The 138,766-nt window shown below is 50.0% G+C and overlaps 1 protein-coding gene across 2 annotated transcripts; it reads right to left on the bottom strand.

Annotated features, from left to right (window-relative positions):
• Window positions 1–23,683: 23,683 nt before the first annotated feature.
• DUSP8 (dual specificity phosphatase 8) lies at window positions 23,684–119,148 on the bottom strand. Of its 2 annotated transcripts, XM_075928195.2 has the most exons (7): window positions 118,833–119,148; window positions 94,672–95,077; window positions 78,761–78,899; window positions 39,171–39,337; window positions 34,987–35,146; window positions 34,233–34,356; window positions 23,684–33,700 (listed from the first exon to the last, which is right to left on the bottom strand). In XM_075928195.2, the coding sequence occupies exons 2-7, from the start codon at window positions 94,900–94,902 to the stop codon at window positions 32,575–32,577; spliced, it is 1,947 nt and encodes a 648-aa protein (XP_075784310.2). In that variant the 5' UTR covers window positions 94,903–95,077; window positions 118,833–119,148; the 3' UTR covers window positions 23,684–32,574. The 2 variants fall into 2 exon arrangements, with proteins under 2 accessions (XP_075784310.2, XP_006134995.3); XM_006134933.5 differs by lacking the exons at window positions 78,761–78,899; window positions 94,672–95,077; window positions 118,833–119,148 and adding an exon at window positions 50,608–50,981.
• Window positions 119,149–138,766: the final 19,618 nt, after the last annotated feature.

Below are 138,766 nucleotides of genomic sequence, written 5' to 3'. Positions count from 1 at the left end.
CTGTGTGTGATCCTGAACTAGTCACTCGCTGCCTATGTTCCCCATCTGCACTATGGAGATAAGAACACTTCCTCTTGCCAAACTTGTGTCTATTTAGAGGACAATCTCTTCAAGTCCAGGGCAGTGTTGTACATTTATACAGCACTTACCACAATAGGCCCCGACCTTGCCACTAAAGATCAGCAAATTTGGAGTCCATTGGGCCAAAAGGAGAAATTAATTCCAGAGGCGCACAGCCCTCGTCCAGTCAGTATCCCCAGGTGCTCACCCCGACTGTCTCAACCATCTCCCTCTGCTGAAGCTTTTCCTTCTGAGGACTAGGAGATCATCTCTCATTCTACTGGCCAGAGGGCAGTGGGTGCAGGGAAAATGAAGTAACAGGATTTGTTCTTCTGGTCCTTCTGGGAGACAGTTTCCTTCTTGGCAACCTGGATGTGGGCAGAATTGTTCTTTTCCTCTCCCTTCCCTGTCCACTGAGGAGTGTAGCATGTGGGGTTCAGCTGACCATGTATACACTGATACTCACTAATGACCCAGTTGGCTTCCTAATTAGCAGTCTTCATGAGCAATGGATACATAAGCAAATACAGCCACGTATTTCATAACCCTTACAGTTAGAGAGAAGCCTTTGCCAGGATCTCAAAGCATAATTGTTATAATCAATGTTAAGTAATCACAGTGGCGTAAATGTGCTCTGTCTAATAGTCCTTTGACCTTGTATGGACGTTCGCCTCCCAGCTGAGCTGCTCCAAAGAGCATCAGATTAGAGCACTAATCTGTGAGCAGAGAAAAACACAATGAAGAGTTTTGTGGCCAGCTGCGATGGATTTGGGTACAACTCTGTTGAGCTCAAAGCTAGGGCTGGACTGCACCACAAACCCAAGAACGGTGATACCACATCAGATCAATGACCCAGTGTCCTGCTTCCAACAGTGGCTGGATGCAAGAAACCCTGTGATGGACCAAAGAGCATCCTGTCCTTCTCCTCATCCGTGCAGGCTTCTTTTTAAATCAGTGGCCTGTGCGGGAAGAGCTGAGATGGGCATGTTCTACAGGAGTCAGAATTCCTGCTGACAGTGCCTAGGGCATGCATGCCATATTGGCAGCCTCCCCACCCCAAGAGAGGATGCAATATATGCTGCCCCCGCTCCTGGCTAGGGCAAGGTGAGTAACCCCAGCAGCCTTAACACCCATGTTAGAAAAGCTAGAGCAAAGGTGGGCAATCATTTTTGAGGGGGGGAAGCACTCCAAGAATTTGGTAAGTAATCCAGGGCTGCATTTTTCTATGATATTAACGGAGGAGGTGCAGGGTCTGGGATGGAGGTTGGGTGCAGAAGGGAGCTTCAGATAGGGGAGGGGGTACAGATGCTGGGAGATGGCTTGAGTGCAGGAGAGGAAGGGTGCCAAGGGTTTGCATTGTGACCTGGGTCAGGGAGCTGGGAGACAGGAGGGGGTGGGGTGCCAGGTGTGGCTTCTGGCCGGGAGGCATTTACCCTGGGCAGAACCCAATCTGCAGCTCAGGACCCTTGGACATATTCCCTGCCTGCTGCGCCCCCACACACCGCTCAAAGTGGCTGGCTATTGGGGCCAGCCTGTGCATCTCAGCACGGTACCGCCATGAGGGGAGGAGAGGTTCTGTGAGCTGCCTGCACCTGCAAGCACAGCCTAGGCAGCTCCCATTGGCTGGAGCTGCGAGGATTGTGCTTGGGGCAGGGCAGTACACAGAGACCCCCAAGAGGCATGCTGTACAGAGATGCACACACTGGCCCCAGCAGCCAGCCACTTTGAGCGGCATGTGAGGGCGCAGCAGGCAGGGAGCCTGCCTGAGGGTCCTCCTGGGACGCAGGACATTAGTGGCCCAGAGTATTGTGGTGGACTAGTTCCGGCCCATGAGCCACAGGTGTGCAGTAACCATGGTGCACCATTGCTGGCCCTCTCCTTCTCCTTGCACAGGGCTAGCCATGAGCTGGCCCTAATTGGCTGACATGGGGATCCTGAAGTGTCCCTGAAGTTCTTACCCCTGGCTTTTCAATGCAGAACATTACTTCCATCACGGCTGACTCAGGAGGTAGGAAAATGGGCTTGTCTTTTACCTTCCCTTAGTGGCAGAACACGCTGCCAGGCAAACTAAACAGGCAATAATTGCCAAACGAAACTCCACCTTTTCACAGCACTTCCAGCTACTGCCCTTTTTAAGTGCTAGTCCCAAGGTCTCCTTGAGAGAATATTGCAGGAGGAGTGAGGGTGGTGGAAAGAAGTTTCCTGAAATTGAAGCCCTGAGGGGGAAGTCTAAGTGGAGGAGATCGATAGCCACACTTCCGAGAGCCTCCCAGACTCTCTAGATCAGCTCTAATACAGGGATGACCTCATTGCTAACAGTTCCAGTGGGTACTGGAGCCAAGGGCTCCGTGCATGCACGGGAAGAACTTTGGTCTCCTCGCCTCATGTCTCTGTTTGTTCTGTCAGTGGCGCTGCCCTCCCGCAGCCTTGGGAGACAGGCAGCCAGAATGCCATGCAAGGAGGAGGCAGATGTCCTGCCCAAAGTGTGCTCTGTGAGCTCCCTGGGGCAGGGACTGTCTTCGTTACTCATCTGTGCGACATCCCAATGGTTGGGACTAGTCTCGCCAGGAAATAATGTCCCTCCTTTACTTAGGAGCAGAGCTGCATTGAACTCCGGGTTTCGACTTTACAGAAGTTCTTAAATAATGAATGTGGGTCTTCTATAGCAGTTTTCATCTACAGATCTCAAAGGGATTTTACAAACAAGGTAAGTATCACTAGAGGAAACTGAGGCACAGAGACACTGGGGTTTGCCCTGCATGGAGCAGGGCAGAATCCAGGCCTCAAGTCCTGGTCCCATACCTCAGTCCCACTGGATTATATCCTTACACATGTTTTTCCCCTTCATAGGACTTCACACTTTCCTGTGTTTCACTTCGAGCACTGGGCTCAAGTGAACAGCACGGTCTCCAAAAGCTCAGTAGAACGGAAACGTTTGTCAACTGCCTTTTCTGCTAAAACCCTGCTACACCAGTTACCAACACAGATCCAGAATATAGGCTGTGTGGCTTAAAACTTGGACTCGGTTCAGTGGATGCAGCTCAAGAGAAAACTCAGAATTAAGGCAAGTAAGATGTTTCAGAGCCAAACAACTCAAAGAAAAAACGTGCACTTGCATCGAACCGTCACTGGGTGTTGCTGTCTCACTTCTTTTAACAGGTCTGGTCTCCTTCAGAGGGACTGAAAGGGTTCTGCCTAAACACATTTCTGTGCAGGCATTTGACCTGCTAAGTGACCTTGGTCAAAGCCTTTGATCTTTCTCTGCTTCTGTTTCCCCTTTCCCTCTTAATCATTATTTGAAATATATAGCACCTAGGCAACCTGTTCACGGGCCAGGCATGTGTGTGATGATAGGGCTCACTTCCCATTTCTGTGTATGTTCTTTAAGACCATGCTTCAGGGTATCAGCTGGCCACCTGCAAGGGTCAGGAAGGGATCTTTTTTCTTGCTCCTCCCACTCCCCAGCATATTCTGGGTTTTTTAAAATCTCCTTTCCCTGAAGCCTCAAGGACAGCCATGGCTGGAGACAGGGCACTGGGCAGGTTGGGTCATAGCTGTGGACAGTCTCTCCGGTAATGGGCTGGCTTACTCATATGCTCAGTCAGGCTCTAACTGATCACTACATGTGCGGTGGGGAAGGAATTTTCCCGCAGGTCAGATTGGCAGTGACCTGGGTGGATTTGTTCCCCCCTGCAATGCACGGCTGAGGTTACTTGCCAGGATTAGCTGGTTCTTTCTCTCTCTTCATAATTGCCCTAACACTGTGGCAGCCTCAGCACTGGGGCACTTGGGTTCCTCCTCGTCTCTGCCTTTCACACACAGCATCCTGGTCTCCTGTGGTTGTAATACTTCAGTGTGATTCTGATTGTTGGGTTTAGCTGGGTGGTGTTGATGCCCTGTGATATACAGGGGTTTAGGAAGGTTATCACATTTGAAATGCAAAAAACTGGCGGGGGGGGGGGGGGGCAAGTCCACTGCAACACCAAGAACAAGGCAATTTCACAACCCTTCAACACTCACTTATAGCACTTAAAGTGCTACATTGTCCTGCATTTTGCTTATAGTACGGTATCTGGAGTGACTTTGTGGCCCCTTTTAGCCTGAAACTGCACAACTCTATGGATAAGATCCCATTGTGTTCGCTGCTGTACAAATCCAGGCCAAAAAGACAGACCCTGCCTGAACAAGTTCACAATCTAAATATCAGACAAGGGACAACAGACAGTTGAGGCACTACAAATGAACAATGAGACCATACTAGTCAGCACGCCCGACAGGGATGTCTGCACACCAACAGATTAGCTGTTATCACGTGTTTTGCAGGCCTCTCAGCAAAGAAGAGTTAAGGGAGGTTTTGAAAGGGGATAACGAGGCAGCTTTGCAGGTCTTCAAACAAGAAGTTTTGGATGCTTTCCCATGCTTCCCTGCACTCTTGGGTGGCAGCAAGGGAGAAAAACCAAAGGTGCTTGTTTGGAAAGTTATTAGTGAGGCAGTGGAAGCTGGTGTAGCAAACTGATCAGAGATGAACATCAACATCTCGACAGCAAGTGCAAGATACAAGGCGTGGTGGGAAGTGACTCAGAAGTCCCTGAAAGCAGCTACATCTAGCTCATGCATGATGAGATAAAGAAAGAAGCGTGCGTCCACTGTAAACTCCTTGTACAGCATCAAGCTCAATGGGATCCGGATCTTGGTTGGAGTCTCTAGAAATGATGGCAATACAAATAATAATATGATCATTTACATCTTTGGAAATAGGTGTAAAATGCAACTATTCTCATTCGGTAACACTTTGTCACCTGCACACTCACTTTGCCCCAATGTAAGTCATTGTCCAAGATACAGGGCAGCAGAGAATCAGGCTCATTGAGTAAAATGGGACCACTGGTGGTAAAAGTACTGTTCAACGGCAGGGTGAAGATTGCACTCTTACCCATGAATCTTACTTTCCCTTTAAGGGTATGGGCGTATGTGAGTTGCCAGATAAATGTCTCACCAGCTTGATTTTCCAGTTACAGACTAACTTGGCTACCCCTCTGCAGCTTGATTATGTGAGGGGCCATCCAGAAGGAGGTGCAAGATGAGACAGTTTCTTGCCAAAGGCAAATATGACAGTAACAGGCAATAACCAGAAAAAACCTGCAGCCCACGAGGCTGACTCTCCTTTCACTTACAAGCGGAATTCCCCAGGGAGGCCAGATCTGCAGCCAGTATAATATGTGGATGGAGCTCCTTAGGCTTCTATTTTAATTATCTGATTCACATCAACTAAAAAAAAAAAAGAAATCATGTGAGCTTCCTCCTTGTCAGAAGTAGGAGGGCTGTTCTGTGTTCCCTCCATGCATCATCTGCTCCTCCCTAGTCACGTGTCTTCCTTCTGCCTACCAGCCTCCCCCCCTCTCTAAAATGCTAATCGCGGATTCACTTCCAGCTTTCCTTCAGCCCATGGTAAGTAATGTAGCAGCTGAGGACTTCCATGGGCTCAGCTATGCTGAGCCAACACTCTCAGTTCAAAGAGACTTTCCCCCTATCAATCAGCAATGGGAGATTTCTCATCAGCTACCCCCATATCCTTGCAGTAGAACTAATGGAGGAGCACTGGGAGCTTCATCCAAAGCCCACTGAAATGAGCAAAAAGGCTTCTGTTGATTGGCAAGATTCCCTATGAGCTTGGACAGACACCCTAGAGAGATTCAAATACCACCCTGGTGATTATCTGAGCATCCACAGCTGGCAGTGTGTGCGTCTATTGGTGGTGCACATCCAGACATGCCTTGGTGCACATAAAATGTATTCCACACCGATATGGGAAAAAGCAGAGGAAACACTAGTCCTGTGTGTATTGGATTAAACCCTTCGAGTTTGATTTACATAGTGGGACTTAGATCTATGTTTTGTCTCCTTTCCTTAAACATGAGTGCACACTACTCCTGGCAGGCAGTATTCTGCCTGGGGAGGGGTTTAGAGGTGCAGGGCATAATCACAGCTAGGTAGCCTGGCTAAGGACAATGTTAGAAAAAAAACCCACTGCTGTGGTGACTGCAGCATGCTCCCCATGTCAGTCCCATCCTGCTGAGTCTGAGAATCTGCTTCAGGTTTTACCAGAGGCCAACCCCAGCAAAAGATCGTAGTTAGAGCCCACGGCCAGAGCTGGTCCAGATGGAAGGTCACCCCATCTGGCACTGTATTAAGAACCAAGAGAACAAACACCTAACCTGGAGATCGGTGAGTTGCCAAATTGGGCTGCAGGTGCAGCCCAGGAGAGAAGGGTTTGAACCTGGAGCCTGACTCCGCTGGAATGGGCATGGGGCACAGCCTGCGGAGGAGAAGGGCCTGGAGCTGGGTGCTAGGTTCTGACTCTGGGATAAGTGTGGAGTGGATTTTGGGAAGCTGTCTCCCTCTTCCTGTGTCCATGCCACTCTCCGCCCATCTGGCAAAGCTTTGGCTTCTCTTTGTGCACTTGGATCCATGGACTCACAGCTAACTCGGCACATCAAGCTCACAAAGACATTTTCTTGCTTGACTTGACTCCTTCTCACCTTACACTGGGGGCTCTTCCAAAGGAAGGGAAGGACATAGAGAACATATTCACTCCTTTAGGGAGAGCCGGATGTAGGAACATAGGACTCAAAGGGACTTCCTGGGTCATAGAGCCCAGTCCCTGGCTGTTGCTGGCAACCCTGTCAAATAAGCTCATGAATAAACTTAGCGGGCTTCATCTTGAAACCACTTAAGTTTCTTGCCTTAACGACACCTATTGGAAAGATGTTCCAGAACCAATAAGACATTATGACATTTAACTAGTCACAGAGCACACTATCTGAGGGGCAGTTTATGCACTCGCACAAACAGGACAGATTAATTCTGGTGCACGATCTCAGCTGGTGTAAATGTATGTAGCTAATTGGAGGTCTACAAAGCTACATAGCTGGATGGAGATGCCCGTATACACACACAAAGTCAGTGTGTGTGCCCATGCACACCTACGTGTCCCGTACCTTCATGATGCACCGTCTCCCTCTAGTGGCACCTAGACTAACTAGCGCTTGAGGAGTCTGCTACAGCCTTGGCTAAGAGACAGGTGGCTTTTAGGTCATGCAGCAGAGGGGCAAATACCGGCCCACGGGCCAGATTCAGTCCACTAGAGTTAGCTGCTGGCAGGTCCCCACTGTGATATTTACCTGCACGGCCACAGGTACCATGGCTGCAGAGTACTGTTCCTTGTCAATGGGGGCTGTGGGAAGCAGTGTCCTTGTCTGTGTTGCTTCCTGCCACTCTCATTGGCTGGGAATGGCGTTCTGCATCCAATGGGAGCTGCAATCACCTATGCCTGCGGCCATGCAGGTAAATATAGTGGCAGCGGCCCACTAGGAGGTGACCCCGGCAAACCAAGGCTGTCTCATAGCCCACTCCTGCAGCAGAGGCTCATATGCTAAGCTTCAGAGGCCTCAGGGTCGCTCCCAGCCACCAACAAGCAGGGTCTGTCAGTGTTACACTCTCGATTGCTGGCCATACACATGTTCACGTGGCGTGTGTGTGTGTCTACCGGTATATTCATGTTTGACACACCACTGCCCACATTTGTGTTTATGTAGGGGGGAGTATGCAGTCCCATGCATCTCTTTGCGCATGCTTGCCACCCATGCATATGTTTCCGGGAGGGTGCACGTGGTGCCATGCACTGTGCGTGCATGGATGTACATGCGGGTGCCTGTTTTCTTAGTGAAGTAATCCTCTGAATTGGAGTGACACGATGAGGTCATGTCAGCCCATTACATTCCCTGAGTAATGGATTCCAGGCTGTCCAGATAACTCTTGGTGTCTGGCTCAGTGTCCCTGTAACAGGCAGTGGGAGATGGGTTGTTAAAGCTATCTGCCTGACACCTACATTTTTCTGCCTTAAACTAATGGTCCCTCTATTTCCTCTCCTGACAGTGACCTGCTTCTCCACTCCCTCACCACCACTTGCTCACCATTCATATGTTTATGTAGGGGTTACATACATTCACATGCTTCTCCCCCACCCACTGCTGACATGCCATGCGGCACAGGCCCTTCTAAAGGCGCTGAATAACTGGTGATCTCATTCTCTGTGTGTGGGCACAGCAGTGAGCACCGGACCTGGGTGCGTACCTGCCCCCGCCAGCCTCCTGTGGCGTGAATACTTCCCTCTTGGGGCTGGAGTAGTGGAGTTGCTTCTTGTATCCCCCCTCAGCAGACAGGCAGCCCTGTGATGACCGGCCTCTGTGGAACCTCAGATCTCTGAATTAAATCCTGTTGGTTCCTTCCAACATTTTTCTCCTGCACACCATGAGCCTAACTCAGCTTGGCTGGACGTGGGAGCAGCGCATGGCAGAAGCAGGGTTTCTCTGAGGAGTTGCAGCCACCTCTTACACCAAGTCTCGGTTTGCTCCTCTGCATATAGACCAAGGTCACATGAAAGATCTCTGGGGCCCTGACTGTTGTTAGTTACTATATTCCTGCACTTGGAGCAGGAACGGGTGTGAGTGGGGCAGCAGGAGCATTTGCTTCCCGTATTTTGGGGCAATTTAGAGGCCTCGCCGGCCCCTGGTGCAAGTTAGAGCAGCCTCAGGGTTGCTCTAATGTACGCTGTGCTTCTCATGGCCCCTTATAGGCTCTGGGAAACAGGAAGCAGCCATAGTGCGGCGTGCTCCTGACCCGCCCCCTTTACAGGCGCTGGGAGCCGAGCCCTTATGCCAGACTGGAGTCCACTCTGCAGAGGGTATTCTCGGGGCCTATGTACATTCCCACTAAAGCCCCCACATGCCACCAAAGCTGTCATAGTAATCTGAGAACCTGGCCCTGTGAGAGCATAAACAGCAAAGAGAGGGGGAGTAGGAGAGGGCAGAATGAGCCAGAAGCGAAGTGTGAGGAGGAGGACAGAGAGAGGGTTAGAGTGAAGGAGACAAAGGAAGAGCAGGAGGAGAAAATGACTGACACAGATAAAGAGGGAGAGAGGAAATGACAGAGTGTGCGGGAGTCAGAGCTGTCTGCCCTGCTTTGCATTGGCTACACAGGGTTGTTTACATTGCACAGACCCATTCCACTGACCTCATCCATCTGTCTCTGCTGAAATGAGCCGGCAATGACTTCACTGCAGTCAGCAGCCAGAGGGCTAGGTGCTCATGGCACAGCTGATGGCACAGCAAAGCCATCAGCATCTCTGTGGTAGGTCCAGCCCCTTTTAGATTGCCTGGCTGGGTTGATTTAGTTGGGGTTGGTCCTGCCTTGGGCAGGGGGCTGGACTTGATGACCTCCTGAAGTCTTTTTCAGCTCTATGGTTCTATGAACATTGCAACAACAAAGCTGTGGGAAGAGCCAATCCACCTGGACCGCAGGCACAGTCTTTGATGACTGGGTCATTGTAGCTTGGGGAAGTTAGTGAAGGTAAGGAACAGAGGTCGACTAGTCAGAGATGTGTCTGAGCCACCAAGCACACACCAACACTGGGATCCCAGCTCCCTTAAGATCAGGGGCACTTGGATCTGAGGTTCTGGTTTAGGCCCATCTTTAGCACCGTTAACAGTCAGACAAAGAGTGTAGGCTACAGCTGAGGGGAGGCCAGCACTGTGCAACTGGAGAGGAAGGACAGGCCAGGAGTAAGGGGGCTAACCATAGACCTGAGTGAAAATCCCTCCTCTGCCCCAGACTTTCCTGCATGCTTTTGGGCAAGTCATTTAGTCTTTCTGTCTCTCCATAAAGCCACAGGGTGTTGTAAGAGGTAGAAAAGATGATGAGGTTCTTTGCTACTACCGTACAGGGGGCTATGTAGGTGCCATGGGCACAAGTCCCATTCCTACCGCAGGCACCCCATCTCCCCCGATCTACCTGCGCTCATTGATCCAGAGCTGCAAGAGTTCAGCTGGTTACTTCTCCTTTGTTGAGTTCCATGTCACACTCCCATCCCTTACAACAGTGGCAGGCAATCTGCAGCCTGCCGGCCCCATGTGGCCATTGGGGTTCTGTGTGCAGCCTGTGCAACCCCGCTCTGTTTCCTCCCCCCATGCCTCTCTTGTGCTGGGGGCCTGGGGCTTACCTACTTCTTGCCCTCCCTCCCAGATCTTCTGGAGCTCTCTGACTCAGCTGATTCACGCTGGGTCCCTACACCTCCTGAGAGCTTGAAAGCCACGAATCAGCCAATTTTATTCTCTGGGAGGAAGGGGGAGAAATGGGAATGGGGCACAAATAAGCCAATTCATGGCGCTCCTGAAATTCTGGGAGAGAGGGAGAAGGGAAGGGGCCGGGTGCATTCTGGGGAGGAGGCAGGAAGAGGCTGGGGTGGGGGGTTCGAGGGAAGGGGTGGAGTGGAAGCAGGGCCTGCAGTGGAAGGGAGAGTGAGCAGCCCCTGGAAAAATGAGAAGTGACACACATAAAGCAAGGGCTCACGTGGTGCAAGTTGATTGCACCCGACGTTGTGAGAGCCGTGTGCTCCCTCTGCTTCTGTATGTTACTTTCACCAGTTGTTTAAAGTGCACCACTAATGGATCACTTTGTGTTGAAAGGCACGATAGAGAAGGAGAGTCAAGTGCAAAGCATTTCATCTTCTTGGGGGCATGCTTAGTGCACATGCCTGATTTCGATTGTGCAGCCCACTGAGATGAAGGATGGCCACTCACTTGTCTGCCCATCGCTGCCTTACAACTTGTCAGCCTTGTCCGCATGCAGGGCATCTCCTGCACAGCCTCATGCACAAGCTATAAATGTCCCCACCACCCTAACACTCGTGTGCAAGGCCTTCATGTCCCCACCACCCTAACACTCGTGTGCAAGGCCCTCATGTCCACTTTTAAATCCATCTTTAAAGTCCAACTCCTGCCAGCTGCCAAGCAGTCCAGGGAGACTCTTGTGGATTTGTATAGAAAAGTCCTTTTTGTTGTACCCTGATTGGTTTGACTCCATCTGTGGAATCTGTGAGCTCCTTGGGACATGGGGCTGGAAACAGAAGGCTCTCCCACAAACCAATAACAAGTACAACCATACCTCAGACCTCTCCAGGACCACGATCCCACAGAATTGAGTGTGATGCATGTGACAAGAGCTTAGGATAAAGAAGGCAACAAACTCGTTCTTAGTTCTGACTTCCCACTTAGACCCCAGAAGTTAAAGGTTAGCTTCCTGCTCACTGCAGCAGCACACAACCCAACAGGCTAAAGTGACTGTTGTAGGTGACACATGTTTGCTTGTAGGGCAATTAAGGAGCCTGTCTGAAAACATCCTGGTCAGACTTACTAGACTGCTCTAATAGTCGATGTGCCATTCAGTGGCTTTGTGAAAATAGAGTGCTGGGGATCTCAAATGGGATGTGTCTCAACAGCTTCCAGATCCAGTGTGCTCACTTGACAGGTTAAATAAATGCTTTTTCTAACTGACAGCCGTGGAAATGCAGCCAGTGAAATCAAGCTGGGCCTTTTCTTTCTCCTGCGTTAGTGCCAGTAATAAAGGTTCCAAGGGATGAATTCTTCCCTGAGCGACACCTGTGCAACCCCATTGTTTTCACATTCTGCCCTTTGCTGCACCTGTGCTGCTGGGGAGTTTGCACAGGTGTGACAGATTGCCCCTGTAATCAGAACTTGGTAAACAGTTCTAGTGCAAGAAGGAATAGAAAGCAGCTCGCTCTGCTGCAGCTGGGATCACTCTCCAGGGCTGACTGGAGCAGAGGATGCCACGGATGAGAATATCTTGGGTGGTGTGACAGACCCCAAAGTCCACACAGCCTCCTAGTTGTGAAACCTCCTGCTTCACCCCATACAAGTCCAACTGAGATGAGACTTGTATCCCTCCAGGGACTAATGCGCCCCTCCCTCTCTTTGCAGGGACACCTATTAGCCTTTTCATAGTGGAGCAGGATTTGTTACTCAGCGGGAAACCAGCACTGGAAGTTCTTACGTTAGCACAGAGAAATAAAGGTTAAAGCATAATCCAGGCGGGTCAAGCCAGAGCAAACCACCAGCTACACCCCTCTGTCCCTCCCTGACCTCTTCAGTCAGTCACAGGAGAGAGCAGTCAGATTATGGGAGCCCATCCTTTATCCACTGCTGAGCACCTCTCAGGCTATGTCTAGAGTGCAAGCCTCTTTCGAAAGAGGCTTTTTTGAAAGATACTTTTGAAAAAGCCTCTCTCGAAAAAAAGAGTCTAGACTACAACCAGTAATTTCGAAAAAGCAAGCTGCTTTTTTGAAAGAGAGCACCCAGGCACGTGGTGTGGTGAAGCCTGAGTTTGGAAGCACCTGTCTTTACCCCACTCCCATCCCAATACCGCTTTCTGGCATGGAACAAAGAGAAGCATCACGAGGCTGTCAGTGTAGGAGGGTGGAGCATCTCCGACTGGGGGAAATCAGTGAGTGGTATATTCTCAGATGGATCATTAGCCCTGCCAGCAGAAGGAGGCTTTTTTTATTAAAAAAAAAATCAAGTGCCTTTAAAGGAGTGACACAAACCTCATCCTTGGGACAGATGAGTAATGAGGCCCTCCGGGTAACCAGTCATCAGCCAGCTCTGAGTCACTGAATAAACAGAACTATCCTGGAGCCAGGGATGTGATTCTTCTTAACCACATTCTGTTTCTGAGCGACACCTTGTATGGTAAAGGCTTAAGGCCATGGGGAGGGGGATCTTGTTCTTTCTGAAACTGTTGGACATCTTTGTCTTATGACCATCCTGCGCCCTGCCTCCATCCCCAAGATGCTCTCCTGCTGCTCCCCTGCTGCCGGTGGTGCTCTGCGAGTCTGCTTCCGCCACTTGGCTTTCTAGGGCTGACCCCACTCTACTGCACTTGCCTCCTTGACAGATAATGCAGCTTTGGACGAGGGATGTGAATGACGAGTTGATTAGTTGACTATCCAATAAGCAAATGCTTGTTGGATAGTCGACACACTAGTTGACTAGCTGCTTCCCCCCACCTCCCTGGCTGCCTCTATCAGAAAGAAGCAGTGAGGGGGAGGGAAAGAGGAGGGGGTGCTCCAAGTGGCAGCACTGCGTGAAGCCCAGGGCCAGAACCCAGGCTCCATGCGGCACTGATGCTTTGAAATGCTGTGGGGTGCATAGGGCCAGTGGGAGAACTAATATAATATATGACCTATACTTATTGCATAGAGCTGGAAGGGACCTTGAAAGGTCATTGAGTCCAGTCCTCTGCTCTCAGTACCATCCCTGACAGATTTGCCCCAGGTGTCTCAAGGGCCCCCTCAAGGATTGAACTCACAACCCTGGGTTTAACAAGCCAATGCTCAAACCACTGAGCTATCCCTCCATCCCCTGCTGGCCCCATCCACCCCACAGAGCTTTCACCCTGGAAGGGTAGCAACAGCCCTGGGGCTGTTACCACACTTCAAAGGCGGAGGTGCCCTTATCGCCTAATCGAATAGTCGATTAATCTGAATCGAACGTCCCTTTGGACTGTGTAACTTTCTCTCACACCCCAGTGGGACATGTAGGCAGCAAGCTGTAGTTCTTCACACCCATCATTCCCCTTCCCCTGGCCTTATGCTTGTCACGCTCATCTGCCCTTGTCTGTGCCAAGCCAATGCAGTGTGGCTTTTTGGTTTCCTGCTAGTGCATCTGCCATGTATAGAGACTGGAGTGCGTGGCTGGGATGGGCTTAGCAGATGTGATCTGTTAGCTCAGGTGGTAGTAACTGATAATTTTAGGTGCAGAGGTACCAGCCAGGGGCAGCCCCATCAATAACCCAGCTGTGGGGGTCATTACACTGTATGGGTATGTCTACACTACCCCGCTAGTTCGAACTAGCGGGGTAGTGTAGACATACCCTGTCTAGGTAGTTCTTCACTTTGCCACCCTTGCACACATGGGCTAGGACATTACCATGTGACTGAGCCTGTCTGTGTTATGAGAAGGCTCCACTCTGTGTTAGTCAAGTTGGCAGGTCTGGCTCCTGAGAGGAGAAGCAGAACTTGGGGTGGGGACCTGGGAGGCACTAGGCCACCCCTCTTTCTCTGCAGAAGTGAGTAAAACAATAGGGGGCCTGATTAGCCCTCATGGTAAATAGAACTTGGCTCCCCAACTAGCTTTGCTTTGCTTCAATGAGCCGATTCTACCTGGCCATCATATGCCTGCAGGGAGTACGGGGATGTGACATCAGCCCTTCTCCCCACCTCTTGGCTTGAGCACCGGGAGAAGAGCAGTTTCTGTGAGCACACTCTCTCCCACCCAGCCTGTGAGCAGAATGGGTGAAATCTGGCTTCACCGCCATCCAGCAAGGCAGCGTTGCCAGGGGTAAATATAACATTATGCTTTGTAAAGGGGGCTCCTGAAAAATCACATCTCTAGGAGTGGGTGTACCTGAGTCACACACAATTCCTCCCCAGGCCTTGTCCAGTGGTGGCCCAGCTAGTGCACCTCAGAAAAGTGACCGGGGCAGAGTGGTACCAATTCTCCACTCAGGTAAGATCCCTTAAGGACTCTTTAACTAACACTAGAGCCAGATGGTGCAGGATCAGTGAGAGGCAACCAGCTCCCAGGTGGCTTTTGCTAGCCCTGTGTTAAGCTACTCTATGTTAGCTGAGTTAAGTAAACAAGTACAAGTTTATGTGCAGGCAAGACCTAAGATTGTAGCCTTGCAATGAGCTCCACATCTTTCATTTAGCTGGGGCTTGATCTGTTAATTGCTTTGAAGACTAGGGTTAAACCCAGAAACTGACACCAGAAGCTGACTGAAATCATAGGGCTGGAAGAGATCTCAGGAAGTCATCGAGTCCAACCTAGGGATGTTAACTAACGATTAATTTACTAGTCGAATAGTTGATGGAATTTCCAACAACTACTCAACTAGTCGATAGGCACTTCCGCATTCCTCCTTTGAAATGTACAAGAGCTCCCCCACTGGGGCTATTGTACATTTCAAAGGCGGAATGCCGAACTCCACAGGAAGTCCTGCTGACTCCGGGCTGCATGTGGCGTGCCTGCTTTGAAATGGGCAAGAGTCCCCAGCGGGGACTCTTGTGCATTTCAAAGCAAAAACACCAGCATGGAGCCTGGGATCAACGGGGGACTCAGAGTCCCCACTGACCCTGGGCTCCATGCTGTGCTGCCACTTTGAAAAGTCACACAGAACCTGGAGTCAGCTGGGGACTCCCCAGCTGATCCCGGGCTCCATGCAGCATTTCCGGAGAAGCCGGGATCAGCTGGGAACAGCCCAGCTGACCCTGGGTCCTGCACAGTATTTCCTCAGAACCCGGGGTCAGCTGGGAAGTCCCTAGCTGATCCTGGGTTCCTCGGAAATGCCGCACGGAACCCAGGATCAGCTGGGGAGTCCTCAGCTGATCTTGGTCTCCATGTGGCACTGCCGCTTTGAAATGCCATGGCGGCGTTTCAAAGGGGCTGTGCTGTGGGGAGCCTGGGGTCAGCTGTGCAGTGCTGGAGGACTTCTTACTATGACTCCTGTAACCCTCATTTCACAAGGAGAAAGGAAAGTCAAAGGAAGAGTGTTCCTCCTTCAATTTCCTGCTGTGCAGACAGCACCAAAAGCCAAGTTAAGCTATTTCGACTTAAGCTACGCAATTGACATAGCTGGAGTTGTGTAGCTTAATTTGATTTTTACCCTGCTGTTTAGACATACCCGATATGTGCTCATGTATAGGGTTGCTCCAGGAGTGGCTATAGCTTTCCAGAGAATGACTGGGGTTTTTCCTTTGCTGCCATGCATCTGCAGGAGCGTCATCACAGCCCAAAGTAAGCAGTGTCCTATTTCTGTTGGTCTTGGAGCACAAAATAGTGCCTGCTTATAGTACTAATGCTGCAAAATGTTCTAATCTTTCCTGCCTTCTGTATTTTCTGCTTTGGAATGGGGGCATTTCCAGAAAGGTGCAACTGTTACATCAATGCATAACCAATGCAGAACACTCTCTGTATAATTCTTGTCTGCTTATTTAGCGAGCTAATCATTCGGGGTGAAATCCACCTATGTTCAGAAGGCCGGCACAAGACAACAAACTGCTTACACCCTATGGACCAGATCTGTGGAGTATATTTCCCTTTTTATTGTTATGTATATTGCAATAGGTCCTAGACCTAGAAGCTCCAAGTAAGATCAAGGCCCCATTAAGCTAGGTGTTGAATACACATGCAATAGTAAATAATCCTGAACCAGAAAATGTTACAGTCCAAATAGACAAGATAGATAGTGGGTAAACTGAGTCATGGCAAGGTGAAGTGACTTGCCTGAGAACACCCAGCAGGTCAGTGGTTGAAAGGGTTTCCTACTCTGACTGAAGCTGTTCCGGCAGACGGTTTCTTCTAGCACAACATAATGTCAGTATTGTGCTGTACCTATTAAAATCTCCCAGATGGCTTTCAGTCATCTCTGGGAGAGCGATGCCACTTCTGATAGACTCCTGACCAACACAGGCAGGGTAGCCACCCCAGTGGCAGAGCCAGCAAGAGACCCCAGATCACCTGAGTCCACTACCCTATTCACCAGGACACATAGCTTCTCTCCTGAGTTGGTGAGTTCTATTCCTTAGCCAGTTACAGCTGTATCCTGAGCAGCTGAAATTCAGGCCCTGAGGCATCTCTCAGTTACACCTCAGTGGATTAACAACAAAGGAAAATGTGGCTTCAACATGCCAATTCTCTCTGCACTGAAATGGAGCAGCAAATGAGGGGAGACTATTTTCCCCCCACCTTGTATCTCTTACAGTGGCACCAAAGATGAATTTGGGCCCTGAACATGATGGGTTACATGACACCCTGAAAATGGGATAAATCCTCTTACATTGCAGAAAAAGGAATATTATCACTTCACTGATGTTTGTACAATGCTTTGCATATGTCCAGTGCTCTGTTAGGGGAAAAATCACTCCCTTTCCCAGGTTAAAGAGGAACACTTAGCTTCTTTGTTGAGGGTGATTTCCTTGATTTATATTTGCTATTGGTTGGGGGCAGGTGGAGTCTTCAGAAAGTATGAGAAGATAGCACGAGGAGGAACATAGGACTCACATGACTGGACCAGCCCCACAGTCCATCCAGTCCAGTACCCTGTCTTCAGCAGTGGCCAGTACTAGAAGCATCAGAGAAAAGTACAAGAAACTCTGCACTCAGCAGTTACAACCTAACCAACTCCCACGGACAGCTTCCTCCTAACCCCACAGTTGCTAGAGTTTGGCTTATGCTCTGAAGCCTGAGGATTTATATCCCTCCCAAACCCCTTCTGTTTTGACATCCTTACGGTCATAATCATAGTTCTTGCAATCTATAGAGAGCGTCTGATTATTCTCCCAGTCTTGTGAAGCTCTTGGCCTCAGAAATACCTTGTAGCAATGAATTTCCCATGGAACAACCAAGCGGCTGCTCCACTGAGTTCCGTAGTGAGTTTGTGGCTTTCTAATGTGGGTAAAGAGGCACTTTTTGGGTGTGTCCACACTGCAGGGCTTACCTAGAAATAAGCTATGCAAATTGAGCTGTATCAATTGGGTAGCTTATTTCAAAATAGCTTATTTCAAAATAGGGAGCATTTACACAGCACTTATTTCAAAATAGAGCACTCTTCCTCCAACTTCCCTTACTCCTTGTACAATGAGGATTACAGGAGTTGGAGAAAGAAGTCCTCCAGCTTGACAGTATTTTGACACTATTTCGAAATAACTGCCTGCTGTGTAGATGCGAACTAAGCTATTTCGGAATAGTGTTGCCGTGTAGATGTACCCTTTTATGTGGCCAGTATTGAGTAAGGTCAGGCATTTCCACAGAAGTCCAGACTCATTCTCTCCCTCAACCCAAGGTTAATGGCCAACACCCAAACTGGAAACAATGAGGTGCCTGTTGCTGGCAAGGAGGGGACAAGTGTGTGTCAAGCCGCAATAGGTACCTTGTAAGCACTGGAATGAGACTTCTGATTTCCTGAGTTCAGGAACCTTCTTTTGGTCCTGAACTCTTTACCTGCAGGGCATCGATCAGCCTTGTGCACACACGCAGAATGGAGAATGTGCTACTCTGCTAACCTCCCTGCCCTAGGGGAGGGTGGAATACCCCACACAGAGCCTCCTGGTTAACCCCCCTTTTACAAACTGAGGCATCCCATCTCCCCAGGAGCAGGAGTCCCAAGGTGTCTCCTTATGTGTACCCGCTACCCCCAGCCTGACAATATTAGCCCTCACATACATGGGCCCAGGAGGCTTTCGAAGGGAATACCTGGCAGAGGCTTTTTTGCTCAGCTCCTCAGAAATGTCCCTTATTTTTGGTGACCCTCCCTCCCTGCATTGATTCAATCTTTCACCCTCCATGGGTGGCCATAGCATGATGCGGGATGAAGCTAAGGTAGAATTAGTACCGGCTGGTGAGCTTTCAAAGAGGCCACAAGCTAAATAAATAGGCTGCAGCTTATTTCAATGGCTGCTATATTTAGCACTAGAACATTTATTTATAGGCTTGGCAGCCCTTCTGAGTCAATAAAAGCCCCAGAGCTGGAAAAGGGCCATTCGTGTATTTCTCATGCGGTAGCTGTTGCGGCCAAATGGAACGTGAAAGGCAAGAAGGGGTGTGGCTCCCTCCCTTGGAACTAAGGCAAAGGTGACAGGACAATCCCAGATGTGTCGGAAGGCACACACAGCACATCCTGCTACCCTCATTCCCTGCTCACAAGGGCACGTGTGCACACAATCATAGAACACTAGAACCTGAAAGGACATTGCGAGGTCGTCGAGTCCAGTCCCCTGCCCTCACTGCGGGACCAAGCACCATGTAGCTCATCCCTGACAGGTGTCCGTCTAACCTGCTCTTAAATGTCTCCATCGAGGGATGTTCCACAACCTCCCTAGGCAATTTGTTCCAGTGATTTCATCACCCAGACAGTTAGGGTATGTCTACACTGCAAAGTTAATTCGAAATAACAGCCATTATTTCGAATGAACTTCAATAGCGTCTATACATGCAAACCGCTATTTCAAATTTAATTCGAAATAGCAGAGCGCTTAATTTGAATTTGGTAAACCTCATTCTACAAGGAGTAACACCAAAATCAAAATAGCTAATTCGAAATAAGTGCTGTGTAGACACTTAATTCGAATTAGGGGGCCTCCAGCCCTTCCCAGTTTCCCCTGGTGACCACGCTGGGCCAAACCAGGAAAACTCTTCTCCTCTCCACAGACCTGGAGCCGTTAAAGGGGTAGACTCTGGCCACACACCACGTGACAGAGCCAGGCCTGCCAGCAGCCACAGCCTCTCACCCAGTGGCCACACAATGCCAGCCAGTGGCAGCCAGCCATCCCGCACCTAGTCCCCCAGCACCCCAGGGCCAGCCAGGGGCCGTAGACGGCGCACTCCTTCGTGGACTAGTACGCAGATCATGGACCTCCTTGAGGTTTGGGGGGAGGCCCCCAATGTCCATGATCTCTCAGAAGAAGGAGGAACGTGGCTGTCTACGGCCGCATAGCGGCCACCATGGCCAGAAAGGGCCACAGGCGCACACAGGAGCAGGTGCGCCTCAAAGTTAAGGAGCTGAGGCAGGCGTATGCCAGGGCCACCAGGGGTGACACCGCAGCAGGGGCTGACACCTGCCCCTACTTCCCCACTCTCGACTGCATCCTGGTGGGCGGGACAGCCCGCACCACCCCGGGGGGCAGTGAGCTGGGACTGGAGGGCCCTGACCTGGGCACGGCAGAGGGGCCATCGCGGAGGGTGCCATGCTGGCAGGACCCCCAAGCTGTCCCAGCACCGGAGTCAGCAGAGTCATCCAGGGAGGCCACACCAGGTAAGTGCCATCACCATCCCCTACCTGGGGGGTGGAGTGGGGAGAGAGACCAGGGACCGCGCGTGTGGACTTTGCCTACCATACATCATGCAGCAACCTGTGCACGTGCGAGGACGTGCCATGTCACCCTTGGGCAGGTGGCTCCAGCTGTGTGACACCCAGGGGCCGTGGCCTGATAGGCACACGCGTGTGTGAAGTGACCTGACACGCTCCTGACCCCGGGGAGGGACACAGCAGGACCCCCTCCCTTCACACACCCCCTCTACACAGAGGCAGGAGACATCTCCCCCCACCTCAGCCGCACTATACATAGAACGGGGGCATGGGTGCGGTCTTGGGGCACCTCCCACTCCCGGGGATAGCTGGACATTCTGACCATGGCCTCTATGCAAGCACAGCGGCTCTGACGGTGCAGGGCACGGTCATCCTCACCTCGCAGAGGGGGCCTGGGCTTCACCCACTGTGTCCCCAGGGAGAACTGACCACTTCTCTTCTTTCTCTACAGCCGCACCAGCTGCAAGTGAAGGGCGCACCACCCCGCCTGGGACATACTTCCACTCCCAAGGGCTCCACAGGACCACCACAACACTGCAGGGGTACCATGAGCAGCACCTGGGGGCCCTGTGAGCCCAGACCCGCATCATAGAGCAGCAGGCGCAGGAAGTACGGGAGTTCTGGCGGGAGCTGCTTGCCCACGTCGTGCCATGTGTGCCCATCTGCAGACCCTGGTGCAGAGTGTGCAGCCTCGTGCCGCTCCTGCACCTGCTGCCCCCCCAGCTACTGTTCCTCCTCCCACTCCTTCTCCCCCTCCTGCTCTCCCTCCTCAACCTCCACACCCTCCTCCTCAATCTCCACACCCTCCTCCCCATCCCCCCGGGGATGCCAAGGCCCCCGCACCCGCCGTTCTGAGAGACAACCCGGTGAGACCCACCCCTGAGCGTGAGCTTCCCCTCCCCCTTATTCACCCGTCCCCTCTCCCACCCTCTCTCCTGCCCTCTCCTGACTCCTTTCCCCAGTCTCCCCAGAGGTTAATCCCCCCTCCCGCTAGTTGTGTTAAATAAAGAGAGTTTCTGTTTTTGATAATACATATATTTTATTTGACATTAGGTGGGCAATCATTTTTCTTGGGGGGGGGGACATGTCCGCTTCAAGAATTTGGTAAATCGTCAAGAGCCACATTTTTCTGTGATATTAATAGAGGTGGTGCGGGGTCTGGGAGATGGAAGTTGGGTTTAGGAGGAAACTCTGAGTAGGGAACTAGGATACAGGAGGGGGGAGAGGGTTTGGGTGCAAGAAAGGATTCTGACCTGGGGGAGGGGTGTAAGAGATAGGGTTGCCAGATGTCCGGTATTGGCCCGTCCAGTCCACTTTTTGCAGCGTCTGTCTGGTTAAAAAAAACCCAGAAAATACTGGATACGTAAAATGTCCGGTATTTTCTGTTTTTCTCGGCTGGAAGGCTGCTTGGGACATTCCCACCCTGCTGCATCTGGTGGAGCCTGCCTGAGGGTCCCGCTGGACAGCAGGGACATTGGCAGCCCAGAGTATCATGGTGGGCCAGATCCAAATGGTTGTGGGGCAAATCTGGCCCGGGGGCTCTATTTTGCCCACCCCTGTGCTAGCCACTGCTGGGTTAATATTCAGACAGCACTCCTCGCATGAATAAGGTCTTGCAGCACTCTTCTTTGTGCTCCCCAAGTCACACCTGCGCTGGATGAAGAGCATCGCTGGAGTCGGCGTACCTTAGTGCCACTCACCACAGCATCCCTGCCGCAGGACTCTCCCGCCGGCCCCCCTCACTCCTCAGGACCCAGTGGAGAACTGGAGTCAACGGGAGCACGAGCAGCTGTTGATTTCGCGCACCCTTCCTAAGGCTGTAAAAATGTAAACGTGGACCCGCTAAAAGTCCTCACGGTGACACGCGCTGCAGGCTCTGCGGTACAAGGCTTGAGACACTTTATATCGCACAGCCCGCAGCAAAGCCTCTGGCCCCCGCCCCCAGCCTCACCCCAGAGCGGCTTCGCTGTGGGCCGTGCAACTGGTCCCAGAAGCAGGGCCAACAGCCCATCGGCCATGCTCCCAGGGAGCCAGCATGTCACCTGTGGCGGGGGGCCGAGCTACACTGCCTTGCACAGAGGCTGCTTCAGCTGGCCCTGTGGGGCTGGAGCAGCCCTTGGCCCAGGAACTGTTAACTGGAATTGGGAAGTCTCCCCTGTTGAGGGATGAGGCTTACCTGCTAACTACAGGCTGGACCTCCCTGGTCTGGCACCCTCGGGACCTGAGTGGTCCTGAAGAAGGGATTTTGCTAGACCAAGGAAGGTCCTTTCTGCACCCCTCTCACCAGACCTCCCTCCCCAAACCCGGCTCCACTCCTTGCCTGGCCTCTTGGCAGGCTCCCCATGTGTGACCAGTCCCTCTGCCTGCCATGGCAACCCACGGTCCTGCTGCTGGAGCTCTCAGCTTTGCCGCAGCCAACGGGTGCCCTGCTGCTGGTGCTCAGGGCCCTGCCAGCTCGCAGGCCCTGGCCTGAACTCCCACTCCCCCCCACCCCTGCTGGGGTTGTCCACCCAGCCAGCCCCACTGGGGCAGCACCGGTCCCACTGCCAGGGCTCTTAAACCTGCCAGCCTTGTTGCATCAGCTCCATGGTCCTGCCGCCGCAGAGAGCTGCCCCACGAGAGCCTGCTGGCATCCCAGCCATGGGCTCAGCTGGACTCTCGTGGCAGGGCTCCCAGCCACTGGCCTCTCCCCACCCCCAGAGGGCTCCTGCCTCTGGCCTTTCACCAGGTCTCTCTGGTCCAGCAACATCCATGATCCTGCCAGACGACAGAATGTTACCAGATCAGGGAGTCCCGACGGAGAGTTTCAACTTGTATTTACATCCCTCTTCCTTGCTAGACCCACTAAATTGACCCTTGGGCAATCCATCTCCTCAGCGTTGATCCCCCGGAAGGGAGACAAAGCCCAAGCCAGGGAGATTTCGCTGGGCCTTGCAGTTGCCACTCGGCAATGGGTGGTGGCTGCAGATGTTGCTCAGTGTGTGAACACCCGTGAGCGCTTTAGGATGGAGGAGTCTGCTCGATATCTTGCTGGCTCATCCTCATTTCCCCTAGCTAAGGCTGCTGAGAATGGAGGGATTTTGTTTCAACTAAACAGTTTAATAAAGCTCTTGCGAAGGGGTCACTGCTCTACACACCACACGCGTTTGAAAGGAAGTGTCGACAGGTATCCAGCGAGGGAACTTATCCCGGTCGACTCAATATTGTGTCAGTCCTTGCTGGAGCTACGTGGGCGTCGAAGGAACAAGGGCAGTCCTTAGCAATTTGTTCCACCTCAGCCACGGCCAGTAAGAGCACCACCCCTCTGCATCCTCATGGGTCTGCTCTGAAGCAGACCGGCCAGCTTTTCACAGCTGGTGGGTAGGCGCTGATGGGGTACGTACGTGCACAGAGCATACATTTTAAGGCCAGAAGGGATCTTCGTGATTTTTAGTCTGATCTCCTCACAGTGCAGGCCACAGACCCTCCCTCAGGAATTGTAGCGAAGCCTCATGTGTGACTGAGTCCGAGCCCCGCTCTTAGAAAGATATCCACTCTTCATTTAAAGATGTCAAGTGATGGAGGATAAACCTCTGTTCCAATGGCTAATCCCTCCTCACTATTAAAAATGTACTCTGATCACCAGCTTGAAGCCATCTAGCTTGAGCTTCCAGCCAGCGGATCCTAGGCAGACAGGTCTTCCAGCAGGGCTTCCCTGTGCTGATGGATCCCACCCAAACCCACTTCCATGTGCAACACCCATGATTTGAGTCTGCTGTCCAAGAGCGACTGTTCAGAGTTGGCTCCCGAAGCACCTCCCTTCCTCCCCCACACCATGGTCTCACACTCAAAGAAGAAAGCCAACACCGGCTGTTAAAACATCGATGGGGGCATTTATTACAATACGTTGTTCCAAAGTACAAAAGAAAGGAAAAAGAAAGAGGGTAAAAAAGCACAGCTGTTTACAGCCTCCAGTAATAAATAAAGACAGGGCAAGGGCAGAGCTAGTCTCTTGGTCCTGCCGGGCACCATCTGATTTCAGCACTGATGTAGCAGGCAGAAAGAGATGTGTTTGGTTTTAGTGACTAACTGAGAAGGGACTGGAACACAGTGGGCCGGTTGCAAGATACTGTCTCCTCACCTAGCACTTAGAGTGCATTTCAGGTGCCCGGTCCACTCTGGACCCAGTTTCTCTGCTGAGGGGCGCTGTGTGTTTGCTAAAGAAAGGCTTGGTCCTGTACGGTATTGCACAACTCCTGAGCAACATTGAGGGGAGGGGGGTTAGAGTGCGTGGCCCCTCCCGTGATCAGGCCCCAAATCCACAACATTGCCAGCAGACCTGCCCTGTCACATTTAACCCCCTATCCATCTCTGCCCGTAAATGCACTTGACAGAGGATGAACAGAGCCCAAACTGGATTTCTAGAAGAGCTGGAATGGATTCAACTCATGGATCCTGAGAAAGGGATAACTCCTGAACTGGATTTCTCTGCTCCTCTAGAATGGACTTTGAGTGACAAAATAAATTCAACACAGCACAAGGAAAAGACGACTCCTAATTAGAATAGACCACATTCATGACTGTTCTTGGAAGGGCTGGATTAATCTTCTTGATTTAAAATGACTCCTAACTGAGCTGGCTAGGTAAAGAGGTAATATTTGATACTGTGGCACAGAGTGGAGTCTCTTCTGGCTGCACCGATAGTTTCTTCCAGCTCTCCTTACTACCCAGTTGACTGAGCACTTGCAGACTTCAGGCAGAGTCCTGGCTGTGGGTACAAGAAGCAAGTGCCAAGTTCTGACCACCAAGGCTACTCAGAAATCTGAACACTGCTTAATGCTGGAAAACCAGAGTCAGTTCTGCCATCAATGCATGCACTGATGGGGCTGTTCCCCATCTCCTCTTGCATCCCTGTCATTGTCAGAGACCAGCCTGATCAGATCTCTACCCAAGCCCCTTCTGGGCAGCTTGAAGCTCCATTGCCCTAAAACTGAATATCTGCATTCCCCTGAAAGACTACGTCTACACTGGCACCCTTTTCCGGAAATGCTTAAAACGGAACAGTTTTCCGTTATAAGTATTTCTGGAAAAAGCGCATCTACATTGGCAGGATGCTTTTCCGGAAAAGCACTTTTTCCGGAAAAGCATCCATGGCCAATGTAGACGCGCTTTTCCGGGAAAAAGTCCCGATCGTCATTTTCGCGATCGGGGCTTTTTTGCGGAAAAGACTACTGTGCTGTCTACACTGGCCCTTTTCCAGAACAGTTTTTCCAGAAAAGGACTTTTGCCCGAATGGGAGCAGCATAGTTTTTCTGGAAAAACACTGACAATTTTACAGTAGATCGTCATTGCGTTTCCGGAAAAGCAAGCGGCCAGTGTAGACTGCTGGCAAGTTATTCCGGAAAAGCGACTGCTTTTCCGGAATAAGTGGCCCAGTGTAGACACAGCCAAAATGTTGCTCCTGATATAGAGCTCATCAGGTAGCTGGGAAACTAACTGAACCAAAGAAATCCAAGGCTCGCTTCCCAAAGTATGGTACCACTACAGGACCTCAGTGGCCTTGGGCAGTGGGAAGAATGCTGCCAGATTCACTGGTGATGCCAGGCCACGAAACCATTTCTGGTAAAGAACTCCCTGGACTCAGCTACCAGAGTGGGGGGACCCCATGACAGGTGCACATTGACTGCTTCCTGGAAACCTAGTCAAGTGTCCTTTAGTTTTAAGCTTGGGCCTTGAATATTCCATTCCTGCTCCCTACAAAGTTGAGTCAGTTTCTCAACCCGTGTGTGACTGCGGGGGAGAGAAAGGCATTGCCCTGGGCTATATTGGGTTCAGAACCTCTGGAGGTTTCACCCTCTCAAATGGGCCTACTGATATGTGTGCCTCCCCCAGCACAGCTAAAAAGCTAGGCCTGGCACGGTACAGCGCAGCCAGCTCCTGGCTGGTGGGGCAAGCGCAGGGTTGAGGCAGGTGGGGAATGAGGGGTGGTCTGCACTTATTCACCACAGAGAACCAAAGAACAACATACAAAGATTAAGAAAAAAAATACATCATCATAATAATAGTAATAATCATAATCATAATAATAAATACTTAAAATCTATGATTCATAGATCGCAATTACAACACTGATAGCTTATTATGGTTAGTTTAAGAGCAGGGGCAGAGGGAAGGCAGAAGGGGTTTCTTTTGGGTGTAGGCTTCCTAGAGTAGAGACATTACAGGGGTGCATGGCCAGAAAATGAAACAAACACAGAGAGACACAGAGGCTGGGAACACAGCACACGCTAGGAAAACACTCAGTGTTGCCAACTCCTTTCTTCCCAGGATCCCTCTCTGGCCACGCCTCTGAAGCTGTAAAAGGAGGGAGAATTCTGCAGGCTATCAAGGAGTTAGCCAGCTAAGCTTGACTGAGGCTATGTCTACACTACAGAGTTTTTTCGGAAAAACGGCCATTTTTCTGAAAAAACGTCACTTACGTCCACACTGCAATCAAGTTCTTTCGAAAAAAAATTGAAAGAATCGAGGGTTTTTTCCGGCATTGGTAAATCTCTTTCTACGAGGAAGAAGGCTTTTCCTGAATGAGCTCATTCGGAAAAAGGTGTGTGTGGATGGGGAAAAGTGAGTTCTTTCGAAAGAAGAGGAAAGAGGAAGAAACACAGTTGCCTGGTGGCCACTCCATCCATAGTAATCACAGCTTAAATGCAAGATAGCATCCACACTGAATGGACGCTATCTTTTGAAAAAGCAGATCACTTTTTCAATGCACTTTGGCAGTGTGGACACCCTCTTTTGGAAGTTTTTCGGAAGATCTCTTCCAGAAATCTTCTTCCGAAAGAAGCCTGCAGTCTAGACATAGCCTGAGACTGACTCAACTTTGTACTCCTTTAGAAGCTGGGAGGCGGATAAGGGTCATTCTATCGGAGCGTCATTTGGGTACCTTTACAGTCTGCCCTTAAGAAGGATGAACATCTATCAGTTTGCACCTGCACTCCAAGCAATGCAGTTAATGCAGAAAACGATTGGCTATCCAAAGCAGCAGGGCACAAATCAGATGCTTTACACATTCATCCAATTGTGCAACGAAGGGACTCATTTACTCTGCTGACGTACAATTCTGTTTCAACTTAAGTCAATGGGACAAATCCTGATCACTCTTTCACTGATGTAAATCAGTAATAACTCCACTAAATACGTTACAGCACTGTGAACCAGCCCTAAGTGGGATCAAAATCAGGCCCAGAATCAGAGCTTCTGGTGGATAAGAGTTCATTAAAGAAATGTGGTAAGGGACAGGGACAGATAAAATCCTCCAAGGTAACTAACCTGTTCCTTCTTACAAAGAGACTGAAAAGATCTAGGAAGCCATGTAGGGCTTGATCCAAAGCCCAATAAAGACAATGGGAAGACTCCTACTGAGTCCAAAGGCTTTGGATCAGCCCTACCACTCATGGCTAATGCCCTTATAGGGCATTTTCTAGTGTTTTGACCAAGCTAGCCTTAAAATCCTCAAGTGAGGGGGCTACCAACCCTCTCACAAGGATCATCACAAAGGGCAGGGCAAATGCGAGGGTCTTCATACCACTGATGAGCTGGGTAATGAACAACCCATAGCTCTCAAAACCTGAGTGTGGCAGGCTTTTCTTTGGCTTGGTTGCAGAATGGACTGCACAGTCGGTGTCACGTCAGTGTGCGCACATGCAGAGCGGCTGAAGGGCATTGCTGACAGTCTAGGATTCATTGTGAGAGACTAGACAATAACCTTCCCCCTCCCCCCAAAAAAGAGACTCCCATTTTTGCAGGTACTGCAACAGCTGTTTCTCTAAAACACCACAAGGTGGCAGCTGCTACTATTTCTGAGCGGGCAGCAGCTCATTGTAATCCTTCTTCACTGACCTGCCTTGTTGTTCGTATTTATAGGGGTTGAGCTTACTTTGCAGTGCCAGGCTGAGGATGGCCTCAATCTGGCCAGCTGCATGCTCTGCAGTGACCTTCTGCAGGCCTCAAGGGATGAGCCCCAATTAGGCTGTGTCAATACTAGGTTTTTATCCTCTCAGTTTCCTACTATTGCAGCTCTAAGGGTGGTATTAGATAGGGATGTAAAATCCTGTTTGTTTAGTCAACTGGTTAAACGAGAGGTTTCACCGGTTAACAGGGATCCCGCAGGCAGGTAGCTGTTCCAGCCCAGCTGGAACAGTCCCCAAACTCAAAGGCTGCTGGCTCCCCACCCCGTGGCGCTGTTAGTTCCCGGCTCTGCTGGTCCTGCAGGACTGCTGGCCCCATGAGGCTAACAGCTTCGCAGGCCCTGGCCCATGGCACCATGGGCCTGTTGGCACTGGAGCTGCTCTCTGCCAACTGTGAGCCACAGGCAGGGGGCTGTTCCAGTTACCGGTAAGTATCACCCAGTGAGTGCGATGCTTACCAGGTAACCTGTTACCTGTTTGCATCCCTAGTATTAGAGGTGGCAATGTAGAGCAGGATCCTGAGTACCACTGTGTCATCCAAGCCCATTAGCATCTTGAGGCCCGAGCAGTAAAAATGCCAGTGCCTTGTCCACACTAGCTACCATTGAGAGGGCTGGACCAAACGTAAGAGTGCAGGGAAGAGCCACTGCAACGGGCCAAGGGAAATCTTAATTTTTCTCTACCACTGAGGGTTAAAAGAAGGGGAGACAGCAACTCGAGGCTGAGCTGGTGCTGGCAGCTATGGAATGCCACCTGTGGAGGAAGGAAAATGCCCCTCTCCCCGGATCTCTGCTAGCCTCTGTCTTGTGTCTTGGGGATGCTGTTGCAACCGTTGTGGCTCACTCTTCTCCCAGGCCTCACTCAATAATACACGAAAAGGAGTGGGGGAGTTGCCAGGAGGCACCCTCATTAGCTCCTTTCTCTGCACTGCAGTGCAGCTGGATCACATATCATGGAGGGGAAGCCATCATAAACTTCACAGCTGATGAGGTCTCCCTACTAAGTAGGGTTCTGGTGCACCTGGATCCTACATAAATAGATGCCTGTGTGACTTGGAAGAACAAGAGAGAGTCATTCACTGTAGCTCAACAGCTGGGTGACTCTTTGCCTTGTAATAAGCCACGTAGCCTTTTGGGATGCTGATACTGTTGAAATGGTCTAAGAAGCTGTGTTCTCTATGGGACACTTCTGCACAGCCTGGGTTTTGGGTCAGGTGAATGGCAACAAAGATACAAACGGGGATTCTCCATTTGTAGGGCATGATCTGGGACTAGGCTTATGGAACATAGGAAAGAGTTGACCGTGGAAACACTATCCTACTGGCATATTTCACAGGGTAACTGTTCCTTTCTCCGGCTCATCAGCCAATTGACCAGGCTTGGCTGAGAAGCTTCAAATGACAACAAAATATCTGTTGAAATTTAAAAAGGGGAAAAAAATGTGTTCTCTTTTTTGGCACCAGCTCTAGGGCTGGCTGGAATTTTTCATATGTCACTGGAAATGCAGCAAAGGCTGTGAGAAAAGACTGCCAGCCAAGAAGGGCTAAAGCAAGAGAGAGCTCATATTGCAGCCAGTGGTTAGGGGGCCTCAATGGTTAAAAGCTAAGAGGCAAAAGCTCAAGCCCTTTGAAGGTTCTCTTTGTTGTAACCTTCCCAGTCCCATCTAGCTGGGATGCTATGTAATATACAAGTTCCCTTAGAAGCATCTCCTCCCCACACACTCTATTGTCTGGATGGGGATGCAAAAAAGAGGAAGGGTTCCTTCTGCTCCCTAAACCCTAGTTGTTGGCAACACTGATGCTCATTGGAAATATGGATGCTGTGTTTTTAAAAGGGGGTTGAAATGAGTCTCTACCCCCCCTTTCACAGCAGCTGTAGGGAAGAGAGGGATAGGATAGGCAGAGGGCTTCAACCATCATCAACACTTGTATTTTATTAACACTCTAACAAGGAAAATCAAATGCATTTAATCATCCAACTTTCCCCTGCCCCACCATGAACTCCAGCACATTTTGGGGTACCAGAAGGGATTATTTGAGGTTTCCATGCTTCTCACTTAACGCCTTTTAAAAAAAAAAATCCAAGATGACTAATGCCAGTCATTAACCTCCTTGGAGATTCCCCTTTCCCATCTGCGTAGGACACGCGCACATCGGCAGAGCTAGACAATGGTCATAAGGAGAGTGACAATCTGATGCCACCCAGAACATTATTATTGCAGTGTCTTACGGCTTCGGTTTGTGGCTAAGTTTTAAACCTGAGATCATTATTTTTGTCTTGTGTAGTTTGATTTTGAAAGAAGCGCACACAGCAAGGAAAAAAACACACACCAACGAAAAACGAAGGGAAGGAGGAAAGAAAAGAGCTGGGAGGGTCTAATATTCACACGCAACACCACACACACACGAACAAAAACCCCTGAGGTATTGGCTTGGAAACCAGCACGATACTAAAAGGAGGAAAGCAAAGTCAGCTACAGAGAGCAAAAATGTGCTTTGCAGCAGAGACAGATCTGTGCCCATAACACCAAGCAGCGGCTCAGCAGCAAGGTGTAAGAATGCCACTGCCTGGGCGAGACACGGGTTTTTGGGGTGAGGGCTTTGCTCTCCTTGAAAGCAGGGACTTTCATAAAGGGGAGAAGCAGCCAAAAGTGTCTGAGAAACAGCACAGAAGCCACTCATGCTCCTTTTGTCGTTTTTTCTCCTGACCGCGCTTGCTATAGAAGCGTTCTGCACTGCACGTTATAGAAGCGTTCTGCACTGTTTGCTCATTGGCCTGCTTGAGACCTCTCTCTTGCACCCTGGGCTTCAGTAACAGCAGGATCCGGCCCTTCCTCAACAACCTTCCTTTTTTCTGTGTTAGCTTAGAGGTCCCACCTGGGCCCTTGGCCACCTCTCAAAAAAATCATTCAATGGAAGAATCCCACGCAGGCGACCTTCCTTAGGAAATCCTCACTCTGTGCCCACCCAAACTCCCAGAGGGAGGGGGGTTTTTGGCAGACATTCCTTTGGAGGCTAACACCTGCCTTCTTGCTGCATCAGAGCAAGCCATCATTTGCTTCAGATGCAAAAGTCAATTAACAGGAGCTCTCAGAAGCAAAATCCCAGGACAAGTAAAACAGTGAAACCAATCTTCATAGCAACACACCTGAGTGTGGAAGGGTGCCGCTTTTGGGGGAGGAGGGAGGGAGATGGAGATAGGAGACTAGGGTGGAGTAAGGAGGAAGGGGTGTGTCCTCACATTAACATCCCAAAAATTGGGCTTTGGTTCATAGTTTTTCAATGTATTTCCTCTCATGCTTTTCCTTCCTTAAGTGCATTGTCCTATTTCCCCTGGACACTATCGCTCCCACCTCCTCCCCTGAGGCACCCTGAGCTAGTGAGCAAGGCAGTTTCTGATGGGAATTCACTTGCCACAGAACCTCTTAAGCATTATCTAGGGAGTAATTTTTTCTCAGAAAGGACCCAGTAACCCCCATCTTGGTCAGTACAACCCAGTATGAGTTGCTGCCCCTTCAATGAAAAGCCTCCTATCTTCCCTCATTCTCCACATCCCAGGCATCCCCTGATCCTTGCCTCTTTTTTTTTTTTTTCATAGTCTCCCTCTCCTCCCTGGTTTTCCCACACCTGGGCGAGGAGGAAATTCTATGGCTTTCTTGGAGACAAAAGAGAATCAAACAGGAATCAAAAGGTAAAGCAGCAGCTTTCAGGAGAGTTCCCTGCTCAGTTTGTGTTGAAAGAAGATTTTTTTTTGTTTTGTTTTGATTTGATTTAAAAAAGTGCATGAAAGATGTTCCTGCCTGGTTTTTGCTTTGTGCACAGGAAACAGGGAGTCTGTGTCGCCGACGTACACGACAGAAGGAGTCACAGGCCGCGGATATTGCTTAGAAACTCGTGTTTCAGATTTAAATACCATAGACAGTAAAAATAGAGCTGAAAGTACCGCCCCACAATGTCTGCAAATCATTGCCAGAATGAACAGCTTCAATAAATTAAAAACAAAACCATTGAAATATTATTTACGTCTCAATAAAAATCGCAGTAAAACCATTTACCTTTTTCTTTGTGTGGTTTTTTTATATTATATATAATATATATTTATATATGTATAGGGCTGCTGTAGTGCAGCATTATTAAGATACTTAGCCAGAAAAACACAGGCAGAGCATGTTTAGTGCACAGAGATGAGGAAAAGGATTAAGGGGAGGAGCTATGCAAATGTACCGCCCACTGACCCTTGGGAGGGAGCCACCTAGATTCTGTCCTTCACCCAATAGAGAGAGCTGGGGTGAACCATTACCCAATGGTCAGGATAACGTTCTCACCTAAACAAACATGCCTCTACTTTTTAACTGCAAGTCTGCAGATAAATTATTAACTCCCCCCCACCCCCAATGTCCCTTCGGAATTTTAAGCTTGGAATGAGAGATGGGGTGCTCAGAGGTGATGAGCTTCTCCCACTTCAGTCAATGACCAACTCTCCCATCCTCCCCATGAGTCGCTTGCTGCCCAGCGGCACAGAATCCAGGGGTGAAAGGGTTAATAGGCTCCTCCCTCCCAAGAGGGAATGCAGCCAGGTTGGGAGCTGGTTGGGGGGGAAGGAAACAGAGATCAAGGGGAAGGGGCATTAAACATGCGCCGTCATGTTTCCTGACTTTGGATTCATTCTTCTTTGCTTTGTTTCGGTGTGTGCACCCCTGGGAACACACACACAGGTATAAATACTGTCCCCTCCCACCCCGCGCCTCTTCCCATTTAAATATCCACCCCTCACTTGCCAATGCCCCAAGATGAATGTCAGGACACCTCAATGATTTCCATGCTGCCCGAAAAGCTAGACTGTTTCCCTATTTTGCCCAGGTCTTCCCTGGACCTGCCCTCTGACATGGTTTCCTCGAACTCCATCTGGCAGCTCCTCCTCTTGAACTGCTTCTCCGCAGTGGCATCCTCATGCCAGCTGTGCCGCCCGTCCCTCTGCTCTGCCCTCTGCTTGTCCCGCAATCTGATCTCACAGCTGCCCTGGAGGGTGCTGCAGCTGAATGAGGAGTACGAGGCAGTGCTGGTAAACAGAGCCCCGCCCCCTCCGCCACTGCCCACAGCAGAGTCTGTGCTGAAGTACCAGGGGTTCTCCGACGACGGGGTGCTGGGCGATTCCAAATGCACACTCCAGGTGCCTACCCCTCCTCCACCAGCGGAGTTTGGCGGTGCAGCTGGCTGTGTGGGCTGCTGTCCCGTGCCAGGGAGGCTCAGCCTCAGTGTCTGCTTGAGATTGTCCTCCACGCTGGTGCTTTTGTGCACGGAACACACCCCGCTGAAATTGAGGCTCATCCCATGGGCAGGGGATCCCGCCTGGTGTCTGTGTTTCCGCCTCTGCCGCACCTTGGCCTCCAGCAGGAAGTCTGGCCCACTGGGCCAGTCGGGGCTGTCCGGCCCAGGCGAGACCTGGCACAAGCCATTAGGTCCAGAAGGACTGTCCAGCTTGCAAAGCTTGGGGGCTTCCCCAATGTCCATGGGGCCTGGGATGTCCTGCCTCAGGCCCGGGGAATAGGCTGATTTGATGTCCAGGGAAAAGGAACGCTTTAGCCGGTTGGTGTCTTGGATGCGCTCCGAGGACAGGTGCAGGCCGTTGAGTCCTTGCTGTAGTGCTGTGGGCGAGACAATTTTGGGAATGCCTGCTGGCCTCTCAGGTTCACTGTGGGAAGGTGTTGAGCTTGTGCTTTTCGATACGTCCTCTTCTGAGGTAGACAGCGTCAGGTGCCTGTTGCTCTCTGGCACCTCGGCCGGGTCTGGCTGGGCGTCCCCCTCACTCCTGTCACCTTGGGCTTTCAAGGCCTTGAGGAGCTTCAGGCTCCTCTCGTACTCCAGGAGCTGGCCCAGGAAGTTGAAGTTGGGTGATATGGATGGGCGCCGGTCTTTGACAAACCTGCAAGGATAGGAAGACAGCTGGGATTGTCACTTGGACTTTGGCCTGCCAGCCAGGCTACCTCAGCTCTGCAGGCTTCCTCTGCGGGAGAAACTAGAGCACTCTACCAGAAGCTTGGAAAGCAAAAAGATGATGGGAGTGCCTGAGGTCAATTTGCAGAGAAAGCCAGGTCTGCTTCAGCTCACCTCACTCTACTTTCCCCTGGGCAGCCCCCATAGCATGGCATCAGTCGTGATATTCCAACACGGCTCCTGAAGGGCTGCTAGGCCAGGCTGTGCCAGACTGCAACCTGGTGAAGTGTTTTGCTTGTAGAAGCTGAGCCTTTGCTTTGCACGGGGACTGATCTGTGGTCGGGCACAAAGCACATACCCCACCTGGTAGCCTAGCAGTGTGCACGCCGCTAGCACTCAGGAGATTCATGCAAGACAATGCCTCAAAACCCTTTCTGATAGCTTCACTCCACCAGCCTACTTCCCTTTCCTAGGGGCACATTCACGGACATCCTCATTCCCCTCACCTGGCAGGCACCTACCTGTATGCGTCATCTGAAGACATGCCCATGGTTTTCATGATGTAGGCGATGGCAATGGTGGCGGAGCGGGAGATCCCTGCCAAGCAGTGCACAATCACTTGGCAGCTGGATACCTTGGCCTTGTCTGCAGCATGGTACAGAAAAAAAACAATTTTCAGAGGGGAGCCCCTAGCAGTTTGGACAGAGACACTTCAGCCTCTGTCCCTGTGGAGCATCTTTGTGAGGCAGTATGTTGAGTGGCCGGGCAGAGGCCTGGGAGTCAGGACTCCTGGGGTTCTCCTCCAGACTTTGCCAGTGACTCATTATATGACCTTGGGCTAGTCCCTTTGCCTCTCTGTGCCCATTTCCCCGTGTGCCACCTGGATTTAGAGATACTGGTCTTTGTTCTCTCTGAGACTCTCAGATAAAAGGCCATCTTACAGGTGTGCAAAGCATTCAGTTTTACAGAACTAGCTGGCTGTGGCAAAGCCTAAAGGTCCCACTTCCAAATGACTCGGGTGCAGGTCGAGGTGCCAGGTTTCCTAGGGGAGTACAGGCCTCTCCTTGTGGCTGACTGTGCCCTGTCACTGGAGGCAAAGGGACAAGGGCTCTCTGGGCTAAGAGATGACGTGGGGGAAGAAAACCCTGGGTTTGGATGGCTGGGATGGGCAGGGAGTGAAGAGTCCAGCTCTCAGGATCTGAAGCCACAACAACATCATCAAAACTGGAGCTGTCAGAAGTAACCGAAGGCCCCGATAGCTGGGGAAATGCTCACCGATGAACTCAATGGACTTGTCCAGCCAGGGCAGCAGCTTCTCGCAATAGTTGTCATTGACAGGAATGCGCATGAAGTGGCTGTCACAGATGAAGTCTGGCTTGGGGCAGGAGTTGCTGGCATTGAGAACGTAGCTGATCCCATTCTGAGTCATCAGGTCCTGGAGACAGAGAAGATACAAGCAACACGGGCTCGGTCAGTACAACGTCGGACCTTCCCATCTACCCTCTCACTGGCCTCGCGCATGCCAGAGTCCTCTCCTTGCAGCTCCCCACCATTGTTCTGGTGTGGCTCACTGCAGCAACATGAGGCGTGCTACTGACGAGAAGCCACCGAGTAAACCACAGTGTCACATGGACCTGCTCTGAGCAGGGCTAAGCTGCCTGGAGCCTCTCTCCCTTTGTTGCTCCTGCACTGTGCTAGAACATGAAGGTCTCACATTTGGGGTCCTGATCAGGTGTTGGGGGTGCTGCTGACCACTTTACTTTTCCCATACTGGTGAAGAGAAGTGAGCCCTGGCTAGATGGCAGGGAGTGCGCTAGGGGGTCCCAACAGGAGAAAGACTGAGGACCCCAGAGCTAGAACCATTGTAGGAAGTTTTAAGGAGAAAAAACAAAATAGACTAAGGGCTCCATCTACAGTAGATAAAAGCTTAGACGGGCCTGGTTCAGCAGAAGAGGAGTAACAGTAGTTCAGACTAGGAAGCCTAGTCCGAACTACCTAGTCCGTGCTGCCTGTAGCCGCGCGGTACGGAGTCTGCACTAGCGGACATTTAAAAATGGCGGCGCCCGGCGAGATGCAAATGAAGCCCGGGAAATTCAAATCCTGGGCTTCATTTGCAACTCCGGTTGCCTACATTACCACCCTAGTTCGAACTAGGGTGGTAGTGTAGACATACCTTAAGAGATTTGTAAACTGTTCTCTGCTGGTATCATTTCCAGTACAGGAGACTTGCAATTCAGATCGTGAACTGCTTTGCCTGGGACACACTGAGGTCATGTGATTTCCTGTCTGGATGAATGTTATCATGGCTTTGGAGTGAACCCTTTGGATTAAGGAATTTTGAAGTAGCTCTCCAGGAATGTTCTGCCACAGTTATTACTAGTCACCATTTCTTCCCACCCTTTCTGCCAGTAATCGGTCTTACTTGCATGGTTAGAGCAAGTGAATAAAAAGGGGCGCTCATGCAGTCAGAGGGGTAGTTCAGAAGGCCAAGTGAGCATTCATGGATTACTGCTTTCCATGATCTGCTCACTGGGCACATACAGGTGACCTCTCACCTGTCCCAGAGACAAGGCTAGATTCACCAGTGGGCACTTCCAAAGCAGCAAAAAACAGCCAGAGCGTAGTGCTGAACATGACCCATTGTTCCCCCTGAGGACTGAAATCCAAGCCAGATTCTATCCAAAACAAGGGAGATCATCCATACCCAAGAGCCAATAGCTGTAGTCCTGCGAACGCCTGTTCTGTGCTATTTTAGGGCAAGGAGGAGCAACACAGATTTGAATGGAAGAGAGGAGTTGAAGAAGATATCCAGCTGCCATAAAACAGGCAGTGATTAGGGAAATGAAGAGAGAAAAGAAACCTCTCTACTCTAGGCTTAGCCCAGTAGCAGGGCAGCAGTGAGATGCAGAGCTAGGGTTTATGTTGTAGGGTGATCATTCGTCCCCTTTTGGCCAGGACAGTCCATTTTTTAAGCCCTGTCCTGGCTATCCCAAAAGGAGGGATTTGTCCCATTTGGTCTTGCTGACTTGATCAGCTGGCAAGAGCAAACAGGATGTCCACTTTTGTCCAAAAAGCAGAGTGCAGTGTAGAGCCGACAAGCAGAGAGGGTGGTAGGCAGGGCTGGAGGGGGATGGGAAGAGAATTCCAGCAACCAGGCAACAGTCTGGCATGGAGGGGGCAGGGTTCCAGCGACCGGCAACAGCCCGGGTAGGGCCATTGGGCAAGTGGCTGGGAGAACCCCCATTCAATGTTCCCTCTAATCTTTTCCCTCCATGTGTGGGATGATTTTTATGTGCACTGAGGCATGTGCGAATGTGCACCACCAGCATAAACAAAGGCTAATTGTGGGTGCTCTGCTAGTCAGCCGGGTGGCATGTGAATCTCTCCTTAGCAGCTGCACGAATGCACAGCTTACAGGGAACACTGGCCCCATTTTCGCTTTGGGAAATATCTTCACTTTACGTTTGCGCGCTCACAAGGGACTCTGCTATCCCATCTCAGAGGGATGTTCCCTGCCAGCCCTGCTCTCTAATGCCAGAGGGAGCGATGCTTGTCCTTAGTAATCTTCACCCCAGCGCAGAGAGGGAAGCAAAAACCTCTCGGAAGGAAGGGGTGAGCAAAAGGCCGTGTTGAGAGGGGCTGAGGGGAAGACCAGTCAGTCTGACGCCTGATGTAGGGCTCTCAGGGGACACGGCCGAGGTTTCCTCCTTGAATTCCATTTAATCCACCCCGTGGCTCCTGTCCTAACTAAGCTTACATAAGTCTCTCCCTCAGCAGGCTCTCTAGAAGCCTAACCTCAGCTCCTAGGAGCCAGCCCAGCTCCAGAGCTCACATTCTTGGCATTTTTCTCTTTAATTTCCTTCTACTCCCTTTATATAAATGTATCTCCTCTCTTTCTGGTCCACCCCCATAATCCTATCAGATGCTTCTCCCCTGGCCCTTTCCTGAGGCAAGAACGTCTGACTGGCTCCCTCCTGTCCACCATAGGCGCCCGGCGGAATTTTAACTACAATTTCTGTTTCTTCTCTCATTTATTTTTTTTCTCTCATAAAACAAAATTCCTTCCCCGAGGTGACATCACTGCCCAAGAATTCTGGCACCTTTAAAAGGACAGTGCCCCTCTTTTCCCTCCACCCCTTCTGTTCCCAAAGCAAATCTTTGTCTAGTTCCTGGCCTCTTTAAAGAGTGCTTTGCCTTGGTCTGTGGCTGCTGGCCCCCTCCCTACTCACCCCCATGATTAAACATCCCAGCTTAACCCCTGGCTCCCAGGCTGGGCAGGCAGCAGCTGAAGTCAGCAGCCCAGCTGGCAGGAGGGATTAGTAGGGAAGAAGTTGGTGCTCTCAAAGTCAATCTCGCAGGTCCTCCCTTGGGGCTAGGCACCCTAGGAGTTCTTCTCCTTCTTCTCCCTTTCTCAGCTCCATTATGCCCCCCCTCGCTCTTCCCACTGCTCCTCTCTGCTTTTCCAGCTCATTGCCCCTTCCTGGCTTGGACACCACTCACCAAGCCCAAAAAGTTTGGTCTTTTCTATGGGCATTTTCTTGGCCATGTTCCCTCACAGGACCACAAAGAAAAAACTGTTTCTTGCCATTTCAACCAGAAAGGACATTGTCTCAACGACTTAATTACCTGCATCCTGCTTCAAAAGCCTTTTCAGACTGCACTTGAAAGAGAATCCTCTGAACTGTTATTCATGCTTAAATTCGACACTTTACACTTGGGTATGAATAAGGAATCTAATTACCTTACCCACTACAAAGATAGCTTCCCCAATTATCACCTCTGATGTCATTAGCTCACAGACATTTACCTTCCCCCCCCCCCCCATTCCCCTTCTGTTCTGAAATTTGATTTGTCCTTTTCATGTGTGTTCATTTTTGTAATTGTATCCTTTGGTATATATGGTTGTGACAATTTTCTTCCACTATTTGATCTGAGGAAGTGGGTTTGGCCCACGAAAACTCATCACCTAATAAACCATCTTGTTAGTCTTTAAAGTGCTACATAGTCCTGTATTTTGTTTCAGCTACACCAGACTAACACGGCTACATTTCTATCACTCTTCTGCCACCTGTGAGCATGACACTCAGGGGAACCAGGCAACTCCCTTCAGGTTGTGGATGGAAGGCTGGTCCTTCCTCACATCCCATCAGCACTGAACCAAAACGCAGTAGGACATCATTGCCCCTTCTAGCCCAGAACTCTGCAAGGCTACCCCGTGGATTTTCTTCCCAGCACCCCCTTACATCCCAGGCCTCTGTACTACAGGCCATGATCTTAGTCCTTATTCAGGCCACACTGGGCAGGACAATCCATTGGAAGTTATACAAGCACTGTCCTTAAATGGGAAATAATACAACTCGCTTCCCCCATGTGCCGCGCCAATGGGCTAGGCCAACTCCAGTTGATAAAGGGCAATGGCAACATGGGGTAGGCATGTTTCCCCCCCACCAAAGCTGTACCTTGTTTAGGACATCTTTCTGGGAGCCCAGGTAGAGATGAGGAAGGATGCGGGTGGGGCCCACATTGGCCACTGGTAAGCATGGCTGGGAGATGCTCATTGGCAAGATGGCCGCTGGTTTCCCTTCGCAGAGTCCTGGGAAGCAAGACGAGAAGGTGGCAAAGCCGCCTGCAGAGAGAAGGAGGAAATTTAGACTAAATTTTCCACGAAAGAGAAGGTCTCTCACTGTGGGTCTGTAAAGTGCCTAGAGCAAGGGGGCCCTGATCCTGGTTAGGGCTTCTTGGTGCAAGGGAAGATCAAAAGATACCAACAGTCAATTATAATCAAGCCAGCCCCACGTGAGACCTGTATGATGTGTGGTGCCCCACTATTTCCAACTTGAGTTAATATGGTCCCCTCGTGTAGTCACAGTGGGGTATGCTGCTCTTCACAGATCTACCTAATGCATTGATCACACCCTGTTTTTGTTTGCAAGCTGGACAGGTCTGTGATAGTCTGCTGGTGTTTAACTGAGTGTAGACAACCAAGCAGTATAGCGATGGGCATCAGTGTAATGTGCAGATTAAAAAAATATATACTGAAAATGCAAGGAGATTTGGGAGAAGCAGAACTAAATAACGCATAGAATTTGTCCAGGACCCCCAGGCTAATCCTCTTGCTCGTATAAATAATTCCACAGGATTTTTAGTGGCTACAAATGGTCAGCAGCAGGATTTTTAGATCAGATCGAAACAACAGCAAGGACAGCAGCACAGTGGTTTGCTGGCACTGGACTGGACAATGGCTCAAGAGAAGGCGGCCAGCACACAGCCACTGCTCTCTGCAGTCCTTCAGTATTCTGTGGAGGTCTTCAGTGCAATCACTCTGCCCCCGCTGCACTTGCGGTTTCTGACGGGATCACAGCACACAAAGCTGCAGGTCTTTGTACTTGAGGCAGGATCAGCATCAGAGTCACGCAGAGTTTTAAGCAGCATTACCCACCCCGCCCCACCCCGCCCCATATACGCGGTCGCCACTCCTGTCTCTTCCCCAAACGAACGCCTGCCTGGTTATGCAGCCGTGGGTACAGCGCTCAAATGAGTCCGCATGCAGAGGAGGGAGATGGGCGGCTGGGCTGCAGAAAGTATTTGGACAGAGAGGGTGGAATCTGATTTCTTTTGAACAGATTCCTGAGCCGTTTTTCAGGGTCAGGTGCTGCTGAACGTGATCACTGGTAGTGCCCGACGGACAGCCCCAGCCTGGCTGCAGCCCTGTTCATGTCGGTTTTGCTCAGGCGGCCTCACACACCAGACTCAGAGGAACAGCAATGGGGTGGCAGAAGCAGATAGACGATGACAAGTGAAGCCAGAGTTCTGAGACTTCAGAGCAGCTCTTCAGTCTGAGAATTACCACCACACTCATGCTGCAGGGATGGAGAAACAGGGCGGAGAATCTGGTTGCGCTTTCCAGCCAGGGTTCTCCAAGACTAATATGAACCTATACAAAGTCTCACATCTCTGCATCATTAGGTAACAGCAACCGTGCATTCTGCAGAGGCAGGACTAGGTACTTGGGTTGCCTGCCTCCACACATCTGCTAGCCATGGCATAACCAAAGGCAAGCTTGACCAAGAGAAGCACACAACACAGTTCCTCCTTGCACCGCTTGTTATATAGGCAAGAGACCCACATCCTCAAGGGAGTTTCCGAACACGCACTGACTCCTTTCTCCACACATGGAGTTAGGCCTAGCAAATATGATTCTAGGTTGTATCAACAGGTGTGTTGTAAGCAAAACTCGTGAAGTCATTCTGCCGCTCTACTCTGCGCTAGTTAGGCCTCAGCTGGAGTATTGTGTCCAGTTCTGGGCGCCACATTTCAAGAAAGATGTGGAGAAATTGGAAAGGGTACAGAGAAGAGCGACAAGAATGATTAAAGGTTTAGAGAACATGACCTATGAAGCCAGGCTTCATGAACTGGGCTTGTTTAGTTTGGAAAAAAGAAGATTAAGGGGGGACATGATAGCGGTTTTCAAATATCTAAAAGGGTGTCACAAGGAGGAAGGAGAAAATTTGTTCCTCTTGGTTTCTGAGGACAGGACAAGGAGTAATGGGCTTAAAGTGCAGCAGGGGAGGTTTAGATTGGACATTAGGAAAAAATTCCTAACTGTCAGGGTGGTCAAATATTGGAATAAATTGCCAAGGGAGGTGGTGGAATCTCCCTCTCTGGAGATATTTAAGAATAGGTTAGATAGACATCTGTCAGGGATGGTGTAGACGGAGCTTGGTCCTGCCTTGAGGGCGGGGGGCTGGACTCGATGACCTCTCGAGGTCCCTTCCAGTCCTATTATTCTATGATTCTATGATTATTCTATGAAACCTTAGCAAACTACACCTGGTCTAGGTTACCAAGCCCAGTGCTGTTGTCAATACGAAGGCCCCCAAGGGATGTAAGTCCCTGCTCTGAGCTTTCAACAGTTGGGATCGCAGATAGATGAACACAGACTGGGAGTTCCACAGAGGCCGAACAACGTTCCTGACTCCCACGGACATTCATACAGATCTGGCTGTCTATATCCATGAGGTACCAGCCATTGTTTCCACAGGGACTTGTTCTGTGTCTATAAAGACGGATTCAGTTAAAATAACGATCCCTGCCCTTGAACCCAGCCCATCTCCGTAACTGAACCAAAACTACTGAGGTTCAGTTAACAACCTTCCACCCAATCCCTTCCTTTCCCTCTCTAGGGGGATGGAAGAGGCTGCAATATGGCCACCAGGCTTCCCAGGACATACTCAACAGGGTCCTGCCAACTTCCCAGCAAACCCCTCTGAGAGTCCCCATCCTTACCTAACTGGATCCCAATGTGCAGCTCTGAGGAGCTCTGGGGTAAAGAGTGGAGGAGTCGACACAATGGTCCTTTAAAGAAAGGCACCTTTTCCATCACATCTATGTGGCAGGCAGCCCAGATGGACTGGTCCAAGAAAGCCATCATACTAGAAGAGAAAATAATCTCCAACTTGCAATAAGGCTCCTCTGGCCGCTTCTGTTTCCCTGTGTGGCTGGCAGTTATCACGAGAATGGCTACCAAGCCTTTGGAGACCTGGGCTACGAAGAGTTAAAGCTCCTTCCCACACTTCCTCATCCCCGGTTCTTTCCAACATGACATCACCCACTCAGTTGGGATATTAAATGAGAGTGAAAGAAAGACGCTGGGCACAGGTGCACAGGAGCTCCGGTTACTCCCACAACCACATCAATCTCATCGGAGAGTGTGAATCACCAGGTGGGGTGGGGTGTGCACGTGAGGACTTGAATGGAGGCAGCTGGAGAGGTTCAAAAGACACAGGTTGGGCAGAAAGGCTACCTGTTGCTCACTCCCAGAAAGACTCTTCCTTCGCACACTGCACCGGAGCCCAAGGGAAGAAAAACAGCAGAGCTGTATTTTCACTGGGAGGGTGTATGAGTGGGGAAGTCCAATCTTGCAATGAATGCGGGGCTGCCACAGGGCCAGGCTTGGGCCCACAGTACTGCATCCCCTTGAAAGGTTTAGGAAGTCTTCATAGCACAAAAGCGGGCATTTTGCACCTGGGGCAAGGTATGCGCCATTCCCCCCGCAGAGCAGGCTGGGAGGCAGCGCCTGCCTCGGCTCATCTGCACTGTTGACCCACACAGCTCAAAACTCTCCTTGGGAGCCAGGAGAGTGAGAGGATAGCTACAGCAGGCTCCCCTTCCTCTTGCCCCTTCCAGCACTTGCCAGCCTGCAGACCCTTTGCTAGGCAAAGCACATACAAGTGGCACGGGGGAGCTGTGGAGGATGCAAGGCGGAGATTCGTTGAAAGAGACAGTCACCCTTGCTTCAAGTTTATATGTCCCAACCCCCCTAAGGGAGGAGACATGCTCCCTACATGGCCCAGAACAAAGCACCCAAGTAGGTGCTTAACTTCAAGCATGCCAGGCGTTCAACTGAAGTCAACTGAACTAGTCTTGGGCTTCACTTGAGTATCACGCTTGTGTGCTTTGCTTGACAGGGACCTATGTGAGCAAAATCTTTACCATTCTCTGCTCTATCCCTTCCTAACCTCTGCTGGTGCTACAGGGCTGCCCTTATTTCCCTTCCCAAACATCACTGCTCACAGCTACTGAGCAATATCAGGGTTTCCAAAGGGAACGGCAGAGACTGGCACGCTCCAACACCTCCAAACTTTCAGGGATACCAACCCCAGCCCCAGCACATGCAGCTATAGCAACTCTTCAGTTTTTGGAAAGCGAAGCAGCTTCTTAAAATCACCCCAAAGGCAGTAACTGTCCCTGGCAGTATTCCAAGCCATACTTGGGTTTTCCCTGCCCTACATAATGCTGCTCCACGTTTTAGTGTTAATTCAGAACGAGAAAAAATACCTCGGGGTGGGGCAGTTCTAGTCTTTTATTTGTTAGGCTGACACCTCCCTGGGGCTGGCAGTGGGATGCTCCTGGCACGCATGGAACTAAGCGTGGGGAGGGGGCCAGGAGGGGGGAGAATCTGTATTTAGGGTGGAGTGGGTGGAAAGAGATCTCAAGTTTCTAGATGCTCCCTCGAGCAGGAGCACTGGCTTAGGCGGTTGAATAAGCACTGGTCCCCTTACATTGCACAGAACCTTATCCTTGGCCCAGACTCTCGCATTCCTGAGGGCTTTAGAAAACATTCTCCACTCGATCCAATGTTTTCCTGGCTTCTAGAGTTACCTACATCGTGCGAGGGTGGAGTCCAAACAAACAGAGGGATGTGTGTGGACGTGGGGCACGATGCTAGGAGATGTGCTGACACCTGCTACTCCCACTGAAGAGGAGGGGAGACATTTCCAAGAGCTGTGCGTGTCACAGGATCAAGACGCTGGTGGGACTGTGGTGCTCTCAATCAATCCTCAAGCGTCTATATCCCAGCCAGTCTCTCGGAGGTAAGAAAAGCTCTTAGTGCCTTCCAGCAGAGGCTCTCCAAGCACTGTACAGACAGTAAGGAACATAGCACCTCCAGGACCTAAGAAATTGTTATTACTCCCATGGAGGAGATGGGGAAACAGGCACAGAGCATCTGGATGGCTTTGTCAAGGTCACATGGCAAGTCTGGGAACCGAACTCTGGTCTCCTACCTCCCAGCTCTGTGCTTCCATTACTAGGCCCTGCTGCTTCCCTCCCTTTGTAAAACTAGCTAAGCGCTTCTAGTTTGCTCTGGACAGTTGTGGCAGAAGTCGTGCTCGCCCAGGGACGCAGAATACAGCGTTTCCTTCCCGTGCTCTGAAAGGAAAGAAGTTATTTCTTACTTCCAGCCCCTCTCCTCTTCCCCTACCTCGCAGCTCAGACTCTCAACCCCATCCCTGCCACTTCCCCCGGCCCCAGTTTTCCACAAAGCATATCAGTGGCAACCGCCAATCAAAACCCCCTTTCACTGGGGGAAACTGTGACTGCTCAAGGGAGAGGCTCTGCGCCTTGGGAGCGCTTTAAAAGCTTACTCATGTGCCGGACAAAGTAGGTTACAGCTTAAAGAGAGTGGCACAGCGTCTCATAGCACCTGGCCTACTGGTAGGCCGCAGAGAGTCAAGAGAGCTTCCTCTTTGAAACTACAGGAGGAGATAAATACAACAGTCAGAGGGTTAGAGAGAGAAGAAGGAGCCATGTACAACCATCTCACTTTATGCCTGGATAATTAAGAGCCTATGTACAAAGCACATCTCTGCAAACACCGAGACAAAAAACCAGATCCAAACTCATAACTGTGCTTAGCTGTGTCACCATCACAGGGGAAGGGAAATGCATCCACAGACATGGCCTAGGAAAGAGATAAATGCAGGTGAGGTTCTCCATAATCACTGCCAAATAATTATCAAACCTGAGGTCTCTGGATTTAAAAGCAGCTGCCTCCACTGGGGCTAGCCCCTGTCCTCAGCTGGCGCAAACTGGTGTAGCTCTACTGAAGTCAACTGAGTCGATTTACACCAGCTGAAGATCTGGCCCATGGTTTGGACAGGCACAGAAATAACAGTCAGAGGACTTTTACCTCAACACCTCACTCATCAACAAAGCCCACAGGGTTCTAGATCATGTCCAAGAATTTGGGGACAGCACAAACCTATTGGACCATCCAGTCCACCTCCCTGCAGGGCTCCTCCCTATGGTACATGCATTTACTAGTGTTTTATCTGACCCTGTGCAAAATTCCATCAAGTTCTTCATGAAGGTAAGAGCAGTGTCCCATAGTTTTACCTCCTGGGTGGAAAACCTCAGCTTTGTAGATATAAACAACTGTAAAGTGAAGAAAGAGTATTGAGAACAGTAGTCAATCCCAATGGACATCCCCTGCTGTCCTTTTTCACACTCAGCCAGGCCACACAGACCCACTCTACTGCCACTCTCGCTATGATCAGAGGAAAAACCCAGCAGCCGTGGAAGCAGCTGTGACGGTGGGGGGGGAGGGGGTGGAAGGGGACTTTGATAAAAGGTATCCATAGATCCCAGCATTTGCCTTCCTGAGGGAGGAGGGGACGAGAGGGAAGTGTGATCTCCATTCTCCTCTAGGGATTAAAGGCTTGGAAACCCCTTTGAGATAAGAAGGTGAAGCAGAGAAATGAGGGAAAGTCCTGAAGTGAGATCAAAAGGGACACCTTCAACAGGGCCATTGTTTGAACCAGGGGGAAATTCCACTCTGGCTTATAGGAGCATGTTGGGCCTAGTTGGCTGTAATACTCTGCTACTCCTAGTCACATTTCCCTGCAGGCTGGAAACAACAGCGGATGCTAAGGAGCGCTTGAAAACCTGTTAACCTGTTGTTTTCAAAGACCCAGGCTCCCTGCTTATTGCCAGCCACCTGGGCTCACCCCGTCAAGCCTCCACTAAATCATCATGCATCTCTGTGCCACTGGGGCCTGCTCTCGCTGGAATAAATGGGAACACGCCCGCTGATTCCAAGGGGGGGAGATAAACAGTGTCCCCCCCCCCCAGGAACGAACACTGTGCTCAGATAGGACCCTGTTGAGTGTTGCTCTGCCCGAAGACAGCACTTTGCTCTGGGCGGAGCGCTCTTTGGAAAAGCCAGGCTGGCAGTCTCCAGCTACCATGGGTGCCTCTGAAGCATTGTGCACATTCTTCCCACAAACCCCTCTCCCATTAGAGCGTAAGGGCCAGACTGGACAGCAGACAAGTGTCCATGCAACACGGGGGCTCCAGGACGGGACCAGGATGAAGGGCTGCACTCTCACGCCAGCGAGAGCAGAGGGGTCCTTAGCAGAGAAGAGGAGCGGGACAGAGACAAAGCCACACAGCAGCGAGTGGTGGTCTCTCTCTGAGCTAGCTGGCTCTTGGGCCATTCTGCCCCATCTTCCCCTCTCTCCTGGGCTGCAGCCTAGGAGCAGCCAGTGGTCGCTGGGGGTTCGTTCTAGGGAAAGGTTATATGGCTGGTCCCTGTCGTTCCTGTTTAATGGCAGCGGCTGCAGTAATTACCCTCTTAGAATGGCTAGGAGGTCAGGTACTTGAGCCTGCCCAGCAGCCTCCAACCCCACCTTTGGGTACGACCTACAGAGGTACAGGGTCTATGCCTGGGGGATAAAAGGTGCGTCCACCTGGAGATGCTAAAGTGCATCTGCTTTAGGGTGAGAGAGTCCCTGCCCCACAGCACTTCTGTGCCTTTGAGGGGGGAAGTCCCAGCAGACTCCCCCTTCCCTGGGCGCTGGTCTCCATAAAAGTGGGCAGTGGGCTCAGCTTCAGAGATGCTCCTTGATGAGCACCTGGAAAAGGTGCCGTGGTGCGCGGAGCTGCACACACACGTCCGGTGTGGCCTCATCAACAAGACTCACGTTGCTCCTGCCTATTCCTGCCAGGGCTGGTTCTTGCTCCAGGGTTACACAAAGCCACCTGCGTCCAGCTCTCCTGCCCCTCAATAGGAAACAGCTCTTCATGCTGATCCCTCTGGGATAGCGCCAGTTAAAACCTCAGTGCTCAATGGGCTGGCAGTGAATCCACAGCCTCTGCTAGGACAGGCTTTGAAAGGGCTGGAAGCACCAAGCGCTTGTCTTTGAGTAGCACAGAAGCCACCTTTCGCCCAAAGGGTCAAGGCCTCAATTCAGCAAGATATGAAAGGACGAGTCCCACTGAAGTCAATGAGAAGCCAAAAGTCAGACGTGTGCCCAAGCCCTGCAGTCCTTACTCGGGTAGTGAGTCAATGAGCGTTTAGGCTGAGTAAAGCCTGAATGAGAACTGCAGGGTTGATCCCCTAAAAAAAAACCCCAAACACACCAGTCCTTTGCCTCTTATTCAGGCTCAGCTAAACCCACCCTGTTCGCCTAGTGACATGACTGAACATGCTGGCCAAGACTCCATTGAATCAGGGCAGAGAAAGGGAGAAAAGCACAGAGAGCAGAGGGGCTGGACAAGGACAGCTGTCTTCAGATACTCAAGGAGCATCATGGCCTCAGCCTCTGGGAAAATCCCATCACCTCCCCTGGCTCCTGCTTCATTCTTTTGCTTGGGGGAGGAGGGGCGGGGTGCCATTCATACCAGCCACTGAGCAAGATGACGAAAGAGCCTTTACTAACACTCTTACTCATCACCCTTTGGAAAGTTCCTTGGTGTTGCTCAGGACTTCCTGCTCTCTGGGAAGTTTTAGATTTCTTCCCCACCCTGCCCTCCTCATCATTTCTCCACCGCACAACGTCCAACATTTAGCCTTTTGTTTGTCCACAATGACCCACTCAATGCATAAGAACGCTCCCCACCCCACCCGGCTCCCAGCTGGAATTAGTGTTACGGACATTGTTTGGTCTCAAGAGCTGGGGGAGCAAATATTTCTGCTGGTCAGGACGTACCAATGCCATAGCAGGAATGGCTGCAGGTCAGGACTGAGGTGCATGGCCACCTATGTGAGAAATGTGTCACTTTCTGTCATCTTCTCCATAAGGAAGAAATGAGTTCCGCTTTCCCTCCTTCCCAACTAAGGAAAAATCTTCTTCTCAGGAAGGTCAACTTGCCCCCTGCTGGACAATGCCTGCATGCGTCTCCGATGCTCCTTTTGGTATATTAAGACAAGGCACTCCTGAGCATATGCAAGAGAAGCCACCATAACTCCATATACTGGGGCTAGACTAGAATGCTGCTCAGTGATTTCTGGCTCCCCAGACCCTCCTTCTGCTCTGTTTTATGAGCTATGAGCATGTATTTGCTATTCAGGTTCTGCCATTTCCTCCAGTCTTATCACCGCAGAAAGAAATCTACATCTATGCTCTAATCTAGTTACACCGAATCTCAGCGCTTCTTTTATTGCATTGACTGACCTCTCTCTTGAAATCTCCTGATGGTACCAAAAAAAGGGAGCAGGAGGGTATAAACACCTCGTTGCAGGTTCTTTCTTCCAGGCAGTCGGTATGAGACGCAGATGAATTAACCCCATTATTAATCCATGTACATTCCCCATTAGTCACTTCCTTCTCTCCAAACTGCTTCCACCCACCGACCTTAAGTCTACTTTGACTGTCCTGGCCAACACTTACTCTTGATTTTATACCAGGTGTTGCTGATCTCATAGCTTCATCCTACAAGCCTAGAGACCGGGTGAGCCTGGTTGCCTGCTCCACTCTAGTCTTGCCAACTGGGCTTTGTGGTAGAGGCTGAACCTCTCTAGTCCCGCACTCTCTTGTCTGGTAACATCTGTGGTCCAGCATGATTGGCGTTAGCTATATGTCCACTTATCATGGGTGCGGCCAAGTTTCCTGTGGTCCCATAAAATTTGTTTACAGCTACTAGTCCACGCTCTCAGTGTTCTGTGCTGTTATTTAGCTCTAATTTACCCCTACATGTCCTCTAACAGCCCAGTAAGCAGTGGAAGTGCTGGCAATGCTGCTAGACAATATTGATCTTCTGTGGTTCGGCACATTTTCTGGTTTGGCAACAGTTAGGTCCCGAGGGTGCTGGACTAGAGAGGTTCAACCTGTACTTCCTTAAAAAAAAAAGAAAAAGAAAAAACAGAAAGAAACCCCCAGCCCCTGGAGTTGCTGGCCCTGATTTTCCTCTGCTGACTGTGCCTGCTCCGGACCAGCTTTACTTGTTCTAAGTAAAGAAGAATGTGTCATTTCCATGACTGCCTTATTACTAATTACACCATCGCTGGGTTATGTGGCTCACACCACAAAAACATGCCAAGCTCATTTAGCAGATTCCCATTTTAAGTGATGACGGTGGGGCGGGGGGGAAGTATTTCTTGATTAAACCATTTGGTAAATTAGGTCATTCTAGGCGAGGCATATTTTAAGCTGTTCTATTTAATTTCTCCCTTTCCTCCTCTCACCCTAGTGCTGTGGAGCTAAGACATGGCAACCCCCCTCCCCTCTTTTTTTTTTTTTTTTTAAAGAGCCTTGTGAAAGCGGAATTTAGTGATTGTCTCAGTGAAGAGAAGTGAAACAGCAGCAGGGGCTATTTGGTTGACTGGGGGTGATATTGTTTCTTTGAACTCCCCATCCACAATCATTACTTTCTTCTGGGGGAATTCCTCGCTTTGTTCTGGACCCCACACCTTTTGCCCACTGGGGCAGATGACAGCTGCTTCACTGGACCCTAGTAGCCCAACAACCAGTGTACGATGCTGTTGGTGCATAGGAGTGGTCTACAGAAACACACCATCTCCTCTGTGTCCTTTCCTGGAGGAGTACACGTAGGGGCACATAAGAATGGAGCCCTTCCCCTTCCTACTGTGTATGTGTTCTTCCAGCCCTGCTTAGCCACTCCACACTTGCAGGACTGAGTCCCAATCTAAACAAACTGCCCTCCGGGTTTCTAGAAGGGTGCCCATCAACTCATAGGGGGAAAATGCAGCTGACAACCACCTCCGAATGCTAGTCTCATCCTTTACTCTCCCCTTGCAGTCAATAGCAGAACCGTACCTGCCATGCCCTATCGCAAAAGAGCTTATTTCTTCCTTTGCTACCCCTGAAGTCACCTGGAGGGACAAGCCAGATGCCCCCACCCTTGCCGAAAAAAAAGCGCGCTCCCTGAAACAGCAAAGGTTGAAAATTCCTGGTATTCTCCCCAAGTCAAAAATGCTCTCTGCACCCTTCTATCCCAGGGGTTCTCAAACATCATCCCACGGTGACCCACTGCTGACGACCAAAATTGCAACATGACCCCAGGAAGGGGGACCAAAGCCCAAGTCCCACCAGCCCCGGGGGCACCAAAGCTTGAGGGCTTCAGTGCTGGGTGGAGGAGCTTGGAATGTGTCTTCAGCCCCAAGTCCCAAGCATGCTGAACACCCACTCTGGCAACCCCATTAAAATGGGATCTCACCCACCATCCACTGCTCTGTCCTGATGGTTGCAAGATGCCAGCTGCCTCATTCCTTTACATTGCCCACCCCTCAGCTGCTCTGCAAAGAGAACCTCTTTATAGTGTGGTTCAGGCTCCGCCAACAGCCCCCCCCCAAAGGAAAGGAGCTCGCCAACAAACCTCGCATGTCCCTGCTCTCCTTCATCCTCCTCACTCTGATTTTCAGCTTCAGCTGCCCCTCATGCATGTCTGCCCAGAACTGGTCCTCGGCGGGCGCAATCATAACATCCAGAGGCATCCAGGCAGCTGGGTTGCGTCTCAGAGAGGCACTGCTTGCTTTAGCAAAACAACAGCTGGCAGGCAGGGGGGGAGGGAGAACGGAGCTTGAATTCCCCCCCCCAAAATCCAGCTTCCAAAAGGAATGAAAATGAAAAGGGGTGGGGAAGATGAGGAAGAGAGAGACCCTGCCACCCTCCTCCAGCACTACAGCTTCTTGCTCTCCCCCGGCGTGTGTGCGCGCACAGCGCCAATGAGCCTGAATGAGCTCAGCACATGAGCAACAGCCCTGCTGATCATAGCTAACGGGTCAGGCATGCAACCGCATTCCTTACTCAGCACACAGACACGCAGTTTAACTCATAGGCTACACCACTGACACACGCTTCACTCAGCTGCTTAAAGGGGCAACATCCCATTTTTCCCATTGACCTTGCTTGCTCTCCGAAACAATTGCTCCTTGAACGCCTGCAGGGGACAGCCAGCTCCTCCCTGGAGGCGCGAGGAGCTGCAGCAAGCAGTCCTTTGTTCCACTTGAAGTGAGCGTGATTTGCTTTGATGAGTTAATGCTTGTACAGTGAGTTGAAGGTAGAACGCGCTACACTGTCTATCGAATGCAATTATCCAGGGTGCATTGCCATGGTAGCGAAGCACCAACACAAAGGCTAAACACAGTGCTATTATGGCTCTGGATAGAGTTCGGAAAACCATCCCCAACACCCAGTGTTCTCAGTGGTAGATACAACCAGAAGACTGGGGTTTTAATCTTGATGGTCTTTTTTTTTTTTTTCTCGTGAGAAAACAGAGAGAACAGAAGATTCTTCTTGGGAAAAGGAACTGGGAGACTGGGAAGACCAATCTGGCAAAGATGTAGGCTGCAGGTGAGGGTTTGCTGCAAGGCCCATGATGACAAGATGGGAAGATTGGTCCAACAGTTATGGCATTCCCCTAAGATTTGAGAGACCTGGGTTTGAATCTCTGCAAGACTAAGTCACTGAGGGTACGTCTACACTGCACGGCTATTTCAAAGTAAGCTATTCCGGAATAGTTATTCTGAAAACAACGGCTACGTCTACACTGGCCCCTTTTCCGGAAGGGGCATGTAAATTTCACTAGTCGTCGTAGGGAAATCCGCGGGGGATTTAAATATCCCCCGCGGCATTTAAATACAAATGTCCGCCGCTTTTTTCCGGCTTTTAAAAAAGCCGGAAAAGAGCGTCTAGACTGGCCCCGATCCTCCGGAAAAAGTGCCCTTTTCCGGAGGCTCTTATTCTTATTCTTTGAAGTAAGAATAAGAGCCTCCGGAAAAGGGCACTTTTTCTGGAGGATCGGGGCCAGTCTAGACGCTCTTTTCCGGCTTTTTTAAAAGCCGGAAAAAAGCGGCGGACATTTTTATTTAAATGCCGCGGGGGATATTTAAATCCCCCGCGGATTTCCCTACGATGACTAGTGAAATTTACATGCCCCTTCCGGAAAAGGGGCCAGTGTAGACGTAGCCAACAGGTCTATACTGCAAGGAAGCCTCAAAATTAGTCCAGGGCAGGCTTCCTTAATATAGATGTGCTATCTTGATTTAGAGCCCCAGGATGCACTGGTGAGGAATAACTTAGCCCCTCACCAGGGCCAATTTCAAAATAGCAGAAGTGGAGCGTCTACAGACGCCTTATTTCAAAATAGCTATTTTGGAATAGGCATTATTCCTCGCAGAATGAGGTTTACAGATTTCGGAATAAGACGTCATAAGAACGGCCGTACTGGGTCAGACCAAAGGTCCATCTAGCTCAGTAGCCTGTCTGCCGACAGTGACCAGCACCAGGGGCCCCAGAGAGGGTGGACCGAAGACAATGATCAAGCAATTTGTCTCCTGCCATCCCTCTCCAGCCTCTGACATTATTTAGAAATATTATTTCTACGTCCATTATTTAGAAATTATGGCTTCCACTGTTATTTTGAAATAACACTAGTTATCTCAAAATAACGGTGCAGTGTAGATGCACCCTGATTTTCTCTGTGCCTCAGTTCTCCACCTGTTAAATGGGGATAACAGTACAACCCTACAGCACTGGACTGTTCTGAGGCTAAATTCATTAAAGACTGGGAGGTGTTCAAATACTGCAACGAGGGGGTCACAAAAGTACTATAGAAAGAACATGGAGGCTGGATTGATCTGGGATTATTAGCTGCACTGGATTAGAGTGGCTAGACAGGACACCCTGACTGATTTTGCAGCAGTGGGGATGGAGCTTAAGGATTTGGTAGATTTGGGTCCTGTTCAGCCTTACCACACCCCGCACCTCAGCCCCTGGTGTAACTGCTCACTGAACAGAGTTCCACTTGCTTCCACTCAGAAAATCTGAGGGAGTCAGAGAAATCAACAGGGACAGATTCTAAATGCACTGTTGTTGTAGCTGCACTGTTCCTAGGATATGAGATGCAATATGGATGAGGTAATATCTTTTATTGGCACTATTAGGCCACGTCACCTGGAATAGCCTCTTAAAACACGGGGTGACTGCTTGTGCTCAACCATCTGCGTTCTATTTAGTTGCAACGCAGAGGCTATGTCTACACTGCGACGTTATCGCGTTGCAACTTTCTGGCTCAGGGATGTGAAACCTCCCTTGCCCACCCAGTGCAGGAGGCTACAGCGCTGTAAAGTGCCAGTGCAAACGTGCTCTCACGCTGTTAGCTACTCCCCTCGTGTACCTGGTTTACATAGAGCACTAGGAGAACTCCCTCCCTGAGTTTGTGCTGTGGCTACACCTTAAAGCACAGGTGGAGTTGAACTGGCAGGCTAGAGACCAACAGCTCCATAACCCATCTGCATTCTCCTAAATCACTGCCTCTCCGCTTTTGAGAAACTCCTCCGTACGTACCCCCTACAGCCTACTGGAGGAGAAGCATGCATAGGCTGTGTCTATACTACAGAATTTTTTCCAAAAAAACTTCACTTACATCCACACTGCAAACATGTTCTTTCAGAAAAGAAAAAAAAAAATCGAAAGAACTGAGGTAAACCTTCTTCTATGTGGAAGAAGTCTTTTTCCGAAAGAGCTCTTTCGGAAAAAGGTGTGTGTGGATGGGGAAGAGGGAGTTCTTTTGCAAGAAGAGGAAAAAGCACAGGTGCCCTGGTGGCCACTTCGTTCATAGTAATCACAGTGTACATGTGAGGTAGCATCCACACTGAATGGACACGATCTTTTGAAAAAGCAGATTGGTTTTTTGATGCGCTTTGGCATTGTGGACGCTTTCTTTCGGAAGAAGTTTCTTTGGAAGATCTCTTCTGGAAAAGTTTCTTCTGAAAGAAGCCTGCAGTCTAGACGTAGCCCCAGACTTCTTTTTGGGTGTAAAATGGAGAGGAAAGTTACAAACTTGCACGATCTGTTCCCATTCATCCTGTGGCTTAATTCATGAATTGTGATCTCATGCACAGCCTCTCTTCCTCCTTTGGGAGAGGAGGATTCGTTCCCCATCTCTCCCTCCCACAAACCATTTGCATGCTTGTGCATGCTTTAAAATGTCTCAGCTCATCTCCTCAAAGGTTTCTGAATTCTTCCCAAACCTCCAGGAAATGGCTCAGGGCTAGACCAGGCAGACGGGCCATATTGTATCTTTAAGCCCTGAAGCTTTACAGGCAGAGAAAGGCAAGGTGGAGTGATACATGGGAGACTTCAATGTTTTTCTTTAAAGTGACATCACGTGAGATGAGGTCACTAGCATTATATGAGCCCTGCTCTCCCCCTCGCACCAGTTAGTGGAGCCAGTGTTCTAATGAGGCTTGTTATTGTGAGTTTTATTATTGTCAGATGTGGGTCAGAGGGTGGATAACATTCCACGCACATTCAAACCAGGTCAGAAAAAAGGATCAGTGTTCAACCAAAAAGCAATGCAGGGGAACCTAGGATGCTGTTCTACCACCCGTCGTCTCTTCCCAGCAAGCACAACCCTGACTGGCAAAGACAGCATAGGGACAACAGACGCTGTTGCACTTTATTGTGCTCAGGTCTCTGGTATACTCGACACAGTGAAGCGGTAAAGTTTGCTTCCATCATGCAGCGTAGATTCTCCTCTCTCCCTGGGCAGGCATTTGAATTAAGGGGAAATTTCATGGCCTTGCCTACATTGCATGGTCCCGTCTATGCAGCAAGATAAAACCCTGCTTCCATGTTGGAGGACAACTCTGCTGCAACCAGTTCCTCCAACATCGTTGCATTTGCAATATGGATGGGAGTGAAATCACACAGAGATCAGCACAGGCAGTGGCTTAGCAAATCCCATTTCCTATTAGATGGTCTAGTCATGGACCTGATGAAGGAACTGAAGCATGAAATTCTGTGGCCTGTCCTATTCTACTTGATCATAATTGGCCCTGCAGAGCTTGAAATCTATGAATATATTATCTTCCTTGGCTATGTTGAGTTACAGGAGGGACTGGCTGCCTGACCGTCTCATGGCTGAGAGATTCTAAGGCTACTTTCAGGTTGCAGGTTCCAGCAGGAAGAGTTCGAACCTGCTTTTTAAGGCTACAACTACACTGTAGCCTTTGTTGGCAGAGACAATGCAAAGGAAGCGCTCGTTAGTATTTCTCATGCTCTCATTTGCATAGTCTCTTCCAATCCGTTTTGTGGAATAGGTTTTTGCGCAAAAAACCACAATGTAGATGGGGCCATTTTTGCACAAAAAATCCCTTTTGCGCAAGAACCCCTATTCCTCAAAAAAGCAGGTATACAGGAAACCTGTGCAAAAGGTTTTTTTTGCACCATCTACACTGTGGATTTTTTTGCGCAAAAACCTGTTCCTCAAAACGGATCACAAGAGACTAGGCAAATGAGAGCATGGAAATGCTAATGAGCCCTTTATTTGCATTGTCTCTGCTGACAAAGGCTGCAGTGTAGATGTAGCCTGACTCTTCCCAGCATGGCTGGGGCATTTCTGGCTGAGTCCTGTAGTGCAGATTGGCTTATGCTCTGCATCACTTCCCACCTTCTTAAAAAACAAAAGGTACACACAAGCAACAAACCCCCTCTTCACAGGTAATTAATCCAGTTCCAGATGAAAATTCCTCCCTGGAAATACTCTCTCTAGCCTATGCTTTCCCATACACAGTCCCCTTAGAATATAGGTTAAACCTCTCTAGTCCAGCATGCTCTGGACCGGACCGGTGCTGAGCCAGAGAATCTTCCAGATCACGGGAGGTCAATATTGTCTAGCAGCATTAGCAGCACTTCCACTGCTTCCATGGGCTGCTAGAGGACATATAGGACTAAATTAGAACTAACAGCACAGAACACTGAGAGCCAGGACTGGTGGCTGTCAACAAACTTTATGGGACCCCAGGAAACTTGGCCACACCCAGGATAAGCGGACGGACATCTAACTGAAATCACACCAGACCACGGATGTGGCTGGACCAGAGTGCACTGGACTGGAGAGGTTCAAGCAGTGCCACTATCTTTCAGCTGAGTGGTGCGATTCCCAGCTTGACAGATGGGTCTGGGCTAGCTCAAGCAGTGCTGGTGTGCTAAAAATAGCAGTGTAAATGGTATAAGATGAGCAATGGCTGGGGCATCTCTTTACATCAGCAGGGAAGCATGCTTCCTGCTGTAGTGTTGACTTCGCCCATCGAGCTGCCCCTCCCCTGTTTTGCTCCTGGACTTCCACCCCCTTCCTTCCCGTCTCTTTTTCCCTAGGTGCAGCCTATTTGGAAGCTACTATGGAGCAGGAAGAGAGTGTGGCTGAGATGGAGGACATTTCTCTCCCATTGCTACTGTTCCTTGTAGATCAGGCTGCACAGAAAAGAGAGATGTCTCATGGCACCTGCTAGAGGCTCTCTCAAGGTGGCCAGTGCAAGACTAGCCCTCTCTTGTGCATGCCTCCGGGCATGGTTCCAGCTCGTGTTTAGTGGCTGCAGAGGTGGGATTTTGTACACACAAACCTCTTACATAACAGCAAGGGCAATAATGCAACACTGGGCCGAGGCGGCTCGTCGTGTGTGACAGGGAAAAGCCAGAAATCAATCATTTACAAAGGAGGCAACTGATGCACTGAAATGATGATCTGAGAGAAAGCATGGTCTGGTAGGTAAACTGCGGGGACTCAGAAGAGCCCACTGCACCAAAGTTCCTGTGGGACCTTGGGTAAGTCTTTCTGTGCCTCAGTTCCCCATCTGTAAAATGGGACTAATGGTTCCTTTGTTTCTGCCTTTTGCTTCGCTTGTCTATTGAAAGGATAGGCTGTTTGGGGCAGGATTGGCTTCTCCCTAGGTTGCGTCCCTAGGTTGTGTTAGAATTTAACCAAATAAGCTGATGCTTACCCGTTAATGTTATCGCTTAAACTGCTCCGCTCCTGGGGAGGCTTCACTGTGGGCTCTGCAGTATAAAGTTTATTTAAGCTTCATGCTGCAGAGCCCACAGCACTTGCAACCCCTAGGATTTTCTGGCAGTTACACGGTTACCTTATTAAACAACTTTTAACATCCCTCCTGCCAACCCTCACAAGGTCACCTCGCTGCCCCCACGGCATACATCATCATAAATGCAAACGAGTATCCTCCTTGGTGTAACGCCACTGAAGTCAGCAGCATTATGCTTGGGAGGAAACTGGCATGAAGCGTCTCCAACACGAAGGCGCGACGAGTCCGCCTTTAGCACGGACATACACACGCAGTGACTAACTATGTGATGGCGATAACCCAGCTGGGTGGTGTCCAGCGTTTCTCTCCCCCTTCCATCACAGGGAGCTTACAATAATCGCAATGTCAAATCTTTCGCATGGGCCTCCGGAAAAGGGGATGATGCGGGGAGAGGGGGAAGGAGGGCACTTGGTTTCTCAAAAGGAAGGAAATCATAACTGGGCACAGATTCCTGTCTGCTAGGATTCCTTACTGGGAAAGTTTCCTCCCCGTCCCCAGCTTTCCAGAAATGAGATATGAAACGACATGATGGTTTTGTAACTCTTGGCAACTTGTTCTCTCCCTCCCTGTCCCCCATGTCCTTGTCTCCTGTTCTTGGTCCAATTGTTAAAAATGCAGCCAGAGGGGGGGGAAAAGCTCCAAGGAATAATTATAGAATCAGGAAAACAAGTCCTCTGACGACAGTGTTACTAAACAGGGATGTTTAGAACACAGGCCAGGAATACAATCAGCTCATACATATGTGACCTGGCGTAACCCATCCCAGCAATGCAGCCGCTGCTCCCCTGGGAAGCAAACAGGCAAAGAGATCCAAGAGTTCAAACGCAAGGGTGGGGCACGATGGGAAGGGGGGAGAGTTTACCAGGATCTTACACCTCAGCCTGGAGAAACCACTCCCTCCTGGCACACAAAGGGCATTTGGATATTATGCGCCACTCCCCACATACTTTGATAAGAAGCAACCACAGCTGGAGTTAGGTCCCTACCAGAGCAGCGGTGTGGCATCGTGCAAGGTACAACCCTCCACGGACACTCGTGAGAAAGGTTCCATTTCCCAGCAGCCTGGGCTCACCAGGCAGGTAAAGCATTCGCTGCCCTAGCATCTCTGCCCTGGCCCAATCTAGGCAGCTTCATGGGATTTTAGAAAAGAAAGCAGCTCTGCTATTTTGGACTTGAGAATGACTAGTGCCCACGGTTAAGGTTCTCAGCCCATCTTTAGATACTTAAAAAAAAAAATCAAACTGCAGTTTAAACGCCAGGGTACCATCCTCTTTGACTGTGTTCAGCTGTTATTCTGGATGCTCAGCCCAGGAAAATCAGGTACTTGGGGAGAAGCAAGAGGGGAAAAAACACACTGCAGAGATACTACTCCACCAACCACAGGCATCATCACAGGGTGTCCAAGTGACAGGAGGACAGTTTCCTACAATATCCTAAATTAACTTTATTGAATTAGGTTAATACTTTCGGGGTCTGCTGCATTAAAAAGTCAACTGTGTATTTGTTAATGCTGGGCTCTGTGTTTCCATAGGAAAGGGAAAATACTGGTGCACATACGCTAGTTCAAACTAGGCTCCACAGGGACCAGCAGACAAAGAAATGGCTTTTGGAGAGGCTGTCTGGTTTTAAACAGGCTCAGGGGCTTCTTTCTGATCCAGCAAGTGGACAGAGGACTCCAGCCCTAGAGTAGGATGGGAAGCACTGAGATCCCCATAAGACTGGGTGCTTGTTCTGAGCCTGAAGTTGTACAGATGGAACCTCTCTAGTCCAGAACTCTCTGGTCCACAGACATCTGTCATCTGGAATTATTTTAGTTAGCCAGATGCTCCGCCGCCTCTTGCCGCCACCTCAGCCCCAGCACTGTCCCCAAGCAAAAATCAGCCACCCTGGCTGCTGGAGCTTCACAGGTGTGGCCAAGTTTCCTGCAGTCCCATAACGTTTGTTTACAGCCACCAGTCCTGGGTCTCACTGTTCTGTGCTGTTATTTAGCTCTAATTTACCCCTAAGTGTCTTCTAACAGCTCAGTAAGCAGTGGAAGTGCTGGTAATGCTGCTAGACAATATTGACTTCCCATGGTCTGGAAAATTCTTTGGTTCAGCACCAGTCAGGTCCAGAGGGTGCTGGACTAGAAAACCAAGTCTCACTCGCACAGACCTTGGGAGACAGGCCAATCCTCACCCACAGAGAGCCCCCCAACCTGAAGCAAATACTTACCAGCAGCCACAACCACACCACAGACATGCCTACCCAGGAACCTACCCCTGCAACAAACCTGGTCAAGCAAAGATGACTGCACTGGCTAGGCCATCTGAGCAAGCTGGAAGACAGACACATGCCCAAGGATATGCTATACGGGGAGCTCTCATAGGCAGCAAGAACAACAGGACATCCCAAGCATCACTATAAAGACACGTTCAAGCGAGACAGGAAGGGATTTGGAATTGATCATGACCAATGGGAAATCTTGGCAAGTGATTGAAACAAGTGGTACCATCATCTCCATCAGAGTCTCAAAGTCCCTTATAGGAGCTGGCTCCTATCGTCACACGAGACACTGCAAAACACCGACATCATAGGCTGCAGTTCCCATCGTCTCTTGCAGACAAAAGGATCCCAACAACTAAGGTACAGGAATATCTGTTGTGATTTCCGAAGGCGCACCACAGTAGCTAGTTACACAGTGACATTTCAGCAGAGGATATAAAGGTATTTACAGAAGCCATGCTGGAATTAGGTGACCTTTCAATCCACTTAGCACAGAGCTGGCCGGTCTCCATTCAGTCAAACTGCTCACACTTCCCCCTTCACAGCAGACGGGGCAATAATAAATACTGGCCATAGTTATTTCAGATCCAGAGTGTTTCATTAAATAAATCAGTGGAGTCCTGTGGGCTCCTGATAGGTCCTAATGTTGGAGATTCGCTGGCAGCTCCCTTGTGCAGCATCTATAGAGCACTGGATAGACAGATAATACCAGTCTCTGTTTCTAGGACCTCCTGCAACAGCCATCAATGGGAGCGGCTAAGAGCTCAGAGAAAACTCTTGTGAGCTCAGGACAGAAAGCGTTCTCTGCAGTAGACTGTCAACAGTGCAACTCCTGGATATTAGCTATCAGACAGTGAGTCTCAGCACCAACAGAGCTAAGAGGCAGACATGGCTTGCAGAGTCCTTCATTCACTCACTGGACAATCTGCATGTAGAACTGGAGTTACCTAAGCTGGAATTTGTCCATGAAACCAGATTTTAAAATCTCTCCTTCTGTGACAAATTGCCAGGGGACCTTTAGTGACCACGAGTGGAACCCCCTTGCTCCCAGTAGTGCAATGCGCTCCGACACTATAGTGGGTCACTGGTTTGATAATGACACAGAGCAGGCTGCCTACAAAAATCACAGTCTGGATTTACCTTGGAGCTCTTCCATCCACATGCCAACAAGCCTGACCCTTGCTCAGTCAGGAGCTCTGTTGATATTGTGATCCTAGATAGCTCAGCTGCTGCAGGCTACTACGCTTACAGGCATTCATGTCAACTAATTAAGCTGTTGAGGGTTAAAATTAGAATTCCAGTGCTCTCAACTTCTCAGTTCAGGGGGCAAGGCAGTGGCCTAAGGGACTCCTCTTCCAAAATTTGTGCAACAGAGATACATCGTTGGCCATGTCTTGACTCCAGGGAAGATTGATGCTGCTGTGATTAATCTTCCGGGGTTTGAGTTACTGGGTCTAGTTAAGACCCACTAAATCAAATGCAGAGGGCGTCCCTGTCAGCAGCCGGTACTCCTGTGCCTGCAGTAAGTATGGAGTAAGGGAAGCCAAAGGGAGCATTTGCGTAGCTGGAGTTGCATATCTTGATTCGACCTTCCCCTTTAGTGTAGACCTGGCCCATGTTCTTACCTATGATGCTCTTCATGTTATTGAGAAGAACAGCACTGAAATCCTATCACCTTCTGCTTATCCAGGTCACTCACAGGCCAGTGCCCTCTTCAGCCGTTAGCAAGCACAGGTTTGTGTGAGCGCACCAATGCTACAGAGGACACTTCATCCACACTGAAATGTCTTGCCAAAGTGACCTGACAAAGAGAGAACCACCTGGGGAAATGAGAAAGAGCTCAGCAGGGAAGGTACAGACTAGACAGACACTACGTAGTGCACGCTTGGGCTCACAGAATAAAAAAAGAACTCCGTCTGTTTTGCCTAGACACTGCCATGCCAGATCAGAGGCCTCAGCCAATCCGGATTCCTGGCGCTCTGTGGCAAATACCGAATGCTTCCAAGGAAAGTGCTAGAATGTCCATAATGGATAATGATAGAATAACCTGCCCAGCTGGCAGTTTCCTCCTCACCCCCTCCGTCATTAGTTAATTTTTGGTTTATGGCCTGAAGCAGGAGGGCACATCTTCAGTCAGCCACCCATCTTGTCTGCCCTTCTGCCATCCACGCCCACTGAGTCGTGGTTTTCATGGAGTTGTTCACAGGGACACTCAAGTAACTTCCCCTGTGTGTGTACAGTTAACATAGAACCCAGCAAACGCATGGGCAGTTCACACTGTCCCTTCAAGTGAGACGTCCCCTTTACCCTTCACCAGTGAATTTCAGCCACCAGCGCATTGTGCAATTTTCATAGCTTGGCTGGCTCCCTCTAAAGTCTTCAGAACTCTCAAGTCTTGACTAGACTCCACAATTCTGTGCTTTCTGCAAACCTGGCCAAACCTTCCCCCTGTTCATCCTATTTTTTAAATCACTGATCAGCATTATAAGCACCATCACAAGCTCTCACCATTAACCTTCTGTCATGATGAGGACTGGCCCTTCATCCCTGTATTATTTCCTGCCCTTCAGCCAGCTCCTAATCCAGGAAAGATCTTCAACTTGTGCCTCATGGCTACACAGCTTCCTTAATAGCTCTAGGGAGGGCTTCATCAAAAAGTCTTTTGAAAGTTATACTAAAAAGAGCCCTACATGGATACAAATTTGTATCTGCATCTCTATCCTCAAAAACGAGCTTCAGATATCCGCACTGACATCCACAGACATGGCAACCTGCAGATATAAAGCAGATATCTTCAGATTTGCAGGGTTCTAGATATTAAATTTATCTCTTTATCCATATCTGCAAAACGTGAACCACAGATGTCCGTATCCACATCCGTAGATGCAGATACCTGCAGATTTGCAGGGCTCTCCCAATACATCATACTGACTACATTTCCCATATCCTTAATTTTGCTGTCACCTATTCAACAACAACAGGGCCCGGACAGCTCATTTTCCTAAGTCAGAGGGCAGATTCCCGCTGAGCAGTCTGGCTAAAAAGGGCCACGATTAAACAGACCAACTAGCTAGCTCATCAAACCAAGGCTTTTAATGCACCGGATGGGCACCTTCAGCCTTCCCCTGGTATTTATATTGTTGCAGGAAGCAAACGAGAGGGGGAGTTGACATTTACGCAGCTCCTATGGAAGATGCAGACCCTCTCCGGTACCGTCAGGCTGTATGTGGTCTGGGCCCCTAGCCAGCTGTGTCAGGGCCAATCTGCTTGTTGAAGAGCTTCAGAGCTGGGGGGAGCAGGGGAGATGTCTCACCCCTGATATTGTTACATTCTTTCCGAATCCTGGAAGTAAACAGACGCTCCAAATTTAGAAAGAAAGGGACTGGAAAATGTTAAAACGCTCCTTGCAGAAATGGGACAAACCGACGCTGTTGGGGACGGAGGGATGATCTCACATGTGCACCAGAGCCAGATGACAAGCTCACGACTAGTGTGCAGAAAGCAAGAGAGAAGCCTGTGTCAAGTGAATGCCCAAGATGGGAAAGAGCAGCTTCCCACACCCAACCCTAATCTAACCTTCTCGGCCTAGGGGCAACCCAGTTCTACCTCGTCTAGCCTGGCAAAGGGCCTGGGGATAGCCATCACGCCATACCCCTAGTGCAGGTTGGCACAGACACAGAGTCCCTTTGCTTAACGCTGGCACAAATTATGACTTACAGTGGTGATAGGGTTTTGTAACAGTCCACGCACAGCAGCTGAAAGTAGGCCAAACTCCCAGGGGTGGATCCTCTTGCCTAACACTTCCTCCAAAATTAAGAGTCATGCCACCGTACAAAAAAAATGAGAAGTCCTGTGGGAGAACACTTCCATCTCCCTGGGCACACAGCAGCTGATTTAAAAAGTAGCCAGCCTGCAACAAAAAAAACCCTTCAAAAACAGACCCCAAAGAGAAACTGCAGAGCTACAATTCATTTGCAAATCTGACACTATTAATTTAAGATTAAACAAAGATTGTGAATGGCTAGCCAACTACAAAAGCAGTTTTTCCTCTCTTGGTGTTCACACCTCCACAACAGCTGCTAGAAGTGGGCCACATCCTCCCTGACTGAATTGACCTTGTTATCTCTGGCCTTCCTCTTGATTGGTACTACCTTCTTTTCATGCGCCCGTATATTTATTCCTGCCTCAGGAATTTCCACTACATGCATCCGATGTAGCGGGTCTTTGCCCACGAAGCCTTATGCTCCAATAACACTGTTAATCTATAAGGTGCCACAGGACTTCTTGTTGTTCTTGCAGATTCAGACTAACCCGGCTACCCCTCTGATACATGCCACCATACTGGCTGTTTCTCTCTTTTAGCCTATAGTTCTGAGGTCCTTGGGCACTCCATGTACATCTGGAGTGACTTCAGTGACTCCCTATCTGTCAAGCACCAAGAGCTGTTCTCCCTTGGGCACCCACTGTAAACCACAGTGGTGCAGCTTACTTTGTATGCAGGGCAGCCATGCTAGGCATTTGTGCTGGTGCAGCAGCCTGGGTGTAAATCCTTTACGTGGTTCCTGGGAAGGAGTCACCATGTTATTCATCTGGTGTCCATCTGCCTTATTAGTCAGGTGAGGGGCTTCAGGTTCAGTTTTCACAGGGATGTCTGAGGTCACCTATGAACAAACCTCTGCTCTGGGATTTGGGGAAAGGGAGGGGTCACAACAAACCAGAAAGGTCTGTACGGCCGCGAGGGACCAGGCATGCAAAGTGCCGCGTAGATGCATCCAGATGGGGAAGTTTCCTAAGCATGGGGCTGCTGATGTGAACGGTAAAACAGGAGGGCACTGTCAAGGGAGCCTACCAGGACTCCCTTAGTCCCACCCGTCCTTGCCAGGTGGGCACAAAGGGAAGAAAGGAGCAAGAGAGACAGCCCCTGATGTCAAGTCCTTCAATACAAGAGCCTGCACGCAGAGGCCACCGAGTGCTGCTGCCGTATCAACAAACGGCCCTCAATAAAAACAAAGAGGCGGTTTGCAAAAAAGCAAGAGAGTGTGTGTTGAACTAAACAAAGGTTAAAGAACAGTCAGGCTCCTGCTGAAATAGCACAGCACGGCGGGGAGGAAGGGGGCATTACGTAAGGCAGGAAAAATGCTGGCTCCATTCAGTTTTCCACCACTTCATGTGATGTCAGGAAAACCATATAAATCAACAGGCTTTCTGCTCCCACGGATGGAGGGCACCGAGCAGCACTATTTATATTAAAAAGAAAAAAAAAGAAAAGAAAAAGCAACAAGGAGAGGCTTTCCAAGAGGGGGAAGAATGGACTCTAAGGTCCGTGCATGCCTCCAGCCGCTTTGGAAGCATCCTGCTCTATGGTGTGTTAACACTTTAGGACAGTGGTCCCCAATGCGGTGCCCGCAGGCGCCATGGCGCCCGCCGGGGCATTTATGCACGCACGCCGAAACATCTGGGCTGGCCCCGCCCCCAGCACATGCGCGGTGCTGCCCCAGGTGCGTGGGCGGCCCCTGCCCCAGACACACAGCACATGCGCAACGCCGGCCCCGGGTGCAGAGCGCGCGGGCGGCCCCTGCCCTGGGCACGCGGTGCATGCGTGGCCCCACCCCCGAACACCCGGCGTGTGAGCAGCCCCGCCCCCGAACGCCCAGCAGCCGCAAAAGGTTGGGGACCACTGCTTTAGGAGCTCCCGCCCTCTATCCCATCACCTCCACCTCTTCCTTTCAGGCCCTGCAGCTGCTGCTGTTTTCATGCCCAGCATGGCACTTCTATGCAGAGGACTGGCGCTGAGGCGTCATGTCAGGCCCGTATACAGGAATTTCTGGGGTGGTGACGCTTTCTTTGTAAAAGTGGACTGCAAGGGTGTGAATGCACCTCCCATGGCCCCCCAAGTAAGCAGGGAAATCAGCCCCAGCCTTCCCCTGGCTGGTCAGAACATGGAGGAGGGAGGCCTGGGCAGTATGCCACTCCTGCTTTCTTCCTGCCAGCCAGAGCATGCTTACTTGGGGGACAATGGGGGTGGGAGGGTCGCACCCTTCACACACACACACTCCGGGTATGGGCCTGCATGTGGCGTAGAACTATGATGGCAGGGTTCTGACTTTCCATAGCATGGGGAAACTACGAGCATGTCTACATTGCAGTAAGAGACCTGTGGAGGCACGGCCATGCCTGGCCTAGGTCAGTTGCTTCGGAATCACAGAGCTTGGGCTAGGGAACTGTAAAACTGCAGTTCGATGTTCATGGAGCCCAGGGTCTAAGACTCATGCAGGAGGAGGCTCTCGGAGCCTGTGCTCCATCCCATCCCAGACATCTACACTGCAATGTTTAACCCTTGAGCCTACGCTGGGCGAGCCCGTCTCAGATAACCTTGGTGCCACAGGTTGCGGATCACAGTCTAGACGTACTCCTAGGCATCAGGAGAGGAAGTGACTTGCCCAGAGCATCACAATGAGGCACAGAAGCCAGGCATCCCCAACCTTGCTCAAGCCACTAGAACACCCTGGGGAAGCAAAAGGTCTTTGCCTATAAAACAGGGGAATTCCTCTCTGTCCCAGACATTACTGCAAGTTCCATTAGCCACCACATCTCACGAGTGTCAGTCACAGGGAAATTCCAGCCAGATACGGATGCCAGTGGGATTAAGTCACTGGTAGGAGACCAGCATGCAAAGATTAGTCCTTATCAAGAATTGCTCTTGATACACCTTCCCCATGGAGATCACAAGTGCAATGAGTTTAGCAGTCTCGTTTGTGCCTCTTGAACCTGAAAATAAACGAGATGCACTTAGGACGGCTGAGGTGAAACAGAAAACCTACAGAAAACCTACCCACAGTCTCCTGAGGATTCAACCTGCACACAGTCTCCAGCACAGCTGCCTGGGTAGAAACTCCTAAAGCAGATGGGCAAAGCTGCCATTTGTACTGGTGGACTAATACCTGCTTGAAATCAGGGCAAGCTGCACTGGTGCAAAACAGGGCTTATAGCAGATTTGCTGTCTGCACTAGGGGCGTATACCTATTGGGGTGTTAAAAAGTGGTTAATTAGGTTAAAAGTCTCAGTGGTTACCTGGTTACTCATTGCAGGCTCTGCAGTATAAAGTTTATACTGCAGAGCCTGCAGTGCAGGGCAGCAGCTGGCTTCCCAGGAGCTGGTGCATGCCGGAAGCTGGCTTTTAAGCTGACTCCTGCCGTGTACCAGTTCCTGCCTGCTGGCCCCACTCCACTGCCTCTGTATCAGTGCAAGGGGCAGCAGCTGGCTCCCAGCACACACGGCTTGCTGCCCTGCTTCAGCTGTGCTGCTGCCGCTGATAAAAGCTTTTACGCTGGCTCCTGGCCTGTACCGGCTCCTGGCCCCACTCCCAAAAGCCTGTGAGTAATCGTTAACTGTAACCGATAAGCCTAGGCTTATCGGTTAACTGTTTAAACAGTTATATATTACATCCCTAATGCAGTTATGCTGGGTCCAGCCACCAATTAACAATATCCACAGTGCAGGCAAGGCTCAGTGCAGACTGAAGTGTCATTCTTCGGGAGTAGAGGCCCAAAGTTCTCACCATCTTCATAAAGCCGTGGACCAAACTACAACATTATTCTCCATGGGGATGCAGGAGGTACCCTGGCATGATGCAGGCACTAAGTCATCATGCACAGGAAGGAACCAAAGCTGAGATGGGAGTGGAGGCAAATATCAGAACGTGTAGTTTTGATCTAAATGCAAAGGATGAATCGGACTATCTCGATGAGTCTTCCCTTCTGGAGTCCTGTGGATAGGACTTAGGTTGGGTCCCCCTGTGTTTGGCCATGTGCCTGGGATGAGCTTAGCTTTCTTTACTCCATTTTAAACAATTAGTTCACCCGCCTTGGAAGAGCAGCAGGGGCTTTGATAAGCAGATGGAAAGGTCTGGCTAAGGTCATGGAACTTTTGTCGGTGCCAACGCAGGCTCAGTTCAGCCATCGTTATGTAACTGCTCAGAGCCCCATTCTGAAACCCAGAAGATATCCCTCTGCCTCAGCAGGCTATGAAGCAGCCATAGGAGTACTTCTCCTTCCGCCCCAACCATAAAGAAGTACTGCCCCCCCTCCAGCTAAAATCAGCGCTCTGGCCTTCTCTGCACACTTTCTGGCTTCACCTGGGAATGCTGCTGAAGCAAGTTCCAAGAGCCACCATTATATACGAGTGACTGATGAGTGTGGGTCCCTTAGTTGAGATGTGTTAAAGGAGCCCAACTGTCAGGAAGTGCCAAGCGCCCACCCTCTGAAAAACCAGGCCCTTTTAAAAGAGGTCTTGCCTGCCCCAAAAATGGAGGCAGCCAGAATCACAAGTCGCTGCAGAAAATCTTGGCTCACGTCTTTTGCCCCTCTGCAAAAGACCCATGCACTAGGGATGTGAAAGGGTAACCGGTAAGCACCACCCCTAGCAGGTAATGCTTACTGGTTCCAGTTACCCAACTGGGGATGGAGCAGCTCCCCTCCTGTCCGCAGCAGGCCTAGGTGCATCACAAGGCAAGGGCTGCTCCGGTTGTCCTGCAGAGGGGGGTGGGAAGGGGCCGCTCCAATCAGTTAACTGATTAAACATCACATTTAACCAGTTAACCAATTAACGGGATTGTACATCCCTACCATGCATGCTACGGCACTAGACAACAACAAGCCAAAACCAAGAATACCGATTGGGAGAAGGGATCAGAGGATGCTTTTGTTATTAGCTCTCCCCCACCCCTTCAATCTGGCATTCTTCTTTTGCAGTTTCTTTGGCAAATGAGATTAGCTGGGCACAGTGGATTATTATATTAATATTATAGTACTGCCAAGTGGCCTCAACTAGTATCAGGACCCCACTGTACCAAAGCACTGCACCTAACGAGCTGTCATCCCAACTGACAAGAGAGGAGGATCATGCCCATTTTACAGATGAGAATGGAGGCAGAGGAGGAAAGGACTTGTTCACATGCAGCACAGCGGAAACACAGTTTTGCTGAGCGCCAACCCAAGCAACAAGGCCAGCCTTTGCACCAGGGGGTTCACCCTAAAACCTCTAGGAGCAGAGACCCCAAAACCTTCACTGAGAATGAGAACTAGGATATGGACAAAGGGCTAGCCCTGGGGATGCCCCTAAAGCTCGTCTCCAGTTTCACTCATTCCAGTGTTTGTACTTTGGATGTACACTACCATCAGCACAGTTATTCTGGAGTATTTGGGGTAGACGAGGTGAGACTCAGACCCCCAGCTCTCCACTTGAGGCTACATCCCTGTGCAAAGTACCAAACCTTATATACAAGCAGGAGAGAGGGCCTCATTCTGTTCTCCTTTATGCTAGGTTTGCAAGCTGGCGATGCCACTGCTTTTGGTGGAGCCCCTTGCTATTGGCAGGAGCTCAGCATGAAGCCCAGCGCACACATCCCCCTCAGACCTCCCAAGCACTGCTAACATGGGTCTGAAAAAGCTGGCTGCTGCCCACATTACAGGAAGGAGAAAACTGCATGTATGTGCACGCGCTCACCTCCAAATGTTTTCAGCAGTATTTTTGAGTCACAGTTTCCATATAAAACTCAGCAGCCATGACCCAGTGTTCTACATATTGGTTCCTTTTTTCCACATATTCGTGGTCTGTGCTTTCCATTAGCGAGCCGGCCGGCTCCAGGGTGTGCAGCTCACAATGCCACAGCAAAAGAAGCAAGAGAGGCTTTGCCAAAACCTCAGCAAGGCAATTACCAGCCACTTCGGGAAACATACTTCCCCCCCCCTCCCTCCCCACCCCAGCTGGCTGGACTTCTCTTCCAGAGTCGCTTATACACAGCTCGTGTTTGGGAGCTGGAAGTGCAGAGGGTCAGATGTGGCCCTAACAGACCCAGCATATCTCTGAACCCAGTGTTGGGGGTCAGGGTGTGTCTGTGTGAGCGGGGGGGGGGGGGGGGAAGGGGGGTTAAATGTAGAGACAGAGATGGAAAAAGGAGAGTCTGTAGTAAGGGGAGGGGAGAGGCGCACACAGGTAATGGGCACTGGAAGGAGAGGGAGGGAACAAGTCAGCTTTAGGGTTCACAAGCAAGACCCAGGATAACAAAAGAGATCCATCAGCATAAGGCAGGGGTGCACAAAAAGGCCTCCGCTGGCTGGATCCGACCCGCCAAACGGCTGGATCCAGCCCGTGGAGGTCCTGCTGCTCCCCCGCCCCAGGCCAATTAGGGCCTTAATTGGCCTGGGGGCAGGGGAGCATGCGAAGTCTCCTCCCACCCTGCCAGGAGCACATGGTGCTTTGAAGCACCACACGCTGCTCACGGGGCTGGAAGAGGGGGGGAGAGAGGAGTGGAGGAGGCTTCATGCACTCCCCTGCCCCCAGGCCCTGTGAGGAGCCCGCAGCACTTCTAAGCACCACGTGCTCCTCTTGCAGGGCAGGAGAAGACTTTGCGCATTCCCCCGCCCCCAGGCCCTAATTGGTCTGGAGATGGGGTAAGGTGCCACGTCTCTTCTAGCGCATGGGTGCCTAGTGTGAAGGAGGGGCAAAGGGGCTCCCCCACCTCCAGACCAATCATGGTCTGGGGGTGGGGAAGCCCCACTCCTTCCTGTTTACGCCCGGTCCCACCCCTTCCAGGGTGGCCCAGGGCTACTTGAAAAATTTCTCAGTGGCCCGTGGGCAAAAATGATTGCCCACTCCTGGCATAAGGCTTCATTTTGATTCCCATTATTTCTTTGCTCCAGCCTCCGTGCAACCAGCTAACCTGGCGCACTCAGAAGTTTGTCTGCACTGGACATAACTTTGCGGTCAGCGAGTGGGGGGAGTTTTAAGGGGAGAGGCAATTCTCAATTTAGTCCTAAGTGGTGTGCAGGATCTGGTCCAAGAGGTAACTATAACAGGACTGCTTGGAAATAGTGACCATGATATAACAACATTTAACATTCCTGTGGTAGGAAGAACACCTCAGCAGCCCAACACTGTGGCATTTAATTTCAAAAAGGGGAACTATGCAAAACTGAGGAGGTTAGTTAAACAGAAATTAAAAGGTAGAATGACTAAAGTAAAATCCCTGCAAGCTGCATGGACACTTTTCAAAGACACCATAATGGAGGCCCAACTTAATTGTATCCCCCAAAGTAAAAAACATAGCAGAAGAACCAAAAAAGAGCCACCGGGACTTAACAACCATGTAAAAAAAGCAGCGAGAGGTAAAAAGGCATCTTTTTGAAAGTGGAAGTCAAATCCTAGTGAGGTGAATAGAAAGGAGTATAAACACTACCTGTGATGGGGCGCTCCCGCCCCGCACTCGGGGTGCCCAGGGCGACGGCGGATGGATGCGCTGGGGGGTGGAGAGCCGGCGCGCTGCCGGGACAGCAGGCCGCGCTGCCGGGCAGGGGCTTGGCGAGCGACGGGGGGCAAGGGGCGCCTCTGAGTGAGGCCCAGAGAGGAGGAGCTAGGGAGGCGCCGGCGTGTGACGTCACGGGGGAAGGGGGATTGCTGGGCGGCGGGGAGGAAATGACGTGCGGGGCCAGGGCCGGCGGGGGATTTAAAACCGGGTCTGGCACCGTGGAGGGGAGGAGGGAGAAACGGAGAACCAAGGAGCAGGAGGAAGGAGAGGTGAGGCTGGGAGACGTGGAAAGGACCGGCCCTTAGGAAGGGCGGAGTAGGAAGCGGCCCAGGGCAGGGTCGTGGAGCCATGAGCGGGTGTGTTTTGGGGTACTTCCCCTATCCGCTAGGGAGGGACCGTGAGTCCCTGCCTTCAGGGCCCTGGGCCGGGATTCGGAGAGGGGGTGGGCCCGAACCCCCCTACTCCGCTGGCCGGAAAGGCAGCCTCGGGCGTTCATTAATATAAAAAAGGGACTGGGGACAGGGCGGGTTTTCGCTGCGGGTTGTGCCTACGGCTACAGGACTGGCCCGGATGACCAATAAACACGGGCGACAGTAGCCCTTTTTGTGGTGAGCTAGTCAAGATGCTTTTACACTACCAAGTTAAGTGTAAAAATGTAATAAGAAAAGCCAAAAAGGAGTTTGAAGACCAGCTAGCCAAAAACTCAAACAGTAATAACAAAATGTTTTTTAAGTAACATCAGAAGCAGGAAGTCTGCTAAACAATCAGTGGGGCCCCTGGACGATCGAGATACAAAAGGAGCACTTAAAGACGATAATGTCATTGCGGAGAAACTAAATGAATTCTTTGCTTCAGTCTTCACGGCTGAGGATGGGAGATTGCCAAACCTGATTTGTCCTTTGTAGGTGACAAATCTGAGGACTTGTCACAGATTGAAGTGTCATTAGAGGAAGTTTTGGAATTAGTTGATAAACTTAACAGTAACGAGTCACCAGGACCAAATGGCATTTACCCAAGAGTTCTGAAAGAACTCAAATGTGAAATAATGGAACTATTAACTACGGTTTGCAACCTATCCTTTAAATCATCTTCTGTACACAGTGATTGGAAGATAGCTAATGTAATGCCAATATTGAAAAAGGGCACTAGAAGTGATCCCGGCAATTACAGACCACTAAGTCTAATGTCAAATGCAATGTCTAATGTCAAACTAATGCAAATTAGTTGAAACAATAGTAAAAAATAAAATTGTCAGACACAGAGAAGAACATAATTTGTTGGGTAAAAGTCAACATGGTTTCTGTAAAGGGTAATCATGTCTTACTAATCTATTAGAGTTCTTTGAATGGGTCAACAAACATGTGGACAAGGTGGATCCAGTAGATTTAGTGTACTTAGATTTCCAAAAAGCCTTTGACAAAGTCTCTCACCAAACGCTCTTACGTAAATTAAGTTGTCATGGGATAAGAGTGAAGCTCCTTTCATGGACTGAGAACTGGTTAAAAGACAAGAAACAAAGGGTAGGAATAAATGGTAAATGTTCAGATTGGAGAGGGGTAAGTAGTGACCCAAAGGATCAGTCCTAGGACTAATCCTATTCAACTTATTCATAAATGATCTAGAGAAAGGGGTAAACAGGGAAGTGGCAAAATTTGCAGATGATACCAAACTGCTCGAGATAGTTAAGACCAAAGCAGACTGTGAAGAACTTCAAAGAGATCTCACAAAACTAAGTGATTGGGCAAGAAAATGGCAAATGAAATTTAATGTGGATAATTGTAAAGTAATGCACATAGGAAAAAATAACCCCAACTATACATATAATATGATGGAGGCTAATTTAGCTACAACTAATCAGGAAAGAGATCTTGGAGTCATCGTGGATAGTTCTCTGAAGATGTCCACGCAGTGTGCAGTGGCAGTCAAAAAAGCAAACAGGATGTTCGGAATCTTTAAAAAAAGAGGGATAGAGAACAAGACGGAGAATATCTTATTGCCCTTATATAAATCGATGGTATGCGCACATCTTGAATACTGCATACAGATGTGGTGGTCTCATCTCAAAAAAGATATACTGGCATTAGAAAAAGGTTCAGAGAAGGGCAACTAAACTAATTGGAGGAGTTTGGAACGGATCCCATATGAGGAGAGATTAAAGAGACTGGGACTTTTCAGCTCGGAAAAGAGGAGACTAAGGGGGGATATGATGGAGGTCTATAAAGTTATGAATGGTGTGGAGAAAGTGACTAAGGAAAAGTTATTTACTTGTTCCCATAATATAAGAACTAGGGGCCACCAAATGAAATGAATGGGCAATAGGTTTAAAACAAATGAAAGGAAGTTCTTCTGAATACAGCGCATAGTCAATCTGTGGAACTCCTTGCCTGAGGAGGTTGTGAAGGCTAGAACTATAACAGGGTTTAAAAGAGAACTAGATAAATTCATGGAGGTTAAGTCCATTAATGGCTATTAGCCAGTATGCAGGGCCGTCTCTAGGCTCCAGCAAATCTAGCAAGTGCTTGGGGCGGCACATTTCCAGGGGCGGCACATATCCAGGTAAGCAGTTGCTCCCAGCAATGCCCGGCCCCATGCCACAGATTTTAAAGGGTGGAGGCAGCTCGGCTCTGGCTGTGTGTCCCCGGGAGCTGGCTGTGGATCCCCGCCCCACCAGCTCCAGTCCTGCTGCAGACCCAGCCCTCTTCGCCGGCAAGATACCCCTCTCTGCCAGCCGCCTGGCTCACTGCACCCATCCCACTCTGCCCTACACCCCTCTGGCTCCGCGCCACCTGTTCCCCAGGCTGCCCCTGCACCCTGCTTCCCAGTCCCTCTGCTCTCCCTGTTCTCTGCAACTCTCTGGCTCTGCGCCGCCCTTGCACCCCGTACCCTACTCCCCCCGATCCCTGCCCCCCTCTGGCTCTGCACTGCCCCTGCACCCCGGTCCCTGCGCCCCTCTGGCTCTGCGCACCCTCTGCACCCCACAGCCCTTTCTCCCTGCACCCCTCTAGGTCTATGCCTCCTGTTTCCCGCACTGCCCCTGGACTCTGATCCCTCTACCCCTCCCTGTTCCCCATGTCCCATTCCCTGTGCCTCCCCTTCACCCCGCTCCCCCCCAATCCCTGCATCCTTGTGGCTATGTGCCTCCCGTTCCTCGCGTCACCCGTATCCCCCACACGGTGCTCTGCACACCCCAGCACCCCAGTCCCCCTTCTCCCTCCGGTCCCCGCACCCCTCTGGCTCTGCACCTCCCATTCCCCACGGTGAACTCTGATCCCCTGTTCGCCATACCCTTCTGGCTCTGTGCTGTCCCTGCACTCTGCTCTCCCTGTGGGTCGGGAGTGAGGGGTGCTTGTCCATAGGGAGGGGCTGGACAGGACAGGGAAAAGGCTGTTGTGACCCAGCAGTGAGAGAAAGGGGAGGGGGAGTTTACCTGCAAGCGCCTTTGCCTTTATGGAAAAAAAAATCATTACAATTATATTTGCTATTTATAGGGCTAAAAAGCCGGGACAAAAACGAAAACAAACAAAAAACATTGCAAAGCGCAAAGATGTGTAAAAGCCAACAAGAAAAAAGGGGGGGGGGCGGCCAAAAATTTTTTTTGCTTGGGGTGGCAAAAAGCCTAGAGCTGGCCCTGCCAGCATGGATAAGGAATGGTGTCTCTAGCCTCTGTTTGTCAGAGCATGGAGATGGATGGCAGGAGAGAGATCGCTTGCTCATTACCTGTTTGATTCACTCCCTCTGGGGCACCTGGCATTGGCCACTGTCGGCAGACAGGCTACTGGGCTGGATGGACCTTTGGTCTGACCCAGTATGGCCGTTCTTATGTTCTTAAATGCTGAGAAGACTCTATGTGAGCCCTGCCAACTGGACAGCAAAGGGTGCTGTGAGAAGCACCCCGCGTGTTGCCCCCAACTAGCCTTTCCCTGGAGTCGGAAGGCACACATACACCGCGGGATAGTACACATTTTGAATGTCACCTTGTGGCACCTGTGAGCGAACGACAGGAGAAGGGCGCATTAGCACAGGCCTTCGGAGGGGCTTCGGCATTCAACTCCTATGACTTGGGGTGGGAGTGAAGCTCCGAGACATCTTTGAGGATCTGTACCACTGACACCCACATCTGGGCATGAAATCCAGCTCACACCATTCTGCTCTCGTATGGGTTCTCATTGCCTAGCCGGCGGCATGCAAGGCACTCCACCCCTGGGAATGGGGCTGCATTAGCAATAATTACTTCTCCATGCTGGTAGCTGGGTCTCTGCTCCAGAGGGAGGGCTTGGGCAAGTTTGCCAGCTAAATGCAGTGCGACTTCCTCTTCTCTGACCCTGGGAAAGCAGAAGTGCTGCTGCTGCGTTAGGGGCCACAGCCAGGAGGGTGGCTCCGGTCACATCCCCATTGACTGAGCTGGCTCCTGCAGCGGCTGGCGAGAGAGGTTTCTTTTCCCTTCATGGTGCAATTTACGCAGGGCTCTGCACTTCTTCATGCCGCAGTGACCTTGGAGCTGCAAACGGGCCCTAATGGACCTGCAGCCTGGATTGCTGCTGTCTCCTCTCAACCAGGCTCCACTGCACTGGCGGATCATTCAAGACGCAGCTTGCCCGTTGGCCGAAGGTCCTCCTCCCCAGCACTCCCACCCTGGGCCCTACTGTGCCACCTGCCTCTGGTGAGACGAGGGGGATTTTAAAGTTGTCTTTGCTGGTTTTTAAAGCCTTTGGTACAATCAAAGCTTTCTGCTGGAGCCTCCACCTGCTTTCGTTCTCCAGAGGACAGTCGCACCTTGATGGCTCAGCTAAAATCAAGGCCCCATTATGCACAGCCTCTTCCCCATGGGTCTCAGAGTACCGCAGACTGCTAAGGACAGATGTTTGGCATAGCCTTGCCCTCTGTGGCAAACGCCTGTGGCTGCGACGTTGCTTCCACAACTAGGCACAGCCTTTGTATCTGGCCAGCATGGAGCTGAGCCAGACTCATCCACAGGTGCGAAGAGCTTTCAGCCACGTTGCACGGAGGGCACAACTGACACTCAGCTGTTGCCAAAAAGCTACAGCATGTCTGTGGTGGAGTAGGATCAGAACCCAGGGGTCCCCTGCTTTAACCACCGGGCCGTAACCCTGAAGGAGCCAGGTGATGATGGCACTTGCCAGCGCAAGGACAGCCTGAGTTGCTGCATGTCTACATTTGCCATGCTTCCAAGGGCAGGCTGCCTGAGTCCCAGGCAGCAAGGAATGCCCAGGATGGCTCCAGGATGGGAAGCAAGCCAGGCAGCCCTGCCTTCCTAGCCGCCAGAATGAATAGGAGCTTTCACCTTCGACATCCGCTCACCATCTCTTTATCCTCTTCTTTGTCCTGCCAGAGAGAGCGTTTCATTCATTCGTTCCCTCCCCTGCTTTTCGGGCGCTTTGTCCCAGCACCGGGAGAGCAGTGTTTGTTCTGCAGCAGGGCTATAATTAGAACCTCGCGCTCACTTGCTCTCGTGTGCTCTGGCTTCTTGGATTACAATCCCCAGGGGACCCCGATTCATTCCAGCGATAACCCCTCCGCCCCCACTCCTTTTCTGAATGAAGCATCCCCCCTCCCTGTTTTCTTTCCCCTCGGCGCCAGAATGAGTCCGGGCCATTCATTCACTTTTTCAGTATTAAGCAGCATGGGCTGTAGGATTTCATTTGGGGAGAGAGTAATCGGATATTTCCAGCAACCTCCCTGCCCTTTCCACCCACATCCTCCCACCCATGCTCTCTCCGCAGCAAGGCTATTCTGTTACACAACAGCCCGGCTGGCTGCTCCTGCTGTGGGCCTGGCTCCAAGCAGAAGACAGATGGAGAACATCCCCGATAAGCCCTGGAAGCTAGAAGGTACAAGGAGAAAAGAGCCAAAAGAAGCAGTCAACTCTTATCCCTCCCAGTGCTGAGGCAGCCACCCTGAAGCCCAGGAGCCTTGTGTGTCTTTGTCGGACAGAGCTGTTGTGCTGATGGGCAACACTGCCCTCTACTGGCAGGAACCACATGGAACAGACACCAGTGTTTAATCAAGGGGGTTTCCTTTACTGATGGATCTAGGGGAGTTGTACCATGAGCTCCAAAGGCAGCAGCCATGCAGGATGATCCCCACAGTCTGGAGAAAGTCTATGTCCCTGCGTGGGTGTGTCCAGGAAACATCACAGGCTCTGATGCTGCCCTTCCACAGGGAGCAATATCACCAGTCTAGCAACCAGATGTGCCAAGCACCCCCCAAAAGCGCCAGCCTTAATCTTAGTGCAACAACGTGAACGCAAGCGAAATGAATGCAGCCGTTGGCCCATGGCGGTTCCCAAATGACACCTCCCTGGGAAACACAAGCCCAGCTGGCTTTGCCAGCAAGGAATACACGCAACACTGAATAGTGCTGGCAAATACCTCAAGAGGGCGCGCCACCATAGAGCCCAATAACAAGAGATCCCGGGGACTTCTGGCAAGCTCACCAGTGGCTCCAGAAACATAATCGCAAACACGGCAAGGTTTTCTGGGGGGGGGGAGGGGGCAGAACAGTGTTGGTTGTGCCCGTGCTGAGACAGGCTCATGTCCAGCAGGACACGAGCATTTTTCCCCTCAGCAATGTGGACAAGGGCTCTGTCCAGGTTCGAGCATGATAGCAATTTGCAGCCTGGACAGAGCACTTACCAGCAGTATCCAGAAAGGACACTTTAGCCAGCCCCCCCATTTAGGGCCACATTACCAACACCTGGACATTATGTGGAAGCTGTGATCCACATTGTATGTCTGACATAGGCTGGCACGTAAGGCACCAGAGAACACAGACACCATTCACACTCAACCCCTCAGGACAAGGAAGAGTGGCCATTCCAGAGCCATTCTCCAGAATCACTCTCCATTCTGGAGCCAAGAGAGGAGGGAGCCCCCTATAAGATCTGCCAGCCCTCTGTTGCTAACTGGGGGGCGTTTGAGAGAGACCCTGGGCAGCAGATCCACACCATAGCACACAGAGCCCTCTTTCTGATACGCACTGCCCTGGGCGAGGCTGACTTCCATAGGGAAAACACCCGTTTCTTCCCTCTCTCAGGGTGCTGGACTCCCAGCTTTGAAGCCATTATAAGCAAGCACGCTCTAAGGGTGTGTCTAAACTAAATGTCTCCATCGACGAAGCCATGTAGATTAGGCTGATGGGCAAAGGGAAATGAAGCCGCAATTTAAATAATCGCGGCTTTATTTAAATTTAAATGGCTGCTGCGCTGAGCCGACAAACGCTGTTTGTCGGCTCAGCGCGCTAGTCTGGACACTCCCGCGCCCACCTGAAAGCCCTTTATCAACCTCTCCGTTATGTCTCGTAGGATGAGGTTTACCAGGGAGGTCATTTCCCTTTGCCAAACAAACAAATCTACATGGCTCCATCGACGGAGCCATGTAGTTTAGACGTACCCTAAGAGCGGATCTAAAGCAGGGGCCCTGGACATTTGTGGAAGAGACCATGGCAGAAGAGAAAGGGCGTTAATCCTGGTGCCAAGGTAATTTTATCCCACCTAACTCCAACTTCCTCTGCTTTTTCAGCTGTGGTGAAGTTATTCTTCATTTCCTGTCCTAGAATTCTTCACTTCCCCTCTTAGAAGCACTGCTGTATTTTTTGGTATGATATTAAACAGCTGCTGGATTCCACCCTAGAAGTGGCTGCCTTCCAGTGGCAGGTGAAGAATCAGGCTTTCCTGGGTAGACTGAGAAGTGCGTTGGAATGAGAGACTCTACAGAGGTCTAAATCCCCCATTAGAGCACCTGCCGAGATGCCCAAGACAAGCTTGCAGAGATGAACAGGTATGGCAAGGAGCATCCAAAACTGATGCCACTGTCAGTCTGCATTCCTGGTGACAACACCCTCTCAGGTTGTCCTGTCTTTGGGAGATGGCACAGTTTGTGCAGGCGTGTCCCCTAAAGGCACAGAGGCACTCCCATGGGCACCCTAAGGTGCTAGCGGACCCAGTGCTTGGCCCGGAGACAGAAACACTCGTCACAACCACTTGTACTCAAAGACGACATACTCCCCCCACCCCTTTTCAGGGGCAGAGCTCCCAGTTTTTCCCAGACAGATCCTACCTGTGAGGATGGAGACACTGTGGAAGCAGCTGTCCAGCTTGCCCAGGAGGATAGAGAGAAAACTGTCAGCAGCCAAGCCGCTCACGTCCCGTGTGCTCTGGTCATAGACCACCACGTCCTGGTGCTCTTCCGCCTCCACCTGAGGGGGGGGAACCACCACAAGAGACCATTACAGCATGCCGGGGACAGGTAGCCGAGGGCCCAGTGAATGGAACACGGGAAGTTCGGTGGCTCTGTGTCACCAAGGCTTTTCTGCTTCAGTGTTGGAGAAGAGAACCCAGCCTGAGGAAGGACAGAATGAATCCTCTTGCTCCCCACACCCCAGGAGACAACAGTCCCTCCAGATGAGAGATGGAGCAAGGAAGAAGCAGGGGAGTTGGAAAGGGAGGGAGGGAGAAGGGGAGCTGTCCACAGGAAATGTTACAGCACTGACTAACTTTGCTCCTTTACATTGAAGGTGCACGGAGACTTGGCTCTTCAATGCACATGTGAGGAGGACGACCCTGCCAGAACAGCTCTGGAGTCTACGGGTAGAAACCGTGAGCTGAACGGACATGGAGCTCCCCAGAAGAAAATGGTTCCTGTAGGTCAGGTCTCGGGATCTAGGAGAAGACCTGTGCTGAATAGACCTGGAGAGGGAAGCCTCCAGGCTCTACATGAAGCAGAGGAATCAGACGACAATTACATTTACCTCAGTGCTGGTCCTGCCTTCTCAGCCCGTGCAGGACTCTGCCCTATCCTGTTCTGAGCATCCCAAATGAGGCAGCTTTGCTCCCCACACCTCAGGCTTGCAGCTCTTACAGACAGGAAGGGTGGGGCTCCTATGCACTCCACATTGGCCTAACTTCGCTCCCAGCGATGTCACAGAGGGTATGACTACACTACCCTCCTAGTTCGAACTAGGAGGGTAATGTAGGCATACCGCACTTGCAAATGAAGCCCGGGATTTGAATTTCCTGGGCTTCATTTGCATAAGCGGAGAGACGCCATTTTTAAAACCCCACGAGGTGTGCCGGTAGTTCGGAATAGGAAGCCTAGTCCGAACTACCTAGTTCGAGCCCCGTGTAGCCGCGCTGCACGGGGTTCGAACCAGCGGGGTTTTAAAAATGGCGGCTCCCCGCTTATGCAAATGAAGCCCGGGAAATTCAAATCCCGGGCTTCATTTGCAAGTGCGGTATGCCTACATTACCCCGCTAGTTCGAACTAGCAGGGTAGTGTAGACATACCCAGAATGTTTCGCCCTGGATTCCAGTGGGAGCAAGCAGGCTTATGGTCAGCACTTCTGAAAATCCCACCTTTTAGCCCCCTCTCTCCCCACCCAATGCCCAGCTTAAATGTTCCACTGCTTAACTTCATCCCGATCCTCCCAGTGACACCCACACACAAACCATTCCTCCCCTGCTTGGGGAGACCCAGGACAAAAAGCAGCATGGCCCAGTGGCTACAGCACTAGCCTGGGATTCAGAAGCTCTACCCTCTATCCCTGCCTTTGTTACTGACCAACTGTGTGGCCTCAGATACGTCATTTTATTTCTGCCACCTGGGGCAAATTGGTTCCCTTCCCATCCTTTGTCTTACTCATTTCGACTTTAGGCTCATCGGAGCAGGGTCTCTCTCACTCATGCACATAACAGCACCTAGCATGATGGGACTCCCACGCCGGTGTTACCACAACACAAATCTATTGTCATTTGCTCTCACCATCACCTCTGTTAGGAGAGCTTTACCAAGCCAAAGCCCCCGGCAGACCTAGCGTAGCCCTAGCACTAGAAGCTGTGGCAATAGCCCCATGCCAGCTGTTTGCCCTGTGGGCTTCCCCTAGGCATTCCTAACAGGGGCCTCACACAGCAGAGACCGGGATGGGGGCTGGAGAAGATCTAGTTTAGACTGAACCTCCCACACACCTTTCTGTGCAGTGTACAGCCCCAGCTGCTGTTCCCGCATCCTCCAGGAACCCACCCCAAGACTTGGCAAATTTAAGCACACCCATGAGGCATGCCAGCTTTCAGGGCTTACCCTGGATTACTGGACCCATCCCCAGTTCTTGGGGGAGGGGGAGTGTCAAAGGATGAGAGAGGAAGAGATCGCTCTCTCATGGGGGGTGGGGGGTGGGAAAGCACCACAAAACCTCTTGTCAATGACAAGATTACAGAGCGTGAGGCATGGCCAGGGGCTGCCACGTCTAATGAAAAGTTAACACGTTAGAGGCTGATAAAATCCTCACCGTGCCACGGCTTGGTGCCCCTGCTGAGTAGGCTGATACGTGACATACGCCGCCTGCTCTTTGGGGCGAGGCACATGTATCATTCTGCGGTCGGTGGAGGCAGCAGCTGTGAAGCAGAGCCAGCACGAACCCAGCCAGCAGGATTTGGGGGGAATGGAGTGCAGGGAATACATAGCTCCTTGCATTACATCCCGAACAGCAGGATAGTACAGATTTCTCAGTCCATGTAGTAAGCTTGCTCTTCTCGGCGATGCGGGCTTTTATTTGTGCTGGTGCTCTCAGTTCTCCGGATATGGAGAGCTAGGGCTCCCACTCACCTGCTGAAATCCAGTTTTGAGGTAAGTGGAAGGCTGGGGGTTGGCTACTGTGCCACACCCCAATCCCTTCAATGCTCTGAGTTGGCAGAGACTGACACAGAATGACACGCTTGCCAGAAGTCCCTGGCCACCAGCACGGCTTGACAGCCTATGGGATCTCCCGGCATATAAACCTTTCCCTGGCCTGCAAGGCACTTGCTGCTCCTTCTCAAGCTTCAGATGTAGGAGACATTGTTGATCTTGTCCCCACATCGCCCATCACCCCTCCGTCCCCATCAGCCACTTGGGCAGAAAGCAGAGCCTGGCGGTACTAGATCCTGCAGTGACTTCTGCAGTCCTGTCTCCCACTCCTTGTGCCTTTGGTGCCAAACGACCACTGCCCTCAAAATGAGCGTTGCCAGGCATAGACCATCTCAGCACCTTCCCTGTCACGGTACCTGGAACCCTTCTCACCCTAAACTGCTGTGCCAACTCGCCTGGGCATAACAAAGCCCTCAGACCCATCCCTTCTCCCCAAACCCAACTCCTTCACCTCGGGTCTGCAGTACAGGGAACTGAATACTGCTGCTCTCCAGTGTCCTGAACAGCAAAAGGGATCCATCCACTGCCAGGCTCCAGGCTTGCAAGAACACATGAGGTGGGAGGTCTCCAGAAACCAGCACATGAATTTAGGTAGGACAGGTGGTTCCCTGGACCAGGCAAAAGAACTATCAAGACTAAGCAGGCCATTGGGGAACATCACAACAAAAAAGCTGGTTTAACTGCCCTCTTACACCTATGAAGGTGCTATGTGTGGGAAAGCACATCCCATCAGCCTTAATTCTGGAAGTGGGAAATAAAGATAGATGAATGATTTTCATGGCTGCTTTTTTCCTGTTTGGAATGGACTTACAAACACTGCAGCTAAAATACAGATCGCCAGACATTCAGGGCTGACTGATTTACTACGTCTGTCACTTTCTGGAATCACAGACTGAACTCTTGAGTAAATATGTTGCCTGCTTTAACCTGTAATTAACTCTCATTTCTTTTCCCTAGTTCATAAATCCCTAGTGAGTTTACTAGAAAGTTGGCTTTACTATGAGATCTAAGGCACAAACAGATCTAAGTGACTCGTCTCTTAGAGAGGAGCAACCTGAATAGTTTGTGATTTTGGGTCTCTGTGACTATTCATCACTACATCCAGCTTGGGCTCTCCGGTCTATCTGTGATTCTGTTGCAGTGATCCAGGAATTCACATTCGATACTGGGTTGGTGAACTCTAATTATAGAATTTATCACCAATTTAGATACTCTTGGGCATGAACCACTCCAGACAATGTGACAGCCTGAACTGCGTTATGAACTGGAAGAAGAAACTGCCTTAGCTTTGGCCCAGGGAAGTCAGCACAGAGAAATGCAGCTGGGCTGGAGCGGCCCCCTGCTGGGTAGCCATTCACATCCCTAATTTCAAGGATTTACACTACACGGATTTGCACTAACAAAGGATGTGGACCAGGATTTTTTTTTTAAATTAACTGTATCTCTTTGGCAGCTCCGTTGAATAACCCAAATCCAAACAGAGCCCAAGCATGCCTAAGCCCCTTACCGGGCTGAGACAATAACATCCTCTAAGCTCCTTCAGGAACGGTTTGAAGGGAGAACTTCCAGCCTCAGGAATACTCCGTGCTCTCTGCAGTGTCTCTCATCTGTGACGCTCAAGACATTGGAGAAATGCTAATTAAGCCTCGTAACATCCAGCTCAGGTGGGAAGTACTGTCCCATTTCAGAGATGGGAAAACAAAGGCCAAGAGAGGCGAAGGGACTTCTAAATGTCATGCTGCAGATACAGGGGAGCGCCAGGGATTAGACCCTCAGGCACCCCACTTTTAGGTCCTACTTCAGACTCGCAGGCCACCCACCTTCCCTGGCTGTTGGACAGCATATCCAATGGTGGTAGAAGGGAACGACGGCCTCATAGTCACAGTGGACTGGGAGTCATGAGATGTGGGTTCAGTTCATCTCCAGCTCAGTCAGACTCCCCGTGCTTTAGTTTCCCCAGCTGTAAAAGGGGAAACTGCCTTGTCTATTTAGACTGCAAGGAGGGGCTGGAACGGTTTCTTGCTCACTTTCTGTACAGCACCTAACACAACGGGCCCCAATCTGAGAAGATCTCATGCTGCCCCTATAACTCTAAACAGCAAAGTTACAACCCACGCTGGTGCAACCTCCTGTTCAGATCCTGGTCAACGCCTAGTGCTCAATCACGCAGGGAGGAGGAATAAAATATTTGGAGGGGAGAAGGGGCAAACAAAACCAGTGCATGGGACAACACGGCTGCTCGGCTTTGCACCCATTTCCTCTCCCCCCACCCCCGCATCGCAAACGGGCACGAAGTGTCATCTACTCCCAAGGAAGCCAACAGCCCTGATCTTGTCAGGAACCCATCACTGCTCCACAACATGGCATTGGAATGTGTCTCTTCGATAGGGGAGGACACATCCATCAGAGACCAGCTACCTCGGCCTCAGAGACCAGGGTGCCCACTCAAGTGCAGGCAGCCCCCCCGGGGAGATAACCGCTTGCCAGCCAAATGATCCCACAATAGGATTTAGTGTTCCTTCGCACCGGGAGGCTTTGTTTTGCCCATTGCTGAAGGGTTGCTGGGCAACGGTAGATAGATGTGACACGGTTTACAGCTTATTAAAATTATAAGCTTTCAGGCAATATAAATGCCAAACAAGCCCTGGCCTCACATGGCCTAGCTGCAATAAACACACACTGCATCTGCAGGGGGGGGGGGGGGGGAGAGAGTTTGGAAACAGGCTGACAGGAGGGCCGGCTTACTTAAATGCATTAAAACTTCCTTCTGCCATTCTCCTCTGGAACAAACAACAAGGGACAAATTCACCCCCAGCTGGTGCTTTGTAGGAACAGAGGCAGACCGTTTGGGCCTGCCCTGACCAGCAGCTGCAGGCTCCAGTAAGCAGGCCTCACTGCTGCCTAGATTACCTGACCAAAAGGGCTTTGTGGGGTTATAAAGCTGGTAGGATCCACCTCAGCCGTTCTTCTGTCCCCAGCGCCTGAGACTGTGGGCAAAGGGACAGGGCTGGACTGATAGATAAAGCTGGGTCATGCTGCTGAAATTGGAATGTCTCTCATGACACTGCTGTGGGGAAGCTCACAACGTGGGCAGAACCTCTCCGAGCAACGTGCGAAAAGGAAGAAAGCACGGCTGGAACCTCCTTTGCAAGCATCCAGCAGAGAATCACTGGGTTCCTGGCTGAAGAGGCTGGTAGAGGTGACACGGAAGAGCCCTAGGAGATTACCTTGACCATCCCTAGACATGAGTACTATCTACAGTAGAACACACTCCTGACACTCTGTGGCAGGCTTTGGGCCTAACCGTACAGAGGAGAAAGTTGATAGGTGTCGAAGCCAAGGTCAGTGACTACATGGATACTATTTCAGCAAGCGTAAGCCTGGAGAACACTCTACAAGAGAGTTAGAGAGAGGGGGACTCCTCCCAACACACTCTCCTGGGAAAGCTGCAGCTGCCAGGAAGGTGACCCAGTGCTGTAGAGATGTCAGTGAGCATGGGGCTAATTAATCAGTTTGTGCTAAATGATACCCCTTGCTCTCCCAAGGGCCAAGCCTCACCCGATAGGGTCCTGACTGCCTGATGTCATAATCCAAACGAAGGACGCTCTACCCGCAGGATTCTGAAGTGCCTATCACTGTGGCAATCCGCTACCAGAAAGTGTCCCATCTGATACCGTGGCAGGGGTGATCATGCCCCATGTCTTCCCACAGTAAATCTGGATGTACAAGGGCTAGCGCCAGCTTGCAAAACAAGATAAGCCACTTCAAACTTTCCCACATCTCAACTGCTGACTCCCACAGGCACTTCTCCATGCCTAGAGGCACATGTGACCCCCTCTGGACACCTGTCCTCTAGTACCGGAGCTAGCCCAGTAGCTCAGACAAAGTAGACTACAGACTTCCTAACCTTGGCTGCAAACAAAGATAAGCCCCCCTTTCAGCTGGAGGAGGAACACTGTGCGCTTGTGCGGCCGTTTGGGAGGGATTCAAATGCCGCCCAGCTGATGAGCAGAGCACCCACCACGCATTTTTTTTGTTTGTTTTTGCAGGGAGTGCACATTTGCACATGCCTTAGTGCACATATCAAAATTTATTCCACACATGGATGGAAAATCTCCACATGTGGATGGAACATTGGGAGGAAGCTATTTCCCTGTCTCTCAAAGCTGCCGGAGGAATCCCAGGTAATGGAGACTTCACAGAGTTTGGGAGATATTTGGCACAGCCAGCCAACACGTCACCGGCAGCCACACTGACGTTTCCAGACACAGAAGGGTACAATTATTGGCCCACCAGTCAGATGGGATACGGAGATGGGAGGTTTCCTCTCGCTACCCCATTGGCAGGAGCTACACTTACTTATGTCATGACTGCCTCAGCAAGCAGGAGACTGCTGCCGGGGGTCCAGCCAGCCCTCTCTGGTCTGGGCTTTCAGGATCACCTGATGCTGTACTGTACCTACAAGGTTCAAACTGGGACCTTCTCAGTGAAGCAGAGCTGATGGGTATTTGCAGCCAGAGCCCATGTAAATCACAGCCCCATAATCACATGCTGGCTTTGGAAGCCTTCAAAGAGAGGGGAGGAGAAAGCAACACCCTCTGAACCAGCTGCCTTTCTGAGCATGACTCACAAGGGCTCCGGCGCGGCAGCTTTGGTTCAGAGAGGCGTTCCCATGCCTTTTTGTTCCAGCTTTGAACCCACCCACCTGTTCAGAGCTCAGGTGCAGCTCAGCAGAGGATAAGGCCGTGGCGGCGATGCCCCCTGGATAATGCTTCTCGCACGTCTTGTGCTCAAGCCCCCTTTCCTCAGGGGCTGCCCCTCGTCAGACAATTCGCAGCAATACAACTGAACCCCCTTCCCTCTTGCAGGTGTCAAGGATGGGGACCCTGGCAGGACTTTTTCCTAAAGAGCGGTTCTGCCTGGCTTGGGGGAGTTCTCTCAACCAGTTTACAGGAGGCAGGGCAGTGCTTCGTGGTGGGGAGAATAAAGCACTTGGAGGGCATCTGGGGACATCCTTCTCTAGGGATTATTGTTTAAACCAGCAATAATAATCTGGGCTGATTGAAGGGGGAGGGGACTTGCTCTTCCGAAGCATAATAAGATCTAGGGCTAAAACTCAATCCTGGCAGTGCCTGGACCTTGGTAAATCCCCCAATTCCAGGGGCATGGAGGGGCAAAGAAATCCTCACACTGCGAACTCTTTCCTAAGGGGGGCAAGGTGGGGAGGGAGATGGTCCTGAGGTTGAGGCATCAGCCTGAGACTTGGGAGACCTGGTTCCATTTTTGGCTCGGCCACGGACTCTGCATGTCCCCAGGCAATCCCATCAGCTGCTCTGTGTCTCACTTCCCCAGCTGTCAAGGGGAACAGCAGAGCCCTACCTCTCCGGGGTGTTGTGAGCCCGAATCCATTAAAGTTAAGAGATCACACAGCACTTGGCTCCTTTGCGGATGGGGGCCAGACAAGTGGCTTAGCTAGGCAAGAGCTGGTCTGTCTATCCCTACCCCATTAAAAGAGCCTGAGAATGGAACTTTCAAAGGAGGGTTTGGTTTCCATTGCTCCTGGCACCCAAGTAGGAGGTTGACGCTTTTTCAAATGCTGCCAAGGTGCAGATATTCTTGCAGTCACTTCTGTCACAGCCCTGCCAGCTCTCACAAGCTACCTGGAGGCAGGTCAGACCACTGCTTAGGTCAGACCACTGCTTAGATTGCAGACTTCCACACAACGCCTAGGTGCAACTGGTGCTTCCCTTCAAGTCAGTCCTGAGCTGGGGCCACCACATTATGGCAGGAAGCAATGGAGTCTCCAGATTTCAGATAAGATGGAGTACATAAAGAATCATAAAAGTCATGGTGCGAGTCCGAAAGCATTTGCCAAATTCCTGCCAATCTAAACTCCCCCGGCAGTTTCTGTTGAGTACAGCTCCTAGCTCAAGCAGGCGAGTAATTTTACATATTTATTGAGTTAGACACTGGATGGGGACTTGAGCGTGCAGATGCTCTTCCCAGCTCTGCCACTGGCCTGCTGGGGGACCTCGGACAAGCTGCTTCAATTCCCTCTGCCTTGGTTTTTCCATCTGTGAAATGGGGATAAGAATGCTTATCCCTCTCGGGAAATGCTCGGAGAAACAGGCTACGTCTAGACTGCAGTGTCAAATCAGAAAAAGATGCACAATTTGTGGGACGCAAATTGCATATCTTTTTCCGATTTACTTTAGAAAGAAGCTTTTCCAAAATTTGGCACGTCTACATGGCACCAACTTTCAGAAACAAGTGCTCTTTCAAGCCATCGTAGAAGGAAGTTTACAGGGATGGCGAAACAATTTTTGGAAAAGCGCACATGTTCCTTGGATGCAGCGTTGTTTTTCTGGGATACCGGATATATCCCGGAAAAGCAATGCAGTCTAGATGTAGCAATACAGGTGAAAGGGGCTAAGTGAAAACGAGGGTTTACTCAAACACGTTCGATATCTCAAAAAAATATTTCAAAAGAGTGACTCATTGTACCAAAGTAAACAGCAGCTCCATATCACTTCACGACATGAAGGCAGTGCAAACAATAGAACGATCCCCCGCTTTCTCTATATGCATCACCCCCAATACAATAGTTACTTCCTCAGAAGCCCTTCAAAAAAAACCAACAGCAACATCACACAAGAGCGACCATTGTTTAACTCCTACTGCAGTTCCACCTCAGAGGCAGCTACATTTCGGAACTAGGTAGCAGGTGGAGCAGGCTGTAAAATACTAAGTATTTCCTGTGAAAAGTTAAAAAAGCAATTACATTTTCATCACAGCTCCTCCCTCCCCCCCCCCAAAATGTAGTACGAATCTCCCTTAAAAAATAAAATGTTTGTCGGTGAAAAAAAACTGTAAACTTTCAAAAATTGTAGTCACCTTTTAGCTTAGAGAAAAGGCAATTTGTTCACCAGAAAATTGTTCCAGTCGCAATTTTGCAACCAGCAGAGCTTGATGTTGACTAAGAGGCCATGGGGATTGTAGAACTCTGATATTTCTCCTATTTCCTGGGCAAGAAGGTCCTGCCCTGTTGGTGGGTCAGCTAAGCACATGGGGTTACAAACCCCATGGCTTAGATATGCTCTTTCTCCTTGCATTCACTTCGGCAGGTCAGGGGAAGCACATGCACATTTCAATACAAGCCCTGGGAAAAGCAATTTTAACTGTCAGGTATCTACTGGCCAGCCATGTGCCCTGACGTTGCCCGACATTTTAACAAGGGAAGCCAGGTGTCGGTATTACTCATCCATGGCAGTGATCCAAAGCAGGGCACCTGAAAGGGTTTGTACGGGGAATTGGGGGGAGAAGGAAATGTTCCTGGTACCAAGATAATGTGCAGAGATTATTAGCCTTCTTGCTGCAGGGAGGAAGGGAGGGAAAGAAAGAAAGCGGGCGTGGGGAGAGCAGAATGGGAACGGCAGGGCAGACACACTACACCTGGAAGGGATCAGGTATTTGAATGCAAGAAAAGTGCTAACACAGAGCCAGAAAGGGGTACATGCCCCCTTCCACCAGCAGCCACCATCTATCTAAGTAAGAAGCGGCAGGTGGATTCCACAGTGAACTTGCCTTACAGACGGGGTTGTGCACTAGGTCAAGTCCAGCATGGCAGGGGCTGCTGCTTTTGGAGTCTGTGCCTCACCCTACTGCTGCCCAGTCTAGTAGGACAAAGGCCGCATCCACGCTGGGGCCAGCTCCCATCAGGGAACCACGCGGGTAGCGCAGCAAGCCCCTTCCTTCCTTAAAGAGCTGGCCAGCAAGAGAGGCCAAGGCAGGATAGGAAAACGGGTGTGGGGGTCAGGGACGCCCGCGCCCCAAACCCCAGAAAAGTCCAGGGGACAATTGATGTGGCTGCCTTTGTCTCTCCAGCATCAAACTCTGCCAGCAGGAAACCAGCGAGGAAGGCGGGAGGCTTGTCAGGAAGAATAATGGGGTAGGACAATCAAGCCTATGATGTCACCCTTCCTGCCATCTGCTAGTCAGCAGCAGCTTTGCTGGCCCCAGCCCCCTCCCTGCCAAACAAAAACACTGGATCACATGAGGGTGAGCCTCTCAGCTGGTGCCTCCCCTCCAGGGACCAAGGAACAGTGGTGGTGTGAGGGGAGCACGTATTGAACACACTGGGGCCAGGATTGTTCCAAGTGCTAGGGATGGTGTTGCACAGAGGGATGCGGGGGGGAACCCACTAGCAGCTTGCTCCTGAATCCATTCACCCCGGTTCCTTGAAACAGACGAGGGGGACCTGGGCAGAACAGGGATCAGGGGAGCACACCGTGCATTACCTGAACTAGCCACCTAGAGGGAGCTGCTGTTCTGCCGAGGCTGGGCGACTAGTGTAATTCTGTGGCTGCGAACAAGGGACGCGCGGTGGGGGGGAAGCCAAGTGCTGGGGCCCTTTTGGGTCAGACCCGACCCTATGCAAATCCTTGGCTGTAAACCCATCTTTGGATTAGAGGTCACAGCTCAAGCATCTCTACGAGGGACAACCTGCCAGCTGGGGCACGTTGAATCCAAACTTCCCTGAGCACAGGAGCTAGGGGCTGAGTTTGACCCACTAGGGAAGACCCAGAGTTCAGAGCCTTCACTGCTGTCAGGCAACAACCCCCTCCCCAGCCCCACACCTGGGCGCTCCATTCCAAGGTCAGTTCCTTCAGACGGGTTCCCAGACGCTCCACCATGTGGTTGGCTTTCATGGACCAGTAACCCAACAGGCTAGACCACTAGCTCATACGCAGGACACAGAATTGGAAGGCATCTCCTGAGCCATGGCGCCCAATCCCTGGCTATCACAGGCAACCCCCTCTCACATTTATGATCAGGACTATACCAGGCTCCATCTTAAAACTAGTTAGGCTGATTGGCCCCTTGCAGGTGACTAGGGAAATCTCCGTTGCAGTGACAATTAGCTAGCCCTCATGTTCTGGGGGAACATGTTCAGAACAGTTCTGTGCCAAGCTTCCCCAGGGAAAGCCAGGTGAGGGATAAACCAGACATCAGACCCAACACAGGTCTTGAAACTCTATTTAGGAAAGAGTATGTATGTGCAGCCACATTCGCATTCTCAGCAGCCAGTCCCTACACCTTCCTTGTAACCCCAAGATCCCAGTCCCATCCTCCCCGCTCTGCCCAAAGCCCCCTACTATCACATCCCATCCCATCCCAGCTTCCCAACTCACTAACAAGTGCTCTGTTCCCAACTGTCAGCTCAGCTGCACAAGCCCCCAGCCCCTCCCATCATGAGGGATTCTGGCAGCTCCTCTCCTCAGCCTAACTGGGGAAAGAGGGAAGGGCGCACTCAAGAACCTTCATCCTTAGCCCTAAAGGAGCAATCAATTCCTCTTCTGCCCCTCTGGAAGCAGACACATAAGCTCCTTCTTCCTCCAAGGGACCAATGATTAAGAACCACAAATCCCATAAGGTCCCACTCCGCTTGCGGTGCACTAAGCCACCAGCTGGAATATTCAGCACCCCCTAGCTCCTGAACTGAGCCACACCGAGACACCCAATTCAAAGGACAGCAAACAGCACAAAAGGTTTTTTGGAGGGGAGGGATTCGTTTTCGATGTGGGGTCTAAAACGTGTTCCTAAAGGGTCAGCAGCAGGCTATAAATGCCCAGTTCTGTTCCTGCTGAAATCAACAGCAAACACCACACTGACGAACTCCTGGGAGCGAAGTGCAGTCTTGACTCATCAGTTACTGCGGTCAGGTTGTCGCCGCTTCCTTAGGAGAGGTGCTGTTCAGAGGCCTGGGCACAGGACTTGGCATCAAGGAACCCGCCACCACATCTTCCGCTGCGGCACCAATAGAGCTTTACACCCGATTTATACCAGCTGTGGACCTGGCCACTGGAATTCCAGCCTTAGCTGTGACAGAGACCCTCAGCTTTCTGGGCCTAGTGGCTTAGCTTCCCAAAGGTGCCGGGAGAATTAGTCCCAGTGCTCCAGAGGTACAGCATGCTAGAGGATGTTAACAAACAGTTCACTCAGCAGGAGCATTAGCATCAGCCTTAAAGGTGGTCTGAGGAGAAGCTAAACCAACGAGAGCGCCTCCTCTCTCAGTACTGCAGTGACATTACCATGAGATTATAATTCTGTCTCTTGCTGATGCCCGGATTGCTACGCAGTTTCCCACAAGGGGGTCTCCTGTACTTTGAAGCAGCTGCTGTCAGAGATGGGATATTGGGCTAGATGGATCACTGGTGCAAGCTGGACATCAGTAAAGGGCCATGCATGCCTGCATTAGCCTGCCACCGGTGACCTTCAAACAGTGCCCATTGGGGGTGAGAAGAGAGGACCAATTGGGGAGTGCTAGCCACGCTCTCTTTGGCTACTGCTGCGGGGATATCCTCTACCTGGCTGCAGAGATGCTGCAGGCAGAACACCCTGGATCATCACCAGATTAATTGCTCAGGCTCTTCCCCTCCTAAGACTGGTCACCACCACCAGGCACACACGCAGTGCATCAGTGCGGGGCGGCTTCAGTCGCACGTGACCATGCCCACTGCAGACGTAACCCCAGCCCAGGGGAGGGCGGAGATACCTCGCGCGTTCCTTCCCAGTTTGTGAAAACTGCTTATTCCGCCTCCTTCGCTGGCGGATTTAAGTACAGCTAAATCCGTGCAGGAGGAATTTTCTGCCATCTCCGCCAATCCCCTGGCCTGAAGCATCAGCAAAGCAGATTGGAGGCAAGGCAGCCCCCCCCGCCCCCCTTCCCCGACCCTGCAGTGCAAGCCTCCTTGATCTAGGCAGGGTGATGTCACTGGCAGCCAATCAGAAAGCCCGTGTGCGCGCACATGCATGGGGAGGGGGTGTGAGGATGCCACAGATGGCTCCAGCTGGGCCAAGCATTTGATTAATCGCCTGAATTACCCTCACTTTGCCATAAAATCCAGGGGGGGGGGAGAATAAACAGTAAAAAGAGGAGCAACTGCAGAGAGCAAGCAGCAAATGGAGAGGCCTCGGGAGAAAGCTTATTGTTAAACGGCCCCGCATACACCTGGGGAAATGCAAAGCCAGGGGCGGGAGTAGCCCCATGCGCAGAGGGGGAGAGAACAGCGGATGGGCCAGGAGCTGTGCAGTTGCTGTTGCTAGGTCATCACATGCCCCCCGCCATCACATGTTGGCTGGAGCCAATGCCAGCAGCACCCTGCAGGAGGATGCACCCCAGAGGAAACCTCTGGCAGGTGACCCACAAGGAGCTGCTTCAGCAGGAGCGCTGCTCTGCCTGCTTGGGAACCGCCAGCCCAATGGGCCCCCGGCCTGAAAGAGCAAAGAGCCCAGGCCGATCCTGTCATGCACGGACAAGGCAAGCAGCAGCCAGGAGAGACGGTGGATCTCAGGAATGGGTCCTAGTGGAAGGGGCTAGGGCACCCCCTTTAGAAATGGGCAATACTAGGGGTAAAGAGGCAACAAACGGGGCCTGACTGGTTTAGATTTTCCCCAACCCTCAGCATACCTCTATAGGTGAAAGCGGGAAGAGTCGGCACCAAGCCCGTCCCACCCCCCGGGCCAGGCATGCGGCTCCCCTATAGCTGGATGGCATGGCACACAAAAGGAGGGGAAGTGTCTTGGCACCCCAGCGGCAGACCAGCCCTGCCCCAACCCTCCCTCGCCTGCAGTTTACCCTGCACACCATTCGCTCTCATTGAGCAATCCCACTTGAAAGGATTATCCCCCTTTAACCCTGGACTCCCAGAGGCAGGGCTGCGAGCAGGTGGGTTCTGCTCTGCGGCTGTGGCGGGGCGGGTCTGTCAGGCAAGGGGCTAAGGGAAACGAAGCGAGAGTGGTGCGGCAAGTGGAGCTCACAAGCGCCACTGCCCACAGGGGAGCGAGGAGATGAGCAGAGCACAGCCGAGTGCCTGGGCCTCGGGGCAAAGTCCACGCTTGTGTGTGTGTGTGGGGGGGGGGGAGGCTTGCTCCTGGCAGCACCAAAGAAGCCATCGCAGCTCCTGCACCATTTCAAATCAAGGCGGGCCTGAACCCGCACCACGGGGGCCATCTGAGCCTCCCCCCAACTCTGGGACTCAGCCCAACAAGGGGGAGAGCCAGGAAAAAGCACTGGACAGAGGGACGTTAGCTGTCATTTAACTGAACAGTCGCGCAACCGCACAAAATCTTATCAGTTACACGATCATTGGCTAGTTCCCAGGAGCAGGGCCGGAAGCCACTGAGCTCCTAGCCCCACACCTAGAGAGCTCCCTGGTAACCCAGGCTATCGCCTCTGTATCAGAGGCAGCAGTGCAGGGTGGCAGGCAGGATCTGGTCCGCAAGAGGAGCTGGGTTTAAAAACCAGCTCCCCACTCAGACCGGCTTTCACCCGCCGCCCCGCGCTGTTCCCTCTCCTGCCTCCGCGAAGCCAGTGTTCATGGGGAGCCAGCTTTTAAGTCTGCCTCTGCACTGCCTCTGGAAGGCGGGGGGGGAGCGGAAGGGAAGAGAGGGAGGTGGCTCCGCATGAGACAATACGCGCGAGGAGCTGGCTTGAAAGTAGCTTCCTTGTGTACCAGCTCCCGCCTGCTTCCCCCACCCTCCGTGCTGCTGCCTCTCTATCAGAGGCAGCAGCGAAGGGAAGGGAGGGGCAGGCAGCTCTGCAGGATCGGTGCTCATGGGGAGCCAACTTAAGAGCCGGCTCCCACCTCCCTCCCTCTGCTGCCTCTAATACAAAGGCAGTGGGGGCGGGGGGAGTGCGTGTAGACTTTAGGATTAACTGATAAGCCCAGGGTTATTGGTTAACCGTTTACACGACTATGCTAACATCCCAACTGGACAGGGGTGCTGGCGTCACAAGGGAGGAGGGTTACAGGTCCCTGAAGAGGGCCAGCGATGGAAGAGAGAGGGAGGATTTTTAGTGGGGACTGAGCACTTGCTACAAGAGGGTTGTGGGGGTTGGTTTGCCAATGCAATGCCCCTTGCCCAGTGTTGGCCCACCTGTCAGTCACTCCCTCACCTGCAACAGCCACAAGACAGTAGAGCAATATGACAGGGCAGCCTCCTTTAACAGGTCACCCGCCCTGCGCCCTGCCCCATTAATAGGCAAGAACTCTATGGGCTATGGACGCGAGGAGGGGGGTGGGCGCAGAAAGAAGACTACTGCTCTGCCTGTGAGAGATGGCAGCCCCAGGCAGGGCCGGAGGGCAGTGGCTGGGTTCCACTCAAGGGGACTGGAAGGAGCAGCACAAGAGCAAGCCCTCAGCAGACACTTCTGGGCTGTGGCCCTACATGATGCCCAGTGCTCACTCAGGCCAGGCGGAAAGGCACACCAGGGGCAGATGAAGTACCTTCATCTTGGAGGCTGGCTGGATGAGCTCCATGATGCAGACTTTGTCCTGCTGAAGCCGCCTCTTGACCAGCTTGGAGCAGCAGATGTTGACGGAGCTGAGGACGTGCCAGGAGTTATACTCCACGAAGGAGCGGCTGTCAATGACCAAGGTGCCCTCGGCCCCGTTCCTCAGGAGGCTGGCCAGCTTCTTAGCATCCATCACTTTGCATGGGAGTCTGTCCCCGGCCATAACGGACCCGTCCCCTCCGCGGTGACTGGGAGGGAGGGAGGAAAGGCCAGGGGCAGGGAATCCAGCACCAATCTCCCAGAGGAGAGAGGGGACGGGACGTAGCGTGAGCAAGGCAGCACCTGTCCTGATCTTGCCACGCTGCTAAAGCCCAGGATGCCAGGTCATCGTGCCGGACCTGTTGAGAAATGAGGAGGGGGAAACCCAGAGTCAGGTGTGATGACAGCACGGGCAGCCCTGGGAATTCACCTGAAAACAAGTGTCCAGAGACCAGACCCAATGGGGTTACTCACGATTTACACCACAGTGGCCAGGGACGGAACCTGGCCCGGACTAGCACTTTCTACTAGGGATGTGAACAACTGTTTATTTGTGTAACTGCCGGAAATTTTAGCAGTTACACGTTTACACACGGGGTGGGAGCAGGCAGGAGCCAATGCTTAGGGGGAGCAGACTTTTAAGCCAGCTCCGTGCAAACACAGGCTACCGCCTTGCCCCGCCCCTACTGCCTCTGATAAAAAGGCAGGAGTGCGGGGGTGCGGGGAGAAAGCTCTGTGGGAGCCAGCATACACGGGAAGCTGGCTTAAAAGCTGGCTCTCCACAGGCACTGGCTCCCTCCTCCCCCGCCTCACTGCCTCTGATAGGCATAGTCGTTATGATTAGGGTTGCCAGATGGTTTAAAAAAAATACTGGACAAAAAATTGTCGAGCAAAAGAAAAAAAAAAGACCACCAGAGAGTAACCAGGGAGACCTGGTGGGGGGAAGGGGGAAGAATTCAGGAGGTCGGACCGAAATGTCCTGAGCAGGCTTCTGTCGGGCGCTGAGCTGGGCCCGGGAAAAGCAGAAAAACTTCCTTAATTAGGAAATACCGGACATTTATGTGTCCGGTAATTTCTCAATTTGTTTACCAGACACAAAGTCCAAATATCAGACTGTCCGGTTCAATACCAGACACCTGGCAACCCTAGTTATGATTAACTGATAAACCTAGGTTAATCACATAACCGACTACACACTGGCACTCCTACTTCTAAAAGGGAACGTCAAGGTACATTAACCTATAAAACTGATCAGCCAGCTGAGCACCAAGGTGGAAATGGCCCATCTGATTAGCAGAGCACCCCCAGATAGGTTGTTTTTGTGGTGCATAATTGCACATGCCTGTAAAAATTTATTCCACACATGGATAAAAAAAAATCTGCACATGCATGGAAAAGATTAAAGGGAAAATTAAAAGGACAGAGCAAGGACTGTTACACCCCCATCCCCTGGTGGAAATCCATGGAGTATCAGGCTACTCCCATTTTCTCCACCTGTAGCATTAGTCCTATAGAAAAGCCTTTCAAATGACAACTGGTATCAGAGTCCAGACACACAAAGAGAAGCATGTGGATTTCTGATCTGGGTCACCCAGCAGCAAAACAGTGAACTTGACTATCATTTAATGGTAATCTTATAGACTAACAGATGTATTGGAGCATAAGCTTTCATGGGCAAAGATCCACTTCATCAGATGCATGTAGTGGAAATTCCAGGGGCGGGTATAAATATACAGGCATAAGAAAAAGAGTATCAATCAAGAGTAAGGCTGGAGCTAACGAGGTCAGTTCAATCAGGAAGGATGAGGCCCACTTCTAGCAGATGATGTGGAGGTGTGAACACCAAGAGAGGAGAAACTGCTTTTGTAGTTGCCTAGCCATTCACAGTTCTTGTTTAATCCTAAACTGATGGTGTCAAATTTGCAGATGAACTGTAGCTCAGCAGTTTCTCTTCGAAGTCTGTTCTTGAAGCTTTTTTGTTGCAAGATGGCTACCTTTAAATCTGCTACTGTGTGTCCAGGGAGACTGAAGTGTTCTCCTACAGGTTTTTGTGTATTACCATTCCTGATATCAAAAAAGCTTCAGGTGCCACAGGACTCTTCATTGCTTTTACATATCCAGACTAACATGACTACCCCTCTGATATTTAATGGTAATAATCAGCTCTGATGTCAACTCCCACTTAAAACCAAGAGAAGGAAAATCACTGTTCTGCTGCTGCTGCTATTTCAGTCTTTATTGTTTACTTGTATTATGCTAGCATACTGCGGTACCAAGCGAGATCAGGCCTCGTCATGCTAGAGGCACAGTACGCAAAACATATGGTCAGAGAATCTCTGCCCCAAAAAGAGTTTTCCATCTCAGTAGAGAGGACAATGGTAGACACTTAATACCACATCCATGTATTTTGGGAGGGCCCTTCTTAGCCCGTCGAGCGAGAAATCCCTCTCTTTAAAGGTAAGGGATTCTAGAGAACACAGTGGACGTCCATGACATAAATCCTCAGCATATGGGTTTGTTCAACACCATAAGGCGTCTGTTAGCTCTGCTGATCAGCTGCTGTACACTATTAAATCCCCCTCTTCTGGGAACAGCATGAGCAGTCCCCCAAAACACTAGATCTAGATCCCCCAACCCGCCAGTGCCAAGATTCATGCTCCCAGCTTCAGAACACAATAGAAACTATATACCAACCCCCTCCCTCCTCCCGCCCCAAACCTCCTACCACCCATTGCCATAATAAACGTAGCTTAAAAGCCCTCCAGGAAATGATGACGACAGCTCCCTTACAGCCCAGAAAGCACTTCACGGCTTTGTGCAATCACAGCGCCCGTCCCCTCTGCGGGCCTGCCCCATTGTGCGCTTGTATTGCTTTCGCTCTCAGCACTTGGACTCCAATTAGAGCTCCGCTACCCCTTCCAGGGCCAGCTCACAATCCTGCCCCACCAGGGCTGTTCATACACACCTCCCTCCTCTGAGTCGCTCTTCTAGGGCGGGTTTCAAAAACTGAAACAGTTCTAATGAAGGGGCGGGAGGGGGCTGGCTCCTGCTGTGATATGACACACCTCATTATGTAGTAACAGCCTCGCCAGAGACCCCCCACTGCACTTGGGCTATGGAGCCAGGGCAATCAAAAAGGATGCAGATTAGCTGGCTTTTGCCATGTTCCTCTCCCTCTCTCTGCTCCTGCCCCTTCTCCATCAGGGAATACAAGCTGCCAATTCCCCTCCGGATTCCTCAAACGCCAGCCAAGAAAAATATGAATGGGAGGAGATACACAATGGGGTGGGGATAATGTTCAGACGGAGGGATAAGTATGAAAGGCTGGAGTGGGAGGGAACCGTGAAACCAAAGGGTCGGGAAAGGAGGAGAAAGACAGCTTAATAACTAGGGAGATAAACTCCTGTGTCCCCACTCCCCCAGACCATGGACAATGGGTAGCTTTGGGGTTTGCAGACACAATCGGAGGGGCCTGGTGAAGGTAACACCCTAAGGATGTTAAGAGGAGGGTAACTGACTAATTGTGTAGTCAATACAATTGGTATTGGCTACACGATTAGTCGATAAGGGGCCCCACTGCGGCTCTGCAGTTTAAATGTCGTAAGAGCCAGGTGCTCTGGCAGCCCAGCTCCTACTTCATTTAAACTGCAGAGCCGCAGCAGGGGTGGGTCCAGGACCCAGTGCAAGCCAGGACTCAGCAGTTCCAGCTCGCACTAGGCCCCAGACCACTGTGCCTCTGCTTTTAAAAATGTTTTAAGAGCCACCTGGCTCTTACTGCATTTAAAAAGGCAGAGCTGCAGCGGGGGTCCCAGCAGTTCCGGCTAGCGCCAGGTCCCAGACTGCTGCATCTCTGCTCCCCTTCCAACTCCTCTCACCCTGCTGGGAGGGGGGGGGGGGGGGCTTTTAAGCCAGCTCCACCCAGAACTGGCTCTGCTCCTCCCTTTTGCTGCAAGGGGTGGGGAGCAAGAGGTCAAGTAGTGACTCAACTATTCGCTTACATGCCTATAACACTCCCCTTATCTCCTAATTGCTGGAAGAAAACCCCCTTTGGAAAAGGTTGTGCATGTGACATTCTGACAGGCCAGCAAGCATTTGGAAGGGTGAAGCCAGAGGTGCTGGGGAAAAAATGCACAGAAAAGCAGCCAGCCCCCACTTATCACCCCCGACTGCCCCAGAGAGGACCTCGGTGTACACAGGTGGTGTGTGCTCTCCCCTCATTCCACCTCTTCCAAAACAAAGGCTGCATGGATAGCCCAACAGCTCAGTCCAGAGAATCCACCATCCCCCTACACCCCCTAGAGGGTTGTTTATTTTAGACAGATGCTTGTTCACTCTGAGCCTAACCCCAGTCAGCATCACGGCAGTTTACTGGATTAGGTAGCACTATATGGGACCATGGGACTCAGCACAGATGGGTTTTTTTTCCGGCTCCACCTCTGATCTGCTATGAGACTTGGGGCAAGCAACCTCACCTCTCTGAGCCCCCTTCACTCCCTCTGTGTCTTGGACTGTAAGTTTGCTGGAGCAGGGACGCTCCCTGTGTTTGTAGGATGCCACGCACAATGAGGTCACAATCTCAGCGGTAGACTTTGGGCGCTAATACAAAAAAATATATCAAATTATGCCTGGCTGTGGCAACACGGTGCCAAACAGAGAAGGTGGCACCATCCCTGAGCTAAAGTCTTCAGAATCTCTATTGCTGGTGATGCAGGAACCAGAAAATGCTGCATCTTTACACTAGTTCCTCCTCCTCTCCCATTTCTCACGCTGCCCACCACTGCTTCTGCCTAGTGTATGGATGGTAAGTAGCACAGACAGAGGCTGCTGGCCCTCGTTATTAACATTACAGAAACATCTAGGAACCCTGATCAGCAATCAAGGCCCCATTGTGCTACGGGCTGTACACACCAAGAACAGAGTTCCTGCTTCAGCATCAACCAGGAAGCAGCAGCGGTGGCACTTGGTACTTTTACCTCTGTGCTGTGCAGCCCCAAACAAGCGTGTCTCCTTGATGGGCTGGCAAAAACACCAATGGCTGTTGCTAACTGCTCTTTGCTATTGTTCTCAGCCTCGCCAAATCCAGTGGAGATACAACGGGGACAGCAATTGCAGGGGATTGTGAGGAAGGGATGCAAGGGAAGCTAGTAGGCAAGGCCAACAGAGCCCAGTAGAGCTTGTACATCTCAGACAGGGCTTGTAGGACTGGCAGCTAAAAACAAGCTTGCCCACTGGATCAAAGTGAAGGAGCAGGAATGGCTGGTGGATGTGAGCAAGGCCCTGGAAGGTCTCCTGTTAACTCACCACCATGGCAGGATGCCACCAGCTCCAAAGGGGGGAAAACGGTTAACCCGAAACCTAAATTGGGGTTTCAGAAACTAAGCGGTGTCCCTCTCTCATCAGTTTATTAAAACTGCCTTAATCTTCTTGAGCATTCCTGAAGCCCATTACCATAATCCTTTAATCCCACCTCTCCCTGAAGTGCCTGTAATGAGGAGATGGGCCACAGGCTTAGCTGAATGGGGGCAGCAAGGCAGGAGGTGCCATTCTGCTGCTCAGGGACAAAAAGACACCTTAACATGTGCATTATGCTCCCCCCCCCGCGCACACACTTCTGTGGGGCAGATCTGCCCCTGGTGTGTAACAGCATTGAAGTACACGTCAGTGGAATAAAAGTGCCGGGGTCGGAAGTTTAACCACACACATGCACGCATGTTGTGCACATTGAGGAGCACGTGTCCTTCATTGCCAGCCAAAGTGGGGGCCAAACATTTCCATGCAATACCTCCGAAACCCTCAGTTCCCTGAGCCTGAATTGTGCTGCACTGGGTGCTCATTTGCTCAGGTGCAAACATGGCTATAGTCGGCAGGAAATCTCAGTGGAGATTCAAGGGCTAGGATTTTTGGCTACCCGTTACCTTAACCTTAGGGCTCAGACGGCTACTTTTTTCTTGCTCCTGGTGCAGGACCCCCTAGACACATCTTTCACAGAGAATAAGTGGTTTCCTGAGGGAAACACCCAGCCTAGAAGTAGGGTTGCCAGATGGTTTAACAAAAAATACCGAACACCGTCCCTCTCCTCCCTGCCCCCGAAAAATTCTGTTGAGGAAAAAAAAAGGGGGGGGAGAGGGAAGAGTGGAGACCAAAGGACCAAAGTTATAAGTACCTGGGATTTTTGCCTCCTGGCTGGGAAAAAAAAAATCATAAAGTACCAGACATTTTAGGTGTCTAGTATTTTCTGAGGTTTTTTTTTAAACCAGACAGGAGGTGAAAATATCAGACTGTCCGGTTCAATACCAGACACCTGGCAACCCTACCTGGAAGCCTCAAGATGAAAGTTGTGAGCAATCCTGAAGAACATCTGACAAGATAGCACCTGGCCTTCAGGCCATGGAGCTGGGCGAGGCTGTCCGGAGAACAGGCAGCCATCTGCCCTCATCCTTCTTCCCCCTGCCCCGCCAATAAAAGGGGCTGTCAGCCATGTCCCCATGGAAGGGCAACGCATGGGCAGGTGTTTAATATTAGCAACACCCATCTCCTTTTAGACAATGTGGGTCCCCCTCCCCAATATCCAAATCAGAATATTATTTCCCCACAATTGGGATAATTAACATCCCATGCGCTCCTGCATATACTACTGCATGGGATCCATTCCAGATATGCCTGTACACTGTTCGACGTTTTGCATGGCTTCTCTAAGGCTGACTCCATCCGAGATGCACACCTGCCTTGGCAAGCTAGGCATGCACGTAGGAAGGTCTGGAGAACTAGAGAGCCTGAACTCATCTCTCCTGAGTTGCAGAGACATAGGAGGGTCTGTTGCAGACACATAGGAGGGTCCCGAGAGGCTGAGCTATCTTGCACCCTTGCTGCAAGTAGGAACCCATAGGCCACCGCAGTAGCACAAAAAAACCCACCCCTGGGCATAGGAAAGTCCTGTCCACTCCCACTTCGCCCCTGCTGTGCCTTGGAATGCTCCCTGCACCAGGCCTCCAACTGGGCACATGCGCGTAGGAAGGGCACCGCACCGACTCCTGGAGAGAGTCTTGAGCTGCGGGATGTCAATGAGGGGAACTCGGCAGATGTGCTGGGGGAGCAACCATTAACCAGGCCCCAAGCAGCCAGTTTCAGTTCATGCCATTGCTTCGAGCCAACACTGGTGCCACTGCAATGGCTCTTGCTATCTTTGGCAAGTCAACTGCACTACAAGTAGTAGTGGGTTCAGCATGCCCCACTCTGTTTTGGGCCCTTTTGTTCCTGCTCTCTCCATCTACTCCTGCTCCTCCCTCGTGCTTGCTGCTCCACTTTCGTGGTTCTCCTAAGTCCTGAATACAGATGAAGCAGTCAAGTCTCAGGGAAAGGGAAAACTTTTCAGCCCAGCAGAAGCGTAACCGTACCTCAGCAAGGTCAACAACTATCTAGTGTCTCTCCCTCCCTTTGCTCTTCTCAGCTGGTAGCATGCATAGGGGACCAACTATGAAAAGGGCCCCTCTCCCCCAACACACACACAACTTTCTACCAGAGATCGCCTTTGCTGGAAAGCCATATTGAAATGCCAGAGACTCGCCATCCAAGGCTCCTTCCGATTGTAATCCCAGCAAAAGCAAAACTCACATTGACTTCAAAAGGGGCAGGATCCAGCATCCACACTGGACATCCCACTAAAGTGGATCCGCGCCGGCAGAAGCGGCAACAGCCGATAACTGCAGCGTGGATGGGGTGCTGCAGGGAAGACTGGAGTACACACTACAGGGGACAGTCCTGCACTGGGTGGACGAGGCAGGAAGCAAATGATGGAGCAAATCGCTTTCCCCACCACACATGATCAGGGCACATCAGGCCCCAAGGGGCCAGGACAATGATACCACTGAGCGCTTTTCCTCCAGGATCTCAAAGTGCTTTACAACGCCAGGAAAGCATCATTGTCCTTGCTGGGAAATCTGAAGCACCGAGAGCTCAAGCGATTTGACCATCACGCAGCAGCAGAACTCAGGCCCTTTCCCCCTCCAGCCAGCACCTTGCGCGCTCACTGGGCTAAGCAGCCTCTCAAGGTGTGTGTGGGACAGGCATTGGCAGCCGTTGTCAGTAATTCGTGGCTCCGCCGTCAGGGACGGCAGGAGATTATCTGCCGGAAGGATTGCTGAGAAAGTAACTGTCAGCTTATGGCCTGAAACGCCGGCAGAATCATTTAAGCGCCAGAGCTCTCCAGGTGCTTATTAAGATGTAAATTCTGGCATGGCTGCCAAGATTCCCCCCCTCCCTAGCCTTCCTCGTACATCGGTACTTAGTAACCCCCCCTCCGCGAGCTCACACTATCTGAGGGATCCCTAAATCAGGGGACTGTTACTAATTACTAGTATTTTGCAGCAGCAGCAATCAGAGACATGGGGCTCATTAACAAGTTAGCACCTCTGGTTTCCACAGCAACCATGTAGCTGCCAGGCAACAGCTGCGTCTCAAGCCCTATGGAGATATTAACTGGGTTGCTCTGCAGTGTAGGCACCGAGGAAGCAGCAAGAGCCTTGGCCCCATCTTAATAGCACCGGCACTGCCAGGGCAACTCCAATCCTAACAATCGGCTTGGGATGGAGAGGCAGGAAGGGAATGCCCTGCTTGGGATTTGAACTCACAGAGAAGAGGAGAGGCTGCTTCCACCTCCTTTGTCACAAACCAGCCTATAGCCGTTCCCCACCTCCAGTTCCTTTTTTTTTGGGGGGGGGGGGGAGGCTTCCAAGGCTAAAGACATACACAGTGGGTTAAAGGGCAGCCACAGCTTCCCAGAAAGACACCTACATGCACAGCAAGGATGGGGCACGTTAGGACTCTGGCGTGGTGATGGGAGGAGGCAGTGTTACATCTCCAAGGGCCATCATAGCAGTGGCACTTGTCAGCAGCCGTTTAGGAGGCCCTTTAAAAAAGGATATTCAGCACCACTTCAGGGAATTCCCGCTCAGAAGGGACAGTCATTTCAGTTAACACACCACTAGTTGAGGATCCTCCTTAGAGGAACCTTGAAACACCATCGCAAAGTTGACTGGCCCACCTTTTCCCCCAAAGAGGCTCATGAGAACAAATGGCCATTAAAAGCCATACTGATGATATTTTATTTCCCCGGCATGACAAAAGGACTTGCCTCAAGGTTGTATAAGTGAGGGATTCCCTCAAAACAAACAGAAAGAATCTGACTGCAGGGAATTGCCTTCCCACCTCAAGAAGTCAGGCACAAATATTAACAGAGAGGGTGATTAATCATTGGAACAAACTGCCACAGGAAGTGCAAATTCTCCATCTCTTGAAGTCTTCACATCAAAGCTGGATGTCTTTCTGGAACTATGCTTCAGTCAAAATCAAGTTATTGGTGTCAATAATGGATGAATTTAAATGGCCAGTGCTATGGAGGGGGTCAGAGACTAGATGACCTTAAATTCCTTTCTAGCCTTCATATCTATGAATTAGGAGAACCACTGGAGAGCAATTCCACATCAAGAGATATGTAGGTACTACAGTGCAGCCTAGAGAGATCCCAACCCAGTTCAGGGCCTCATAGAGCTAAGCCCAGTACAAATACACAGCAAGAGCTTACAATCAAAGTAGATCAGATCAGAGAAAGGGTGATGGGGGAACTGGACAGCCCAAGGTCACACAGCAAATTGGAGAGAGATCTGGGCAAAGAAGCCATGTCTTTTAACTCACAGTCCAATGCCCTATGTAACCAAGGAGAGGATTCAGGATAGAGACAGACAGATAAGGAAAAGCCACCACACTCATCTCACACTTGAGACTGCTCAAGAACCTCCAATCATCGCTATCCATGGTCCTTTATACAGCCTGACCTCCCCTACCTTAAGGCCAAGGCTAAACACAAGTTGTAGCGCTCTCAGAGCAGCCCACCATCTGTGCAAACAAATCACAGAACACCTTAAAACCAGGGTGTCCAACACACTAGCCACATGCGGCTATTTAGCTGTGGCTAGTTGGCCGGCTGAGTGTGGCCAGCTCACTACTGTAGTGGTTACTTCTTCAGAACAGGTTAGGCACTATGGCCTTAAGAAATCTGGAAGGAGAACGTCCATTTCTGGCACAGCACGGCAACTCAGTGGCAGTCATTGCTCCACTTGAATGCAGGCAGGCTCAGGCACCAGCTGCTGGCTGGAGGTTACTCCCTGTTTCTGTCCGCCCACCCCCACCCCCATGCTGCTGCATTTCTTTTGCTTGATCATTTAATTCCCACCTCCCAGTCTTATAATAATTTCTTTCTGGTGTTTTAATGGGGGGCAGGAACAGATGGTGAGGAACAAGAACAGCCTGGGCTTTGCATAGACCACTCTACACGGCAAATGGGTCATGGTCCACCTAGATCTGTACGTCTGAGATTCAAATTGTGCACCAAGAACCATAAAATGGGAAACACGCATTAGCAATTTGCACATTGCATTTTCTGTAAGAGTCTAACTGAGGTCCTAAATCCAAAGGCATACGGATATTTCTTGTCGCAGGATGTTATATGCACTAAGGTAGCGGTTCTAGGCATCATAAAACACAGAAATTAAACTCAACTTAAAAAAAAACCCCAAGAACACACACACACTGCTATTTCCTGAGGAATTGCAGATCCACAAACCTTGTCACATAGGCTTTAAGGTGTTTAGCTCTGTTTACATCCTGCACAACTCCTGCAAGCCAAAAGAAAGTTTACCCCAATGCAGTGGAACAGTGTGGTTCTTTGCATTTCAGGCTCTCGCCTGCTACCAGACCCACAAAAGAAAATCTAGGAGGGGTGGCTTTGAGTGGCTCACCTCTCTCTAGAAAATACATCAGGTCACACAAGGAACATCAGGTATGCAGAGATATTCTGCTCTCCTTTTTGCTTCACCCTTGTGATTTATTATAAGGTGGTTTTGTTTGGTCACTCTGAAGTCAGAGAGGTCAAACTAAGGGACATCTCTCCTCCACCCCTCCTGTCCATCCCAGGCCAGGTTATGGGAAGTGGCCACACACAGTCAGGACTTACTGTTGTCATGCGGGTTCTTTTTCCTGAATAAGAAATCTAATTTTTGCCCCACTTTCCAGCACAACACCCTCTCTGGAGGACCCATTAGTGTAATACAATAAAACTCCATTGGTCTGGCATCCAATGTTCCGGCACTCCTGATGGTCCGGCACCATCGGGAACCCGGAAGTGCTCCGGGCAGCCGGACACTTGGAGCTTCTCTGTGCCCGGCTTCCTCAATTCAGCCGCTGCTGAAACTGACCAGCATCTGAATCGGGGAAGCCGCGGGTGCTGCCGGGTTGGTCCTGCAGCGCCAAGCTGCTCTGCCCCGGGCTTCCCGGAATCAGCCGCTGGTCAGTTTCAGCAGTGGCTGAATTGGGGACTCCTGGGGCAGAGCAGCTGGGGTGCTGCCATGTTGGTCCCATAGCGCCACCCCTCGGCGCTGCGGGACCAAACCGGCAGCACCCCAGTTGCTCTGCCGCAGGCACCCCCGATTCAGCCGCTGCTGAAACTGACCAGCAGCAGCTGAATCGGGGATGCCTGGGGCAGAGCTGGACTATCGGAAGGGGGGGATATGAGGAGTCTGGGGTGGCAACCCTCCCACCCCACCCCAGACCCTTCATAGCCCCCCCTTCCGATAGTCCGGCATATTTGATAATCTCGCACCCTCTGGGTCCTAAAGGTGCCGGATTATGGGAAGTTTACTGTAGCTGGCAAAAAAGTATTTCATTCATTAACTAGTTCGCCTGCAAAAGAGGGAGAGGCTGCTTACCTCTGTTCTCCCTCTCAGTGTCAGGGGGTGTTTACTTTTCAAGGCACACATGATTTTGCCAGGCTGTTTCAGATATCGTGGTGTGCAACAGAACTGTTATCTGATCCGACATCATGATCCGGCCAGTTCCAATATCAGAGCGTCAGCAGGTGTCATGACCAGCATTTACGAAATGTTGTCCTTTAGGCCTTGTAGCTGCCCCTCAACCCAATAACATCAGTTCTTTCTCCTCTCCACTTCTCTACCATAGCCCAAGCTCACCTGTGTGTCAACTGCTTCCTGGAAAAGGACTGTGCTGGCAGTTGGAAAAGAAAATAAAGGCAGCCAAAATGGAAAGATACCCATTGCAGAGAGACGTGCAATGACACGTCATTGGTTAGGGACAGAAGAGAATACCCAGCTCCACCTGCATTTAATAGCACCACAGAACTGCTTCGTGAGCGTGTGCAGAGCCTCAGTGAATGCATATGCAGCCATCTAAATTGATGTATTAAGTTTGCGTGATGCTCAGTTTAACTTTGGATTCAGTGGCTAGGGATGGAAGCGACTAGTAAATTAGCAATGTGACTAGTCACATCCCCCCCTTGCTGCCTCTATCAGAGAGAGGCAGCAAGAGGGGGAGCAGGAGTCGGTACAGCGGGGAGCTGGCTTAAAAGCCGGTTTCCCGCAGCACCGTCTCCATAGGGGCAGGGGAGGTAGAGGCACAGCAGGAAATGGCGCAAGCGGGGACTGAGGCAGTCTGGGATTGGTCCTGCCTAGAGCAGAGGGCTGGACTTGATGACCTGCTGAGGTCTCTTTCAGCTCTATGATTCCGCTCGCGCCACTTCTGCTGTGACTCTGCTTTTGAAATATACAAGAGCCCCACTGGGGTTCTTGTACATTTCAAAGACTCAGGCACCACAGGGAGCGCAGGGCCAGTGGGAGAATCCCCACTTACCTGCACTCCCTGCGGGGCATCTGCTTTTGAACTGTAGCAAAGGCTCTTGCTACAGTTCAAAGGCGGAGGCACCCTTATAGACTAATCGAACAGTCAATGGAAATCCAACTGACTATACAATTAGTTAATTACTTTAAATGTAACACCCCAATCAGTGGCTATTCTGCCCTTTCCCTGCCTTCCACCCAACAATGTATAACTCTTTGTGGGAGACATTTTGGACCTGAACAGGTCGACACCAGAATCCCGAGCTCCTCTGGGCCACTTGGCTGGGCTGCTGCATTCCACCAGGCTCAGGAGAGCACACGCTGCACAGCAGGAAACAAGGAAATAAGAGCTGAGCCTGTGCTGGCTGTACTGAGAGACTGTGCTCAAGTTCTGGGTCTCTGCCAAGAGGGACTACAGAGCTGGGAGAGGCTACTGTACAGGACTCAATCATGGGTCCACTGAAGTCAATGGAGCCTGACCAGGTCTACAGCACACACTTGATCTTTGCTAGGCTTTAGCCAGGTCACTGCAACCCCTCTCCTCACACCCTGGGGAGGGAACATTGAACAAAGCAAAGTTAGCAAAATGGTTTGGGTACTTATAATTTTCATGCATTCATTTAGTGGCCTGAAGTCAGAAGCGCTGGCACCATCTCTGAACCAGCTCTCAACCCAACAGCTTGAGGGTTCAGCATGCAGCCAGCTGTATTCCAAGGAGGGCTGCTGGCCAAGACAGATGAAGTTGGAATAAATAACACCACATTCCAGACACAATGCAGAGAAAATAAGTGGGATTAATAAGGAGTTCCAAAACAAGGGCTGCTCAATCCAGCCCATTGACCGATTTGTCCACCATTGGTTTGTATGTATTAGACTGCTCTGGAGATGGACAGACCCTTTTTACTTCCCCTGTGAAGTGTCAGGGCTGTCTAAAAGGGTTTGGAACCAAATGGCTGCTGAACAGTTTATGAAATCCAAGCCTTACCTGCACTCTTGTTTCACTCACTTTGAAACAGGGACCGTGAGTGCCTGGATAAACGGATTTAAAGCTTGGTCTAATTTCACCATAATTTCTAAGAACATAAGAGCATCCATACTGGGTCAGACCAAAGGTCCATCTTGTCCAGTATTCTGTCTTCCAACAGTGTTCAATGCCAGGTGCTCCAGAGGGAATGAACAGAACAGGTAATCATCAAGTGATCCCTCTCCTGTCATCCATTTCCAGCTCCTGACAAAGAGCCATTCTGGCTAATAAGTATTGATGGACCTAACCTCCATGAATTGATCTAGTTATTTTTTGAACCCTGTTAAAATCCTGGTCTTCACAACATCCTCTGGCAAGGAGTTCCATAGGTTGACTGTATGCTGCACGAAGAAAAACTTCCTTTTGTTTGTTTGTTTTAAAACTGCTACCTATTAATTTCATTTGGTGTCCTCCAGTTCTGATGTTATGGGAACAAGTAAATAACATTTCCGTATTCACTTTTTCCACGTCATCATTTTATAGATCTCTATCATATCTCCCCCTTAGCCTCCTCTTTTCTAAGCTGAAAAGTCCAAGTCTTTAATCTCTCTTCATATGGCAACTGTTCCAAACCCCTAGTCAGTTTTGTTGCTCTTTCCTAAACTTTTTCCAATGCCAATATATCTTTAAGATGAGGCAACCACATCCGTACATAGTATTCAAGATGTGGACATATCACAGATTTATATAGAGGCTATAAGATATTCTCTGTCTTATTCTCAATCCCTTTTTAAATGATCCCTAACATTGTTTGCTTTTTTGACATCCTCTGCACACTGAGTGGATGTTTTCCAGAGAACTATCCACAATGACTCCAAGATCTCTCTATTGAGTGGTTGTAGCTAAATTAGTCCCCATCATTTTGAATATGTAGTTGGGATTATGGTGCTCCATAACCTCAGTTGAAGTATAAGTTTTCTAACTTTTTGCCACAATATTCCTTAAAGAATTATTTTTTAAGTTTTATAATTAATGATGGATGTAGGCATACCATGCCCCTACTAGTTGGAGGACTCTCACTAGTAGCCAGAGAATAACAGGAAAGACGTGGTAAGGTCAACAGCAAGGCTCAGGGCAAGTGCTGGGAGGGAAGGAAAGCAGATGTCAAGAGTTCCAGTGGGGTGCTCTTACTGGATCAGACCAGTGGTTTATCTAATCCAGAACCCTAGTACTGACGGGGGGATGTCATGCTAGAGGGTCTACTACAGAACACCTACCCAGGCAGAAGAAGTGCATGAGGCTTTTTTTAAACAACTAACAAAATCATCCAAAGGGCAGGATTTAGTGGTGATGGGGGATTTCAACTATCCAGACGTACACTGGGGAACTAACACAGCAGGGCACAGATTATCCAATACATTCTTGGACTGCACTGGAGATGATTTTTTATTTCAGAAGGTTAAGGAAGGTACTAGGGAGGAAGCTGTTCTTGATTTGATTTTAACAAAGAGAAGGAACTGGTTGAAAATTTGAAAGTAGAAGGTACCTTGGGTGAAAGAGACCATGAAATCACAGAGTTCATGACTCCAAGGAATGATAGAAGGAAGAACAGCAAAATAGAGACAATGGATCTCAGGAAGGCAGATTTAGAAAACTCAGAGAGCTGGTAGGTAAAGTCCCATGAGAACAAGGCTGGCCTTACCCTGAGGCGGCCGGGCACCACTAGGACCGAGCATAGAAAATTGTGTCTGTTGCTGGTGCATATGTATTCTCTCTGCTCTAGATGCACAGAGCTGGTAGAGTGCATGAGAGGAGTAGAACAGGAATAAGGCAGAATTGAGACCTTTCAAAGTTTTGGCCCAAGCAAGGGGGCATGGGAGCATCATTTGAGCTCCCTGCCTCAGTGCCAAAATGTTCTGGTCCAGTCTTGCTTCTCATGCAGGGCTAAGAGGAAAAACAACAGAAGAGAGTTGGCAGTTTTTAAAGAGACATTATTAAGGGCCCAAAAGCAAACTTTCCACTCAGTGGGAAAGATAGAAAGTATGGCAGGAGACCATGTTGGATCAACCAAGAGATCTTACATGATCTAAAAATCAAAACAGAGTCATATACAAAGTGGAAAAGAGGTCAAATTAAAAAGGATGAAAATGCCAGTATGCAGGGGCAAGATTACAAAGGCAAAGGCACAAAATGAGCTAAATCTAGCTAGAGACATGAAGGGTAACAAGATGACGTTCTACAAATATATTAGAAGCAAGAGAAAGACTGAGGACAGGGTAAGCCCGTTGCTCAGTGAAGCAGGAGAAACAATAACAGGAAACTTGAAAATGGCAGAAGTGCTTAATGAATTCTTTGTTTTGGTTTTCACCAAGAAGACTGATGGCGATAGGATGCCTAACAATGAATGCTAGTGGAAATGGGGTAGGCTTAGAAGTTAAAATTTAAAAAGAACAAGATAAAAATTACTTAGAAAAGTTAGATGCCTTCAAGTCACCAGGGCCTGATGAAATGCTTCCTAGAATAGTCAAGGAGCTGATAGAGGAAATATCTGAGCCTTTAGCTATCACCTTTGAAAAATCATGGAAGTCAGGAGAGATTCCAGAAGCTGAAAAAGGGCAAATACAGTGCCCATCAATAAAAAGGGAAAAAAGAACAACCCAGGGAACTACAGACCAGCCAGTTTAACTTCTGTGCTAGGGAAGATAATGGAGCAAGTAATTAAGGAATTCATCTGCAAACATCTGGAAGATAATAGGGTGATAGGTAACAGCCAGCATGGATTTGTAAAGAACAAATACCAGGCCAATCTGATAGCTTTCTTTGACAGGATATCAAGCCTTGTGGATAAGGGAGAAGCAGTGGATGTGGTATACCTAGATTTTAGTAAGGCATTTGACACGGTATGACATGACCTTCTTATCAATAAACTAGATTGTATTTCCTTAGACGGGGCTACTATAAGGTGCGTGAATAACTGGCTGGATAACTGTTCTCAGAGAGTAGTTATTAATGGTTCAAAATCATGCCGGAAGGGCATAAAAAGTGGGGTTCTTCAGGGGACTATTACAGGACCGGTTCTGTTCAATACCTTGATCAACAATTTATATGATAGCATAGGGTGTATAGTTATTAAGTCTGTAGATAATACCAAGCTGGGAGGAGCTGCAAGTGCTTTGGAGGATAGGGTCATAATTCAAAATGATCTGGACAAAATAGAGAAATGGTCTGAGGTAAACAGGATGAAGTTTAATAAGGACAAATGCAAAGTACTGCACTTACAAGGAACAATCAGTTTCACACATACAGAATGGGAAGCGACTGTCTAGGAAGGAGTTCTGCTGAAAGGGATCTAGTGGTCATAGTGGACCACAAGCTAAATATGAGTCAACAGTGTGACACTGTTGTAAAAAAAGCAAACATGAATCTGGGATGCATTAACAAGAGCATTGTGAGCAAGACATGAGAAGTCATTCTTCTGCTCTACTCTGCGCTGATTAGGCCTCAATTGGAGTACTGTGTCCAGTTCTGGGCACCACATTTCAAGAAAGATGTGGAGAAATTGGACAAGGTCCAGAGAAGAGCAACAAGAATGATTAAAGTCTCGAGAACATGAGCTATGAGGGAAGACTGAAAGAAGTGGGCTTGTTTAGTTTAGAAAAGAGAAGACTGAGAGGGGACATGATAGCAGTTTTCAAGTATCTAAAAGGGTGTTACAAGGAGGAGGGAGAAAAACTGTTCTCCTTGGCCACTGAGGATAGGACAAGAAGCAATGGACTTAAAATTGCAGAAACGGAGGTTTAGGTTGGACATTGTGAAAAACTATCTGTCAGGGTGGTTAAACACTGGAATAAGTTGCTTGGGTGGCTGTGGAACCGCCATCACTGGAGATATTTAAGGGCAGGTTGGATAGACAGCTATCAGGGATGCTCTAGACACGGCCCCCAGCTTACCTGGATCCAGCCCCCAAGGCTCAGGTCTATCCTCCCAGCACTGGGGAAACATTGCTGGTGCTCTAGCCCCACACCGCCATGCAGGTCCCCGTAGAACCCATGCACCAGCACCAACTGGTTTGCTGCTTTGGGGGAAAGAGGGGTGGAGCCCTAAACCTTGGAGGGTTCAAGTCAGTCAATCCAAGGCTGGATCTGACCCACAGGCTCTGCGGTCGGAGAGGAAGCGGCTCCGGATGCTATCGCTCCCCCTTTCCCTGGCTGCTGCAGGCTTTTCCCACACTACTCCAATTGGCCGTAACTGCAGCCAATAGGAGCAGCAAGGGGCAGTGCCTGGGAACAGCTTGGGACATGTCCCTGGGGAGCTGTGCCAGATAAGCGTTCCCCATTGCCCAGACCTCCACTCTGCTCCTGTACCCTCTCTCCCACCCAGACCCCTCAGTCCCAGGCTGCTCCTGCACCCTACCTCCCACTCAGACCCCACTCCCCAAGCCTGCTATCCAGCAGCCCCCTCCCACATACATCAAACCCCTCATTTTTGGCCTCACCCCAGATCCTAGTCTCTCCCCTTCTCAGTTGGGGGTCAGTGGTTTTTTCCCCCCTCCCTTCACCTTTGCATGGGCCCCAACTGATTTTTCTGTGGGTCAGAAAAAGGTTCCTCTCTCCTGGTGTTTAGTCATTCCGCAACTTGGTTTTTACTTTCAGAACTCAGGATGTGAAGCCCACGAACTCATCACATGGAAATGCTATGGAGAGACTGCTGCCTGCCAACTGCTGTTCCAGCACCTCAGTGCTCTACAGGCATTCCAAAGGAGCCAAAGGTCTCAGCCCCAAAGAGAGGTTTATTTTAGATGAGACAAGTAGAGAAAATACACACACACATACTACAGTGAGCAAAGATAAATTACAATCAAAGCACAGCATCCCTAAATTAGGTATGTGCTCATTTTGATGGCCACATAAGCATGGGTTGGGTAGGACCCAAACATCTCTCTGTAGGTAACGTGGAGGAAGCGAATACAGATTAAGGATGTGAGTGAGGAGAGGGTGGTGGCTTGGCAAACAGGAACCATCTGGGCATTTTGTGCCTAGAGAACACTTGGAAGACTACATGCATTGGGGGTAGGGACAGGAAACAAAGAGGGTGTCAGGGAAATGCTTCTAACACCAGCCCGGTGACTAATACGCTAGGGCTATGTCTACGCCTCGGACCTTACAGAAGCACAGCTGTGTTGCTGCAGCTGCGTCATTGTAAAGTCTTCTGCGTAGCTGCTCTATGCCAATGGGAGATGCTTTCCCACTGACACGTCACCGTCCATAACAATGCTTTTGTTGGTATAACTTACATCAGTCAGGGGTGTGGGTTCTTCCGCACCCCTGACCTACAAACCCACTTGTGTAGACGCAGCTTCTGTTATTTGTTTCAGAGGCCATTTAACTTCCATGCCACACAAACCAAACATTAACCCTAGCACCAGCTCTTGCTGTCTATTCTTATAAAAATGTTGGCGTAATAGGGCAAGATTTTCAGGCGTGCCTAATGGTTCTAGACTACTTACCCCAATCTGAGATGCCTTCATAGGACCTGAATTTGAAAGGACGAGTACTCAACACTTTCTAAATATCAGGCCCCTACAGAGCATCTCAGGTTGGGCACTCAAAGTATCTGGCCATTTCTGACCATTGTGACTCACAAAGGCAAAGTTTTGAAAGTGAGGCTGTAGAAAACTTACTCCATTCTTTATCATCTATCTCCACATTAGTTCAGGCTTCCTCTTCTCTTACGGCTTGTCTAGGCAAGGAAGTAGTGGTATAGCTATACCACATTCACTTACTCTGCTATAGCCATGCTTACCAATTTATCTAGGTAGACAAGTGCTGATGTATGGTTTTAGCTGGTTAAAAATTAAACAAAAGAAAATGTTTCTTCACTCAGTGCACAGTCAACCTGTGGAACTCCTTGCCAGAGGACGATGTGAAGACTAGGACTTAAACAGGGTTCAAAAAAGAGCTAGCTAGATTCCTGGAGATTAGATCCATCAATGGCTATTAGGCAGGATGGGTAGGAATGGTGTCCCCAGCTTCCGTTTCTCTAAAGGTGGGTGACAGGAGAGGGATCATGTGATGATTCCCTGTTATGTTCTCTCCCTCTTGGGCATCTGGTATTGGTCACTGTCGGCAGACAGGATACTGGGCTAGATGGACCTTTGGTCTGACCCAGTATGGCCTTTCTTATGTTTTGTCCCTCTAATCCACATGGGCCTTGCCTGAGAACCCTCATGGCAACACTGTGAGTGTGATTTCCCACAAGAGGCAGAACTTCTATACACAGCTCCTGGAGCAGAAAGGGATAGCTGCTGGCCCTTACACAAGCCTATAAGAAGAATTGGTAGCACAACTGTGTGCTTCAGCCATGGCTCAATAATACTCCTCATGATCTATAATGGCTCTGCTCGCCAAGTTTAAACAAAAAAGCTATTGTTTCAATCAGGGCGTAGCCATGGGTGGGCCTGCGTGGGCCATGGACCACCCACTTTGCATTCAGGCCCACCCCCTGAGGCTCACACAGCTCCACTTCAGCACTCGGTCGGGGAGCGGTGTCAGGGCTTACCTCCTGTTCTGCTCCTCCCCATCCCCCATTCTTGCCCACCCCCCTGAAGTCTGGTCCCACCCAAGTAGGCCCTTCTGGCTATGCCACTGGTTTCAATATAGGTTGCATTGCACTGCAGCTAAACTAGCCTTGAATGTGGTTTGTGCATGTGGACAGGACAAAGCCATGTTAGAAGAGCACTCAGAAAAGCATTCCAGCTTCCGTGACTATTAACATGATTATGTTTACTACACTGGAGGTGCTGGGTCATTACAGTATAACTGGGAGCATCCGGCTTCGCCTACATGCATAAGACTGCAACCTGCTGTAACTACTGTACACAGCCCAACCACAGCTTTAGCTCTGTACACCCAACGGGGAACAAGCCGTGTTAGGACAGAAATGCAATGTTACTGTGTAATCACACAGTGCCTCGGTACGCAGTCTTTTGCAACGTAGATGCTCTGTAAGCCTGTGGTTTTCAACAATTTTCATTTGCGGACCCTACAAAATTTCCAATGGAAGGACCCCTTTGGAAATCTTAAGATAAAATATGCAGATATCCAAGGTCCTGTGATCTACAGATTGAAAACCACATTCCTAAATACATGGGACTTCTCTAGAGATTTTCGCAAGCACGCCTGAGAAGAGCTAATTTATCTCCTTATCAGATGAATTATCTTGCCTGTTCACCTCCCTTCCCCACCCGCTCTAGATTAGGTCAGGCATCTCTTCCCACTTTGCATCAGGCGTGACAGGTGCATCTTAAAAAAAAAAAAAATCGAGGGCTTGAAAAGCAGGTTTTAAAACCGTGCAGCCATTAGGATGCAAACAGCATTTTCGTGCAATGCGTACTCCTCCCTGGCAGGACCCCAGTATTAAAAGCAATCACCACAAAGGTTTTGCACTCAGCAGTTTCAAAGCCATGAAATGCCCTGGTGTATTAGTGTGCAGCAATTTGCTAAACAGAAAGGAAGCTAGAGAACCATTTGTTTCTGTTGATTCCCCTTCTCCAGTTAATGTTGCCCTTAAACTCACAGCCCAGGATAAAAGATCTACAAAGGCTTAGACTATTTTCATCCACCTCCACTCCATCCCTCATCAGCATAAGCCATTATTTACTAGATCCCTTCCTCAATCGCCACCTTCTTCTCAATTGGTTTCAATTCCCAAAAGCAGTTCAAATACAATAGTGATGATAGGTGCCTATGAGCAGCGGTCATAAAGCAAAGACATTGGGAGACTAAATAAAATGCCGCTTTCCAAGCACTTTAGTTCATCTTTACACATCTGCTACTTCATCACATGCACCTTAGCACAGATCGCTCACCCCTTTTGGAGCCAGGTGATACCCAGCTTCACAGCAGTGGAGGATTTGGCTCAGACACCCTTACAAAAACTCAGAGGGGGGCCAAATCTAACCACTCCATAGCTGTGTACACATTAGAGCTGCATCTGTTGATAAGGCTGGGAGGAAATGAGGTGGAATCTAGCTGCATCCCACTCATACCATGAGAAGCTTCTTCAGTTTGGGGAAAGGAATGTATTTCGTCCCCAAAGGTTGTTTGGTTTTTAAATGTAGGGCTCTCCAGTTTACCGAGAGGTCATTTGGCAACAAGGGAGATGGATGACTAAGAAGTTTCATCCTAACGCCTATTGTATTTTACTATCATGAGCTGTGTGGTGTCCAAAGGTAGACTGTAAACTCTCTCCAAACATTATTGTCTGCTGGGTACCTCACAGCCTTTGTTCCGTGCTATGCAGATAAGCATTAGGGGCCATATTTTCAGGTATGCTCAGCATTTCCCTTTGTTAAGTGCTTTTGAAAAATCTGGCCACTAATGTAGATACCTAAGGCCTTGTGTAGGCTCAGATTTAAAGGCATGATGTTAGAGGAGAGGACTATAGTGATCATGCTACTGAGGCTAGCAAAGACAAAGTCATCCAAGGCAGATGCACTAGATGCAGTGAGTAAAAACCTATCAATGTTCAATAGAAGTTGTCTTGGAAAACAGTTTTGGAGTGTCCAGAGTCACTTGACAAACTTAGAGCTAACTCCAGGTCAAAATTCAAGTTTAGATCCAAGCCAGGTCACTTGAGAAAAAAAAGTCACACCCCCCCCCCCACCAAAATAACCATGCCAGCAAAAGCCCTGGTGTAGGCAGTGACACTGACAAAATCCTATTGTAATAACATAGTACCTGTACTAACAGTGCAAAAAGGACAGCCTCTGCTCTGAAGAGCTTCCAGTCTCATTTTGCCAGTACAGCTTATTCTACATAAGAATGTAAGTGGAATAATCTATAGCTGCACTAGGAGGGCTATAGCTGTACCAGCAAACCCTTCCTGGTGTTGACAAGGCTAAGCTTTAGCGTGAGCTACTGGGTACAGAGCTTCCAAATGTGTTGAGGGGCAGGTTTGTTTTAACTGGCAGACAGCCAGGCTTTCACCTCCTATCAAACTAAGGCCAAAATAAGTCAAACGGTCACTGACAAACTCATTGCAGGAGTGAGAGTGCCTGTTACCCGGCTGAAAAAGCATCAGGTGGCCAATCAAAATCTTTAACATTGTGATCTTAAGACTTATCTGGTTTTAACACGGCTAACCCGGTTACCGTTCTGCCTGTATGTCTGAAACTTCCTCTCTGGCTACAAGTCTGCAGCTTATTTTTGACTGCAAGCTCTTCAGGACAGGGAACTGATTTTTTTTGATGGGTATGTCTGTATGTTCACACCACTAAGGACAATGGGGTGAGATTCTTTAGGCTCTGTTGCAATACAAATAAACATGCATCATGGGCTGCACCCAGCAAGCACATCCAAACGTCCTTAACAGAAGAGAGTGCTGCAGCACCTCCTTCCTCACAACAAAACCACAAATTACAGCCCTGCAGCTCCCCTAATGCAGGCTGAAGCACTGACGTCAGCTTTTAAGTACTGACCAGGAATTTATTGTGTAAAGGGATATATTAACCAATAAGGAAAACACACACACAACCCAGGAATCTTTCATCTCAACACTTCCAGCCCTCGGTGCTGAATCACAGCACACACGCAGCTCATGCTCCATCCTGCCAATGCGGGGAAATAATTGTAAGGGGCAAGCTTAACTCCTTGGTCACTAGCAGCGCCCTGCGAGCAATGGTAAGGAAGCCCCCATATGCCTCTTCCCTCCAAACACTAAGGCGACACACCGACCCTTTCATCCTTAAGAAACCGCAGGCTCGTTCACACCAGCCTCCCAAGCGGGTGGGCCCAGGAGGGAGCACACTGGTAAGTCAGCGCCTGTAAAGCCCAGGCAAATTGGAGCCCGGCTCTTCTGTAAAACCCCACGGTATTAGACCAGCAAACCGCAAACATATGTTCTCCTCCCCCCTCCGTGCACGCGGGCGGATCATGTCATTTGATTTGCACCCTGCAGGATTTTGTGAGGCCGCCTATCAAAAGTACCGCCCTGGCATAAGCACGCAGCTCCCTGTCAGCAGCTCCCTCCATTACAATAGCACCCACCACGGGATGTTTGTGTGTGTGTGTGTGTGTGTGTGTGCGTGCGCGCGCACCAGGTGAGTGTTGTGCAAAAATTCACACTGTTTCGTTACCAGCTCTGGGTAACACAAGACGCACCCTTCCATCTCCCCAAATACTCCCTCCAACGCGTGCCTTCTGCTCACCAATCCACGCACCAGCGACTGCATCTTCCTGAGCCTAGCACTGCGTGTAAATACACACGCGCAGCCCATCCGTGCGGGTGTTGCATTACACAGAATTGGCGTCAGGAAGGTGCAATTCACAGCTACACAAAATACACCTCTACATCTGCATTTTCTCCCCGGCTCCGATCCCTAGGACCTACTGCAGGGTCATTCAGATACGGAGCACGATTAGAAGCCCTAAGCCACCTCTTCGTCCCTTACATTTTTAAAACACGTACCTTGCCGCACTTCCTCTGCAGCCGGGGGAATCAGCGCTCCTGAGGTGCTCCAGCTGATTGCAGAGTTCTGCACATTCGCCAGGATAATTCAACGCAATTACAGGATGATCAAATGAGAAGCACTGCCAGGCTGCTGCAAGTGCTGATGATGCAAGTCCTAGCCCCTTGCAAACACACACATGCACTCGCACTGCAATGTAGGCATAACACTAGCCCACTGAGTGTGGGGCAGGCATGGCCCTGCACGGAAGGGGCGTTGGGGGAGGATGGCACAGATAAGCATTAACCGGGCTGAAGGGATCCAGGAAGACAGAAGGTTGCACTTTAGAACTAAAAATGAACTGAGGATGAGGTCATGCCTTGAAAAAAAAGCACCTGACGTCACCCCCAGCCAATCAGAGAGGGAGGCTCAGGGGCAGGGTGACGTCAGCCTCTGATCCTGGGGCTTTGGGTGCAGATTAAAGGGAGACAGGCAGGCAGAGCTGCAGTTTAAAAGGGGCAATGGCCTAGTTTTTTTCCCCTTTTATTTATTCCCTCCCAGGCTGTAAACTCTTAAAAGGGAAATGCACTGTCTTACCATCTGCTGAAGGAGATGGGAGAACTGTGCAGGCTGGAGCGCTGGGCAGCGGTGTAAAGCAAGCTACTCATGCTAAATGAATTTGGCATGTATTGTGGGAGGGGAAGGGTGTGCAGGTTTGTTTCTTCGGCACACAGATATGCCCTGCTGTGCAGGAGAGGAACTGGGACACATTTTCCACTAAAGCCAAAGGGAGGGGACAGCATGTTTTATGAAATACAGCATGCAGCAGCCTTACATTTTCAAATCTGATTTCATTTTAGAAGGATGTACTTAATGTCCTCCTATAGGATTTTACCTGAAACAGATCCTGTCACCTCCAGAGCATGCAAGGAGTGACCTACAGCTGCTTGCTCAGTTTATGGCTGTCTGGGAGGAAAGAGGAAAGTACATTTCATTTATAAACCCTTAAAATAGCAAGGGACCGTGGAGCAAGAAGACACCCAAATCCACGCTTTGTGGATGGAATATGATTCAGGAGCTGAAATTATCCATCTCTTTCTGTGGCAGAATTCCAAGCTTCTACCTCCTGGAGCTCCTCTGAAACACAAAGACCTGATCATTGGTTTTTTTTTAAAGCTCCTCTTACAATCTTCTATACTTCCCTTTGGGTGGGGCTGTTTTTCTTCTTAGTATTTATTTGTATTGCCCACTAAAGTGATCGGCCACAGGCAGCAGGGAGCTATAAGAGTTGATTCCTTGGGTGTTGCTGCTGTAACGCTAGCGGGCCTGCTGGCGCAGGGACTCCCTTCAGCTGAGGTATCCTGCTCTCTGAATGGCCACTGCTGGCATGTTGGGAAGTGTTAAAAAGACAAGAGGACAATTGAGTGATTGCTTCTCCTATATCCCCTCCTTTAAAGAGCTTCTGTCCTGCACACCTCACAGCCTGATACAAGCCCTCTGAAGTCAGTCACTGACCCTTTGGATCAGACCCCTCAGCCAGCTTCCTATAAAACAGGGAAATGGGGAAATCAGCCTTTCTTTGCTGCTAGACTACTTCACCCTCCCAAGCTATTGCTGGACTCTCTGCTTTAGTTACTCCCAGCCGCAGGAAGCTGAGGCCTGTTAGGCCAGAGAGGTTTGTTCACTCTTGCCTCAACTCCTTGCCCTAGAGCATTGTCTGTGCCTCTGAATTACTTTCTGTAAACAGTAAACACGCCACACAGGAGCCATGAAACAAGCATCTGATGGGAACAGACTCTGGGGCCTGTTGTGATTTGATTTCCTCAATTTATAGAAAAAAAATTAAATATGATTTCCATGCAGTTCTATCAAGATGCGATCCAAGTCAGAATTCTCCACACAGCTGGCTCATCCTGACAAGCATTCTGTTCTGAAACAGAGTGACATGAGCTGGAGAGAAGGATGCCACTGCACACCCTACTTGCAGTGGTAGGAGACTTCTGGTCAGAGTAGAAGGAACAGGTAGATAGCAATAAAAGTCCAATGAGGCATAGGATCCTAGATCAGTGGTTTGCAATAGAGATGTCATAGTGTAGTCAAAACCCGATTAACCAGTAAGCCTGGGCTTATTGGTTAATCTTAATGACTACACACATCTCCTCCATGCCTTGCTACCTTTGTGTCAGGGTGGGGAGAGGTGCAGGCAGAAGCCGGTACACACTGGAAGCCAGCTTTCAAGCCAGCTCCCCACATGTATCAACTCATGCAAGCTGCTTTCCTCCCCTCCCCGCACTGCTTCCTCTCTATCAGAAGCAGCAGCGTGGGGCGGGAGGAGAGGCAGAGCCCATATATGTGAGGAGCCAGTTTTTAAGCCGGCTCTCCTCGCATGCCGGCTCCATAGAGCCACCTGCCCTCTCCCCTCACCCCCTGCTGCCTCCCACAGAGACAGTGATGGGGGACAGGCAGCAGCATGGAGGGAGGAGGGAAGCAGGGGAGGCTGCCAGTTTAAAAACGAGCTTTTCACCATATTTCCTGCTAAGGTTCGCGCCTGGGCAACCACACAAAAAATCCCCTTCCCCCCTCCAGGAAAGCTGCGCAGCAGCACTTGTGCAGCAGACAGCTGCTCCAGCAGGCAGGGCCAGCTGAGACAGCACAGTGAGGGAACCTCTGAGGTGGGGCGCTGGGACATGCCACAGCTGTGTGGCGGGGAGGAGGGGACTACTCTTGTGACTGGCACTGCCGCGTGGCAGGGGTGGCAGGGCCTGTTCTCATGGCAGGGGCTGGGAACAGGACCTGCCGCATGGCCAGGGGGGACTGCTCCAACGGCCGGGAATGGGACATGCTGCATGGTGGGAGGGGCAGGGTGTCTACTCCAGAGGCTCAGAACAGGACATGCCACATGGCCAGGAGGTCTGCTCCGGCGGCTGGGAACAGGACATGCTGCATGGCAGGGGAGGGGGGCAGTTTCTGCTCCAGCAGCCAGGAACGTGTGTGTGTTAATAAATTGGGTGCCATAGTGGCACACATCGAAACCAGCGCACATGACCTCAATATTGGTGCAGAAACCACAATTCACTACACTCATGCTTGGAAAATCTTAGAGGGAACGCTGCTCCCCACGCAGACTGGCTCCCGCCTGCCACTCTGCACTGCAGTGGGGCAGGAGTGCACTGCCCATGTTCCCTGGCCACGTCCCCAGGGCCTATCGAATAATTGTGTAACCAATAATATTTAATGTGCTTACAGGACTATTCAATTCATCACTATCTAATTTCCCTAGTTTTCAAACTTTTTTTCTTATGACCCACTTGAAGAAAATTAGAATCAGAACCATAGAGCTGGAAGAGACCTCAGGAGGTCAAGTCCAGCCCCCTGCCCAAGGCAGGACCAACCCCAAATTGTTGATGACTGTGACCCAACATACTTTGAGTAGAGTGAAGGTTCTGAGGGTGGGGCTGAGGATGAGAGCTTTGGGGTGTAGCAGAAAGTTCGGCTGTGTGGAAGGGAGTCAGGGCTGGGGCAAGAGGGGTTTACCAGAGCGTCTCCCGGGCAGCAGCGCAGTGAGGATGCTACAGCAGTTTCCTGCTTCTCCTGGTACCACAGATCATGCTGCGACTCAGAAGCAGCCAGCAGAAGGTTCCCAGCCAATGGGAGTACAAAGGAAGTGCTCAACGCAAGGCACACTGTTGTACTCTCTCCAACTCCTCCCCCCGACCCAGGCCTGCTGTGCAGTCTGCCATGCAGGTAGCCTGCCTTCGCACCCTCACTGATCACCTGATCCCCCTGCAGCAACAAGACCAAGTACCCAATATTCCATGACCCAGTACTGGGTCATGACCCATAGTTTGAAAACCACTGTCCTAGGGGATTGTGGGAAGGCATTGCAGGGCTATTGGCCCTCTGTTGAGGTGCTGTCTTGCAGCATCTGCACCAAACATAGTGAGAGGGGGAGTGTCAGGGCTGTTCCCCACTCTGGAACTCTGAGTGCAGAAGGTGGGGGCATGCAAAGACTTTAAATATACCTTGCCACTACAGGCACTGGTTACGAAAACTTCCCCCAGAATCACATTACACAGATTTTGGCAGGAGTGCTGCCACCAGCAAGTGATTTTATCCCTAAAATGAAGGGTGAACACTTAAACCCACCCCCAGGGGACCCCAAGCTCTTCTGCCACAAGAGAGGTTGAAAAAAGAAAAGAGAAGCAAACAACTGCAGTCTCTAGTAGCTGACCTCTCTCTCTCAGGCATGCAGACACACACACACAGACAGACCCCCTGTTACCTTCCAGCTCACAAGAATCAAATCATCACCTCTAAGAAAATGATTTTTATTACAAAACAAAAGATATACTTGATAAAGCATACTTGGTTGCTAGATGTTACAGAGCAACTAAGGAAAACAAATTGAAAACAAAGGGAAGATCTCTGGGAGCAATGCTTAGATGGTAAATGGGGAGGGGAGGCATAGATTCAACAGAGCAGTTCAAACCAAACCACAAAATAAAGAAAAATACCCTGATTGCAGCTAGAGTCACTTTTTCCCCCTATATTTACTAACAATCTTCTCTTTGTTCAGTCTACTTCCATGTCCCAAATTCCTTGGAGGCATGCTAGTCCTGTCAGGGTTTAAATCATTGGCTGTGTCTAGACTGGCAAAAAACTTGCCAGCTGTCTACTCTGGCCGCTTGAATTTCTGCAAGAACACTGACGATCTCATGTAAGATTGTCAGTGTTCTTGCGGAAATACTATGCTGCTCCCGTTCAGGAAAAAGCTCTCTTGCGCAAATGCTTTTGTGCAAGAGGGCCGCTGTAGACAACGCAGTATTGTTTTGCGCAAAACTGTGTCTAGATTGACACGGACGCTTTTCCGCAAAAAGTGCTTTTGCGGAAAAGCGTCTGTACCAATCTAGACGCTCTTTTCTGCAAATGCTTTTAACGGAAAAACTTTTCCATTAAAAGCATTTGCGGAAAATCATGCCAGTCTAGATGTAGCCACTGTGTCTCTCAACTTCTGGTTTAACTCTCTCCACAAAGAAAGCAGGCAATTCAAATTCTAGCACTCTATTTTGATTGGTTCTCCCAGCTCCCTGCCCAACACCCTTGCTACCTGAGTTTAACTCCTTAGACACTGGGTCTGGTCAGCACGCCTCCTGTCTTCCCTCTGCCTCTAGATGTGTTACCTCTCCATGGATCATCACCTTGTAGTTGTGAAGAGGCTTGCATGTTCCAGTGACCCCTGAGACTGATACTGCTTGGAGTCATGTACTCTCTTAGAGCCACCCATGGCACAATGGTCAAGGGTGAGGTTCTAGACAAAGGTTCCTCAACAGCAGAGCAGATGGAGGATAACAGAACAATGTAGGTGAAACTGTTGTGTAATGTTCCAACAGCTGTGAAGACAGATGAAAGCTGCAGCAGGTAGAGGGTTTCCAATCCTCATGGCGTCCATGCCATTGGTTCCAAGCCCTTTGTCTGTCAAGGACAGTGTGGTGACTGTTGTGCATTTGTCTCCCCACTTTAAAAGAAGTCTCGCACAGGCATCATCCAGATTTTGGGGAAACAACACCTGCACAAGTCAAAAGTCTGGTAGCCATCAGCGAGTGGCAACAGGAAGAGGACATTGAGATCCGGAAGTTCCTAGTCACAGACTTACACACAGGAGGTGGGTGTGTGATTCAGTCGGACTGCTCAAGGACTGAGGCAGATCAAGCATCTCGGCAGCTGCATACATGATTGAGCAGTCCTCTTTAGGACCCATTCTGCTCACCCCACACGGAGAGGGGACTAGAAAAAGTGCCCTAAAATAGTCTTGCCTCTTTTCTGCTGGCTGGATAGCCGCATCCAGCAGGATCACCACCCCAGCAGTCAAAAATGTAAGAAACTTTTCAGCTTTGGAACCTACTTACCCTGATGGACAACTCAGACAGTGACCAACCAGAGCGACATACAGCTATCATTGCTCATGAATTGAATCCGTTTAACACCAATATTGCTGCCTTGTCCGAAACTAGAAGAGCTGATGAAGGGCAGGTGAGTGAGGAGAAAGGAGGACACACCTACTTCTGGAAGGGAAAAATCTTTAGATGAGCCTCAATTGTATGGAGTAGGCTTTGCTATAAAGAACAACGGTGCTTCTCTGAGCTTCCCGTTGGTATCAATGAGCAGCTTATGACACTCTGATTGAGGCTCACCAAAAATTAACAGGTAACTATTGTGAGCGCCTATGCACCAACAATGGACGCTGATGAGGGTGTAAAGGAAGATTTCTGCTCTCAGCTAGAAACCATTTTATTGGAGACCCCTAAAGAAGATAAGATCATTCTTCTGCAGGATTTCAATGTACTGGCATCTCCTCGACTATGTCATAGTTCGTGCTCAAGATCGTAGTGATGTACTTCTCACAAGAGCAATTACAAGTGCTGCTGACTTCTGGACTGATCATCACCTCATTCGATCCACAATGAAAATTAGGATGGCCCCCAAATGGAGGCTGCAAAAGAAGCAGCTCAGGAGTAAGCTGAAGGTTCAAGACTTGAAGGACCCCATTGAGTGTGACCACTTCTAAGCCGTCTTAGAAGAAAAGCTTCTGTCAGAGTTTCTGGAAGAAGCTGAGGAACATTGGAGCCAGCTGAAAGTAGCAGTCGTCAGTAACTGTGAGGAAGCCATAGGCTGCCACACCAGAAAGCACCAGGACTGGTTTGATGAGAATGATATTGAAATCGAGCAACTCACCAATGAGAAGAGAATGGCATTTCATGCTTGGCAGAATGATATAAATTGCAATACAAAGAGAGACGCCCATGCTAAGGTGAGGGCAGAAGTCCAACATAAAACCAGAGAACTCAAGAACAAATGGTGGGCTGAGAAACTGCAAGAACGCCAACAGTTTGTGGAATACACTTGGTTTCTTTAGTGCCGTTAAGGCTGTTTATGGGCCAGCTTGTCATGGCATGATCCTCATTCACTCTAAGGATGGAACCATGCTTTTGAAGGACAACTTAACCATTGATTTTCACTGGAAAGAACATTTTGAAGATCTTAATCATAACTCCATGGTTGCAGATGAAGTCCTCGAGGAAATCCCCCAACAACCTTCTATGGATGAGCTCGGAGACCCTCCCAATTTGCATGAGGTATACAATGCCATCAAGCAGATGAAGAACAACAAGGCAGCAGGTCCAGATGGGATCCCACTGAAAGTCCTGTGCGATGGCCCTCCTGCATTTGAATTTGCTCGCCAACAAGCTGAAAAGGCACAGGAGGGAGGGAAGACCTGCTTCTACTCATGGTCAAAAGTCTTCTACTGTACCTGGAAATATCTGTCCTAAAAACAGTGGACCAGAGTTTAGCCGGCTTATCCTTAAAATCTGGATAAAGGAAGAGATTCCCAGTGAAATGAGGGACACCTTGATTGTAACCCTCTTTAAGAAAGGGGATGAAGCAGACTGTGGAAACTATCGTGGCATTTCTCTCCTTGATGTTTCAGGCAAAGTTCTGGCACAGGTCCTTGCATCCCATCTTCTACCTCTGTCAGAAGAAATTTTTCCAGAGTCACAGAGTGACTTCTGACCATGTCACAGAACTGCAGACATGATCTTCATTGCATGGCAGCTGCAAGAGACGTGTTGTGAGCAAAACCAACCACTGTACATGGCTTTTATTGATCTAACTAAAGCCTTTGATTCAGTGAATCACTGTGCTCTTTGGACTGTGCTTTCGAAGATTGGATGTCCTGATAAATATACACCAATGTCCTAAACTTGCTTCATGACATGAAAGCAACTGTTCTGAGCAGCACTGGCTCGCAGAGTGAACCTTTCAAAGTACAAACAGGAGTCAAACAGGGCTGTATCACCACCCCAACTATGTCTGTGGCCTTTATTGTTATAATTTTTTACCTAATTGCTGGAAGCTCCCAGCTGGCATTGGAATCTTCTAAATGGATGGAAAGCTATTTAGGCTTAGTAGGCTTAGATTTCCACCACATCTATCGTGGAACTTCAGTATGCTGATGACAATGCAGTTTTTGCCCACTCTGAGAAAGATGTTCAGGTTATCTTGAATGTGTTTGCTGATGCTTATGCATGTCTTGGACTCACCTTCAACATCAAGAAGACCAAAATGCTCCATCAGCCCTCTCCAAATGAGGTACCATATGCCCATCTATTAAAATCAATGGAGAGGCACTGGAGAATGTTGATTATTTTCTCTACCTTGGAAGTTATCTTTCATCCAAGGCAGATATTTATGTAGCAATCCAACATCGTCTGAGCTGTGCCAGTGCAGCCTGTGCTTGTTTATGGCACAGGGTTTTTTAAAATTGTAACATTCAAACAGACACCAAACTTCTTGTCTATCAAACCATCAGCTCACACCGGGTCCGGGAGCTCAGACCTGCCCTGGACAGGGGCTGCTGACACCCCATGCTGTTGCCTCAGTATCAGAGGATGCTGGGAGACTGAAAAAATATGTAACGCAATTGTGATATTAGGAAATACAGTCAACAGGCCAAGATTGTATATTTCTTGAAGCAGTTCTTTTGGCTTGCAGTCTGATTTAAAGTTGGTGGAGGAATGTCTTCCAGAAACATATACAATCTCATCACAGAGATCTCTTGAAATTTTGTTGTACCTTTGTTGAAACTGTTCAGCCGCTGAATATAGATCTTCATCATTTAATTCTGTGAACTCCCAAAGGAATCCAAAAAGGGTACAAATTTGTTGCAGTGACTCAAAATTGACATGTAAGACCAGATTTGAAGGAGTCATAATAACAAAAAAAAAAACACATTGACTCGATGGTGCCTTTCTGCATCAGATTGAAATGTTAGGCTGCGATTGGTGGAAAACTCAGATGAAATCTTAATACCCTGTGCTACCGATTTGGGCTCAGAAAGGATTTGGGCTCATCATCCCAATGATGATGAATCTTTTGAATATCTTTAAGAAGTTGTTCAGTGTTATCCCTCTCAGCATCTAATGTAGCATTGCGTGCTTCAATTATAAGATTAATTTTGTGGAGCATTTTTAGCAGCGTCGTCCACATAGACGACATTAAAATGCATTCAAATTTGGATGTATACACCTGAATTGACTTAAGCTCAGTGTGAGCCTGTGCTGTGAGAGTAAGAGATTCAAGCTCACTTAAAGCCTCTCAGTCCAAATGCTGTGAAACTGGTTTAATGCCATCAATTTGTGCTGACATGCCATGAAGGGAAACAGGCAGGTGCAGCTACAGAATTTCCCACTTTCGAGGACTGCTACTGAAGAGGTTGTACAATTGCTGGATTGTTCCGAAGTACGTGATTACTTCTTTGCATGATTCAGTGCAATCAATGCCAACAAGATTTAGTGTGTGGTTGCCACAGCTGGAGAAAATACAGTTTGGATTTTGCTCAAGAAGGACTGCTTCTACTCCATTGAACTTCCCAGCCACATTGGTCCCTTGACATAGGCTTCGCAACTGCAGACTCAAAAATTTAATTTGAAGCCTTCAAGAATTTCTAATATATGAACGGCGATTTCTTTTCCAGTGTTTCTTGTGAAATTATCAACAAAACCAATCATTCTTCAATTGAAACCTTTGAACTTCCTGCAGTTTTAACATACCAAACAACTTGGGTTGTCTGTTATCAGTTTCTGTGTTTATTTCACTCAGGAGTAAGTTTTCAATTGAACTGTCAGCTAGTGCTGCTTTACTACCTGATTTCCATGTACAGGCAGTCCCCGGGTTACGTACAAGATAGGGACTGTAGGTTTGTTCTTAAGTTGAATCTGTATGTTAGTCGGAACTGGCGTCCAGATTCAGCTGCTGCTGAAACTGACTGCCAGTTCTGACTTACATACAGATTCAACTTAAGAACCCCTAGTCAGCTGCTGCTGAAACTGATCAGCCGCTGATTCCAGGAAGCCCGGGGCAGAGCAACTGTGCCTCGGGCTTCCTGTAGTCAGCGCTGGTCAGTTTCAGCAACGGCTGACTTGGGGACGCCTGGGGCAGAGCAGCTGGGGTGCTGCTGGGTTGCTCCAGTAGCACCGCTCCTTGGCGCTACTGGACCAACCCAGCAGCACCCCAGCTGCTCTGCCCCAGGCGTCCTGATTCAGCTGCTGCGGAAACTGACCAGCAGCGGCTGAATCAGGACGCCTGGGGCAGAGCAGCTGGGGTGCTGCCGGGTTGGTCCAGTAGTGCCCAGAGCGGTGCTGCGGGACCAACTGGCAGCGCCCCAGCTGCTCTGCCCCAGGGTCCACAACAAAAGCCTGGTCTGCTGGGGGGGCACACTAGCTGCGTCGCCCCCCCCCCCCAGCAGACCAGGGACACGGGGAACAAAGCCGCAGTGGCGGGGTGCCTCGCCTCTGAGGCTTTGCTCTGGCGCGGGACCCGCTTTGCTCCCGGTGCCCCTCGTCTGCTGGAGTCGGTCCCCAGCAGACCAGGGGCACCGCGAGCAAAGCCGCAGCCGTGGCGGGGTCCCGCGCTTCCGAGGCTTTGCTCTGGCTGTGGCTTCTGAGGCTGCGGCTTTGCTCGCGGTGCCCCTGGTCTGCTGGGGACCGTCTCCAGCAGACCAGGGACACCGCGAGCAAAGCCGCAGCCGCATCCCGTGCTTCTGAGGCTTTGCCAGGGCTGCGGCTTTGCTCCCGATGCCCCTGGTCTGCTGGATACGGTCCCCAGCAGACCAGGGGCACCGGGAGCAGCTTTTCTCTCCCCGGAGGTCGAGGTGGCTGACCGCTGCCTGTGAGCTCCGGGGCGAGAAAGCCCCGTTCGTAAGTGCGGATCCGACATATGTCGGATCCGCGTAAGTCGGGGACTGCCTGTAGTATAGTTATCTTTATGCAGTACTGAAGTTTCATGTGCAGGTATTCGGTCTTTCAATTTCCTTAAACCTCTACTGATGCTCCAACCATGATGGATCAGACAAATATTGCATTTGAAGTATTACTGTTAAAAATGAAGCTTCAGGGGGTAGCCGAGTTAGTCTGTATAGGATAAACTTAAAAAACAACAAATGGTCTGGTAGCACTTTATAGACTAACAAAACATGTAGATGGTACCATGAGCTTTCGTGGGCACAGCCTACTTCTTCAGGTGACCAGAGTTTAGGGTACACAGTACAGAGCCTGCTTTTTCATGCTCAAGCAGAGCCAGTCTCTTGTGTAGATCTCTCCATTTGGAAAACTTTTTGTCAGCAGACAAGTGGGAAAAGCATGATTTTCAGCATTTTTTGGTATATTACCTGGAACCTGAAAATAACCAACTTTGATAAATGACTGCATTTGAGCAACATTGCTCTTATCAAGAAGTCCAGTATCAGGTTCTGATGCCACTGTTGTTACACTGTATCCTGTGGTAGTAATAAGTTATTGTTCTTGCTGAACAGCATCTCTGAGGTCCTTATTTTCTGCCTGCAGTCTCTAAATCGAGCATAGATTCTTCATCTATCGCTACTGTTGGCATTTCTGTGTCTTGATTTTGAGGCAGTGGCGTTGAAATATCATTTGTGAGTACAGAGTTCATCATCAGAACTGGAAGTGTCACTGTCAATATGGTCACCGTTAAATGACTGAGGTGTCTTTTCTACGAGAAATGATGTTATTGGCTTTAAACTCTTAACTACTGCTTCACTTTGTTGCTTTCACCATCTCTTACTTGCATCACTTTCAAATCTTCACTTCGTTTTTATAAAGGGATTCTTTGAAAACACAGTAGCACATAATACATTAATTCGCTAAAGCCTATTGATTATTCAACATTTTAATTGTATATACTTTGCAATGAATATTATATAATAACAGTTTGGGGGTGTTATTTACTATGGCTCTTATAGCCTTATTTCAAAGTCTTGAAATTTCATCTCCTAACATGTTCCATTATTAAATTCCTCTAATAACTTGTGCATTATTATGACTATGAAGATGGGGTGATTGCCAGATTAGATATAAAGTTTATTAAACAACTAGAATTAAAAGTTTATTATTACAAAAAAGACTTTAAAGGTAAATCTAAAACTGGACAAAGAGGTAGCTTACAGCTGAGCCTGATATGGTTATTGTATACGAAGACACACAAGAAAAAATAGGAATATGAAAATCTCCTAGGCAGAGATAAAAACATCTAATTTAAAAGTTAAACTCACTCTCAGACCAAACAAAATCACTTTATAGTACCAGAATTCATTACGACTTCCAAAACCTCTAAACATTGCAAAGACTGTAAACAGTGTTTCATAATTTAGAATCACTAATCACAGAAGCTTCTCCAGTCATGGAGATGAAAACTCAGATGTGACCAAAAAATTGGCAAAGGCCCAAAGTCCCACAATGATTTAAATCATTTTTTTGCAGGTATATATAGCTTCTTTTGTTGTTTCTGTTATAACTGTGAGGTGAATAATAAATGGAAATGACTTGGTAGAAAAATGTCAAAATTTGAGGCCCTTTTGTCTCCTGAGCCCAGGTCAAATGACCTTCCTGGCCCCCCTCTGATAGGCCCTGCATAGTGGGCCCCTTCTTGCAAGGGAACAGATGTCCCCCAGGGGAGCCTCGCTACTCCCACATCCCAGGGACAAGCAGGCATGGGAAGGTGCCAGCCAAGTCAGAAGCCTGTGGGCGGGAGGAGGAGTGATGGGGTGGCTTGGCTTCCTTCTATGCCATGCACTCACACCGGATCCAGGAGTGGGGGTGTTCTTCAGGAAGAGAACATCTATCTCTGCCCACTGGAGGAGAGTGGGGAATGAGTGTGGGGGAGAGGTGCGTGTGAGTGGCAGATGCCGCTTGCTGAGGAGGATGCTACTAGGGTCTCCTCCACTTCCTTCCCCTTGCAGAAGGCTCCCCCTGGCAGGGGCTTGGTATCCATGTGAGGCACTGCTGTGTGTGTCAGTCCTTAGTGGTGGCTTGTGGTGGGAGGGTGTCCCATCATGGAGTCAGGAGAAAAGCAGGCCTCTCCAGGAACCCTGCAAACAGGAGCACAAGGGTCCTCTGAGGCAGCCTCATTGGGACTATCTGCTCCAGGCTGACACTCCATGTGCACAGGCTGTTGCACGATCCCCAGGCTGAGAAGGCTGAGCGAGGAGCACACAGCCCCTTACCACCCACCGTGTGTATCTAGGAAAAGTAACAGATGGGTCTTCCCCAGCTTCGTCTGATCCATGAGGAAAACCTCCAGGATCTCCACACCAGCTTCGTCTGATCCATGGGTGACATCCTGGGAGGGTGGTACCGGCTCCAGGGCCTGGCTGAGCCCCTGGCTGGTGGGCATTGTGGATTCACTGACCTGCTCCTCCTGCTCGGCCACAGGCCTGCCCTCCAGGAGGGTGATGATGGGCATCTCCAGCCGAGAGTCCACAATAAGGGCAGGGGGGAGGGACTGACCCACTTCCCAGGATGTGGTGGAGCTGGTCAAAGTAGTGACAGGTCTAGGGTGCCACCCCTAAGCAGGAGCTGTGCTCCCTGACCTTGGTACAGGCCTGCCTCTCCTTGACTTTCATGTGCACCTGCTCCTGGGTGCACATGTGTCCCCTCTGGCCCAGGCTGTTGCCTTCCAGCCATAGATGTCGGTGTTTCTGCATCTGGTGCGGAGATCCTGGAGGTTTTCCTCATCTCCCCAGATCTCAATGAGATCTAGGATCTCTGCACCAGACCAGGATGGGACCCTCCTCTTCCCTGCCCTCCAGGAAGAGGCTTGGGAGCTGCCTGCAGCTGTGCTGGCACCTGTGGGGGCCTCAGGTAGTATGCTGGGGTCTGCCATGACAGCAGGAAAGTCAGAGCTGGGTGCTGCTGTCTGGCACGGTGCTGGTAGGGCTCGCATCATGCCACAAACTGTTTCCCCTGAGGCTGCAGCTTTAAGGGCTGCAGGAGAAGGGGAACTATAGAGTTCTGATGAGTGTGGACAAAGCGGCCACCAAGGCAGCTGTGAGAATCCCCAGAGGCCACTTATTTCCAAATATCTCCAGCTGCCCCGTCTACACCCTATTTCGACATAGGCATTACTGTATTCCTCGTCAAATGAGGGTTATAGAATTGGGAATAAGACGCCCGTTATATTGAAATTATTTCAAAATAACACTGCTGTGTAGACATGCCTGAAGGTACCACAGGACTCTTCATTGTTTTTGCAGATACAGACTAACATGGCTACCTCCCTGGTGCGTATGCGTGTGATCCTTTTCTTCAAACGATTGCATAAATTGTATCAATTTCATATCAATTCAAATGCATAATTTGAAATGTGGACCACCTATTCTTTTTACATGTAATACAAATCTCAACCTGATCATTTGGCAAGTGAGGGGAAAAAAGCTGGTTTGCCAGCAATTCCTCATCCATGTAAAGGAATTACTCTCCACCAGATCGTGGTGACCCTGAACTATGGAGGATGGGCCCCCGTTGCAGCCAGCTGTATAGCTACATCAGAGTCAGGGCTTAAAGTTGTCAGGCAGAGCTGCAGTCTACATCAGCTTGAAACCAGATCAATTTGGGGCTAATAGCACCTTGCTTGTGTCAGTGCAGCTATCTTAGGGGTGAAATCAGGGTAAACAAAGTGAAAGAAAGCACCATTGGTTCCACTGAAGTAGTTCTTTAGTCTTCTCTGTGCTCGGAGCCTACAAAATAAGGGCCAGTTCAGAAAAAAGACAAAGAGAAAGAAAAGGGGGAGGGGGGAGAAAAAAAAAGACAAAGAAAAAAAAACTAAAAGAAAAAAGAGAGAAAGAAAAGAAATGAAGGAAGATAAAAGGAACCAAAAAGAAATAAAGACAGAAAGAGAAAGAAAAACAAACAATACTGAAAAAACAGGCATAGAAACAAAGACCCTAACCCATTGGCCTGTATGGATATAATTCAGAACCCGAGAAGTCCAGGCCAGCATGAGGAGGCATCTATGTAAGCTGTACTCTGGCTCTCTATTACTGTAGCCCAGTGAATGCTAGCTCATATGACAGATGAGCCAGGAACAGCCCCACAGGAGTGCAGTTCCCTTTAGGGCTGGCTGGCAAGCTTTAAGGGCCCAAATCAAAGCTCATCGAAGCCAGGGGAAAGACCTGCAAGCCCTAGAAAAGCCAACTCTCCCCTGTTAACTGACCCTTTGTTGACCTGGAGAGTTCAGTGTACTTCCGTCTATAGAAACATGGGGCTAACTCTGTTCCAGCTTAGCAGCAGGCCTGGGAATGCAATCACATAAGAGCTTCACCATGTGGCAAGCCATCCATCCCCACTGCAAGTAGGGTTGCCAGATAGTTTCAGAAAAAATACTGAACCAAAAAAAAAAAAAAAAAAGCGTGGCCCCTTTAAGAAATGTGTGCTCAGGCTTTTTGGCCTTAATAGGCTGCTGGCGGCCACCCACCATCTTGCCTCCCTGAACGGGACTGGAAAGCTCCCCTGCGGAATCCAGTAAGCACTAGGGTTGCCAGGTTGCCTCTGTATTGAGCCAGACAGCCTGGGATTTTTGCCTCCTGGCTGGGAAAAAATCAGGATATTTTAGGTGTCCGGTATTTTCTGAATTATTTTACTGGACAGGAGGCGAAAATACCGAACTGTCTGGTTCAATACTGGACACCTGGCAACCCTAGCTGCAAGCCATCCATTCCCACTGTAGCCCCACTGCAAGCCATCCATGCCCATTGCAAAACAACTTTCACTTTGAAAGAGAATCTGCCACGCAGCTGATCTGTAGAACATCAGTCAGAAACCTTTGTATTCAACACAGAGGCATCACTCTAACCCAATGGCAGTAATTAGCTTGTTAGAGTGTCCATGCTGTCTTCATCTTTTAAAGGTATCTAGCCCTAGCTTACAGGCCAGTTGTCACTTCACTTGAGAAAGTTGGGGATCAGAGGAGTAATTTATTTTCCCTGTAAATAGAGATCATCTGGGAATATTTTATTTTTAATTTGGGGAAGGGTATGCGTCTTAATATATGATTCTCCATGCTGAGAGCAAAGTTAATCCTCTCCCCCTCCAATTCTCAAGGGGCCTGCTCATATACAAGTTGGGGTTAGGGAAGCTTGTTTCTCACCCTCAAAACTGAGCAATCGGACATGAACCGAGATCGCCTTTAGGGCTTCCGAACCCATTCTCCCACTCTGACCAGCTCCAGGATTGTCAGTACTCTCTCCCCGCCCCTCCACCCAGGGACCTAGAGCTGGAGGGCCAGACTCATAGACTGTGTCAACTGACACCAGCCATGCTCCACCAGTTTGTAGGAACTGAGAGATATTGGCTCAGGGTCAGAAGCTGGCTTGACAGTGCTTGCAGCACTGAGCAGCTGGGGGAAGAGGAAGGCAGAGAGCCAGCCAAGAAGTGGCCAAGCCAAGCAATGCACAACATCAGTATGTGTCTTTGTGCACATGCCCCTTGCTCTAGTTGGCCTTGGAGATGGCAATCCCCACCTCAGCACAGAGGGGGTTACTATGTAACTCCACATACAGTGCTAGCGGGTGCATGAATCAGAGAATCATAGAATCTTAGGGCTGAAAGAGACCTCGGGAGTCATTGTGTCCACCCCCTGCCCAAAGCAGGACCAATCCCAACTAAATCACCCCAGCCAGGGCTTTGTCAAGTCGAGACTTAAAAACCTCTAGGGATGGAGATTCTACCACCTCCCTAAGTAACCCATTCCACTGCTTCACCACCCTCCTAGTGACATAGTTTTACCTAATATCCGACCTAGACCTCCCCCACTGTAACTTGAGATCATTGCTCCTTGTTCTGCCATCCATCACTACTGTGAACAGCCTTTCTCCATCCTGTTTGGAACCTCCCTTCAGGAAGTTGAAGGCTGCTGTCAAATCCCTCCTCACTCTTCTTTTCTGCAGACTAAATCCCTCAGCCTCTCCTCATAGGTCATGTGCTCCAGCCCCCTAATCATTTTGGTTGCCCTCCGCTGGACTCTCTCCAATGTGTCCACATCCTTTCTATAGTGGGGGGGGGGAGGGCCCAGAACTAGACACAATACTCCAGATGTAGCTTCACCAGTGCCGAATAAAGGGGAATGATCACTTCTCTAGATCTGCTGGCAACGCTCCTCTTAATGCACCCTAATATGTCATTAGCCTTCTTGGCTACAAGGGCACACTGTTGACTCATATCCAGCTTCTCATCCACTGTAATCCCCAGGTCCTTTTCTGTCAAACTGCTACTTAGCCAGTCGGTCCCCAGCCTGTAACAATGCTTGGGATTCTTCCATCCCAAGTGCAGGACTCTACACTTCTCCTTGTTGAACCTCATCAAATTTCTTTTGTTCCAATCCTCTAATATGTGTAGGTCACTCTGGACCTTAACCCTGCCCTCCTATGTATCTACCACTCCCCCTAACTTAGTGTCATCGCAAACTTGCTGAGGGTACAATCCATCCCCTCATCCAGGTCATTAATAAAGATGTTGAACAAAACCAGCCCTAGAACTGATCCTTGGGGCATTCCGCTAGAAACCGACCGTCAACCTGACATCAAGCCGTTGATCACTACCCATTGGGACGATCTAGCCAGCTTTCTATCCATCTTGCACTCCATTTATCCAATCAATACTTCCTTAACTTGCTGGCTTCCTTAACTTGATGTCATCAAGACATACATGTATGTGTTCAGTACAAACATGTGAAGTTAATGCCTTTGGAAGGGGCTATTAGCTAACTCCTGGAGGTTTGCACAACACGAGAACTGCTCCATTCCAATAGCTGCAGTTATACAAGCCTTTTGCTCAGCCAGCCTGCTTTCCCTGTTCTCTGGTTCAGGGCATGTGCTTTCCCTGCAGGGGTGCCAGCACTGGGGGAGGAATCACTTGTGAAGAGTGCAAAGGAGAAACGTAACCATGATGTTAAATGCTGGCGACTGGGGCTGTACTTTGAGTCTGTGCCAGGTCAGCAAAAAAATCTGTCTCACATTCTTCCCTGACCCCCCGCAAGACTGGCAGCCTTTTGAGGTGTGCGCAGAAGCTGGGAGCAGGTTTTTCTTTCTTGTGCAGACATCGAATGGGCCGAGGGGGCCCTCTATCTGTTCGACAGAGAACTAGACATGTAAAATCCCATTTAAAATGTTAATTGGTTCAACTATGTTTAACTGGCCTGCTGTCTTGCAGCACAGGCAGGGGCTGCTCCAGCCCAGCTGGGCAGGTTAACCGATTGCTGGTAAGCATTGCCCAGTAAGAGTGATGCTTACTGGGTAACTGGTTACATCCCCACAGGGAACAGCTGTCTCTTGGTGCTTTTCCCACACTGGAGTTCTAACCTCAACTCCCGCCCCAAGACAGTATCTGCAAGTCAGTCTGTGGCACCACACAACCTGTGAGAGTGGAGGCGGGAGAGAGAGCGGGAAGGTTCAAACAGGAATTCAGTGGAAGTTAGCTGACAGTAGAGCCCTGCTCTCACTCTCCACTGAAAGCAGGAACTGAACATCATTTTCACTGGTGGAATTTCTCAGCCAAAGGGCCTCTGCCTGCCTCAGCTTCCAGGTAATTTCAAAACAACATAAGAATATAGGACTGGCCATACTGGGTCAGACCAAAGGTCCATCCAGCCTAGTACCTTGTCTGCCGACAGTGGCCAATGCCAGGTGTCCCAGAGGGAGTGAATCGAACAGGTAATGATCAAGTGATCTCTCTCCTGCCATCCATCTCCACCCTCTGACAAACAGAGGCTAGGGGTGTCCTTTCTAGTGTACAGGAAACGGTGTACTGGTAATGGAAACTGGTCATGGTATGGTGTCCTTACCAGTGTACAGGAAAACCAAAAGGCTTTCAAAGTTTTGAAATCCTGGGTTACTCTCTTCCTAGTATTTGTGCCACTGAATGCAACAGAAGCCATGTATTCACTGCCAGATAAGGCAGGTTTTTACAGCAGGATCACAAACTTGAGTCAGCTCCTACCTTGATGCAGGTAGTCGATACAAACGCCAGGTGGAGGTAGTGTACTGTTGTTGACCTTGGGCAGCTGCCTCAAGGTAAGAGCTATTTGTGCCTTGTCTCATCTAAGATTTGAGAGCAAGATAGTTACCTTTCATTATCTAGCTTGCTGTCAAGACACACACCTTTTTGGTAGTGCAGATATAGCCAGAGTGGACTTGTCTTCACTAGGGGGAAAACCTGTGGCTGTGTCTACATTGGCAAGATTTTGCACAAAAGATTTTACACTGGCCATGAGTACTTGCACAAGAACACTGATGTTCTAATGTAGGAAATCAGTGCGTCTTGTGCAAATACTCTGATGCTCCCGCTCAGGGTTAAGCCCTCTTGCGCAACTGTTCTTGCGCAAGAGGCCAGTGTAGACAGGCAACGTTAATTTCTTGTGCAAGATAGCCCGATGGCTAAAATGGCCATTGGAGCTTTCTTGCGCAAGACAGCGTCTACACTGGCACGGATGGTTTTGCGCAAAAGCACATATCTTGTGCAAAGTCACATGCCAGTGTAGACACTCTCTTGCGCAAATACTTTAATGCAAAAACTCTTGCGTTAAAAGTATTTGCGCAAAATCATGCCAGTGTAGATGTAGCCTGTATGTTTAACTCAAATTACAATCCTAGCAAGGACAAAGCATTTTGTAGCTTTTACAGATCTGTGTAGCTATTATAGCTTATAGCTGTAGTAATCTGTATTCTAGCCATACAGTTCATATGTAGTCAATATATTAGGGTAAAAAATGGGTGAGGGAATATCTTTTATTGGACCACTTCTGCTAGTGAGAGAGAAGTTTTTGAGCCACACAGAGCTCTTCTTCAGTTCTGTGGTCTATGTAGCTCAAAGTTTGTCTCATCAACAGAAGCTGGTGCGATAAAATATTTTGCCTAAGCCACCTTGTTTTGGATGGATGTTTAATTCCAGTTAGCTAATTTGTGTTAAGACCGCACCTTTATTTCCTAGTGAAGACACAGCCAATGAATGAGTCCAGGGGCCCCACTTTTGGAGAAAGCATTGAAAAGTTTCCAGTGGCAAAAGGAAAAAGTGAAAAATAAAAACTCCACAGACCCAATCCTTGGAATTAT

The sequence above is a fragment of the Pelodiscus sinensis genome, chromosome 5 (genome assembly GCF_052426305.1).
Source record: "Pelodiscus sinensis isolate ZL-2025 chromosome 5, ASM5242630v1, whole genome shotgun sequence".
Taxonomy (NCBI): domain Eukaryota; kingdom Metazoa; phylum Chordata; order Testudines; family Trionychidae; genus Pelodiscus; species Pelodiscus sinensis.
This window is presented reverse-complemented; position numbering and strand designations above follow the sequence as displayed.

What these genes read in the sequence shown, in the direction of transcription:
- DUSP8 (XM_075928195.2), bottom strand. Translation starts at nt 94,902, where the DNA reads ATGGCCGGGGACAGACTCCCATGCAAAGTGATGGATGCTAAGAAGCTG. An exon ending in CAGTGTCTCCATCCTCACAG is followed by an intron (nt 39,338 to 78,760) that starts GTAGGATCTGTC and finishes TTCTCTCTGCAG; the next exon opens with GCGGCTTTGCCACCTTCTCG. An exon ending in TCTTCAGATGACGCATACAG is followed by an intron (nt 33,701 to 34,232) that starts GTAGGTGCCTGC and finishes CTATCCTTGCAG; the next exon opens with GTTTGTCAAAGACCGGCGCC.